We start from the raw sequence: 114870 nt of genomic DNA, 5'->3' as shown, positions 1-114870 counted from the left end.
TTGCCGACAGCGCGGCCAGCGTGACGGCCCTGTAAGCAGGGTGTCTGTCACAGCACCTGCCTTTGGGCGAGCTCTGCGGCGCCTGGTGATGGTGAGGGCTCTGGCCTCCACGCGAGCTGCGGGCAAGTCGGAGCCTCCCTCGTGCTGGTGCGAATCGGGCCGTCGATCTCGGCTGCCCCGGCTCCTCTTCCTCTCCTGGAAAGCCGTGCATGCGTGCGTGCGTGCATGCGGGTGTGCGTGTTGGTGTGCGTGGCGGGAGGGGAGTGAGCGAGCGAGCTTGTGCTTAGGCTTTATGTTCTAATACTGCAGCGTACCTAACCTACGCTTCCCAGGACAGCAAGAGGAGCTCTGGGTGCGGCAGGGGATCGGCGGTGCCCGGCGCCTGCGCGGCGGGAGAGCCCCGGCTCGGCGCTGGTTGCTGGAGGGCAGAGTTAAGCCACTCGCCGAGGCGGCGGGCGGTGCGACCTGCCTGTAGCCAGGCCTAGGTGTGTGCCGGCAGGGCTCTCTGTCCTGCTGGCAGGCTGGCCAGCGTGACAAGCCTGTAAGCAGGGCGAGCGTCACGCGCTGCGGAGCCCTGTGTCACCCGCAGCAGCTTGCCCTGCCCGTAAGCGGGGCCGGGGTGCCGGCACGAGGAGTGCGGGCTGCTGCTGTAGCCGGCAACGAGGAATGACCCCTCCCTGCCCCTTTAGAAGAGGGCAGGTTGAGGAAGCGCTCTGCAGGAGGGGCCAGTCCAGGACTGTTGTGCCAGGGTGACCTCCCGGCTGAGGTGGGTGCCGGGGCTCCTGAAGGCGAGATGTCGCGCGTCAGCCAGCACGGCCAGCCCGTGAGCGGGGCGTGGGTGAGAGCCCGCCGCTTTGGCGCTCGTGCGGAGCGGTGAGGGCGGCCGCCCTGTAAGGAGGGTTCGGCGTGGCCCTTGCGCTCGGCTGCCTGGCTGTGGAGAGTCATTCCCGTTGCTGTGGGGGACGGCCGAGCTCTTGGACTCCCCGGGTGTGGACCCGCCTGTAGTCAGGGCCGGGGTCGCGGGGACTTTGTGCCCAGCTGGCAGCTTGCTTGGGGTGACCGCCCCGTGAGTGGGGCCTGGGTCCGAGTGCCCCGATCTGCGAGAAGGAGCCTCCCGCGGGCCCAGGGCTGCCCTGTAACTCAGGGCCTGGCCGGGGCGCCGAGGGTTCTGCCGTCGGCGCAGCGGCGCGAGCCGCCTGTAAGCAGGCGCGAAGGCTCTGTGGCCGCCGCTGCTCGTGCCCAGCTCCAGGTGCCCAGAGTGCCAGGCTCCGAGCCCCGCTTCAGCACCGCCCTGGGGCGCGCTGCAGCCCAAGCCGCGGGTCAGGCGCCCGGGCGCCTCCTCTCCCGAAGACGGGCGAGTCGGCAGCGGTTGCCGGTGAGTTTTGCCGGGGGGTTGCCGGGGGCGGTCAGGGGATGGGGCCGCTGCTCTCGGCTGCCCTGGGTCCTCTTCCTCTGCTGGCAAGTGCTGCCTGTGCGCGTCCGTGTGCGCGGGCTTGTGTGCGTGGCTGTCGGGCAGCGAGGCTGCCCTGGGGCTTTGTGGTGGCATACAGCGCCTGGGGGCTGCACGGGTCTCTCTGGCTTTGCAGCAGGTGGTGGAGGAGAGCAAAGAGGAAGCGCGTGGACCGTCGAGTCAAGAGCGGGCAAGAAGAGAAGAAGGGGAGCAGAAGAGCGGAAGGCGGAGGCGGAGGGAGGAGAAAGGCACTCTGGGCACAGGGACCTCCCTGTAAGCGGGGCTCAGGTCCGCTAAGGGCACCCCTGGCACTGGTGGTGCCCTTTCTTTCCTTGCGCTGGGCGCCCTCCCTGTAGCCAGGGCCGGGGCCTTTGATTTTTCTCGGTGGCCTTTTGCCACGTTGCTCCTTCTGCTGCCTGGGGAGAGGGCCGAGCCTGTAAGGAGGCTGCGAGCCCCTCTCTCGTGCCCCGAGGGGGAACTTGAGCTCTCTGGAACCCCTTCCGCGCCCTGTAAGCAGGGGCGGGCCCCTTGCCCCGCGGCTTTCCGCCTGCCGACAGCGCGGCCAGCGTGACGGCCCTGTAAGCAGGGTGTCTGTCACAGCACCTGCCTTTGGGCGAGCTCTGCGGCGCCTGGTGATGGTGAGGGCTCTGGCCTCCACGCGAGCTGCGGGCAAGTCGGAGCCTCCCTCGTGCTGGTGCGAATCGGGCCGTCGATCTCGGCTGCCCCGGCTCCTCTTCCTCTCCTGGAAAGCCGTGCGTGCGTGCGTGCGTGCATGCGGGTGTGCGTGTTGGTGTGCGTGGCGGGAGGGGAGTGAGCGAGCGAGCTTGTGCTTAGGCTTTATGTTCTAATACTGCAGCGTACCTAACCTACGCTTCCCAGGACAGCAAGAGGAGCTCTGGGTGCGGCAGGGGATCGGCGGTGCCCGGCGCCTGCGCGGCGGGAGAGCCCCGGCTCGGCGCTGGTTGCTGGAGGGCAGAGTTAAGCCACTCGCCGAGGCGGCGGGCGGTGCGACCTGCCTGTAGCCAGGCCTAGGTGTGTGCCGGCAGGGCTCTCTGTCCTGCTGGCAGGCTGGCCAGCGTGACAAGCCTGTAAGCAGGGCGAGCGTCACGCGCTGCGGAGCCCTGTGTCACCCGCAGCAGCTTGCCCTGCCCGTAAGCGGGGCCGGGGTGCCGGCACGAGGAGTGCGGGCTGCTGCTGTAGCCGGCAACGAGGAATGACCCCTCCCTGCCCCTTTAGAAGAGGGCAGGTTGAGGAAGCGCTCTGCAGGAGGGGCCAGTCCAGGACTGTTGTGCCAGGGTGACCTCCCGGCTGAGGTGGGTGCCGGGGCTCCTGAAGGCGAGATGTCGCGCGTCAGCCAGCACGGCCAGCCCGTGAGCGGGGCGTGGGTGAGAGCCCGCCGCTTTGGCGCTCGTGCGGAGCGGTGAGGGCGGCCGCCCTGTAAGGAGGGTTCGGCGTGGCCCTTGCGCTCGGCTGCCTGGCTGTGGAGAGTCATTCCCGTTGCTGTGGGGGACGGCCGAGCTCTTGGACTCCCCGGGTGTGGACCCGCCTGTAGTCAGGGCCGGGGTCGCGGGGACTTTGTGCCCAGCTGGCAGCTTGCTTGGGGTGACCGCCCCGTGAGTGGGGCCTGGGTCCGAGTGCCCCGATCTGCGAGAAGGAGCCTCCGGCGGGCCCAGGGCTGCCCTGTAACTCAGGGCCTGGCCGGGGCGCCGAGGGTTCTGCCGTCGGCGCGGCGGCGCGAGCCGCCTGTAAGCAGGCGCGAAGGCTCTGTGGCCGCCGCTGCTCGTGCCCAGCTCCAGGTGCCCAGAGTGCCAGGCTCCGAGCCCCGCTTCAGCACCGCCCCGGGGCGCGCTGCAGCCCAAGCCGCGGGTCAGGCGCCCGGGCGCCTCCTCTCCCGAAGACGGGCGAGTCGGCAGCGGTTGCCGGTGAGTTTTGCCGGGGGGTTGCCGGGGGCGGTCAGGGGATGGGGCCGCTGCTCTCGGCTGCCCTGGGTCCTCTTCCTCTGCTGGCAAGTGCTGCCTGTGCGCGTCCGTGTGCGCGGGCTTGTGTGCGTGGCTGTCGGGCAGCGAGGCTGCCCTGGGGCTTTGTGGTGGCATACAGCGCCTGGGGGCTGCACGGGTCTCTCTGGCTTTGCAGCAGGTGGTGGAGGAGAGCAAAGAGGAAGCGCGTGGACCGTCGAGTCAAGAGCGGGCAAGAAGAGAAGAAGGGGAGCAGAAGAGCGGAAGGCGGAGGCGGAGGGAGGAGAAAGGCACTCTGGGCACAGGGACCTCCCTGTAAGCGGGGCTCAGGTCCGCTAAGGGCACCCCTGGCACTGGTGGTGCCCTTTCTTTCCTTGCGCTGGGCGCCCTCCCTGTAGCCAGGGCTGGGGCCTTTGATTTTTCTCGGTGGCCTTTTGCCACGTTGCTCCTTCTGCTGCCTGGGGAGAGGGCCGAGCCTGTAAGGAGGCTGCGAGCCCCTCTCTCGTGCCCCGAGGGGGAACTTGAGCTCTCTGGAACCCCTTCCGCGCCCTGTAAGCAGGGGCGGGCCTCTTGCCCCGCGGCTTTCCGCTTGCCGACAGTGCGGCCAGCGTGACGGCCCTGTAAGCAGGGTGTCTGTCACAGCACCTGCCTTTGGGCGAGCTCTGCGGCGCCTGGTGATGGTGAGGGCTCTGGCCTCCACGCGAGCTGCGGGCAAGTCGGAGCCTCCCTCGTGCTGGTGCGAATCGGGCCGTCGATCTCGGCTGCCCCGGCTCCTCTTCCTCTCCTGGAAAGCCGTGCATGCGTGCGTGCGTGCGTGCATGTGGATGTGCGTGTTGGTGTGCGTGGCGGGAGGGGAGTGAGCGAGCGAGCTTGTGCTTAGGCTTTATGTTCTAATACTGCAGCGTACCTAACCTACGCTTCCCAGGACAGCAAGAGGAGCTCTGGGTGCGGCAGGGGATCGGCGGTGCCCGGCGCCTGCGCGGCGGGAGAGCCCCGGCTCGGCGCTGGTTGCTGGAGGGCAGAGTTAAGCCACTCGCCGAGGCGGCGGGCGGTGCGACCTGCCTGTAGCCAGGCCTAGGTGTGTGCCGGCAGGGCTCTCTGTCCTGCTGGCAGGCTGGCCAGCGTGACAAGCCTGTAAGCAGGGCGAGCGTCACGCGCTGCGGAGCCCTGTGTCACCCGCAGCAGCTTGCCCTGCCCGTAAGCGGGGCCGGGGTGCCGGCACGAGGAGTGCGGGCTGCTGCTGTAGCCGGCAACGAGGAATGACCCCTCCCTGCCCCTTTAGAAGAGGGCAGGTTGAGGAAGCGCTCTGCAGGAGGGGCCAGTCCAGGACTGTTGTGCCAGGGTGACCTCCCGGCTGAGGTGGGTGCCGGGGCTCCTGAAGGCGAGATGTCGCGCGTCAGCCAGCACGGCCAGCCCGTGAGCGGGGCGTGGGTGAGAGCCCGCCGCTTTGGCGCTCGTGCGGAGCGGTGAGGGCGGCCGCCCTGTAAGGAGGGTTCGGCGTGGCCCTTGCGCTCGGCTGCCTGGCTGTGGAGAGTCATTCCCGTTGCTGTGGGGGACGGCCGAGCTCTTGGACTCCCCGGGTGTGGACCCGCCTGTAGTCAGGGCCGGGGTCGCGGGGACTTTGTGCCCAGCTGGCAGCTTGCTTGGGGTGACCGCCCCGTGAGTGGGGCCTGGGTCCGAGTGCCCCGATCTGCGAGAAGGAGCCTCCCGCGGGCCCAGGGCTGCCCTGTAACTCAGGGCCTGGCCGGGGCGCCGAGGGTTCTGCCGTCGGCGCGGCGGCGCGAGCCGCCTGTAAGCAGGCGCGAAGGCTCTGTGGCCGCCGCTGCTCGTGCCCAGCTCCAGGTGCCCAGAGTGCCAGGCTCCGAGCCCCGCTTCAGCACCGCCCTGGGGCGCGCTGCAGCCCAAGCCGCGGGTCAGGCGCCCGGGCGCCTCCTCTCCCGAAGACGGGCGAGTCGGCAGCGGTTGCCGGTGAGTTTTGCCGGGGGGTTGCCGGGGGCGGTCAGGGGATGGGGCCGCTGCTCTCGGCTGCCCTGGGTCCTCTTCCTCCGCTGGCAAGTGCTGCCTGTGCGCGTCCGTGTGCGCGGGCTTGTGTGCGTGGCTGTCGGGCAGCGAGGCTGCCCTGGGGCTTTGTGGTGGCATACAGCGCCTGGGGGCTGCACGGGTCTCTCTGGCTTTGCAGCAGGTGGTGGAGGAGAGCAAAGAGGAAGCGCGTGGACCGTCGAGTCAAGAGCGGGCAAGAAGAGAAGAAGGGGAGCAGAAGAGCGGAAGGCGGAGGCGGAGGGAGGAGAAAGGCACTCTGGGCACAGGGACCTCCCTGTAAGCGGGGCTCAGGTCCGCTAAGGGCACCCCTGGCACTGGTGGTGCCCTTTCTTTCCTTGCGCTGGGCGCCCTCCCTGTAGCCAGGGCCGGGGCCTTTGATTTTTCTCGGTGGCCTTTTGCCACGTTGCTCCTTCTGCTGCCTGGGGAGAGGGCCGAGCCTGTAAGGAGGCTGCGAGCCCCTCTCTCGTGCCCCGAGGGGGAACTTGAGCTCTCTGGAACCCCTTCCGCGCCCTGTAAGCAGGGGCGGGCCCCTTGCCCCGCGGCTTTCCGCCTGCCGACAGCGCGGCCAGCGTGACGGCCCTGTAAGCAGGGTGTCTGTCACAGCACCTGCCTTTGGGCGAGCTCTGCGGCGCCTGGTGATGGTGAGGGCTCTGGCCTCCACGCGAGCTGCGGGCAAGTCGGAGCCTCCCTCGTGCTGGTGCGAATCGGGCCGTCGATCTCGGCTGCCCCGGCTCCTCTTCCTCTCCTGGAAAGCCGTGCATGCGTGCGTGCGTGCGTGCATGTGGATGTGCGTGTTGGTGTGCGTGGCGGGAGGGGAGTGAGCGAGCGAGCTTGTGCTTAGGCTTTATGTTCTAATACTGCAGCGTACCTAACCTACGCTTCCCAGGACAGCAAGAGGAGCTCTGGGTGCGGCAGGGGATCGGCGGTGCCCGGCGCCTGCGCGGCGGGAGAGCCCGGGCTCGGCGCTGGTTGCTGGAGGGCAGAGTTAAGCCACTCGCCGAGGCGGCGGGCGGTGCGACCTGCCTGTAGCCAGGCCTAGGTGTGTGCCGGCAGGGCTCTCTGTCCTGCTGGCAGGCTGGCCAGCGTGACAAGCCTGTAAGCAGGGCGAGCGTCACGCGCTGCGGAGCCCTGTGTCACCCGCAGCAGCTTGCCCTGCCCGTAAGCGGGGCCGGGGTGCCGGCACGAGGAGTGCGGGCTGCTGCTGTAGCCGGCAACGAGGAATGACCCCTCCCTGCCCCTTTAGAAGAGGGCAGGTTGAGGAAGCGCTCTGCAGGAGGGGCCAGTCCAGGACTGTTGTGCCAGGGTGACCTCCCGGCTGAGGTGGGTGCCGGGGCTCCTGAAGGCGAGATGTCGCGCGTCAGCCAGCACGGCCAGCCCGTGAGCGGGGCGTGGGTGAGAGCCCGCCGCTTTGGCGCTCGTGCGGAGCGGTGAGGGCGGCCGCCCTGTAAGGAGGGTTCGGCGTGGCCCTTGCGCTCGGCTGCCTGGCTGTGGAGAGTCATTCCCGTTGCTGTGGGGGACGGCCGAGCTCTTGGACTCCCCGGGTGTGGACCCGCCTGTAGTCAGGGCCGGGGTCGCGGGGACTTTGTGCCCAGCTGGCAGCTTGCTTGGGGTGACCGCCCCGTGAGTGGGGCCTGGGTCCGAGTGCCCCGATCTGCGAGAAGGAGCCTCCCGCGGGCCCAGGGCTGCCCTGTAACTCAGGGCCTGGCCGGGGCGCCGAGGGTTCTGCCGTCGGCGCGGCGGCGCGAGCCGCCTGTAAGCAGGCGCGAAGGCTCTGTGGCCGCCGCTGCTCGTGCCCAGCTCCAGGTGCCCAGAGTGCCAGGCTCCGAGCCCCGCTTCAGCACCGCCCTGGGGCGCGCTGCAGCCCAAGCCGCGGGTCAGGCGCCCGGGCGCCTCCTCTCCCGAAGACGGGCGAGTCGGCAGCGGTTGCCGGTGAGTTTTGCCGGGGGGTTGCCGGGGGCGGTCAGGGGATGGGGCCGCTGCTCTCGGCTGCCCTGGGTCCTCTTCCTCCGCTGGCAAGTGCTGCCTGTGCGCGTCCGTGTGCGCGGGCTTGTGTGCGTGGCTGTCGGGCAGCGAGGCTGCCCTGGGGCTTTGTGGTGGCATACAGCGCCTGGGGGCTGCACGGGTCTCTCTGGCTTTGCAGCAGGTGGTGGAGGAGAGCAAAGAGGAAGCGCGTGGACCGTCGAGTCAAGAGCGGGCAAGAAGAGAAGAAGGGGAGCAGAAGAGCGGAAGGCGGAGGCGGAGGGAGGAGAAAGGCACTCTGGGCACAGGGACCTCCCTGTAAGCGGGGCTCAGGTCCGCTAAGGGCACCCCTGGCACTGGTGGTGCCCTTTCTTTCCTTGCGCTGGGCGCCCTCCCTGTAGCCAGGGCCGGGGCCTTTGATTTTTCTCGGTGGCCTTTTGCCACGTTGCTCCTTCTGCTGCCTGGGGAGAGGGCCGAGCCTGTAAGGAGGCTGCGAGCCCCTCTCTCGTGCCCCGAGGGGGAACTTGAGCTCTCTGGAACCCCTTCCGCGCCCTGTAAGCAGGGGCGGGCCTCTTGCCCCGCGGCTTTCCGCCTGCCGACAGCGCGGCCAGCGTGACGGCCCTGTAAGCAGGGTGTCTGTCACAGCACCTGCCTTTGGGCGAGCTCTGCGGCGCCTGGTGATGGTGAGGGCTCTGGCCTCCACGCGAGCTGCGGGCAAGTCGGAGCCTCCCTCGTGCTGGTGCGAATCGGGCCGTCGATCTCGGCTGCCCCGGCTCCTCTTCCTCTCCTGGAAAGCCGTGCATGCGTGCGTGCGTGCGTGCATGTGGATGTGCGTGTTGGTGTGCGTGGCGGGAGGGGAGTGAGCGAGCGAGCTTGTGCTTAGGCTTTATGTTCTAATACTGCAGCGTACCTAACCTACGCTTCCCAGGACAGCAAGAGGAGCTCTGGGTGCGGCAGGGGATCGGCGGTGCCCGGCGCCTGCGCGGCGGGAGAGCCCCGGCTCGGCGCTGGTTGCTGGAGGGCAGAGTTAAGCCACTCGCCGAGGCGGCGGGCGGTGCGACCTGCCTGTAGCCAGGCCTAGGTGTGTGCCGGCAGGGCTCTCTGTCCTGCTGGCAGGCTGGCCAGCGTGACAAGCCTGTAAGCAGGGCGAGCGTCACGCGCTGCGGAGCCCTGTGTCACCCGCAGCAGCTTGCCCTGCCCGTAAGCGGGGCCGGGGTGCCGGCACGAGGAGTGCGGGCTGCTGCTGTAGCCGGCAACGAGGAATGACCCCTCCCTGCCCCTTTAGAAGAGGGCAGGTTGAGGAAGCGCTCTGCAGGAGGGGCCAGTCCAGGACTGTTGTGCCAGGGTGACCTCCCGGCTGAGGTGGGTGCCGGGGCTCCTGAAGGCGAGATGTCGCGCGTCAGCCAGCACGGCCAGCCCGTGAGCGGGGCGTGGGTGAGAGCCCGCCGCTTTGGCGCTCGTGCGGAGCGGTGAGGGCGGCCGCCCTGTAAGGAGGGTTCGGCGTGGCCCTTGCGCTCGGCTGCCTGGCTGTGGAGAGTCATTCCCGTTGCTGTGGGGGACGGCCGAGCTCTTGGACTCCCCGGGTGTGGACCCGCCTGTAGTCAGGGCCGGGGTCGCGGGGACTTTGTGCCCAGCTGGCAGCTTGCTTGGGGTGACCGCCCCGTGAGTGGGGCCTGGGTCCGAGTGCCCCGATCTGCGAGAAGGAGCCTCCCGCGGGCCCAGGGCTGCCCTGTAACTCAGGGCCTGGCCGGGGCGCCGAGGGTTCTGCCGTCGGCGCGGCGGCGCGAGCCGCCTGTAAGCAGGCGCGAAGGCTCTGTGGCCGCCGCTGCTCGTGCCCAGCTCCAGGTGCCCAGAGTGCCAGGCTCCGAGCCCCGCTTCAGCACCGCCCTGGGGCGCGCTGCAGCCCAAGCCGCGGGTCAGGCGCCCGGGCGCCTCCTCTCCCGAAGACGGGCGAGTCGGCAGCGGTTGCCGGTGAGTTTTGCCGGGGGGTTGCCGGGGGCGGTCAGGGGATGGGGCCGCTGCTCTCGGCTGCCCTGGGTCCTCTTCCTCCGCTGGCAAGTGCTGCCTGTGCGCGTCCGTGTGCGCGGGCTTGTGTGCGTGGCTGTCGGGCAGCGAGGCTGCCCTGGGGCTTTGTGGTGGCATACAGCGCCTGGGGGCTGCACGGGTCTCTCTGGCTTTGCAGCAGGTGGTGGAGGAGAGCAAAGAGGAAGCGCGTGGACCGTCGAGTCAAGAGCGGGCAAGAAGAGAAGAAGGGGAGCAGAAGAGCGGAAGGCGGAGGCGGAGGGAGGAGAAAGGCACTCTGGGCACAGGGACCTCCCTGTAAGCGGGGCTCAGGTCCGCTAAGGGCACCCCTGGCACTGGTGGTGCCCTTTCTTTCCTTGCGCTGGGCGCCCTCCCTGTAGCCAGGGCCGGGGCCTTTGATTTTTCTCGGTGGCCTTTTGCCACGTTGCTCCTTCTGCTGCCTGGGGAGAGGGCCGAGCCTGTAAGGAGGCTGCGAGCCCCTCTCTCGTGCCCCGAGGGGGAACTTGAGCTCTCTGGAACCCCTTCCGCGCCCTGTAAGCAGGGGCGGGCCCCTTGCCCCGCGGCTTTCCGCTTGCCGACAGCGCGGCCAGCGTGACGGCCCTGTAAGCAGGGTGTCTGTCACAGCACCTGCCTTTGGGCGAGCTCTGCGGCGCCTGGTGATGGTGAGGGCTCTGGCCTCCACGCGAGCTGCGGGCAAGTCGGAGCCTCCCTCGTGCTGGTGCGAATCGGGCCGTCGATCTCGGCTGCCCCGGCTCCTCTTCCTCTCCTGGAAAGCCGTGCATGCGTGCGTGCGTGCATGCGGGTGCGCGTGTTGGTGTGCGTGGCGGGAGGGGAGTGAGCGAGCGAGCTTGTGCTTAGGCTTTATGTTCTAATACTGCAGCGTACCTAACCTACGCTTCCCAGGACAGCAAGAGGAGCTCTGGGTGCGGCAGGGGATCGGCGGTGCCCGGCGCCTGCGCGGCGGGAGAGCCCCGGCTCGGCGCTGGTTGCTGGAGGGCAGAGTTAAGCCACTCGCCGAGGCGGCGGGCGGTGCGACCTGCCTGTAGCCAGGCCTAGGTGTGTGCCGGCAGGGCTCTCTGTCCTGCTGGCAGGCTGGCCAGCGTGACAAGCCTGTAAGCAGGGCGAGCGTCACGCGCTGCGGAGCCCTGTGTCACCCGCAGCAGCTTGCCCTGCCCGTAAGCGGGGCCGGGGTGCCGGCACGAGGAGTGCGGGCTGCTGCTGTAGCCGGCAACGAGGAATGACCCCTCCCTGCCCCTTTAGAAGAGGGCAGGTTGAGGAAGCGCTCTGCAGGAGGGGCCAGTCCAGGACTGTTGTGCCAGGGTGACCTCCCGGCTGAGGTGGGTGCCGGGGCTCCTGAAGGCGAGATGTCGCGCGTCAGCCAGCACGGCCAGCCCGTGAGCGGGGCGTGGGTGAGAGCCCGCCGCTTTGGCGCTCGTGCGGAGCGGTGAGGGCGGCCGCCCTGTAAGGAGGGTTCGGCGTGGCCCTTGCGCTCGGCTGCCTGGCTGTGGAGAGTCATTCCCGTTGCTGTGGGGGACGGCCGAGCTCTTGGACTCCCCGGGTGTGGACCCGCCTGTAGTCAGGGCCGGGGTCGCGGGGACTTTGTGCCCAGCTGGCAGCTTGCTTGGGGTGACCGCCCCGTGAGTGGGGCCTGGGTCCGAGTGCCCCGATCTGCGAGAAGGAGCCTCCCGCGGGCCCAGGGCTGCCCTGTAACTCAGGGCCTGGCCGGGGCGCCGAGGGTTCTGCCGTCGGCGCGGCGGCGCGAGCCGCCTGTAAGCAGGCGCGAAGGCTCTGTGGCCGCCGCTGCTCGTGCCCAGCTCCAGGTGCCCAGAGTGCCAGGCTCCGAGCCCCGCTTCAGCACCGCCCTGGGGCGCGCTGCAGCCCAAGCCGCGGGTCAGGCGCCCGGGCGCCTCCTCTCCCGAAGACGGGCGAGTCGGCAGCGGTTGCCGGTGAGTTTTGCCGGGGGGTTGCCGGGGGCGGTCAGGGGATGGGGCCGCTGCTCTCGGCTGCCCTGGGTCCTCTTCCTCCGCTGGCAAGTGCTGCCTGTGCGTGTCCGTGTGCGCGGGCTTGTGTGCGTGGCTGTCGGGCAGCGAGGCTGCCCTGGGGCTTTGTGGTGGCATACAGCGCCTGGGGGCTGCACGGGTCTCTCTGGCTTTGCAGCAGGTGGTGGAGGAGAGCAAAGAGGAAGCGCGTGGACCGTCGAGTCAAGAGCGGGCAAGAAGAGAAGAAGGGGAGCAGAAGAGCGGAAGGCGGAGGCGGAGGGAGGAGAAAGGCACTCTGGGCACAGGGACCTCCCTGTAAGCGGGGCTCAGGTCCGCTAAGGGCACCCCTGGCACTGGTGGTGCCCTTTCTTTCCTTGCGCTGGGCGCCCTCCCTGTAGCCAGGGCCGGGGCCTTTGATTTTTCTCGGTGGCCTTTTGCCACGTTGCTCCTTCTGCTGCCTGGGGAGAGGGCCGAGCCTGTAAGGAGGCTGCGAGCCCCTCTCTCGTGCCCCGAGGGGGAACTTGAGCTCTCTGGAACCCCTTCCGCGCCCTGTAAGCAGGGGCGGGCCCCTTGCCCCGCGGCTTTCCGCCTGCCGACAGCGCGGCCAGCGTGACGGCCCTGTAAGCAGGGTGTCTGTCACAGCACCTGCCTTTGGGCGAGCTCTGCGGCGCCTGGTGATGGTGAGGGCTCTGGCCTCCACGCGAGCTGCGGGCAAGTCGGAGCCTCCCTCGTGCTGGTGCGAATCGGGCCGTCGATCTCGGCTGCCCCGGCTCCTCTTCCTCTCCTGGAAAGCCGTGCGTGCGTGCGTGCGTGCATGCGGGTGTGCGTGTTGGTGTGCGTGGCGGGAGGGGAGTGAGCGAGCGAGCTTGTGCTTAGGCTTTATGTTCTAATACTGCAGCGTACCTAACCTACGCTTCCCAGGACAGCAAGAGGAGCTCTGGGTGCGGCAGGGGATCGGCGGTGCCCGGCGCCTGCGCGGCGGGAGAGCCCCGGCTCGGCGCTGGTTGCTGGAGGGCAGAGTTAAGCCACTCGCCGAGGCGGCGGGCGGTGCGACCTGCCTGTAGCCAGGCCTAGGTGTGTGCCGGCAGGGCTCTCTGTCCTGCTGGCAGGCTGGCCAGCGTGACAAGCCTGTAAGCAGGGCGAGCGTCACGCGCTGCGGAGCCCTGTGTCACCCGCAGCAGCTTGCCCTGCCCGTAAGCGGGGCCGGGGTGCCGGCACGAGGAGTGCGGGCTGCTGCTGTAGCCGGCAACGAGGAATGACCCCTCCCTGCCCCTTTAGAAGAGGGCAGGTTGAGGAAGCGCTCTGCAGGAGGGGCCAGTCCAGGACTGTTGTGCCAGGGTGACCTCCCGGCTGAGGTGGGTGCCGGGGCTCCTGAAGGCGAGATGTCGCGCGTCAGCCAGCACGGCCAGCCTGTCATAGTAAAAGGTGGCATGGTGACCTAAATCTTAAGTGTGCCTCAAAGCAGTCTGTAATTTCTGTTATCCTTGTGCTGAAGTAGTCATTTTGTAAGCCTTTTTTTTTCAGCATCTGTATGGTTTGGAAAGGAGCTGGTGGAGAAGATCGTTCTAATACAGCTACTCTGGAGTACTTTCAGCTTCCCTGTACTGAAGAACATCTCCTTTTGTGACTGTACACCATTTACACAGGTACACTTCTGCCAGTGAGAAAACTGGTTAATAAATGCCATGTAAAACTCTAGGTTATATACAGAGTAACTTTCAAACCCAACTGTGATTTAATTCACACCAACAGAATTGCACTGCACAGTCACACCAACTGTTGAAGAGCTTTGTTGTGTGGATAGTGTTTCTTTGTAGATAGTGTAGAGTGGCAGCTCAGGGAGAATGTGAAAGTTTTCATGTAGGAGTTTTTTTATGGTGTAGGTATTGTTGGGCATGATTTCATGCAGGATTTTGATGGTGAAATATTATTGAGGGTGATTTCGTGTAGGAGTTTGATGATGGTAAGATATTGTTGTGGATGATTTCATGTAGGAGTCTAGTGATGGTACAGTATTGTAGATGATTTTGTGTAGGAGTTTGATGGTAGTTTATTTCATTATGGCTTGTCTTTAAAGTGCAGTATGGAAAGTAGGTTTCTAGTGTGAATAGATGGAACCGAAAGACTTTGTAGTGTACTGCTGGGTGCAGCATAGAGGACAAAGTTGGAGCTGACTGTGTAGTATAATTGGATTGGTGTGGAAAGCTAATCTGAAGTTGGGTTTTGAAAGTGATCTGAAGACTCTCAGCCTTTTTTTATGTCTAACTGGGCTGGGAGCAGGGGCACATGCATAAAGAAGTATTATTAGGCACTTCACTACACTCCCAAACATCAGCAAATTCAAGAAGAAACATGATGATTAAAGAATGAAGCAGTCTAGAGCCATTAACACCTATTACAACGAGAATGACTTATTTCAGAGAAGACTGAGGTAAAAGTACCACTCTGTTTATCTCTTAAATTAATCACAAGTCTTATTCTATTACATGTTATTGTAAAATATCAGTTAATTACATATTAAAATAACATGGTAAGAATTAAGTCATTTTAAGTTCAAAAAGGTATTAGAGTTTGTCTTAGCTGAACAAGAAGGAAAGCAACACACTTGTAAATTTTGTAGTGAAAATGAAATAAAGACTACTTTGTCACGACTCTTGAGAGTATTTAATGTGATCCGGTCCCTTCTAAGACCCTGTATAAAGCCTTCAGAAAGTCCTTCTCCCATCTTTACCTAAACAAGAAGAAACTGAGTAAGTGTTTGTTTGTATATTTTGGTATGAAACCTGAACTGCATTCCTCTGCTCCCAGCCTCTACCACTTTCTCCCAGAGAAAAAAGCACATGAGCGTTATGTCTTTTTTAGGGGAGAGGTAAGTGTGCACTTGGGACATGGGTAAGAGTGGGAGAGGAGCCCTGAATGTGAAGGGCTAGGAGTGCCTTGGCACTGAGGTGTGGGGCGTGCGAGAGAAAAACCAGGAGTGGTGCGTGGTCCCCTCTTCTGAGCAGGGTGGGTATGGATTCTGGCAGTCCTGCACAGGGGAAAGGAACTGTTTCTATCAATTTCACCTTAAAAGCAAGCCGAAAGTTTAGCAGATGACATCAATTTCTAAATGAGAAAAGGATGAAGGCTAATAGTGATATTTAAATAACAGGGAAGGAAAATGTGAAGGGGGGGAAAGGGATAACAGTCCCAGTGAGGGTAAAGCCTGCACAAAAAGGGAGGGGATAAACGGCTAAGACAAAGACCATAGCAGATGAAGCAAGGAAGGGTGCGTGTGAGGACTGCACATCCTCTTAGAAGTGAGTGGTTTACTCTGTTTTAGTCCAGATGCTCATAAATCAGCCAACCTGGTGAAGCAAAATGTGCTTTCATCTATATATAATGCAGCTTAATACAGGATTGCTGCCACATAAGTAAAATTGAGATTACCTAGACATTCTCACTTTGTGCTTTTTGGAGGCTCAGTATCCAGCTGAACTCATCCATAGCCAAATTAAGAAATGACACTGAAGTGCATAGTGGTTTTTACATTTTAACCACAAATACCCCTAGTCTAATAGTGCTGTTGCCACCTTAGTCATTTCACGGGGCCAAAACTGAAACTAGTCTTGCGGGCAAAAATGGCCTTTTTCTTTTAAGTCACTTGGTCACTGCTTTGACTATGTAAGTTTTATTTAGCAAATCACAAAGTCCTTGTATAAAGAATGTCCCCACCCCACCCCCTTTCCTAGCCAGTGTGAGAGCTTTGCTATGACCCCAGTAACAGATACAAGCATAGCTGAACCTTACAGCATAACTTTGAACAGAAGCTGCTGTTGGCAGCACTCAGATGTGCCCTTTTCCCTTTCTGTCGCCCTCCCCTCACCCTTCTGGGTGTCTGACTAAGGGTCAGTTACACTAGTATCCTTGGGCATCACTCTTTGAAAATGATGAGTCCTTAAAAACTCATCGCTTCCAAGTTCTATTTTGCCAGGTTGGTGCCTCTCTTAGGGGAAAAACGAAAGACGAGGGGAAAGATAAAGACTGATTCAGTCCTTGGCCGCTCTCCTGTCACAGAGGAACATTCCATATTTTCACATTAAAAGGATTTTTAGCAATCCAGAGCAACGAGTCAAAATAAAAAAAACACAAACGATTACAAAATTTTGCCACACTTGGTAGATTTTCTGACTGATGCAACTGGCTTAGTGAAAGGTTGGTTCATTGCCTAATCTTGAGCTCAGAAAAAGACAGTACATCTTTAAGTTTACAGTGTTATTGGCTGAACTAAAGAGGATATGATTTCCCTTAAGCCTTTGCCCAAGGCCTCACGATGACTCCAAAAATAACAAGTCGCCTTGAGGTTGGAAATTTCACTTCAGAGAGATTTTGTTCATGTTCTGTAAACAATACACAAACATTCATCCAAGCAGATGGAAAATGCTTAAAAGCTACATGATGTAGTGAACAAGACCAATCCCAAGATGGAAATAATTCACTTAATTCTCTGCAATGCTGCTGTCACTTCCAAGCATCTGTTAGCTGAGATGCTGCTGATAATCTGTTAAACAGCTTTGGAGATGAAACTTTCTGAAAGCACAGATCACACACAGTTCACTAATTTCTCTACAGCAGAACAGGAAGTGGGTGGGGGAAAAGGGATGAAAGCAAGAAACATACAGCTCATAATCCTTTGGCTTCAGGATAAGAGCTTTGCTCTAAAAATCTAGTAATTTAGTATTTCCTTAATGGGAAATGATGTCAAATACGTAGTGCGTGGCCCTGAGCGGTGTTCTGTGAGCCCTATTATACTGATTGCATGGTAGCTTGTGATTTTACTCCAAATGATCCTCCCTATGCCTGTGGATTTGCCATGACCAGGATGTCCAGATTTTTTTTTCGCAATAGAGGCTAACAGAGAGCAGCACAAGCAGAAATGAATTTCTCATTCATTTAGAGAGCAACTTGCTCCTGTAGGAAACACTAAAATGCTGCAATGGTGTGATTTGGTCATGTGTTGAGGTATAAGGGTACAACTCTTGCTCAGTTACTCAGTCTCAGTGATATAATTTATAGCACAATGTTGAGTTTTGTTCGCCCCCCCCCATTTCTTCAGTATCTCTTTGCTCACTAAAAGAGTGAAATCATTCTTGTCTTTTTTAGTGTTTGCCATCTGTAGCGCTTTAGATACACAAAAAGGGCATCTGTATGTTATATGCACTGCTGATGTGAAAGAATATCTAAACATACCAATCACCTTATAGAAAAAATACGTAATAAATACAGAATAGGAATAGAGAAAATTTTATTTGTTAGGCTGTCCCTCCCAACTGTAGCTTGAAAAAGATCCTGAAAGATTTTAATTTACCTCTAAAAGAGCACCTTTTCTGTAGCATTAGGAGCTGTACTGCGGCCATTGTTGGCATAAACTTATTCTCAAATCCCACTTCTTCCTATTAATGACACAGAAAAAATACTTGAAATGTACCCAAATGTCCACAAGCAGTGCTGTCCCAAGGACAGCTGAGCAAGGACTGCAAAAGCAGAAACTATATTTGCTAATGCTGATAAAACTTTAGCTCCGCTCCTGCAAGCTGTCCTGCACACCGACACTTCAGTGTGTTGAAGCCTTGGTGGCTACTCAGATTTCCCCAGGGCTCAGGGGTCCGACCAGTCAGAACAACTTGCAGGACAAACCTGGGATTCCTTCAGGGAAACTCTTATTGAGGGGTTGCTGCAGCCTCACTCCAGTAAGGAAATGAGCAGCCAGATGCTGCTGAAACTTTTATTAAACATAATAATAAGAGAACCCATGTATTCCTCACACAGTGTAAGGGCATCTTATTGACAAGAATTTCAGTGTACCGAGTACGTCAGGACCCACTGTGAATGGAGTCACCGCAAAGCAGCTGTGATGCTTATCTGTAGGAGATTAGCTTTGAAACAGATTTTGCTTGAAACATAAAATGCTGGGTAATATTCTTCCTACCCTGTTCCTACCTAATGCAGAATTGTTTTCCTCAGCTATTTTTTTTCTACACAAAACTGATTCACAAGTTTGTGTAAAAAAATGAAATAAGCCTCATGAGGCCAGAGAGTAAAACAGGAATGTAGGTGGGCAATATTTTGACTTTTAAATATTTTATTTCTGGAAAAGCTAAAGCAATAGAAAAAGCATGGTTGAAACAAGCTCTTAACTGCATCCATTCCTTGTGCTTGGGCTACGAAACTCAGCATGCTAGTCACTGTTTCCTTCAGGAAATGTCTTGTCTATCACAGACTGGAACGCACACAGCTCAAGAGAAGAACAATGGTGGAAGGAGGAACAAACGTTGGCCATTTTCTGAGGTTGTTTTGTTGATTTTCTCATCTCCAGTATGCTCTAGAGTTCAACAAGATCTACTCTAATGCCAGCTTTCAAAGTAATTTTAATCAGTTTTCATGTACAAAATGACCCCCTTGATTTTTGAATGTTTTGATTATACAAAGCAAAACCAACTATCTTTATTAAACAGCAGAACCATTTCATTATTTTAGCATAGTCGCTTAACTTAACTGCATTCGTTGTCTAAAGAAAGTACATCAAGTGCTTCAAGCCTGAGGAAATAAACAGCTCTAACTTTCCTTTATTTGTGGCCTTACTTCAGTATCAGTCTCCCTAGATGTTCCGCCAAGAACCAGTAGTGGGTGCTGTTAAGTTTGGCAATTAATTCGTTTCTCAGGAGAGCAGCCAAATTCTGCAAGATGCCTTTCCCTATTTCTTATCCCACCACCCCAAACACCTAGTACTGGGCTCTCTAACTCCTAATTGAAGTGGACTCGCCACTCAAGTCAGCCAAGATATGAGTATTGATGAAAACCTTTTCTCACTTAATTACTCCTAAACTCCTAAAATGCAGTGATCAGAATTCGTGAGTGGCTGCTAAGTGCTCATAATGGCAAGGCAGTAAAGTTACTAGATTCTTTGGATAAAGGAAGTTCCACAGTTTGCTTTTAACTTTAGCTGTGCCAAAAGAGCATTTGGAGCCTTTGGACATTAGCTGTGTTGTATTTAAAACAAAAGGGACAGGGTAGTGTAGATTACCAAGTAAACAATCATTCTAGTGACTCGGGACAGACAGCTGGCAAAAGTAGTCGACTTTGCCAGGCTTAGTCTGTTTTAGGATGAAAAAAATTATAAAAAAACAATTTATAAAGAGGGGAATCTATTCAGGTATGAACCACAATCCCCTTCTCCAGCCTATACCTAAGTAGTTCTTAATGAAGAAGCAAATAATACCCACTTAAAGTTCACTAAAATCTGAATCTTTGGTAAAAATAAGCAGGTTCTGAACTGTTATCCATACCAGAAGACTTCAGTATTAAAACCACTTTCTCTCTCCATATATGATCTTTCAAACTCCCTTTTTTCCCACAATTAATGCATTAGCAACTTAAAACAAGTATAATGGAAGAAATGTAATGAAAACAAAAAAAATGGGAGATGAAGGTGATAAAAAAAAAAAAAAAAAACTATCCAGTGCTGTTCAGGTGACTTACTGGAATTTGTTTGGGACAACAGCTGACTCAGAAGTGAAACCCATTCTGTCTTCCCATCTGCAGACTTCCTATCTTCCATGAGAAAAAGTACTGACTATGAAAGAAAGTACGCAAGAATGTTAGAGATTGAAAACAGAAAATGGGACACTGCAAAACATGAAGTGATCTTCATCCAAACTGCAGTCAAAACATCAAACAAGTGCCAGAACAAGGTTTAGTTTATTTGTAGAATATTTTAATTATTAGCTGAGGAACATATATTAGGGTAGGACAGACACAAAACTTCTCTCACTTTTGAGTGAGAGAAATCCACTTTCATGGATTTAGGTATATTAGCTCTAAAACAACATAGGTGTTGAAATTCTGCTAAGAAAACCATTTTCATTTCAGCAGCTTCTGGTTGGTAGCAGAGTAAAACACCTTTGTGTCTGTTCCTATGAGGCATTTGCTATGACTGAGCAGACAATACAGTACATGACAGTGTGTATTGCTAAGGAAAGCATTGTTTATAAGCAGCTACAAACAAGTGTTTTTTCTCTAGTGCCCTGCATTGTCCACAGAGCTTCTGGTTTAACTTATTACAAATTTAAAACATGATAGCCGAATACTCCTCTCTTTTGCTCATCTATTTTTAAAATCTATACAAATTAAAAATGAATCACCAACACTTCTGCTGCAATTACTGGCAATAAACAAATCCTAACTCCTAAATGTAGTTAAGCAGTCCACTCCCAAGAACTTCAGTGGTACCAGAAGCTCCATAGTCTGTTGTGGCAGGAGTCAAGAGTTGATTATTACAGTGAATTTTTAAAAAGAGGTAATCTGGATGGAGATTACAGATAATTGGCAAGTCCAGAACTGGATGAAGGGAGATTTTGATCTCATTTCCCAGGCCTCACTGGAACAAAAGAACTCAAGTCTGTGCTTACTTCGTTCCTATTCAGCAAAACATTGAAATACAACTTAACTTTAAGCATGAAGTCAAGTAAGTACTACTGAAAGTTTCAGAGGCAAGATGATGTCTTCACCATTTAATCCTCTGAGAGTATAGAAGGAAAATGTACTCAGTGCATAAGAAGGACATCTTAAAATGTGCATATGGATGGACTGACCTCTAATTTCTCAAAAATGAATAGGTCTTTTAGCTCTGAGGAAAGAATCAGAGCTCCCATTCCTACTCCTGCATGTCACTAGGGAAGAACCTGCAGTAACAATTTGCTTTATACATTACCTGCAATAGTGGCTCAGAGTTATTTTTTAAAAAAAGTCATAATAAGTCTACTGTGAGTTTGCATCCTCAAAAATTATGAGCTAGCTCTAGTTTCAAAACATCGATATGACAGTAATGTATAATGCATATCTGTCCTTCCTCAAAAAGAGAACTATAAAGCTATCAAAAGGTAACCTGCAATCTGATCAGACAGAACATAAACAGAAATTCAAGAAAGATAGTGCAAAAGATGAAAGAGTAAAATAATAAGAGAAAGTGAAACAGACCTAGACTACACATTGCAAAGCGTGTAAATAAAACATGCAGCAAATACTTCTCCAATTTAAACTGCAATTTAGTAGTCTAGCAGTGAATTAATTCATAAAATATATGAAATGTATGCCAAAAATGGACTTTTCAGCTCTGAAACAACCCCAGGGTGACACGGAAGGCTCGTTGCGAGAGTCTTCCTTTGTTACTCTGACATCTCATCATTGATTCCTCTGGGCAGAAATAAGTTCCCCTTCCTCGAAAGCTTGGTGCGGGAACGGCTAAATCACATGGTCAATTGCCTGTTCCATTCCAGCTATCAAAAGTCATGATTAGGAAACCCCAAAATTCATCCCTGGGGCAAACAAAATTAGGCGGGATGATATTAGGAGAACAATCTTAGTAGAACAAAGCAAAACTGGGTTGACTGGTCCTTTGGAAAGGGATTTTTGCTGCACAGAATAGGATTGCTCAGGAGATGTAGGGAATGCTTCCCAGGACTGGCATCTGACACTGATGCTATGAATAACTTTGCTGTAGTGCAGGACATGCCCCAGTCGAACTTTGCAGAAATCAGGGTCCCCAGAGTGGGTTATTATCTACCATACCTCCTCATGGCTGTTGAAAATTCTTCAGAGATTCTTTCTATCTTACAGTTTTTGTTTCCATGGGAAAACTGGTTATTCTATGCTCTGAAGAACTGATTGTCTGCTGCAAAAAAATCTGGGAAACTGAAAAAATACACAAATGAAAATCCTGACTGAAGAAATAAGCGTTTTAATTCATAAGTAGAGACAAAGATAAACAGAAGCCACCTTGGAATGGAGGAATAAGATTGGGTTTTATTAAGCTTAACCCTGAAGGATGCTGTCCCTTAATGATAAAGTCAGCTACGAATGACTCATCCACAAAGTAACTTGAAAGGTACTCAATAGCTTCTCCCAGCATACAAAATGCGTAAGCAGGTAAAAAATAAAAATGAGAAGGTAAAAATAAAAATAAATCTTCCATTTCTTAGCCTCATGATGCCTCACAAAAATAGAGCTATTGAAAGCATTTTAACTTATGAAATATGAAATGCAATTCATGCTATGGAGGAATACTTCAGCCTTTTAGCTAGGAAACAGTCTTTCCTTGGATGCTTGGTTATTAGCTATCATGCAAAAACAATTAGTCATTCAAGCAATTAAGAAGGTAAGTATCTCTTAAAAAGGTTCCGAGCTTTTAAAGACCTAAATGCAACTGCTATAAACCTAAAGATTGTTCCTGAGTGAAATTTAGTTATCATATCACCTTTCCTAAAGAGGTTCTTTGTATCATGTATTATAAATTCTTGATGCTCTTTTAGCTGCAGTCTGAGCCTCTGGTGAATTCTCTTCCTGGTCCTCAGACTTTTTATGGTTTAGGAATATGTCTGACTTTAAGAAGCGGCTGTAGCTGTCATATTTCATGAGATTGAATATCTGGAGAAGAGAAAAAACAATACAAAAAACAATGACCTAAATAAAAATAGATTTTAAATGAGAAGGACAGTATATGAAATCTACTGTATTTTTGTTCTGTTAGTACTGAAATATAATTGCTAAAAAGCATGATATTAAATTACATCTCAAACTCTCAAAGTGGTGGTATATAACAAACAGTGTTATGGGTTCCAGTCATTGTTTTGTGATAACCTCTACATTAGCTTAAGAGTCCAGTTATGTTTTTCATGATAGCCAGCTTTGAAAACCTAATATAGAAGGTGAGAGGTCATATGCCATCACCACTAGCCAGGATTTTACAGTTGATGATTAGTTAACAACTACACATGTAGACAAGCCAGGACATTATCCAATTCCTTCCACAGCATTAGCTCTGCAGAGCCACAGGGAGTAAAATCTAGTGAGGATGTCATTCTGTTAGGACAGCAGGAAGACACCAGAGATACTAAGCAGAATTGAAGAAGAACAGGTAACTTTTTATGCTACTTTAACCTGTCAACCTTAACTGCAGTCACGCAGAACATTACAGAATAGTTGATTACACATGCAATGCACTAGAACATTAAGAAAAGCATCTAAATAATTTAAAGAAATATTGAAACTGCAACAAATAACTGGATTAGCCAATGCTTTTTAAACCTATGCCAATCCTTACATCCATTTTAAATAAGTATAAAACTGAGTGACAAAACTGATTTCAGACTCGATCAAAAATGTTCAAGGTAACCTGCCACAAAGAGCTGATCTGGTACAGATGTACTTTGCCAGGTAAAATGTGGTTAAAAAGTGATGACGGATAAAAGTTTTTCCATAGGCTTTTTGCTTGCCCAAGAACTGCCCTTCTTCCTACAGCCAGTATACAGCCAGCATGGAAGCATGAAGCCAGCTTGAGTATAGCTTTTCTCTCCCAGGGCTTCAGTTTAGACTCAATTCCACACAACTGTTTTCCATTTTTATCCATTTCAAACCAAAAAAGCTAGAACTAATTTGGAGTTTTCAAAAACAGAAGGGCTGGAGAAAGGAGTCTGGAATCCATCCAGGTGTCAAGGTCAGGACTGTATTTTGCTTGGGCTGGAAACAGTAGTGAAGGAAAAAAAGAAAACCTCAAAATTGTATCTGAGGCAAAACTAAAACCTCCATCACCCTCTAACTATGATTTCACTGGAGGACCCTCTCTGAGTCATGCTTCATGACTGATTACATTTGATGATACCCAGAGTAACTAAGTTTCTAAGAGGAATTTCTGGATTCTAAGTTGCTGCAATAAGAACAGCTATACATTCCATGTGTGGATAATTGGAGTTTTAGCTTTATAGGACTCATTTCTAACTGATAATACAGTTGGATTTTGCTGTTTGTACGGAAAAGTCTCAAACTGTTTTTTCTTTTCACATTCTCAAGGAATCTGAACACACATAAAAAGGTAAATACGCAAAACAACTGTTCTTGTCTGTGCCTGAGGTGAAATATCCTCTTTACAAAATAAATAACATGAAGTATTTTACTAACCACTGCTTGTTTACATATTTAAACATTTAGGTTCATGTTTAAAACAGTTGAAACCTTGTTTTACAAGCTAGATACTGAATGAATCAAAAATAATGTCAAGAAAAATTCACCCTCTTGATGTAGAATCCTACTGGAGATCTAACTCAATGCAATTAAGCAAGTCAAAGGTCCCCCTCCTGGATAGGTTTGGCTAACTACACTATAATTAAATTTATTGACATAAGGAAAAAAATGTTTTATAATGAAAACATAACCTATTAAAGCTTCATAAATCAGTATTAAGAACTTAAATCCCTCTTGTTCCTAGTATCACCTAAAACATCTCTCGAAGAGGAAGAATATTATAAGATTAAAACTTTCTCATAAGAGTCCTAGAGTCTAGTCACCCTAATATTTATAACAGATTTCATAATTATGTGCAAAAGCAGAATCCTCCCTTTCCCTCTCTTCCTCATCACTTCTGTAGAGCAAGAACATTTACCTGCAAGATTTCTGTGAATGACTTTAATACCACTTCATTTAGCATGGCCAATTGCCTCTAAGGTATCTGTTAATCATCCCCCCTACACAGAATCACACTCCATGAATAGCCCCATTCAGATCAATAGGTATGCTGGATAACTGAAGCGCTAGGCATCACTAGGGCTAGAAACTAGACTGTTGCTTTCAAGCTCTGACTTTTTACACTTCAAACACACAGTGCCAGCAGTATTAACACTGTTCTTCAGAGATCAAATTAGCCCACTCTTCATAACTTTATGAGGATTGAAAACCAGAGAAGAACATAACTCTTCCTGAACTATTATCTAACAATAAACAGAAGCCTCAAACAGTGGAGACATGCAACAACCCATAAGTGTTCTGCATTTGGTTTTAAAAGCTCAGACTTTCTTCAGTAAGGCATTCTTCCCCACACCAGTTCCCCACTTCTACTGCTGCTTTCGTATGTCTCCAGTTCCCACGTTACTAATCCCTGGGTCCATAAGTGTACACTCCTTTGCAAATCTCCAAAACATTTCAACTCCAATAGTCTCTCCAGTTTCACTGTCATAATCACCTGCTCTGAACTGCAATACTAAGGTTTACACGAGCATTTTCTTTCCCTTTCCCTCAAGACAAAAGTTCTTCCACGAAAAACATTGCTTTCTCTCATGGAAACTGGATTTCACAGATTTCCACTGTTAATGCTTGAAAGACAGCAGATCCTTCACTCCTCAGACCAGCTCAATGAATCTAGTCAGTGCCCAACTAATGTATTCAGTACCTGATGTGAAATAGGTTGACAAGGCTATCTAAACCAGTGTACTGCTTTTCTGCAAAAGAAAAGAGCCAAATGGAAATACAAGTAGCCCTGAGGATGGTACAGAAATTAAAAATAGAACAGACTGCAAGTGTTGGAAAGGTGTAGATAAAAAAACAGCTTGCATCATAACTTGTGCTTTAAAATAAGATAAAAAATAAGAAAACTTGCCATCAAAAGACAAATCTGCAAAAAGTTACTCAATTCCTACCAGAGCTCCTGAGTTCTGGATGAAAAGGTAAAGCAGATACAAACTCCTTTTCTGGGCTGTGCGTGCTACAGAAGAGGGAGCTATTTCAGGAAGTTGCGTTTTATTCGTATCAATATAAATACCAAAACAAAGCAAGGAGAGGAATCCTAACATAATCTTGAGATCTCAAGGAAACCAGTGGCAACAACTGAAACAAACACCAGCAATGAGTCAGTGCAAGCAACTACACAGGGAAATGCAGGCACAAAGCTAGTCAGCGGGTGATTCCCAACCTAAAATAAAAAAGCCAGGAGCAAACGGCATCTAATTTTCCTGGAAAGTCCTGAAATGGAATTAACATGGCTGTGTGTGGATCTCTTCACTAACTGGCCCTACTGAGACAGGGCCAAGAACCTTGATCACCACACATCCACTGTCAGAGCTACTGAGACAGTTGCCACAAAGTGGAAGCAGCACAAATCCATGCCTACTAGACCCCTTGTGCATAGCACATCCGATCCATAACACAAAGCCTATCCAGATAACACCCAGAGTCCGTTAAAAAGCAGGCAAAAACTCTGGCAGCCATGTTTTGGAAGAAAATAAGTTTACCTGGTCCTGGAGTTTTTGAAACATCAGAGGGTGCGGCGTCTCCAAAATGGTCTCATTCAAACGGGACTGCCCCTCAACATTGACTTGAGAGGAAGCTTTACTGGACAGGAAAGTCATGTAAATTTCTTCAGCTTTTTCTTGCATCTGCAAAAGGACAGTTATTTAAATAATTAGTTACTTCAGAAACATTCTCTGTATTTGTTAAGGTTCCTTTGGGCAGCTCTAGCTTGCTTCCTTCTTGAGGTCCGCATCTTAAAAACAAAATCTAGTCCAAATTAAAAAAACAAAATAAATAAATATATATGTGGAAGTTGATCTATGTATATTTATATTGGAGGAAAAATATATCACTGCGGGTCAACTTCTACACTGACATTAGTGGCAGCTAGGGGTATAAAGCACCTCAGCTGAACAGCAGATTGTGATGTCTGAGTATCCAATGTAAAACTGCACAGCATTAATAACTAGAATTTGTCTTCACTACTTAGAGGACTATTTTTACTAATGTATAATCAGTATATGCAAGGAACCCAGAGGGAAAAAACATCGTGGAAACTTATTCTTACTGTAAGGCAAAACTAAACAAAGTTTAGTGTATAATGCATGCTACAGTTAGATCAACTTGTAATAGAGCTAATATGCTTTGTCATAACTGTGTTTTTACCTCAGGACATCTCATCTGCATTGTGACTACAAGATTAAAAAACCCAACAACTATTTTTGTTACTGGTAAAGACAAGATTCTCAAGAGCCTCTGAAAGCAGATAAAAGGGTAGTTGTGACTTGCCTAAAATAGCTTGTTAGTGTTTGCTCTGATTTCAGCAATCTGTTTCAGTGGTCTTCTCCTGATAAATCAGTAACAATGATACATTTTGACCTGACCCAGCATTCTTCACTTCAGAGCAGTATACAAATGGTCCAATCCTCTGAAATTAAATGCAAGTTCCCCCTTGACCAGAACATCAGATAAGAAAAGAAAGACCTGGTGAGACAGTGTATTGTAAAGCTGCACATGATGTAAGCCTCATTCCAGCACTCTAAATTCTGCATACATAAAACAAAGCCTGCAGAGCAGCAGGCACTATAAGATAATCAGCAGTGGGTACTCATAAATATTTCTCATTGTATTTTTAATGAGCAACTGTATCTCTAGAGCAGCATAAGCCAAAGGACTGTATCATCAGCTAAGCTTGTTCTGAATCAACATATGGGTATAATTAAAAGAAAAGCTACATATGTTCAACAATTCATAAGCTCTAAAGAGTTAACTCTGTCAGTGCTGAGGGGGACACATTTTCCAGCAGTATTCCTTTTTAAAATAGATATTCATCTAGTGGATAAGACTAGGCATGTGCTCGTTAGCCACAACGGAGTGTTTTATGAAGATCTGCAACCTTTGCAGTTTTGCAGATCAAGGAGGACTGGGTGTCCTTAGAACACACTTAGTGTGTTCTAAATGAAAATGCCAGCAATTTATCACTCACAGGTGTGACTGCTTTAACTGGTAAAGCTCAAGTCTTAGTGCAGGCACAGTATACTGGGTACCTTTAGCCACTGCATGAGAAAGCCTATGCGATTGTGCTGTCAGTCAGTCCTTCCTAAGCAATTTTTGAACTTGTTGTCCAATTTCAACTGTATTTCAGAGAGGGGTAAAGGTCTTAAAAATATTAACATCCCTACTAATTCCACGGAAAAGAGTGGCTAGAAAAAAAGAAAAAAAAAAAAACAGCACAACCACTGAAGGGAAAAGCTGCAATATATGTTCAGAAGTTATCTACTCTACTTGAACTGCCAGCATGTACTTACTGTTTGGGTAGTCAATACATACATAGCTCCAAATCAGCCACAACTCATGATGTTTCCTCGCACAGGGAACACAGCAGCAAGCTGCGTAGGAGCAGAGGAAAGCTTGAGAGGAAACATGAAAGAAACTAGAAGTACTGTGAGGAAGTTTAGAGAACATGGGGGGAACAAGAAGACTGTGTGGGAGGTTGGTGAAATGGGGAGGATCTCTGGCTTTTGAGGGGCTGAATGACAAAGGAAGGAAGTGAAAGTGCTGTGGTAGGGAGAGGGGTCACTGCAGAGATGCAGGTCTGACAGCATGGTAATGGAGAACATGGAAAAGCACCAAACTTTACATCTTCTGCTGCACATGGAAACAACTATTATACTATCTCTATGCTTCAGTGGCACATCAGTTGAACTAAAATTAATTTTAAAAAATAGTATGAAAATACAGCTAAAGCTGCCAGTCTTTCTTTATACACTCCCCAACTGATGTTCAGGAAAAGCCAAGGTCATGCAGAGAAGAAAGTGATGTTACCAATTCAGCAGGTGGCATTCTTTGTTCTGTCTCAGCCCAAAACTAATGCCTTTGCACAGGAGACTGTACTCTGAATTCTAAACAATACTTAAACTGAGAGCTTGTTCACAGGTGGTTATTAAAGGACTTCTGGCACTTTTCACTTGCAGATCTGTGCTTACCCCAGCATCCCTGCCAAATCTGAATTTGGAATACAAGTTCTGTCTACAGAAATCCCCCTCAGTATTTCAAATGGATACAATATTCTTTCCCACTCCTTTCCTAAGGCCAAATTCAGCTCTCATATCTGTGTGGTTCCCAAATGAGGTGAATGGAAGTCCCAGATGCTCATCAGAACACGCAGTCCAGCAGTTAACACCTGCGTACCATCATAACTCTGTTTAACTATTGCCACATTCTACATAGGTGGCAGAAAAAATCTGAAAAATCTGAAAAAGAAAAGAAACATTTTAACCTTGGGAAGTAGCACAGTGGACATGCTGTTTAGTTCATTAACAATTACAAATGCAACTGCATATGACTAATTCCAATAAAACAATTATAAATTTATACTTTGGTCCCTAGCACTCTCATCTCAATAATAAAGCAGGTGTCCTAAGACGAGCACCATATGGTTGGCAGCAGAGCTCACTATTACAACTGGACTTGACAATTCCTTCCCCAGTCTTCACTAAGTCATATTTCTATTTAACTTCAGTTTTAAAGGAATTACAGAGAAAGAATACGCTTTCTGTTTTAAACTAGAGATATTTCCCAGGCTGAGGCGAGGAGTGTCTTCCATGCTGTGGAAATATGGTAGAATCCAGTCCATCTAAAACATGCCAGACCAATGATGGAGTCTACTTCCTGCCTAGCCCTGCAGATGATGAAAATCACCTCTGCTTCCCAAAACATGCATGTATTTTGAATTAGCTCACTAAAACAAGAAAACAAACACTTGGAGTCTCCAGATAGGAGAGAATATAAGAGGATGCAACAAGGTGGTGGTGACAGCACTGGTTAGGGCAGGAGAGAGTCCTTCTCGGGAAAGCCTGTGCTTGTTTCAAAGCATAACACAGTAATCAAACAGTGCTGAGGAATGTATAATTATTTACTAGTCTAGTTCTGCTCTGAAGATCTTTGCTCGGGAAAAACGTTTTAGGACCACCCTCACATGGAAGTGTCAGTTCCCCGACAGTATCTCCTGTGCAAAGTATACCAATATACTAGCTGGGACTGTCTGGACCAAGGGACTTATCAGGACTTTTTTATTTTATTTTATTTTATTTTATTTTATTTGAAACACCCAAGTGAGGCATGCCTGACACTAACAGAGGTCATTTGCTGCACGTATTTTTCTGTTTCTTAATAGTATACTTCCAGAAAATGTGAAAGGGTTCCTGATCTCTGCAGCCATAACACACACTGCTGCTACTAGCTACTGGTAGGCAGGTAGAGCCATATTTAAGATCTACTAAATCCTGGGATTACAGGAAGAACCAAAAATCATACACCCAGGAGCCTCCTTTCCACTCACTTCCTTTTCATATTCAGTCCATTTCAGAACCTAACATCCTATCAATATAGTTTTAATGAGAGGCAGATTATAGAAGAAACAAAAATGTTTTTAGAATACCTCCCTTTGCTCACCTTAGATACAATGCAATTTCTGCAAAAATCACTTTCAGAAGACTAATTCATGCCTCATGCTATCATTAACACTGAAAAGGTTTCTATTTTAGTGCTTCTTCTAGCTCTGTAAATTATGTAAACAAATCCATCCATAAACAGTAGCTATAAAAATTTACTGTAAATCTGTATCATTCTGATGCATATTTATTCACCTGTCTGTAATAGCTTTGGTAGTACTAGATTCCAGATTCACTATAGTATGTAATGACTGGTACTAAATAATTGAATCTAAATAGAACCTAGTTACATCTCTGTCCACTCAGTTCAGCAATCTATTTAAGGATTCACTGAGCTATTATCTCTGTATATCTTTTTTACCAATTCCTGTATTAGCATTTACAATCCTAAAAAAGTAACTGGAAGATAAAAATATGCAAATTAGGGAAACAAACAAACAAGGGAAAACACGATTATTATACCACTGCAGAACATGGACCTTTACATAAGGATTTTCCATTTTAAAATACAGTTTGATACGTGTTTAAAAGGTATCAGGAAAACGCTGCCTATTTCCTACCAAGGACATTGTGCAACATACATACAAAACAACATCTGGCTTGTACAAACCAAAAGTCTCTTCCTATTTGGTAACAAATTGTGAGGGTGGATGGAATTTCCCTAGCTCAGAAAGCAAATGTTATTTACAGAAGAGGGAAGGGGGTCAAGATTATCCAGATCCTAGGTCCAGAATATTGAACATACCAGCCAAGATGCCGTGTGGACACAGGGAGACAAATAGTCAAAGTGCCTTCTGCCACAGCGTGACAGTAATGAAACCTGTACTAGCTGTTGTGCCAAAGTTGAGCTAGGTCAGCAGCACTGATGGTCCTGGGCTTGTGCAGACAGGAGTTGGCTTCCCATGCAATCCAGACAGGCTGCGGCTTAAACACCCCCTTCCATTCCACCTCTGGCTAGTATCATCACTCCAGCTGCTGATGTTGCTGCCATCATAGTGGCAACTAGCACATACAGTTCTCTCTTTTATCCTATCTCATTCCCTTTATCTCTCTTTCTGCCTTACATCCTGCAGAAAAATAAGCTGATTAGCTATTGCAGTTAGATTACTGCAGTTACCAGATATTTAGAAGAGTACCTGCATGCATGAACCTTAATGAAGAAGGATAAACAACTAAATACATGTGACTGCAGTAGTGCTAAGTATTACAAGATCTGTACTCAAATTGAACAGTGTTTTTCTGTTCTTGCAAAAATAGTTATTTTGGGAGGGTTTGATGGAGATATCAACACCAAAAAATACTGAAAATGGAAACAGGTGAATTGCTTTGTTTTGGAGGAGTGCTTTTTCAGTGAAAAATAAACTCTCAAAAATATGTTTCGTTGAAAACCTAATATTCTGCTGGAGTACAGTTTCCAGCTGATAATTTCTGACTGACCTTATGAGAGGAAGTCCTAGTTCAGATCCAGGAACTGAGACAGTTTTCTTGGGTATGTATTTTAGAATCCCTCCAATAGCCTGCTTCTCATCTCAGTATTTCTGACAGCACTCAGAGCACATACTGTCCCATCCGAAGCAGGTTTAAGTGGCATTTCCCCAGACCCACCTCCTCATGCCACTCTACTTCCTTCGGCTGGAGGAGTGTAGAAGGGGCTATACATTTGTATCTGTCGCCAGGATACATATGAAAAACGCAACAGCAAGATATAAAACAAACAACAAAAGCTTATATTCAGTTGGAGTTTCGCAACTACTTTGTTTTATCCTCAAGGACGCCTAGTCTAGAACATTAAAAAAAAAAAAAAAAAAAAAAGAAATTTGTCAAAAATTCACAAAAGCAATTTAGAAACAAGCAAACAAAACATAGTATGTATTTTAGGCCTGACTCAACATATTTTAAAGCCCAAATGTGAAAGATGATCTTGCATTCATGTTAGATCTAAATGTGGACACAGACCCAAGCAGTGGAAAAAAGTTTTTTGAGGTGCTTCGTTGAAAAACTTTCCATGGAATATTTTGTACTGGAAAATACAGTTTTCATGGAAATGTAAGTATTCTGTAGAAGTCTATCAATTTGAACAAAAATTTAAACAAAAATCTAAATTAACACTCCCAATTTCTTTTTTTGGATAAGGCAAAACATTTCATTTTGGTATAGTGAAACATTTTGTTTGCATTGCTTTTATTATGTTACACTAAATGCTGCATATTTTCATGTAACATCCATTATGCTTTAGATATTTTAGGATTAATTATCTTTATATTTTTTAAAAAAAGATGTGGTAAAATTACTGAAATAAACCTTTTGCTATTCCAAAGCAACAACAGAAAATTCAGAGTTTTCAAAACATAGGAAATTTGAAAATTTCAGCATTTTGTTTTGATTTGAAATAAAACTAGCTTTGTTTCCAAACAATTCCACCAGGATGATTTAAGTGAAATTCTTTCAAATAAATGTATTCGCACTCACAGGAAAATAGCAGTTAAAAACGTTATAGCTCCAAGTACTTGTTGACAAATAAAAATTATTTACAAAGCATACCTGTTTTTTCCCCTGTGTTGTCTTAAATTCTTCACATGCTAGCCAGAACAAAACATTTTCTTCACTAAATTCTTTCTTTAAAAATTCCTAGGGAAGGGAGTGGGAGGCAGGAAAAAAAAAGAATATATCAAAAGTTAGGATCCAATTTCTCAATTGTTTTTCTCTTGTCCTACTACAACTATTAAAACTAGATGCTGCCTAAAGCTGATTTTGCCACAATACGAGTTTACATAATATAGTGCAACAGAACCACTGCACTGGTAGCACCTAAACACAACTTGCATACAATGAACAATAATATACTTGGCACTGTAAGAGCACATTCCAGAAGAATGATGAGCTACATTTAATGACAGAGTTCTTCAGTAAGTAAGAGCAGTTTCTTCAGTCTCCCTTAAGCAACTTGAGCAATTCTACTCAGCCATTTACTGAACCATTGCTCAGAGGGAAATCCAAAAATACATGATGATTTCATTAGCAGGTAAGTGTAACAAACTAATGACAGCCACAAATCACCTGGGATTGTAGTCTAGTCTCTTTATGATATTTTTAATGACTAGAGCTCTACTAATAAAAGAGTTTCTAAACATGATCATCAGTGGCAATAAATTTACTTAAGTAAATTAAAGCACAAGATGCATTTGCATTCTCTAGTTTAAACAAAGTACATTTCTTCCAAAGCAAAGTACATTTTAAAATGAGTGAAAAGTACATTAAACTTATTTATAAAAAAAGTAATGGCTGAAATATTTATAGCTCTGAGATGCTCAATTTTCACTTTCAAGTATTAGAGATTAAATAATGTTTTAGTGATGATTTTTTTAAGAATTCTAAATCACACAGGATTTTGTAGTTCTGGTTTACATCACTTTTAACCAGTCTGTCAGAAAATCATTTCATCCCAGTCTCAGGGCTTGGATCCACAAAACCATATTCCAGTAGGTAGTCCTATTCGTATAGCTAATCCCTCTGACTTCTGACAAAAAGGCCTTGAAAGACCAACTTGCCACAAAAAGCCTCAAGCCTGCATTTAGAGCTATACTAGCCCACAGTTTGTAGTAAAGTTAAAGGGATTTCCTTTGGTACAGCTGTTACAACACAGAAGAAGAGTCATACAGTTATTCAGGTCCCTTAGCAGTTAGCAGTAACTTAGTGCTTGAGTAATGATCACTTATGAGAACAAGGAATGCAGGATCAGTCTTCAGTAATAAATGGCACATGGCAAGAGAGATCAACGGCTCAAGGACTGTTGTTAATCTAATAGTGTCTTGTTAATCCTTTCAAAAGTTGACAGATCTCATTAGAAAGATGCAACCAAAAGTCTTCCCTGTGCTTAATGAGAGCACAGCTCTAGTGACAATGGGCAGAAGACACCACAGAAGCTCAGCAAATGCCACAGCTCTAAAACTTGCCCATCTCTACTCACTGTACATATCTAGTCAGATGTATGCCCAGGTGCTTACGGCACTGGAACAGCTACACCATTTATACTGAGAATCATTCATCTTTAAATCCTAGTTTGGGTTTATATAAATATCGATAGTTAAGATAGCAACCCTAAATCGTTTAACTCCTTCTGGATCTTCAAGGAGATTCTCCAGTGATGTAGCCCATTTTGAGGTTCCTTTCAAGGCCTGGTGGCTGCTGCTTGGGTGACTCTCGCTGTCATTTATCTCTGGAAAAATTGAAAAAAACACCATCTTTATAAGGAGCAATGAATATCACATACATTTCTTCCCCATTGCCCTCCCCACCCTTGGGTTACAGTTGCTTTCTTAAAAGGAAACACCATAAAACTGAAAATAAACACACACACATATTTGAATTCTGCTTTGCCTCTAAGGAGGTTAAAAAAAAAAACTTGCACTCAGATAATTCATGAGCATGTAGGTAGGCACTGTCATTGTTTTATAGCAGTTCAAGCACCTTTTGCACGTGGAACACAATGACCGCAGCCTGTGCAGTAAAAAGGACCATTCGCCTTTTTCTGGCACTGTCAATGATATTGGCTTGCGTGAAGCAAATCCTCTTCGGCCACATACACGAAATTTATTTTTAAGAAAAAGAATCATCACCATAGGGTTTTGGAAGAAGGAAGAAAGAAGAGAGGGAAAAATGGGTTTTTTTGTTTTTTTTTTTCCCCAACAGAAGATTAAGTCTAACATGTTAACCTATTCAAATGGAAGGACAAAGAGCTGGCAGAAGAGCCTTGCTCCAGCTTAGTCAATTTGCTATTGGGCAACTAGGTGTTTGGGTGTCTTTTTCTTTTGTTTGTTTTTAAGTTCACTGGAATTCTGCTTTAATAGGTTTTTCAGGACTGTTCCCACAACTTAGCTGCCAATTAGCTTTCTTATAGAGAGGAGAGATTGTATATATTTTTTGAAAGTTTTTATCCTAGGGACAAGTGTATTAAATCCAAGGCTGATGATACCAAAAAGTCAGAAGATCAATTATTAGAGAAAAAACAGGAAATTATACTGCTGATTTGAAAAGCTCAAAATAGACAAAGAGCTTGGCTTCCTTTCCTCTTACACCCAAAATGTCCAGAGAAGGAGGAGACAGTGGGAGCATGGGGCATGAGAAATTAGCCTAAGAGCACTGCTTAAAGCCACTACACACTGAAAAGGTGCACAAAACTCTCACTGTAAACAATACTGCTTTCATTTACTTTCCAATCTCTTCATTCCTCCCTAGCAACTTGCCAGAAATATGGGGCCTAGTAACTTCTGTTTAAAACCCTTCCCCCCACATGAAACTAAACCTCAGCAAGTATCTCAAAAAAAAAAACTATAGAGTTATACTATCAGAATGATAACACTAGTGTTAAAACCCTACAAAATATTGGCATGACAGCTGGAGGTAGCCTCATCATCACAGGCCCTGGTTCTTCTGGGGACTTCAACCACCCCGACATCTGCTGGAAGGACTACACAGCAAGGCACAAACAGTCCATGAGGCTCCTGCAACGCATTGATGGTAACTGCTTCTCACAAATGGTGGAGGAGCCTACGAGGAAGGGTGTCCTGCTGCACCTTGTCCTTACCAACACAGAGGGACTGGTTAGAGATGTGAAGGTTGGGGGCAGCCTTGGCTGCAGTGACCACGAGGTGGTGGAGTTCAGGATCCTGCAGGAAAGAAGTAAGGCAACAAGCAGGACCGCAACCCTGGACTCCAGGAGAGCAGACTTTGGGCTCTTCAGAGACCTGCTTGGAGGAATCTCGTGGGTTAGGGCCCTAGAGGGAAGGGGGGTCCAGGAGAGCTGGCTAGTATTCAAACATCACTTCCTCCAAGCTCAAGAGCGGTGCATGCCCATGAGTGAGAAGTGCAGCAAAAGGGGCAGGAGACCTGCATGGGTGAGCAAGGAGCTCTTGGTCAAATTCAGACAGAAGAAGAAAATACACAGACTGTGGAAGAGGGGACAGGCTGCTTGGGAGAATTATAAGAGTGCAGTTAGAGTATGTAGAGATGTGGCGAGGAAGGCTAAGGCCCAGCTGGAATTGAGTCTGGCAAGGGATGCCAAGGACAACAGGAAGGGCTTCTTCAAATACATCAGCAGCAAGAGGAGGACTAGGGAAAATGTGGGCCCCTGAATGGGGCAGGGACCCTGGTGACAAGGGATACAGAAAAGGCAGAATTACTGAGTGCCACCTTTGCTTCAGTCTTCACTGCTAAGGGCAGCCCTCAAGAACCCTGGAGCCCAGAGACGAGACAGAAAGTCTGGAGAAGGGAAGACTTCCCTTTGTTCGAGGAGGATAGGATTAGAGACCTTCTGGGCAGGCTAGATATCCACAAATCCATGGGCCTGGAGGGGATGCACCCACGGGTACTGAGGGAGCTGGCGGATGTTGTTGCCAGGCCGCTCTCCATCATCTTTGAAAGATCCTGGAGAACTGGAGAGGTGCCTGAGGACTGGAAGAAAGCCAATGTCACTCCAGTCTTCAAAAAGGGCAAGAAGGAGGACCCAGGCCACTATAGGCCGGTCAGCCTCACCTCCATCCCTGGAAAGGGGATGGAACAGCTCATCCTGGATGTCATCTCCAAGCACATGGAGGAGAAGGAGGTGATCAGGAGCAGCCAGCATGGATTCACCATGGGGAAATCCTGCTTAACCAACCTGATAGCCTTCTATGATGGCATGACTGGCTGGGTAGACAAGGGCAGAGCAGTGGACATTGTGTACCTTGACTTCAGCAAGGCTTTTGACACTGTCTCTCATAACATCCTCCTAGAGAAGCTCAGGAAGTGTGGGTTAGACGAGTGGACAGTGAGGTGGATTGAGAACTGGCTGAAAGGGAGAGCTCAGAGGATCGCCACCAGTGGCGTGGAGTCCAGTTGGAGGCCTGTGGCTAGTGGCATCCCCCAGGGCCCCATCCTGCGCAACTTCTTCATCAATGACCTGGATGAGGGGACAGAGTGCCTCCTCAGCAAGTTTGCTGATGATACCAAGCTGGGAGGGGTGGCTGACACACCTGAGGGCTGTGCTGCCATTCAGAGAGACCTGGACAGGCTGGAGAGCTGGGCGGACAGGAACCTCCTGAGGTTCAACAAGGGCAAGTGCAGGGTCCTGCACCTAGGGAAAAATAACAACAGGCACCAGTACAAGCTGGGGGCTGACATTCTGGAGAGCAGCTCTGCAGAGAAGGACCTGGGAGTGCTGGTGGATGACAAGTTGACCATGAGCCAGCAATGTGCCCTTGTGGCCAAGAAAGCCAATGATGTCCTGGAGTGCATTAGGAAGAGTGTTGCCAGCAGGTGGAGGGAGGTGATCCTGCCCCTCTACTCAGCCCTGGTGAGGCCTCATCTCCAGTACTGTGTCCAGTTCTGGGCTCCCCAGGACAAGAGAGACATGGAGCTACTGGAGAGAGTCCAGCATAGGGCTACAAAGATGATCAGAGGGCTGGAGCACCTGCCCTATGAGGAACGGCTGCGAGAGCTGGGCCTCTTCAGCCTGGGGAAGAGAAGGCTGAGGGGGGATCATATCAATGTGTACAAGTATCTGAAGGGAAGGTGCCAAGGGGACAGGGACAAACTCTTTTCAGTTGTCCCGTGTGACAGGACAAGAGGCAATGGGCAGAAATTGAAGCACAGGAAGTTCTGCCTGAGCGTGAGGGGGAATTTCTTCCCTGTGAGAGGGACAGAGCCCTGGACAAGGTTGCCCAGAGAGGTTGTGGAGTCTCCTTCTCTGGAAATCTTCAAGGCCTGCCTGGATGCAACCCTGTCTAACCTGCTCTAGGTGACCCTGCTTGAGCAGGAAGGTTGGACTAGATGATCTCCAGAGGTCCCTTCCAACCTTACTGATTCTATGAAAGCCTGCTGAGTTTTGGTTCCTGTAGATCTGGAGAATAAGTTCATTTTTCTAACAATGAGATGGATGAGTAGTTTAAAGGAGTGAAAGCATCCTTTTCTTCCTTGATGGTTCTCTAGCAGTGTTCTTTTACAGGAGGAATTACAAAGCTGCAAAAGAGGTAAACTTCCTAAAGCTGCGGAGTCCATTCTCATTGCTTAATACTAGAGAGCTTTACACACTCACAAGTAAATACAAACAAAAGAAAGGAATACATCTAAAATGACTGAGCAAATGGTCACTGCAAGCTACATTCTTCATGCATAAATCTTGTCTCTCCTTTGTCTGTGATGGTTTCCCTTTATGATAGGGTCACAACACCAATCTCAAATTTCTTACACAATGAACGCAAGACTATATCCCTGCATAAAAGGTTTTGGAATCCAAGCCATAGACTGTAACCTCTTTGGACAAAGACTGTGACAGATTTGTCTTCAAAGCAGTAAGCTATCCCTACAGTTCTGTACAAGAAAAATAATTTTCCCCCCAGGGCCTAAGAGTTGAAGTCCCAGAGTCACAGCCTGAGGGATGTTCCTAAAGCACTACCGCAGACTTTTTTGTGACACAGTAGCGCAGAAAACTATCAGTACCTGTTTTCCCTTCCCTCCCTCAAAAGGATGTGGCACTTGATTAACATTTGTAAGATTTATTTTAAGAACTTAATGCAAAGTATCTAAGCATCTAATCTTACTAAAATCTGAAAGATTTAATTGGGAATAACTAAATCTGAGCACAACACCATTACCTGTGTGGAGCAGGGGCAAGTGCTTTCAGGCACCCAGGATACCGTCAGTCCACTTTCCTTCTAGCTGCTGTCACTGTTTCCAACATTTTACTGTTTTCATGTTGGCCGTTCTCCACTGACCACCATTTGCATCACCTTCCTCTCTGTTCCAGTCTACCCAGCACAACCTGACTCCATCTCCATTTACATTCCTCCTCTTTTTCTGCAGCATCCTTTGAACCTATGCTCTCCTATGACCCTGCTCCCATTCTCCTTACCTCCTCCTTTTTCTCCTCTAGCTTTAGTAGAGCAAGTTTTAGTTTTGGAAGGGAGGAACTACATGACTTCCTAATGTTCATTCCACTGAATCACATTTTCTAGGATCCTGTTATTCAATTTTTTTTTCACTTAACCAGCTCCCCACAACCCCAAAATAACTGCAGCACTGAAGACATTCACCTGTTCATTGCTGATACAATGAATTCCTTTTCATTTATCCCTTGTCTCATTAATTTAAACAGAGTTCCTCAAAGCAGAGATTATCCCAACAGAGCTAGCACTGTAGAGTGTGCTAACACTGTAGTACAGATCTGAGCTGGCAAGCACAGGTCCTGCTAGCAGTCATAACCCTGGCTCAGCCTGGGCTACGGCACCCAACTGAGAAGCAGGGAATCTGGGCTATCAGTCCATACTGAGGCAGAAAATGTCAGATGCAGTGTCATGATGGAGACAGACCCTCAGACCTCATCTATATAATGAATAAAATCAGCCACAGAATGTTTTTTGGCCCTGTGCTCAAGAAGCATAGCACACCTCTTGTCCTGTCAGTCCCACAAAAACAAAGTAACTGCACCCATATAGCCTACTGGGAACACTGGCTGGCCTGAACTAGGCTGCAAGCTGCGCTTGCATGGGTGAGCAAGGAGCTCTTGGCCAAATTCAGACAGCTGAATTTGCGTAGCTGATAAGCACTAAAGCCATGCTAGAGAATATCCTAACAACTCAGCAGTGCTCAAGGCTGTGTGCAGGGCATGGCCCTGCTGAAGCTCCTTCCTCCTGAGCTCAGTACCACAAATCCCCATTTTCACTGTTTCTTTACAACTGCCATGAAACATTAGCATCCCTTCCCCCTCAGCACAAATGTAAATGGGCTAGATACGATACACAACAGTAGCAAACACTCTGAAATTCTACAAGGATATTAAAACTGCTAGGTATTTTTATTACACTCCATTTAATAAACAGACATAAACATTTTTTCTAATTAGAATCAGAGATTCCCACCCCTGTGTAGTTTCATTTGCTGTGCAACTTTTTTTTTTTTTAAGATCTTAGAAGATAGGAATGAGCTTTTGCTCACAAATGACTTGAGAAGCTAATCCCCACATTTGTATCTCATAATATTTTACTAAGTTACCTTAAAATAATACTTCCATTGAGGTACTACTTAATGTAATTCTAATATATTTATTGTAGAATATAATGCGACAATAACTATAATTAAATGAATAACCCTCTGAAACTTATTTATCTCCATTTGCCATTTATAGAGATAACTTATTCTGTAAAATGGTGACCACATTTCATAATTTACACTTGGAAAAAAAAATCTCAATACCAACTTGAAATATTCAAAATATATAATCTACTTTGATCACTTAGATGCAAAAGGCAGATATTTGCTGTTACTGAAAACTGGGTGACAATTTTGTGTGATAATAAGGGAGTTAAAGAAGAAGAGTTCTACTGATATTTCTGCATGAGAAATATACAAAATGTGCAACAGATGATAGAGATGCAAATTAAATCTACTATTTCTCAACGGGATAGAAAAGCACTCACTGTCTTTCAGGCAGATCAGAAACCAGTAAGCAGAGAAAGCTGACAAAACATGTTCACTGAAACACGGTTGTAGAGTCTCTGCTGAAACAAACTTTCCTCTGAGTATATGACCATAATACACTCGTCTGCAGTATGTGCACTGGCCAGTTGCTTGTACAAACGCAGCAAATAATTAAGTAATTATTTTGACTGCAGTACTATTTCAGGAAAGAATCCTATATTGAGCTGACAACTAGGCAGTTACATTGGCTGGAGCATTATTTTAGAGAAGAATCCTATAGAAGCTTTGTTTCTCATCACTGAACTGCAGCATTAGCTGGTGGACAAAGATTCTTTTTTTAAGCCATATATGTAAAGGTAAGTGTAAAAAAGTAGTGTAAAAAGATTCTAATCATCATATGAAACATTGTATCAAAACCAGCAATATTTGCATTCTCCAAATAAGAGCTTGGACTGAAACCATACAAAGTTAATAACATCAAAAGATACAACCTCACAGATCAAAACTCATGACTTTGGCCCTGGCTTTCAACAACCACAAAAAATGAGGAAACTTACCAAACATTTGGAGTTTTTTCAAGTATATCTGGTTGAGTTAGATGTACTAATCCCACTGCCTTCCAGGACTACACACAACAACAGTCCCCCAAGCAGTCTTAATCCTCAAACTGTTCATACAGTGGTTTTCACACCATTGTATTGAATGGCACAAATTCATACACTTCACAGAATCATATTAAACGCATCACCTAACAAAATACCTGATTTTAGTGGGCTTTTTGCCACACAAACCCTTTGCAAACTTCTTAACAAAAGACAGCAGGCATGCAATCAGCCCATATGACAAGAATACATAGCATATTCCTTTTTCTATGCCTAAACACCAGTACACAACATCCACATGCAACATTAAGAAAATCCTTCCCAATTTCTTACAAACTCATCTTGAAAAAACTTTCAATCATACTGCATGCATTTTCCCCTCTTTTTTTACATAGATGTTTCAGAAACCTGTAAACTCCAAGCCTTTTTATTACTATTTTAAAAGCACTCTGAATACCTTGTCCTACAGTCAACGGGATGGTGTAGCCTATCCAGCTACAACCACCAGTATGGAATTAATAATCCAGAGTTATGAAACAGTGGGAACGAAAGAGGGAAAATTCTCTTACTTTCCATGTATCCACACGCCACTGGATGAATCTTTTCCTAGTAACTGCTGTGTTTTATAGGACCTTTCCACTACAGAAAGGTTGTCCTTTACATGCTTTAGTTGTTCAGAGCAAGAGCTTTAACATCCTCTTTTGACCGTCTCTAACAACAGATGACTACTGGATGCCAGTTTTAACTATAAGGAAGGAAATAAAAAAGACATTCTGCTTTCGTAGCATCTCTGGAAATATTCACTAGGCATATACCCTCAAACAAAAAAAGCTCCAAAAAACTCTAGACAAACACCACATTTGGCTGCTCTTAGAAACATTGTAATACTAATTTAATACATAGTCCAAAAGCAGTGTGGTTTTCTAGGATTTCAGTTTATAATTTTTATTCCAGGCCTTTTTACAGTGATATACATTACTCCTTTTGAATCTATAAACTTACTGCGTCAGAGATACTGCGCCATAAAATGTCCCGTAACAGAGCACCAATGCGTCCCGAAAGCCCATCAGCAGCCAACACGGCGTGTTTATTAGGGCTCAGTGACTTCTATTTCAAGTGCAAGACAGTCCTTGCAAACACAAACTCCTCCAAGTGAATTCCAGCTGGAGAGCCAAGCCCTGCTCTTCCGAGCTGTTGCATCATTACCAACAACAGCAATATGCAATAGATTATAATTAAAATTTAGCTGATGAGGCATAAGCCTCAGAGAGTTCAGCTCCCTCTTCTGCACCGCTGCTCTAGTGCGATGAGCGCTGCTTCTTTCCAAGACGCAGTTAATAAATCTCGTGTTCGTAACACAGCCTGTTATGGATTTCGCCGGCAGAAGCCCCCAGGCTTTGCCCCCGCCAGCTCCCCACCTGCAGGGCTCACCCGCAGGGCGAGACAGCGCAGGCAAGGGGCAGAGCTGCACGTGCACCGCGCCGCTAAAGCCGTGCTACACGCGGCACAGCCCGAAAAGCAACCGACGGGCCCACGGCAGTACGAACCACCAGCAGCGCTGCTTGCGAGTTTAAGTCTATTTGATATTGCTAAACCCAAGCGTTATCAAAATCAAGATAAGGGCATATTGCCACAGCCCAGGCAGCATTTCATTTGCATTTCATTCATAGCGCGTAGCGTATTCTCAGTAGCTGGTCCGTTACGTACGAACCAGACAGCTAAACCGATAGTTTGTTGTCCCAGTACTGCATAAACGCGGGTTTGGGGAAGTGGCAGGAGACCCTGCTCTCAAGGGAACTTTCTGCTGTGCTTACAACAGGCGAGTCCTGCTCAAGCCGGGAAGCGGCCGTGGCCGAGCAAAGGCTCCCGAGGCGACACGGTCCAGCCGCCGCGGCGCTGCGGCCCCGCAAGCGGCTCCAAGGGCCGGGGCTCGCCGCGGCCGCCGCTCCCGGCCCCGCGCAGCTGGCCGCGGGGCTTCGGGCGCTTCCGCGCCCAGACGCTCCGTCAGAAGAAAACCGCGGCCCTTCCCCTTTCGGCGGCGCTTCCCCCCGCGACTCCGCTCCGCCGGCGCCCGGCTCCCCGCGGGGCCGCCTCGCCCCAGCCCCCGTTACCTGAAGGCGGGCGCTTCCTGCTGAGCCGGCTCACGGCCCGGTTAAACATCGCGGGGCGCCCGCGCCGCCCCGCGCTGCCGCTCCCGCAGGGGCGGCCGCCGCGCCACGCCGCGCCGCGGCAGCCGCCGATCTCCGCCCCCGCCCCCACGGCCCGCGCCCCCCTCCCCCGGCGGAGGCGCCGCGCCCCGCCCCAACGGCCGCCCCTCGCGCCCCAACGGCCGCCCCTCGCGCCCCAACGGCCGCGCCAGCCCGCCCGCGGGGCCGCGGAGAGGCACCGGCGCGGGGCGCCCGCCGCGGCCGGCCCGGCCGCGGCCCCGGCCCCGGCTCTTCGCGAAGAGCCCGCTCTCAGTTTCTGTGTTTGCCGCCGCGCGCCCCTCGCCCGCCCAGAGCGCAGCAGCGCCCGCGCCGCCGGGAGGCGCCCGCGCTTGGAAACGAGCCGCGGCCGCGGGCCCGTGGCGGCGCCGCCGAGCGGCGCAGCACCCGAGCGCGGGCCCCTGCCGGCCCCCTTCTTCTCGGAAACTTCCTCGTTTTCGTGCAGATCAGCAGCGAAAGCTGAAGCCGGCTCCGCTGGAAAATTTTACCACTTTTTTTCTTAGCGGACGAACACTTCCTCCATCATTTAAGAGCATTGCACCCTTTCCCTTCTAAACCTACCCCTTACACTGTTGGCCCCCAGCCTGCTCCACTTCCAGCGTTCCCTGCCATCCCCTTTTCCTCCGCCACCCTTCCTAGCACCGTCATCTCCATCCACCAATATTCATCTCATCTCTCCCTACTTGTTGCCAGACTCAAGCCTCCTAGTCCCCATCTGCTCCTTCCCTTGCACACTCGTACAGCAGGCCACCAGCTCCGCAGAGAACTGAGCTACCAAACACCAGCAAGTCTCTGCTAGGGAGGTGCCAGAAACAAACAAAAAACCCATTCTTTCCATAAGATTGTCAGCTTTATGCATTTGTGAAGTTTCTTACCAAAAGAGGAAACAAAGAGCCAGAGTTCTTGTGCTGGGGGGAACTCTTTGCCAAACTTCAAGCTTCTGTTCAAAGACATGGAAGAAGAATGGTTTTTCAACAGCCCAATGACAATCAAGGTTTTGACAAAGTCAATACTACAGTATTTTTTCTGTACTGTTTCAGGAACAGTTCTTTATCAAATCATTCTGTCAAAAAATCCTGCTTTTAGCCACATAACGTTAATTTAATTCTGACAAGATCTGACCCCCATAACGGGCAATTATCCTAGGAAGCACCGGAAACTTTAGTGGGACATTAAGTCCCACTGAACCCCCAGTGGGAGTGCTCAAGTCTCAGTGAAAATAGCACTGATAACTAAATAGTACAGAAATCATCACTGGCAGATAAGTCAGCCTAGGGCTAAACCGGTCCTGAAAACACAGTATTACATTTGCAACTACCCCTACTCGTAGTGAGAACATGGATGGACTCATCTCATGGAAACATATGGGTATTTTCCACTTGAACCCATGAGGCCACAGTTCCATGCTTGGGCATTGGTGACACCAGGAACACTGAATACAGGGGTGGCAACTTAGACATACACCCTAAAAGACTTCTTAGTCATATCCATAAATACAAGTATGATACTGTTTCAGAGCAGCACACTTATTTACACTGGAGCAATAGAGATGGCACCAGGCCTTTTTATTTCTTTGCTGTAAGAATCAGGAAGACTCAAACATTTTGTCTTTAACCTAAAAGAATTAGTATTCCTGGGAAAACTTAACAATCTTCAAGATAATATATTGACAAAAGGTTTTCTAAATTGTTTCAATACTAAACTTCATACATTTGAAGACAGGAGTACATTATAAAATATGAGAAACCTTGGTGATCAAAGATTGTGCCTACAGCATAATGCTCTTGTACTGTTATCTCCAAGAAGTTTCAAGGAAACCACCTATTCATTTGCACTGTATTTATATTCTGCTAAACTTGCACTTCAGGTCTGCTACAGATTATCTGTAGAAGCCAGGAACGATTTTTTTTTCCTTCCCTTTTGGCACCAAACTTCATTTATAAGATTTTTTTCCCCTCTCCCCTTTTCTTGAAAACGTAAGCAATTAGGTAACTCCCGCAGACACAACACACTGAAGCGGGCACTGGAGTGCCTATTCTGTTAGACTTAATGTCTCAGACACTTTTTTTTCCCTGTATATTCTACTCATACCTCTAAGATTCTGTTCTTCTATTCTTCATTAGATTTGGTGGTGTGATGAAGTTTTGCTTCAAGGTGTTTGGTGGAGATATTCAGGCATAGATGGTCTTTGGAGATTTTTGTTTTGTCTTTTTCCTCCTTAATAGCATAGGTAGCAGAGTCCTAGGGAAATTAACCCTTTCTTCTTTCTTTCTTTCTTTCTCTTCTTTATACGACATCTTCATTGACACTGCGGCTCCTAAGTTTGCCAAGCAGTAGAGAAGGCATATTATTATCCCAGGTATTAACTAATATTTTATGTAATGCTGCTGTTAATTACTTCAAAGAACTGGTTAAAAATAAATGGCTTCTAAAACTACAAATACCAAAAAAATCTTTTTCCACATAGAGATCTGCATTAATTGTTTCTACCTTAGACCTACCACAGATAAAACAGTTTGGTTACCCATTTAATTATGTATTTTAGACGGCCAGCATCAAGCCTCCAGAGAGATCAGTGTACATTAGAAGCCCTAATGTTCACAAACATTCAGAGCTCTCATTCTGCCTGCAGGAGGAATAATGCAGAGTAAAAAAAAACAAAAGCCAAAAACATCCAGACCTATTCTGATCAATATAGAGAACTGGCACTGATTCATGCTTTACGGAGCCAGACTTTTAACATTAAAAATGCTGATGTACCGTGTTTTATATGAATAAAATACCATACCTGTATACTGCCACATATGTGCCAATAACTGCATGCTGAATGTGAACATTTTTAAATTGATTTTTTAAGACGGTGCATCACAAGATCTCTTAACAGCTTTTTCTTAAGTTTCACAGGTCAAAACTGTCCCTTAAAAATTAATCTAACATAACCCACAGGTTTGTTTGATAACCTTTGGCTGTCAAATGCATTCTTCTCTTAAGAATCCAGGCAGAAGATGCATTCATATATTTAAGTAGTTCCACATAAATTTAAATAATTTGTGCCATTAAAACTGAAATACACCTAGGGACATATTTAGTCAATGAAATTGCACCATCTGCATATATTTTATGTTCAGTTTATACTCCTGAATAACGTTGGAATAGTTAAGTTCATTTAAAACTGAATAGAATAGGTTTTGTAAGCTTTGTATCTCCCTTTCTTCCTCCATTCTGTATGTACATTACTTTTTAGCACATTGTGTACCACCAAACTTTGGATTGCTCATTATCCTAACTGATGTTAGGATAGGACTAACGGTTAGGCAAACTTAACAATGACACTGGTAAAAACACACTGGAAAGAAGAAAATGAGAATGTGCAAGACACCCGAAAGGGCAGAAAACACGTTTGAAACATCTGCATTTTCAATCAAATAAATTTTATTTTATGATTTTACTTGCAACCTGAAGAGGGACCTATGGACGTAATTGTAAATAATTACTTTTGAAGAGAAATGGAAAGAGTACTGTTTAGTACTCCTAGTAACACCTCTATTGCAAAAATTATTCTGGAACATAATGAACTATGAGTATCATCATAGAAAATTTGTAAAACGTGTGGCTCATTTCAAGGCCAAATTCCAGTTCACAGACGCAAAACTAATCACCAGCAATTAGATTATCAGAAACCTGAGGCATGATTTAAAGATGTGATTTCATCTACATCAGTATAGCTTGAGTTCAGTAGAGGTACTTCTTATTTATGGTAGTGACAGACTAGAATTAGGCCCCAAATACAGAATTTGAAACTTTTGTTTAAAATGAAGTCATCAAAATAGAGAACTCCTCTCTGGGCTATAGTAAAAATCCTTTAGAACCTAACTTTAGACAGGCACACAGCAGTAACTCTAAGGTTTACAATTTATTTTTCAGTCAGACTCCACTTGTCTCTAAAGCGCTCCAAGAACATGGCACTGCACAAGTGTTATTTTATACACCAAAGGCCCAGTTCACAGACCTTGGTTTACATGATATCAAAGCCTCCCATTCTGGGGGTGATACTCATTCCTGCAAACGGCATTTCTGCTGCCAGCTTCCCTTCAGACAGCTACCCAGGAGGGCTCTAACTCCCACCAGAGCTGCAGCAGCAGGAGCTGATGATCCAGCATGCCCTCTGGCTGCCTGTCACATTCCCTTCCCATCTGGAAATGTCCTCTGGGCTCCCTCGACCTAGTACAAGACTAACTGCACATTTGGCCCCAGGCACCACTTTCACTGCCAGGGCATGTGGTAGTATAGATAGACTCTATGAGAAATCTGAGCTTAAATATAAAGCTGAAATGGACAATGTAATTTCTACTAGAAGTTTCCCATTTGCACTACTGAAGCTAGGACATCCCTGTGAGATTTTTCCTTCCAACAATCTCATTTCATGATTGGCAGTCTTTATCATCTTGTGCCTTTTCAGCTATTAAGTTTTCTTTCTAATCCAAATGAGCATGCTATCTGACAATACTGATTTCCAATAAAGTTCCATTTTCTTAACCCAAGGGCTAACCACTTCATCCTCACTGTTAAAACAGATTCAGAAAACAAAACCAAATGTTACTATGATTTTGTCACTTTCAAAGGAATTCTAACTTACTTTTAGAATATGGCTAACAGGTCAGCATTTTTCCCAAATATATTTTTACACTAATATAAATAGAAAGGGATATGTTCATGCCCATTCTACAGATGGGCAAGTGTAGCCTCATTTGACATAACATTGTATGTAGTTGCAGAAAATAAGGAGTAAATGCCAAATGAAAATTATATTCTGGTTAGAGAACAAAAGGCATTTTAATCCATGATCATACATGCAAATACAACCCCATGGGACTGTCCAGATATTGCTGACTCATGACATAAAAACAGGTTTCAGGTTTTTAAATAGGCACACTCTGTTGGCTTCACATCATTAAACATATCTTTGTGTTCATTATGGATTGACAAACACAGCTTTTGAATTTTTTTCTCCCAAGTAAGCCAATGTTGAGATGTACACAGAATACCATGCACGCAGAGGGAGTGGCTTGAAATTATTGGGGTTTTGTTTTTTAAATCTGACTCTTATGTATTCCTATTTTACACACAGAGAAGACAGCAATAGGCTCATTACCAGAATACACTCGAGTGTGGCTTAGAGCTGAATCTACCTCTTTCGAAGAGAGCAATATAAGCTCTTACCATTAAGATCTGTTATTTTTCCATTTTAAAGCCAAAAGTCATTTTTGGTAATATTAATCTGAAGCTAAGAATTGCTTTCTGTTGAGGGTTAAGTTTTGCATGTCTTAGCTAAAAGCACTTGCTCTCAGAAAATTCACAACTCTGAATAAAGGAGTAGATAACATTTTTTATTTCAGAAGATATACACTCCATAAAATAGAAACATATCCTTCCTGTAATGTACACAGTATTACACAGCTTTGAAGAAAATTCATGTAGATAATTGTTCTACTTCAGGCTTGCCTAAACCAAGGATGAATTTGTCCAAAATCTCTCATTTCAAAGTTAAAGAAAGCTTTGAATGACATTCTAATACAGAGGTCTACAGGATCAACTTTTCTCCCTAATTTTGTGGAATATCTCTGTATTTTTGAATACATCCAACTCACAACAGCCTTATATATGCCAAAACACAGATTTTACAGATCTACTAGTGGTATTTAAATGGGCAGAAACTGAATTCCAGGTTAAGTAATTCCAGTAGTACTTATACCTTATACATTAGGTAATGTCATACCTGGACCTCTCCACAAACTGCACTGAAAAAAAAAAAAAGAGCAAGTAATTCAGAGCTTGCAATGTACATAGGTGAAAAATTTTAAAGGAAGTTTTATGTTCTTCCTTGCATCCAGCAACACAAAAGCAAAAACACTGCATTACTTTAGCATCAAATGTATATTTGATAAAAACCTTACTGATAAAAATCACATCTTCTCTTTCTTCAGCTTTGGTCTACAAAGATTTAAAAAGGGAATTAAGGTGAAGGCACTTTATTTTCCTTTTATGTTACCTTTGAACCTTTTCCTTTTATGTTTACCTTTGGGGGAAGGGGATGAGACACATCAGATTTAGTGAATCATGTCCAGTCTGATTCAATCCTAAAGACTTAAAAAAAGGTGCTTAACAAAATTTCAGGATCTATTTGCAGACAATTAGAGGATTTACAGAGGCAAGAAATCAAAAGTTTTCATAATGCTGGGAAGCAGTCTTCCTCTTTTTTAGGTAGCAACAACATTGATACCTGAAGCCAGAGTATGTCTGTCTGCTAAGAACCAGACATAAATGCTACAGACTAGCACCTTGTACACAAGAATTAAGTTTATCTGTTGAATAGAAACATGAATAATTAAAATGAAAGACACAGCAAAATAGACAGTAAGAGAGTGAGAGGTGCATAGCTCTAACAGTAACTGAATTCCAACCCAGGGAAACAACTCAAGTGTCACTTTGTATTTTCTACAGTGAAAATAGTATGAAGGACGACTTGTTTTTACAGGGTCAAAAGACTCAGATGTGGACATGTATACAAAACCCATTCATCTTGCAATACTCACACCACCAAAATTAAAATAACAGTTAATATACTTCTACCCAGAGAGCACGTTGCCTTTCTTTTAGCTAGATGTCATGCATGAGGAGAAGAATCTAGCAATACATTCTAGCTAAGATTTTACAGCAAAGCATTTAGATGAAGTGTCAATTTTCTGATTTTGTGTAAATTGTCAGATACTTGTTGCTAATGCTGTAACCTTGTAAATTGTATTTAAAGCAAAACATTGCACACCTTGCCAAATTTCCATGTATACGTGTTCATGGACAGGTTCTATACAGTTTTTTTTTGAAGTTCCATAGAACAAGAAGGTGCTGAAGAGTGCTACACATCAACATGCACAAAGCGTCACCTTCCATATTGGCTGTAAATCATCTTAAAAACAGATCTCGTTTCTTGGTTAAAATCTGAGTGCCAAAATGTAACAAATACAACTACAATGTTACCAGATAACCTGTAATATATGCATTGGTTCTCTGACTTCAGGTCTTAACTGTTTCATAATGTATTAGCAATAGGCATGAACAGTTTTTATACTTCTGCAGCAATGTCTTGTTACATCCATACTTAGTCTTAAAATACCTTTCTGCCTTCTAAGAACGTCCCTTTAAAGGAACTAAATAGAATGGTTCCATGGAAAATTCTTATTCCATGGACTACATAAATCAATCCTTAGAGTAGGGGATAAGATTAAGCTAAGAATAACATGTTTGAAACGTTCTTTTTTTTATTTAAAGTCAACCTGAAACTAGCCATGCTCTTAAATAATCAATCATAAATACAGCAGCAGGAATTTACCTAATAAAACCATGGCATATTATTTCTGTAATGAAAGAGAGAAGCACTAATTCACACCAAGATAGTAGGAGTTCAAAAATAATATTGGACACAGCCTTCTTTGAATATTTGCAAATACACAGGAGATTTATTCTCTACAGAACATAAGCTTTGCATTTAAAACAAAGCAAGTAGCAACACAACAAAAATGTTTCCAGCATTTGAGTACAATAGTGATCCATTACGGTAGCTGCAGCATGTAACAGCAGTTTCAAATGTTGATTCCATCTTGACTGTATAAGGTGTACTTGTGTAACCTCCTCCTGCTTTCAGGTGCAAGGAAAACTTAAGTAGAAATGCTTCTACAAAGGTATACTGCAAAATTGAATAGTCCCTTTAGTAACTAAGATTTTTTTTCAATTGACAGACCAGTTTTATGATCCCCTTTTCTCTCTACAAGTAGTATCAGAGTTGGAAGATTTAAACTAGTCAGATTATGAATCGGTCTTTCTCACTACGTTAGACAATCCACATTAGAGAAAAGACATCAATTGTGGAATGACAAAGATCTACCTCAGTGAAAGGGCCAAAGAAACTATAAGAGCATCTACCAAGAAAGATCCACCTCAACACTAGTTCTCTACATAAGGAAAAAAACAAACAAACAAAACTAGCTACTGAAACAGAAGATGGCAGCTTTTGACTATTACCCATCCATATTTGAACTGCTACATAACTGGCTCTGGTAAGTCAACTTCCATCTAGGAAACATTATTCTGCATTTCATGTGGTAAATATGATTCTTATTCAGTTACTACCTAAACCTGTTCCAATAATCATACATTTAAGAATGGAAAGACATTCAACCAGAAGCCATGCATATTTCAAAGCATTTCAGTTTTAAGAACAAAAGGGTCAATTCAGGCAAACAGAATGCTAACCTAAGAGATCTAAACCATGCTAAGATCTACAAATTCAGTAGCTTATCCCAAATGGCTCCTTTCAGTTTCCTGTTTCCATCTGTTTAGTCATCTGATGTATTGTAATTTGGCTGTTAAGTATGTACACATCTTCTCAAAAAATAAAATGGCTAATTATGTCAGCAAGATACGAAGCAAATTAATGTCTGAATGCTCACGATCCTTTGGATATCACTGTGGTATCAGCATATGCCTGTCCTGATTCTAAATGTATTTGACAGTGTGACTTGGCAGTCATGCTGCTCCATCATCCATAACGCTATCTTTGTCAGGCAAGCACATCAGCTAGTTTCAGCATTCTTCTCCCAAAGACCAGAAGAGCTGAACTACTGTCAAGCTTATACTCTCCCCCCCCCCCCCCCCCCCCCCCGAAAACAGTCAGGAAAAATAGCTCTTGAGTATCTGGGATCAGTGAAAATCTGGGTTTGTGCAAAGGAGAGCAAGTGGTACTGTGCGTTGGAATACTGCATCCCAGCTGAGACGAAGAACTCTGAGCCAAAGCTTTCATTATTGTCCAAGTTTCATAGTTTCTCAGCTGCCAACATGAAGAGATTAAGAGGAAGTGCCACAGTGGGTAAGATCAACTCGTCCGAAAGCCCACTCATCCCTTGCTTTTAAAGGGGTGACGCAATATTCAAACATTATCACTCATCACTACAGAAAAGGCAACTTACACTGAATTCCTTGACAAAATAGTTCCACTTTTTTTTTCTCTCTAAACAAAAAAGATTGTCTGTGGAATTTTGAAGTTCTGAAAACTTGAATATCAAGATGTAAGATAGTGCAATGTTTCTTCGCACAACGTATCAGAAATACCTCAATAACCAAGAGGTTAATTAAACCTTTAATTAAACCATGAGTAGCTGTGTATTTCAGCAACAAAACCTTGTATTCATGTAACTACTGATGTCAAAATATAGTCATTCTTTAAATATTGGTGAGCAAAGCATGTCATTCTCATCTGTGATTGAGATCAGCATGCATCTCCAGAAAGATGACAGTAGTGTTCACTCAGCACCCTTAAGTCCTCTCTCTTTAAAGTAAAACACCCAGCAAATATTATGATAAAAATTTCAGCATTTTCTCTGACTAGAACTGATGGTAGAGAAAAAAAAATTCATCATTCTTTGATAAATACTATAAAAAAGAAAGTGTGCTTTAAAGAATCCACTGTGTTCATAAGAGTTCGCTGAAATGAGACATAACAAAAGATCTACCTGTACCTAATGCCTCGCCTCTGCAAACATTACATAGTGAAACCCTTAAATCTGCCAACATTGGACCGATAACCATGTATGAATAAATTTCCATTCTGTTTCAACAAAACACCTTCCTTTTGCAATTACAATAGCAGATCAGAAAAAAAATCAAATATCCCAATTCATATTTATGTACGAAGATTCGATTTGCAACAAGGCAGCCCTTTCACCCCCCCCCTTCTTTTCTGAAGTACATCAAATAAAAAATTGCCTATATGCATCTATAATATATGAACAGTACAAGAAAATCCTTTATTGCTGACCAGGAAACAGTTCCATGCGATTAAAACAAAGACTTGTGCCCTTGTTCAGAAAATAATTAAGAAGTGCTAGAACTAATGATGTCAATACAGTAAGTCTGCCTCCTTGTGTACAAAAACAAAGCAAAAAAAAATCACCATTTTTTTGCAAGAATCAGTCACTGTGAGAATTTTTTGGTGAATGAAATGAAGGAATGGTTCATAAAAACTTCATGGGACAACAGCTGTTGTGTTAGAACAAGTGAGGAGGAAGACCCTGGAGGAAGAACATTGAAAACTTAGCACAAACATACACAAGGAGGCAGGATTAAGAGCTACATTTAACCTTGTATTTACAGCCTTACTACTGCAACTCTGCAAAATACAAAATGGTTTTGTATGAAAAATTTCAAATAAAACACCTTTTACATGATTGCAAGTGCATAGTTTACAAGATCAGTCTTGTGTACCTGTTATCAGTTCTACAGCAAAGAGGGATAATGCTTTAACAGATGACAATACAGGATAAGCCCTTTGTTATGTTTCACTTTTATTGGATGCTTTCTGCAAATGCAGATTATACCCTCTTCAGGTGGTATGCATCAACTTAAGCCATGATAGATCAATGCTTTTTGAAATCCAAATCCTAGTGGTAAGGAGTTAAGTAGTAGTTGATTTCTGTAGTTAGAGGGACTACAATAGTATAACAGTCATTCATAAAAGCAGTATGGTGCAAGAGGCTCTTTGGTGCCAAAAAATTGTCAGCGATTTATTTATGAATGCTACTGAGTGGAAAGGAATCCAAATGCTACAGAAATGTTAAGGGACACTATAGACTCCTGTATCTTGAGCAGCCTGTGAAGAATATCACCATTAAAGAAGAGCTGTATAAAACCCAACGAGAAAGTATATCCTATCTTTCATCCTGAAACACATGGCAGGTAAGGCCCAGCTCTGCAATAGGCATATTCTTTAATCAGATTTAAGGTGATCTGTACATTAAAATCCTGAAAGATCACTGCCTTAATCTTGAACTCATTTATTTGGGCATTTATGTGGCAATGTATTTGCATCATCTGATTCTTCAGTAGCGCCTAAAGAAGATACTGCTTATATCACAGCACGCATCCCAGAACACAACAGTCATACATCAAACACCTAGACTCATACATAGAAACTCTGATTTCAAGTGAAATTAAAGAAATCCTAAAAGAACTTGCAAATTCATTTATCTCGTGACTTTTTTCTTTTTTTTTTAAATCAGATAAGTGTAATAAAAATGCAGACCTACTTGTGAAATTTTTTCAAACTACAACGTATAAGCCGATCCTCGCATAGATATACACATATATACAAAATTTATAGAAAAACAAAAGTCTTGTAGACAAGATTCTTAACTTCAGTTGAAAAACCACTAAGTACCATAAAGAAGAAACAGAGATAAAGGGCCAATTCTGTCGTCACAAGCACTTACAGTTCCACACTAACGCCAGTCATTTTTGCATGCATTAGAGGCCCAGAGTTACAAGAATCTCTAGGTACAGCCAACTGACTAAAATACCTCTTCCAGAGTATCTCACTTTCAATTGGATCTAGAAATGAAGGTATTATTAAACACATCAAATAGAAGAAAAACCTCATGTGACTTGCTTCAGCATTTAAGTGTCATTATCTGCACAATTTGGCTGGGTTTAACAAAACTGCAAGTTTCCATTTCATAATCCTGTTTTAACTTGTAACATCTGCATAAGAAACAGAAAAGATACAATATGCAGCTTCTCAAACACTCTTTCAAAACTGTAACTTCTAAAATCTAATATTCCATTTCTTTTAAAATGCAAGTTTGCTTCACTGAACTACCACTGCAAATCCTGTATTTTTCAATTATGCCTGCCTCAGAGTATTTTAGTATACAGCTGAAACATTTGCACCCCCTAGCTGTCACAGGTAAAACACAGTACTTATATCTAACTTACATTCATTTTCAACTTCAAATTTATTGAGGCAGTTTATATCAATGTATCCATAAAATAATTCAGAAATAACCCAAGTATACCGTTTAAACATCTTCATGATTTATCCATTTACACACTCAGTACACAAACAACCCAGCCTCTGTACAGGTTCATCACATGCAAACCACCCATAAAGACAAAAACTTTTAATTAAAAATAAGTCACAACTCAGTGTACTGTTTCAACTGCATCTCCATTTACCAAATGGCACATTGAATATTCTCTAAAATAAGATGTTTTTAACAATCTTGTTAAAAAATTCTTGGGCAAAATATTTCTAGACTTAAAAAACATCAAGATTTTTCAAAACACTCAAGATACTATACAACTTATAATAACCTTGAAATAGGTTTACAAGGTTGTTAACCAAGGTATTTACATACCAAATAATGTAAAGCAAAATTTCATATTTCTAATGACAAAAAGGTGATGCATTAAAGATTTATGAAATTAAAATTAAGGCTCTTTGTTATAGTACTTTATGTAACTTTACATAATAGCCAACTTTGGAAATGTCAGTCTTGCACATTCTTGTCAATCTACCGCTTTAAATGCGGTAGAGTATATTAAGTATTACTTCAAATAATTACATTGCTACTTCTATGTTTGAGCATGCTTTTGAAACACTGTAATTATGAAATATTTACAATGTATAGCCTTCAAACTTTATGTAAAAGCACGAGTATGACTGTTTGATTTGAATACAAACAACATACTTCCAAAAACGTTTTTGCTTCTCAAAATTAAATGCAAATTACTAGTCTTAATAAGCAAATGATCTCTGAAACATTTTAGTATGTGCCTGAAAGTGGACAGTAAAAGTTACATGAACTCAGACAGTACTGTTTTTCATTTCAGACTGAACTATTCTTTGTACCAGACTTTGTTTTCTTTAAACGTGTAGAAAAATTAAATATTTTTTAAAAAATTAGTCCAAGACCTGCCTATATTTTCTGAGTGATGCCCAGAGGTTTCCTGAAAAATCAATACTGTCTAACAGGTTGTAATGATTGGTCCACAGTTTATTTCAGGATGTGTGCTCAGATAAAAGCAACTTGCTCTTTTTCAATGTAATTTCTCTTAAAAAGCACAGTGATAAAAAAACACTGAAGACAGAACCAAAACAAATGGAATGGTAACCTAAAGATCAAATTCATTAGCCATTTCTCCTACTATATCAAAATTTGTAGTCAGAATTGTCTTTATTGACTTTATTTTAGTTTTTGTACACAAAGAAAAACATGTTCATATCCATCATGAACAAAAACTTAAAAAGGCAGAACTAGAAGACATGTGTCCTTCACCAAAGCAAAGCTGTGCTAAAGGTTCCAAACATTTCCATTTTTAAAATAAATATTTTCTTTTTTCATTGTCTACATTCCAGTCTTCAGAGTGTCACTGGAAACTGCAGCCTATCATGAAATACACACTTTTAAACAGAGTCCCAGCTCACTGCGTTTGGTAGCTTGCCATACCATATCCAGCTTGGTTAGGTATTACGGGAGCACCTTGTCCCTGGGCAGGCTGAGCACCAAATCCACCCATCCAGGCAGCAGATGGAGATTGGCTTAAAAAGAAACAGAAAATAGAGGGGGAGGAAGAAAGAAAAAAAGAAATCATGCAAGCCAGTCAAGTTATTTACAAGATAGGTTAAAAATCAAAAACAATAAAACCAATTCCTACACTACCAGTCATAGCAGAGTAAAACATTCTGAATTGCTCATGAAAGAGAGAAGTTTTTTATATTAAGTTGTAGAGCATGTGTTACTTGAAAATATCCATGAATGTTGAATACTAGCTGTATGGGACAAGAGCCTCTAAAGGCATGTGCATACACATGTGCACTTACACACAGACCTCACTGCTTAAAGTACTTAAGAAAGCACAGTGAAGTCTGTCAGTTTTGGACAGACCTCTTCAAACTGAACATAACTTCCAGAAGAATTTGTTTTAGCTTGCAAACTCTGAAACATTCAATTCCTTAAAAGTAGTCTTTGGACTATGTGAGTTTTAATCATCTATAAGGGCTTATAGTCTGGCAATCTGCCAATGTTTAGAACAAATTCATTCTATAAAGTCATCTATATACTGTACTTACCAAATTCCAAGTGCAAAAGACTATTTCAATATGAACAAATGAACTTACAATTACATTTGCATACAAATAGGTAATAATAATTATACACAAGTTCTTCTGGATTTAGAAAATACAATATGACATTTTATTAATAAAAAATTTTAAAAATTTTCAATGACTGACAATGACATTGTGTATCTCAGGTAATTTAATAAATATAACCATGATCCTAGAATTGTCTATTTTCAGGTCAACAGCAGTGATGAAGAAATGCAAAAAAATTCCGCAATTTTTAGAAATCTGACAAGACCATCATTTGAAACTCTACCATAAAAGGTGTCAGTGTCCGTTACCTTGAGTCTCAGAACACCCATGTGCACAAAATGTGTTACTTAGTATAGATCAGAATGAATCACTCACTACTTGGTGCATGGTAATCATTAGACACAACCTTTAAGCATGTGGGAATCTCCCTAGGAAGGCTTGAAACCTTGAAGCCTGAAACTCAGATTTACCATTCTTAGAATATTTGAAAAAATTTAAGTACAATTACTCACTCTACTCCAAAACCTTGTTGATTCCATGCTTGGCCATACATTCCATATGATGGTACTTGCCACCCATTAGCCATATATTGCCCATACTGCTGTGGATTTCCATACACTTGGCTCCATTGCCCCCACTGACTGTAGTCCACCTAAGGAGAGAATAATTCGTAGTATTTAGGTTCTAGAGATAAGACAATTTTGCCTTTAGCAGCAAAACAGGAATGTAAACTTTATCAAGCACATTGGCTAGAATTATTTAGCAACAGTGAAATCAGAAAAATAGGCAAGAACACTGTCACCTTAACTAGACCCTTATACTGAAAAAGTGTGTGTGCGCACATGCACGAGGGGTGGGGAGTTAAATATTCAGCTGGATATTCAGCTAGTAAGTAAACTAGCAAGAATCAGAATTACCTCAAAGTTTCTCCCTATCTTGAATCATATCCAGAAGACAGTAACAGATATTGCAGCAAAAATCACTAGCCCAATTTGATGAACAACTGGAACATAACTGAGACAGAACACGGAATTTCATAAGAAAGCTACTACAAAATTTAGCTATTACAATTGGGAAGGCAATACAGGTATACACTGTTGCTTTTGTTATACAAACACATTTTTTTTTGTTTAAACAGTTTAAAGTCTACTTACCTGTTGGAAGTTTTTAGTCATATCAGGAGATTCTTTACCCCAATAACATTTAACAACATGTCCTTCAATTGTGGTTCCATTAACTGAAACAATAGCATGTGCTGCACTTTCATGGGTTGAAAATCTAAAAAAAATGTAAAAACAAATGAATGTTATGTATTATAGCACTTTTACTTGATCATTAAAAACCGTGACTCCATACATACAGGAAATCCAGAGAAAAAGATCTGCTTTCACAGATTTTCATCTTCTCAGGTAAAAAGATTGGTGGCCACTTTTAAAAGAAGTTCCAAATTTTTCTATGGACACATGGTGACAGCTTTTAATTTAACAGCAGAAGTTCTTTCAAATGAAAATACAGAACAATGAAACATTACTACATTAAAAATCACAGACCTTCTTCTTCTCTATCCATACCTGACAAATGAGTAACCTTTTTCTGGGAACACTCTTATTTCCATAATCTGTCCGAATGGTGAAAAAGTCTGTCTCATAAGTTGATCTACAACACACAAAATGTTTCTGAATTAGTAGCCACCCCGGTGTTCAAAAAACTTCAGTAATAAAAGAGCAATAAAAGAAATCATACCTGTTAGCCCAGAGGCAATTCCTCCACAGTACACAGTGCAGTTTTTTGGACTTGACTGATTCACTACATCTTCAAATCTCAATTGTTTTGTATTATCTGCAAAGAAAGAAGGCTGTTTTTAAGCTTTAAGCTAACAGTAACCACAGAATCTCAGATACTTACCTTGCACAGAAGTATGAATTACATACTCAAATACATGCCATGTTTTATAATAGACCACCACTATGTTGACTTAATATATCAGAAAAAGAATCTATTCATTAAGATCTAGAAGTTAGGTATCTCATTAAGTGACATGATTTTGGCAGCACTATGTCTCCATTTAACACAATAATGTCATGCAAGAGAACAAACAAAACACAGTATTATATGAAGGGTCTTACTTTCTTGTGTACTTTTTGGAGCTGGTGGTTTCCTTGTTGCCCAGTTAGTTCTTATCTGACGGCCTCCTAACCACTGGCCTCCCATGTGTACAATGGCATTTTCTGCATCCTAAAGAGATCAAAGTTAAGATTGCTAACACATGCAAACAAGTACATACAGCAACTTCTAAGAAAAAAAAAAAAAACGGAACGTCAGTTAATTCCATTTACAAAACAAATAACAGTTCTAAAAAATTTCTGAAATTCTGAAGAACCACAAAGTTAGCAGTCAAACTGAAATATCAAAGCAATCCGTTACAGAAAATGTTCTCCAGAAGTAATCTGCTGGACCATCCTCCTACCATTTTTTACTCATGGAATTTCATAAATATATATGATAGTATATGAGATAGCATGACTGCAGTTGGCTTCCATCTTTAAAAAATGAGTACTTGTATCAGAATATTTAACAATTGCCCAAAAAAGCACAGAAGTCATCCAGATGCCAGAAATTATTCAAATGAAATATTAAGTTTATTTATACAAAATCAAATCATTTTGCCAATTGACTATATTAAAAATACAATATGCAAAAGTACATTTGATAGTAACAGAGGAAAATCGAGGAAGTTTTGAATTCTTAAAATCCTTCACTGACAGATCGCTCAAGTGTAACTCAACTAAATTTTATATCATGAAGAGCATATTTCAAAAGACATTTATATAAAAAAAATCTGAATGTGTTTTTTTCACATCTTAATATGAACTCAGCATAACGGACCAAGTTTTAGGAGAAAAATCCTCAATTCTGATAAGGCAGAATGACAGTTATTAGGAAACTGTGAAGCTGAGCTATAACAAGATAAAAATAGATTAGGCCTGCAACTTCCCTTTACTTGTCCCCATGCCAATCTCTTCCACTCTGGAAACACGCAGTTTACATCTAAGTGTATGCTGCTTTATGAATTCTGTAAATGTTAAAGTCACTGTATTGGGGTGGGAGGGGGGGAAGGAAAATAAAAAAAAAAAGGCTATGGTCCAAGTAACCTGTACATAAATTGCAGGTTTTTGCTCAGTTGTTTTGAAAGGGGAGAGGCAGAGCAAACAGTACACACATTGAAAAGGGTTTTCCAAGGGCACAGAGGTTACAAGGGAAGAATCTATAGCACAAAGGGAGCATAAGAGAATTTAAAGGTCTTGGTGTTGTTTTTGTTGCATGCTGAAGGCTTCCAGTTGTAACAACAGACTCATCTCAAAGTCAAATCATTCAGGACCTTGATCCTCTTAAGTTCCAAATCTACAGAGTGCTTATTTTTAAGACAATGCATAAATACAAGAAAAATAAAAAAAGGAATACCCACAAGAACCCACTTATTCATGCATCCTTTCTTCCCAAACATATAAATGACAGACAGACTAGGAAAACAAACAAGGTCTAATGAAGCTTGCTACCAGTCTTGAGGATCATACTGATGGCAAAGGGAATTGAGCCCATGCCTTAACTGCTCCAATTCATTTTTTTATTTTCTCGTAACCGTGGTTTGCATTAAGACCTCAGACAGGAATACCTGAAGTCTGAGAACATACCTCACTTCCCCAATTCTAGTACGATGATCATAAAAAGAGGCCTTAAACTAGCACGACAGGTGTGCTATAACCAGCAAGTTACTGGCTGAATGAACACTAGTCAGGAAAAAAGTTTTAGAAGTACTTTTTAGTATTACATTTAGAATCCACACATTAATTCTGCAGCCTGATACATACTGAACATATAAAAAGAAGCAAAAAATAGAAGTGGAAAATCTGCAACTACTGAAACATGACAGAAAGAGTACTGCTTAAACTTCTTGCCAAAACGACTTTAGATTGACATTTCTTTAATCAGAGTTTGCATAAATACTTATCCATATGAACTTAATTTAACTTTAAATCTACATTAGTTTGTAATTACTCACCAGTTTGTTATAAAAAGATACAAAACCATAGCCTTTTGACTTTCCAGTTGCCATATCTTTAACTACCCGTGCATCCCTGTGAAAAGAAACACAGCTATATGAGGGTAATATTAATAACATACAAAATAAAAACTAAAAGGAACCACACACACTGTATTGTGAGCATAATTTTTTCTTATAAATTCAGTTAGCCCTAAAACTACAGTCATTCCTGAACTCTCCCTATTGCTTCTTTACCTGTTAGAAAAAAGCAGTAGGACAAAAAGTAACATGTAATAAACATGCAACCTAACCACATAACCTATACTAGCTAAAACTAGAAAGATCAATTTCCAAGTACAAAAGAAACAAAGTTTCCTTTTCTAATATTCTACTGGCTAGGGTCCTCTAAAGTTTACTGTTCTATAAATTACTGCAACAATTCTATCTACTTCACCATGCATTTTCTAAATAGTTAAATGTCTTCTGCCTAGTGATACAAAATATATGAAATATTAAAAAAATCGAAAAAGAGAAAAAAAATAGGAATTAAAAGGCATACATGGCCTGTTAACAGATTTCTTTATTTTTCTTGGTCAATTCTCTACCATCATTTTGGAGTTTGGGCAGCTGTAAATTTTGAAAAATTGACATTTTCAGAAATTTAAGAAAGGAGAATAAAACTAACAACAATGCTAAGCACACCAGTACGAAAACAACAAATTTACACAGAAATTTTAGTGAGTAAGTTAAAATGATTGGAAATATAGAACTGCACTGAATATAGAATGTTAAAATGTAAATACTAAAATATGTATATATAAATAATGTATAATAAGAATAAATAGAAATGAGAAAAAATCTACAACTGAGTTCCAGTGTGCACAGTTCCTTGCAGTTAGCCTTCAAGATCCTGTCCATTCTTATGAGCAATTCTGCAAAATAACCAGAATGCTATTACTTTTAATTGTGACTTGGACTTCAGAAAAACTGCAGGTCTCAGGTATAAATATAGATTGAAAAACAGAAACCTGAATAATTCTCTTTATATTCATCTTTAAACAGTACTACTTACCACATTAAGAGACAAAAAGTAAAATAAACAAAATAGCAGAGGTAAGAAATAAGATTTATAGTTCATTTAAAAATATGCGTACAGAACAAGACAAAAGTAAGAATTTTTGTTCTTAGAAATATATTCCTGTAAAGCAGTATAAAAATGCTCATGTGCAACTTTAAAAGATTTTTACAAAGCTAAACTGATAGAAGATCAATAATTTTTTTTGTAGCTGCACTCTTAAGTCATACATACTTCAGCACTTACAAGTAAGTTGTAATGTTAAATATGTTCAATTAAAACAGCAGATGATTTTTTTTTTATCACCCGAATTATGAGAAGTTTAAAGAAACTCGCTCTTAACAGGCTGAAGTGAGCACATATTGTAAATCCAACATTCTTTCATTTAGATATTATAATCTTAATTCATCCCATTTCCTTCTAGAAAAGTTTATTTCATTCTCAACAATAAATATTATTTTCTTTCAAAACATTCATGAATTAAGTTATACAACTAGCTGCTTCATAAGATTATACTCTTGTAATTACCTATTACCTATACTGCCTATAAAATGCAGTATAAATGCATACAAAATGTTGAAGATGCAACATATACCACTTATAAGTCAAGTCACTATTCTGTACACATTCTGAACACAAGTCACATATAAAGAGTAATTACATTTTAATAAAAATTGGAAGGATATTAGCATATAAATTAGGTTAAAAGCATATCGCTTTCAACAAAACTGGAACACAATTAAATTACTGTATTTACAAACATGTGATAGATACACGAGACAAAACAAAAAAAATCTGTCTTTACTGCCCACCCAACATAAGGAAAATCACAGAGAATGATCTAAAAGATACGAAACAATTTCATTCAGAAACAAATTTCTATTATTACATTCTCTAATACTGATATTAGTAATATTAATTATGATACTTACGATATTTTACCAAAAGGAGCAAATGCTGACTTGATGTCTTCTGTTGTTATTTCTGGACTTAAATCCCCAACGAACACATGGAAGTGATCTGAAAATAAATAATTTACTAATCAAATATTTAACTGCTATCTAGAAGTTTAACTTCTGAGACAATGATGCTCTGCGTACAGCACTTGGAACCAGGAACACCCAGGATTCCATTTGATGTGTAGCAGCAATTTAGTCTGTCCACTGCAGCTTCCCCAGTTGTAAAGCAAAAACAGGAGAATTAGTTTGCAAAATGCTATTAAATACAAGATGAGAAGGAAAAAATAGTTATGTTTAAATGCATTTGTAACAAGTTATTACCACATATTTTGAAACAGTCACACACAAGTGATACTGTCACATTACTTACTGGATGTATCTTTTTTCTGGCTACTTGGTGTTGTCGCCCAGTTTACTTTGACCTCCTGAAAATAAGTGTAAGATTTAGTATAAATTCAAAAAATTCTTATAAGTTCATTCAGAGGTTGGTTACAACTGTTAATATTTACAAATCAGCTTTCAACATGAAAGACTGCAATACTTGGAACATCAAACTATAAGGACATTGTGTTTCCTAAATATATTTTTTTGTCAATAGTGTCTTATTCTAAGAGTATTTAACTTTGGCAAATATTTTCATCAAAATTAATGCCATAGTTTTAGTAATTTTTACACAAACCTATTTTCCTTTAACCTAAGATTATGATGTATATAACTTACCTTTCCCAAAATTTTTCTCCCATTCATAGCAGCTAATGCAGCAGCTGCATCTCTGTGTTCATAAAATTCCACAAAGCAATAAGGGTCATTGCTTGTATGCTGCAAAACAGAAAATCCAACAGAAGAGTTGACCCTTCTGCTATCGGGTTGCTGAGAAGAAAATCCAGGAAAATATATTACTTATAGCTAGAAACTTTAAGAATGATTTGCATTAGATTTATGAAATAGCCTTTGAAATTACACTTAAATTTAAGAATTACTAAGGTGGACTTCTTGAAAGATCTAGCAATTTCTGAAGTATAGTTCACTTTATATGAGGGCTTGGTGTTTTAATAAAAAAGTCTACTAAATTCAAAACAATTCAACTACCAGAAAGGTGATCTGCAAACTGGACGGTAGGAGGAAGAGAGGAAAAAGGGCGAGAAAATAGAGAACAAAAATTTTTCTGCTTCTAACATGTACACATTAGGTTTGTCTCCTAAAAAATCTTCTCCAAATTCTATCTTTTCCTTACTTCAGGAATCTATCAATTCCTTACTTCAGAAGTCTTTCCTTTTACTTGCCTGAAAAATCACTAGTAGACAGCCACCCGGAGCTTGCATATTCTCAGTCTCACGTGAAAAATATTACACCTAACTGATAACTAGGAATACACCTTTGAAAGGACTCAAAATAGCTCAAGACTGATTCAATTGACTAGTACACTGTTGAATCTCAGGTATGATCTGTTTTTGTAAACTGACCTTTCAAATCACTTTTAAAAATACTATCTGACAAACAAAGGTTATTGAAGTATTAAATGTACTGAAGTACAAAGAAAGCAAAAGTTTTATGAAAAGTTGATCAACTGGAAGTGATAATTCAAACACAAAATTCTAACACTGGATTTAAGCTGTCTCAAAAATGTCATGAGTAAAAAAAATGGAGCATTACATCAAAATATCTACATTAAAAAATGCTGCATATACAATTTATGGACTAGAAGACAGTAACAATAATATTAAATCAAATTATTTCTTGTACGTATACAAAATGTATACGTACAAGGGTCTAATTTACAAACAACTACTTTGCTACCAGCATTCTTGCTATCAACTTCCCCCAGGGGCAAGAAGAGCTTAGCACTAAAGTCAATACTAGGTCTTTATCAGTTTCATTATTTAATTTTTGATATCCATATGTGCCAGTGTGAAGTATCAGAACACAAATCCCAATTCTGTTCTGTAAAACTGGACTGCATGTCTTCAAATGTAGTTCAGTTGAACAAGGGAGCTGAACCTGGACAAGGGAGGCCATAAAGGTCTAATAGATGAACCAGTCATATGGCCCTGCACACGTCTAAAATGACAAAGTCGTCCTAAATAGTCCTCCAAAACACTCTCACTACTAAATATTCCCAACATGCAAAATGAATAGATGACAGAGAAAAACATACCCAAGATTACAAAAATACAATTTAAGTGGCAACAACCATTAAGTGCGCTGAAAGCACATTGACCACAGATGCCCCCAAATGCTTAGATTTAATTCACCTCTCCTCCTATACTACTTCATTGCTTCAGTGAAATCAAGATTTGGGAAACTCATTTGAAGTCTTAACAGATTTAGTGCAGTTTGTACTTCAATTAAAATCTGGAAGTAAAAGCAGAATGGATTTTAGGGGGTCTGTTTTAGCGCTAAGATCTTGTCTAGACAAGGAAAAAGCCTCTGTTGTAGATGCCTCCATCTGTAGGTGTTCAAGATACCTGGGAATGCTAGCCACATTGTCCCTCTGAGTATTATATATCCCCCAAATAAACACTTGAAATCTCTACTGTTGACCAGTGTTCCCAGGTGTCCTGAATACCTACAGATGGAGGCATCTACAAAAGAGGTTCTTTCCTTGTCTAGACAAGGTCTTAGAGCTAAAACAGACTCCCTAAAAATATGAAAGTTAAAAAAAGAAAAAAAAGGAAAGGGGTGGGGAGAGAGAGGACATTTAACAGTTGATATAACTGACTGAAGAGAAGAAACAAAAGGAAAAATACAGGTATAAACATGACTGATGAAGGTAGTAACATATGGATAGGAAGTACTTAAACATAAACTAATGTCGATGAAAAGCTGATCACAATACAATGATGGACGGACAATATGATACTTTGACAGTTATAGCTGTGACTTTCATACCATTACAGCTGCAAGCCAATTCCACTCTACAATCTAACAACAAAGTTAACGGGGCACTCAATTTCAAGGTGTAAGTATGATTTAAAGTTAATTTGAAATGTCTTTTAATTTGAGAAACTGTTTTTAATAACAATTGAACCACTAACAAATCACATACAATATTTAAACCCTGCAAAATATGCACATAAAGGCATAACTAAAACCTGTATTTTATAGTTTTCACTAGACAGTATCATTTTAACATGTTTGCTACTTTAACTGAGACAAGATACTGTCCTCCCTTTTATTTTCTCTCAATATTCACTTTGGACTGTAGAGTAACTACAACAAATTGTTCCATATTTTAAAAAAATGTTTTAAGTAGTATTAATACAAAATTTACAATAGATCTGAAATGCACATGTGCTTTAATGGATGTAACAGAACATTCCTCTTACATACTTTACAGGTAAAAGCCACTGCCCTTTCTAGCTTGAAATATTAATTTTCCTCTCATTTATTTTCTCCCCCATCCTTCCTTTGTGAAGCATGTCAGATGACTCTGGAGCAGCCAAGGCACAGAGATTCCCTAGTGAGTAAACGGGTACTAGAATATCTAAAAACTTCACTCTTGGTAAGATTGCTTGGTGACAGGTTTTAAGGTCAGCTAAGCATATTCACTTCCACACATGACTGAATTTAGCCCCAAGTAGCTTTTTCTTATACACTCAGTTAATAAGGATGTTTTACATCTTATTTCCATGGTTATTTAAAATCTTAAAACCAGAAAGCCTAGATCAAGGAAAAAGTAGTGTTCAAATTTCTCATTTGTTTTTCAAGAAATCAAATTGATGCTAACACTCCTCATGATCTGCTGAATTGGCAGTAACTTATTTCTGAAGTATATATGACAATCAGAACTCTTTCCTCAAAGTAAAGACTAACTGTGCACTATTACATATTCTGTTTAGATATCTTTCTCCAGTAACTTTCCAGAAAAAGATGTGGCAGAGCAACAATGAGACTGATTGAACAAGTGTTAGGTGGTTAATGAACTGTCTAAAGACAAAAAAGCAATGCATTGTATTGAGAGAAAAAGCAGGCCACAGAAGTTACTAGTAGTATTCCTCAAAGATGAATCTTGAGACCAAACTTATTTAATACGTTCATTAACAATTTTGGTAAAAATAATGTGACTGCACTCAGAAAATCTGTAAATAGCAAGTTAGTAAGAAGAGTTGCAAGAAGTTCAGAGAAGAGTAAGGAGATCATAAGAAAAACAGTTAAAGAACCAAAGATGAAAAGTTCTGATTAGTCCCTACCTGCTAGGAATTTATCAGTTATAAATGCAGACAGAAGGAGATCTAGTCAGGATGTCACTCCCTAATATATGTCAACAAGATCACAGAAATGGCTAACAATCCTAAATGTATCAGAGCACTTACAATGGAGACAAGAAAGCATCAATACTTACCAGTAGATTGTACAAAAGACTATCTGGAATATTATGGACATTTTGTCGCTTTGTTCCAAGAAAAAAAATTAATTTAAGAACAGAAAGGTGCATGAAAAGGGCTATTCACATTGGCATAGAGGAGGGTCAGGAAAAGCAAAACTTGTTTTGAAAGACTTTTGACTGTTCAACCACATATGTTTAAAAAAAAGGGGGGGGGGAATTACTGAAACTCATGTTCAAATAAGTAAAAAAGTACAAAATAGCCATGAATTGCACTGGATTTAGAACAGAAATAATAAGGTTTCTAATCATCGTAACAATGTGGATCTGATGAAAAGAGGGGACAAAAATCCTTTAAATTAAAGTGGAACCTCATCATTAGCTAGTGTCTATTAGCATAGACATGCAGATACAGCAGGGCCACTGGAAAAAGTACAGGACTGAACTCAATGTCTCAAGAAGTCCCTTCTGCAAAAAGATATCTTAAAAAAGAAAGCAAGCAAGAAAAAAAAAAAAGAGCTACCTTATCTGCAATATCAAACAAACTCCAAGCTCCACATATTTTCTCATTTTTATATTAAGTTATAATATATTTGTTACCCCCCTGGATGTAGAAGACCTTACCTCTGTTATCATTTTACAGCTTTTGCACGGTCCAATCTGGCTGAATAACTGAAGTATAAGTACTTCAGTCACATCTCTGGAGAGGTTTCCTACATAGCTACACAAGGAAATAAAAAACAAAATTTTAAACCAACAATTTTCATCTTCTCAAACTTAATTATAATTTTAAAACCTCAAATGACTATGAAAAACTTCCCTTAAAATATCCCAGATATTTTAAACTAAAAGACAGTATTTACACATGATTTCAAATGATTTCATGATACAGTTTTAATGCAACATTCATACAGTTCCTAGCTTATACAATTGAGACTATGAAACTTGAAATAAACTTAATACTGGACACCAGTATTTAGTATCAATGCTTTTTTGGCAGAGAAATGTCAAACGGAGAAAGAATATTGCTCAGGAACGTTGGATAGAACAGGCGATCAATTGGGCAGAGATGCTTAAGTTTCACTTTCCACTGAGCATCTAATTGATTTGACTTTTGAATGTGCATGTGAACTCAAAGCTACTCTCTTTATTATTTTAGCAGTAACTAACAGACAAGTTATGCTGCCTTGCAAGCAGTGAACTCGATTTGTTCTCCTGAACATTTAGAAAACTAGCCCACTCACCAATAGGCAAGGCAATTTACGCAATATTATGCCATAAAAATGCTCTGCACAGCATCTATTTCAACAACTACTACCTTGATGAAAACTCTCAAATTTTAGCAGAAGTAATTTGAATGTCACTAAGATTTCCTATGTTTTTTTTATTTATAAAACCTTACAAATAATTCCAGATTTTGAAATATCTATCAAGTTCAGATTAAAAACTCCTGCAATTACCCAGATATCCAAAAATCTCAAAATACAGTTTTAGAACTACTTCTAGATATTCTGCTGGATTTTAACACACACAAATGTTAAGATCACATCATGGAGACTGCTGAGAAAAAAGCTACACATGCAAAACTGAATTCTCAGTAACAACTAGTTAGGAATCATTTAAAACTGTAAACAAAGTGTTCAGTTAACTTAAATGCTTTTCATAGCAATAGAACTCAAAATCTATAACACAGGAAAATACATTATTTTTAAACACAAGCCTGTTGAAATATGAAGTATTCAAATGCAAGCAAAAACAAGAGCAGAATTTCTGTGATTTAGCTGTTAAAACAATATATTTTATTCATCTTACTATCTTCTATTTTGTTATTCATTTATTATTAAATTACTTCATAACACAGCAAACAAAAGACAGCCTAAGTCGTTAAAATACTTCAGTGAACATAAAAACAAAACAGTATTTCTTAAATAACGCATAAGCCAAATGCTTCTCACTACCCCAATTCAGAGTGCACACTTTTTTGCTTATTGTTCATTCGAGTTAAATTTTAAGAAGTAATTTGTGTTTGACAACTGGCCTTATATTAGCTTCAACGGAATTAAAATTGACACTACTTGTTTTCTTTTGGGCACCACACAATGAAATCAACAAGTTTCTGTTTATGATGTTATTCTTCCAAGAACTACCACACAGTTCTGCAATTTCTCACTCAGGACTTAAACATCACATGAGATCTAGAGTGAATTTCTTAAATATTATCACCTGAATACAGAAACATCCACAGAAAGCCTTCATATACTTTTCTTACTAAACATGCATGAATTAATAAAACTCATTTTAGAAGCTACATTTGTAGCTTGTATTAAGTTACAAAGCTTTTCACTAGGTTAAAACTTGCCAAAATTAGTAAATAAGACTTACTATAGGACAAATCGTTTCATTGACTTAATTTGCTATACTGAAAATTTAAGTTAAACATTTACCTACATCTTTATTTCTGAAATCTTAACTAAGTTTTTGTTAACCATTCACTAAAGTTAAAATTGCATACCATTAATGGTTGTAAGTGAAAATATTAACCTTTGCAGATATTACTAAAATTAGATGGAAATTGATTGTAAGTATTCCTACAAAAATTTTAAGTATTGCTATGAACTTTTTACTAGTATTTTTTCCCTTTGTAAGCTGTAGAACAGTATTAGTTAGCATCATGCCTGAACAGCATACTATTATGATCAACTGTACTATAGCACAGACAAAAAAAGCAGATAAGGTAAAGTCCTATCAACTCTATTTCTAGTGCAAAGTCATGTAAGGTAAAAATAAAATTAATAATATAGAAAACAAAAATCTCAGCATCTTCTGCATAATATTAGTATGTATTTTAGAAACGCAAAACATTCTAAAAAACAGTGAGAATTCCATTCAGTCTGACAAAGCCAGGAAAATCATGTTTCACAAATCTTTTCTATTAAGATGGAGTAAATTATTCTAATTGCTAGAAGAGATAATAGCTGGTTTTCCAATACCACAGCAACATCTTCAAAATAGTGACAAAGTTACACCATAAACTAACTACAAAACAGACTGTCTCTTCATAAAAAATTAGCAGGGTAATTTTGGACCAACAGATCACTAGATCACTAGACTTAAAGGGCATGTCAGCTCCTAATGGTCCATTAATTCTCTAAAAGCATATGATAAATACTGCCTTGGTGTTTAATACCACCATAAACAAATGGCTTTAACACCTTTCCCAAATTGCTAAAACTCTAAAGCCTGAATAATACACATTGTGAGATTAATTCACAATTAAGTGTTCCTGTAACAAGTTCAGCAACAGACACCCAGACCTCTTGAAATGTATGTAAAATACAGATATACAAACCTCTACAAATTTGAAATGATATACTAAAGATTAAGGCTTACTGGTTAATTTTATGGCTTTTTAAGTCAGTAGGTTGCAGTAACATTAATCTCCTTCAGTACAGTTAAAGATGACTTAAAAAAAAACATACAAGCAAACAGCTTTAGTGTACAATGTTTGAATACTATACAACTAAGGAAAGAAATGTATTCAGCACATTAGAAACAAAAACCTTACCTTTCTGGAAACACAAAACTTTTCTCAGCTGATGCTAATAACCCAGCACACATAACCAGACTACTGGTGTACCCAGTTTCCCCTTTTTTAGCTCAGTATATGCACAGATACAGTATTTTCTATTCTACTTTTTGAAACCACAATAAGCAGACCACCACCTATGGAAACATATGACATTAAAAAAAATGCTATCGTATTATACTTCGAAGTTTTTGTTTTGTTACATCCTAGAGGATACACTATTCAAACTTTTTCAAAATCATAAAACCCAACAGAGAAGAAGCACTTACTATACTTTTATAGGCTGTTGTCTTGGTTAATGTGACAGGGCAGCAAAAGTTGTGGCTTTTTGCATACAGGCAATAGTGTTTGTTCCCTTCTGCAAGTTTGAAGCACTTAAATACCAATTAATAAGCACATACAAAATCTCCAAACCAGATATATTTATATTTTGAAATAAATTTCAATATAATATACTTTTGAATGCTGCTGACAACACAAAGAATAAGAAACTGTACTTGAAATTCAGAGATCTTGTAAAATTTCTAAGGAAGAAAAGAAGCATGTATCAGCAAGCAGTTGGTTTTAGAATTAAATTTTCAGGCTTGAACAGAAAAATCCCCTTTGTGAAGACAAACAGGTTTTCACTGTATCCTAGATAGGTGAGGAAGAAAGGGACATTTATAGCCATTATATTTTGTCCACAAAATATCTCCTATACACTATTTGGAGGAAAGATAGTAAATATATTTTTACACTCATGCAGACAACATGCAAGAAATAGTAGATATATTTAAATGTAGAAAGTGCAGTAAGAAATAAGGTAAGCAATGAGGTGAAAATATCATAGAAATTCCAGTAGTACCTCTCTGACCAGTGCTAGTGAGCTACAGGAAATATAATGATACTAAGAAAATCCCACTCTGTAGACTCCACTAGCAGACACTATTTCTCTATGAAAGAACTCAACTGTAAGGAAACGTAACAGACAAGTGAATCCAGTTTCAGGCTCAAAGTTGGAAGAGTCTTACTTCAGCACCCTCTCCACATCCCACAATTCCTACCATGTAACAAGGCAAGGCTAATGGTGTAATAACTTACAGATACCCTAGTGATAGTTAATGAAAGGTTTTTCAAACACCATTAATGTGAAGAACACAATTTTGAAACTTTTCTTCTGGTTGTCCATGATAGCTGAGAGCATTGGCAATACACTAAGTTTCTGGTAGCTTAAAGTTACTAGTTTAAAGTAGAAAAAAGACTTTGATACTGCTTGCGATGGAAAGAGATTTGACAGCACGCACAAAAAACAGCAGAGCTTTCAGATGTCCTATAAAAAAAAATCGACAGTCTAGAGCTCTTATTAGTGTCAGATAAAAAATTACAGTTTGATAATTTTCCATAACACATTTGATTTGAGGGGTGCTGATCAAAATCTAGATGCCAACATGAGAAATACTACACAAAGGTTCATCTTTCTGAAGTTATCTTCAAATTGTTAAAACAGTAAGGAAAAAATTTTGGCAGAAAATACTGAATGTTATTCTTCACATTTCTATAAAGGCCTACCAGTTATAAAATAAAAGACATAAAAAGGTAAATGGTCTCTATTTTCTATATTAAGATTGAAGATATTTTGAACTCCTGGACTTTTATGACTGACCTATCATGACTGAAAACAATGCAACAACCCCGTAAGTACTGCAAACGGTAGCAATGGTTATTTTTGAGATAGTTAAGATGGGCATAGATATTAAGATGACCACTAGTTAGGCAGATTTTTCTTTTTACAATTAAGATGTTTTCTTATAAATGCTAAAAAGAAAAAAAAAAAAACCCACCACGTTCCTAACATACAGGTTAACGGCTTTTCTTTCCTGAAGGAATAAATGAAATACCAAAGACACCCATAAAATACCACTTAATCTATCAGCCAAGTGCTTATGCACATGGTCAAATAGCTACAGAAACAATTTGTTCTTCATAACACTTTTTCCTGTAAAAACAAACAAACAAAAAAAAAGTTCAACTTACAATATTATTAGTTGCTCTTGGAGGTCAGCGAGTCTTTCACTTACATGAAAGAACACAACTGTCATACATGAGATGTTATTACCCAGGACAGTAATGTTTTAAAAAAATTTCAACACTAAATGTAAAGATATTTCAGATAAAAGTAGGGACAGGAGGAAAAGGTAAGAAATCCTAAAGCAGAATTTTTGTCTTCTGTAAGAAATCCCTTGAAGAATTATAGGAAAGCAACCTACATGATTGTAGTCACCACAAAACTAATAGGAAATGAATGTACGTGATGTTTATTAGTTTGACAAATTAAATAGGGAGTCACATGTGAGCAGTAAAACATCTTGGGCAGCTGTAGAGATGATATTTCAGACATCCTAGTACAAATGTAATTTTTTTCTGGTCAGCAACTAAGGGCTAAGTCAGGTCATTGCTGGAAAGGTTAATAAGAACCCACTCCCAGCACAGTACCAAAATTTGTTGACAGTAACAAAAACACTTTTAAACTCGCTCTAGATATAGACTCTGGACAAATCAGGAAAAGAGATGAACCATGAAAATAAAACTGAGTTAAACACAGTGTACCTTTGCCCTTTTCCCTCCTCTCATTCTAAAGCAACACTCCAAAGACTACTTTCCACTTTCAGGGCCAAGTAAACTCAGACCATTTGGGCAGCGAACATACAAAACAAAAAAACAAAAAAAATCATTTAAGATATGTTTATTCAAATTATGCATCTGAGGAAGCAAAGACTAAGTAGGTACCTACACTACCCTATAAACAAATTAATAGAACTGTTGCAGACATAAGAAAGAGAAAAAACACAAATTGCCTTGAAAAGCCTTAAATGCCAAGTCATCATTTTGGTAGTGGCAATGACAAAGTCATTCAGAGATATTTTGCTCCATTTCCATTGTTTCTCAAAAGTGGCCTTCAACCCAAATTATCTTTGAAAAATCTTTCAGAAAGCTACTGTCCCAAAAACTAAATGGGCAAAGATTTCATTTGGGCTGCCTTGAGCTGCGTTTCTCATATGGGCAGCCTGAACACTGTTCTGTTGAGACTGCCTTACTTATATGGACAGCCTAAACATTGTGCTGTTCATGCAGCATGTAATATCCTTGGCAGCTGGAAACTGAAAATCTATGAACTAATTAAAATATTTAAGAACAGCATTATACACTCTCAAATGCCTAAGCATACATACCAGCTTCTTCCCAATATAAATCAATACCATTAAAAAAAAATCATACCTGCAGAGTTGAAAAGAACTCAATAGTAACAAAAAAACACTTGAAATTTTATTTTTAAACAGAAAATAGACAGCAGCTCCCTATTTTGAATATTAAACCCTGTATACAGACATGGTCAAGGTACAGTTATTTGTTCTGTTAAGGCCTGACAGAATGTTGTTTAAACACACTGTAAAATACTAGAGGGGGGAAAAAATCAATCATTCCTATTCTGCATGTTACAGAGGAAAAGTCTCCTTTTACAATGTTCTTTTTCCCACCCATCACAAACAGAGAGGAGACAAAGAACTTCGTTAACGTCAGGACTACTGTAAACTGGGATCCGAGGAGGGGTGATCCATTTGTTCTGGCGTCGCAGCGGGCACTCCTCTGCCACACGCACAACCCCGAGGCGAGGATCGCGCCCGCAGGCAAAGCCCCAGGGCTCCCAATACTCCCCTCTCATCCTCAGAGCTACTCTCGCCTAAACCTTCCAGACACTAACTGCAAATCCTGAGCCGCTCCACCACCACCACATCTCCGGAATTCCCCCCTCCCCCCCCCCCCACGAAATCCGCACGATTCGAGCCTGAACTCTCCCTGTTTCTCCTGCTCCCACTTACGCTCCCCCATGCCTTCTTCATGTCGCTCGGTCTCCTCTTCACCCCAGGCAACACGACCCTTCGCTCCGCAGCCGGCACTTCCAGCCCCGGGCCCCGCTCCCCACCTCCCTCCCTCTCGCACTCTCTCCGCAAGTATCCTCCGCACTCTCCCTCCCGCCGGCGGCCTCCCGCGCTGCCCCGCGTCCCGCCGCGCCTCCCCGCGCCCCTCTCCGGAGACGCCGCTCCCTGCCCCTCACAGCGCCATGCAGCCCGCTCCGCTCGCCGGCCGGCCCCCTCCCCGCCCCCGTCCCCGCCGCGGCCCGGCCGCGCAAGCCTCCGGAGTGCATCCCCCTCGGCTCGGCTCGGCTCGCTCCCGCCGGCCCGGCCCGGCCCGGCCCTCCTCCACGGCCCCCGCAGCCCCTCGCCCCGCAGGCCCCGCTCCAGGCGAACCCCCGTCCCGCCCGCGGCGACCTCAGCCCCTGCAGCTCTCCGCGGCCCCCTCCCCACTCACAGGGTCCTGGGCTGCCCGTCGTCTTCCATAATGGTGCGTGAGCGCCGCTCTCAGCTACAGCCGGGCGCGGCGCGGCGCGGCGCGGGAGGGGGCTCCGCCGCGCAGGGAGGAGAAGGGAAGGTGAGGGTGAGGGCCCCGGCTCCCCTCGCTCCGTCTCGCCCCCTCTCCAGGTCCCGACACCGCAGCCCGAACGGGAGAGGGAAGAAGCACCACAAAATGGCCGCCGCCACCAGACACTCAGGAAGCCGCGCTCTGCGCAGCCGCGGCCCGCCGGCCCGCTCCCTCTCCGGCCGGATTCTCCTTCCCGCTGCCCTCTGCCGCGCCGCGGGGCGCGCTGGGGACTGTAGGCGCGGGCAGAGCGGCGGGGGGCCGCGCTGGGCTCCCCGGCCTTCTGGGAGCCGTAGTCCTCCAGCGGCGCCCCGCGCCGCTGTGCCCGGCAGCGGGGGAGCGCGGGCCGGGAAGGAACTACCGCTCCCGGCATGCCTGGCGGCGGGGCCCCGGGCGCGGGGGCTCCGCGACGGCAGCTCCCTCCCCGCCGGAGGGGGCGAGCGCGGGCGCCCCTGATTCGCCAGGAGCAGCCCGGGAAGATTCACTTGTTCGCGCCGCGGGCCGGTGTCGGCGCCGGCGGGCGCCAGCCGGGGGCGCCCGCCCCGGCGCCGCCGCCGCCGCCGCCGCCGCCGCCGCCGCCCTGCGCCTGGCCGAGCGCGGCCGGCGGCCTGCGGGGGTGCGGCCTGCGGGGGTGCTGCCCGCGCGCGGCCGCGGGGCGGGGGCTCTCGCCGGGAGCCTCGGGACGGGCGGCTCGCGCCGTCGGCCTCGGGCTAAGGCTGAGCCGGAGCTGCTGCCCAGAGCCGCGCCTGCCCGCCGCCTGGCAGGTCTGCTTTCTCCTCCCCTCGACTCGCCGCGGGTTGCGAAGACTGGCTCGCCCCGATGCCCTCTCCTTTCCCTTGCTGCCTTCGCTGCTGTTCCGCCCGGGCCCAGTGCCAGCCCGGCCGCTCCGCCGCGGAACTCCTGCCTGCAGGACAGGCGTAACTTTACAACACATAGTGCGTGTTTCAAAAGCACGTGCGGAGCAGGACAGACCGCAAACATCTCGTGGGGAAGCAAGTACAGGCGCTGTGCACGCTGCGAGGCTCCATGCACTCATCTCCAAAGAAGAGGAAACTCTAGGGCATTACCCTTTGTATCCCTTGATGAATACTGTCACTGCCAGTTGTTCTGTGAACCTAAGACTAAGCAGGCCTGAGCTTATAAAAGACATTGCTGTGATTTATATTTGTTCAATATTTGATAATCATTATAATCCTTTTGGTCACCGTTAAGCTTGAAATTACTACCTTGCTTGTTTTACACTGACCGAGAGTAGCAGTAGTTGAGGAAAGAACACTGTTGAATGACAGAAGGCTGAATATTCTGTCTGTTGAAGGCTTTGCAGAAGTATCCTGAGGAAGTTCTGGACAAATGCAACGTGGCACTATGCACATAAGTGATTAATAAAGCAGCATGCTATAATTCAAAGCCCTTATCCTATAAATAGTTATTGTACTACCTTGTTCTGCTTTCCTAATAGGAGTCTAATTTATAGTAGAAGATATTATTGCATGTGGTATTTACAAACGTTAAAGATTTACAGTATTTATATAATACCCTCGTACAAACAGTACATTCTAGGAATGTTGTACATAGTTAAATTATTCAGACATAATGATAAATAACAGCAGAAAGATTATTACATCAGGAATTCTGTATTAGTGAACATAAATGGGTAACTTCTGTATCTGAACAAGATTTCAGTTAGTTCACCTCCAAGTTTATGCAATTTACATACAATGCAGCTAAGCTACACATTTTCCAGTGGTAAATTATCTGTCCACAGGGCTTTTGAAACCTTCAAAAATTAAGGATACTAAAGTATTGCATTCTAGTTTCAAAATTAGAGGCTATAATATTTGTCATATTATTTTGTTAGAAGAGTTTCATGACAACTACAAAGCATTTAGAGCACATTTAAATCATAATTCTCCTGTGCTTCCTGGTGTATGTTTTAAGTATGACTACTAGATCATATGTAACTTCCCAAAATTCTTTGCTAACTCAGAATACTGAAATATTTTTGGTGTCAAAACTGACAATGCTTGAAAAATAATTTGTACTATATATCACTATTATTATTTAAAATTAATAGTGATTTTAGGAGAGTCTATTGCAATCTAGACTTAGTGGTCTTCAGAACATCTCAGGCCACCCACACTTTCAATAGATTAGAAAGATTGCTGGGAGCAAGACTGGGAAGTCCGGTGTTAAAACTTTTGATGCTGTTAAAACTGTCACTTTAAGCTGAGCAAAGAAATAAAAATGCCACTTTCAGATTCTGATTTGTATCAGTTCGTTGGTTTTACTTTACCTAATCATGCCTGGAAAGACTGAAGTATATATGGGGTGTGCCATCATATACCATTTTCAGATACCCGAAATGCATTGTTTATGTTTATAGAAGATTAAAATTGCATAATGCTTGAAGGAGTCAGTGAGAACATGAAACAATGGAGAAACAGACTTTTCCAACTTGCTTCTTCCATATATACCATAAAGAGGCTTTTTATAAAAACATACTGTAATGCACACAATTACAATTAATAATTCTATTATATAATTAACAATTCTACGGTACATACTGAGGAAAGCACCATTAGCAGTTAGAAAGTCAAACAGAGTGAGTATCACAAAGCAGAATTCCATGCCAACAATTCAGACTTAGCACAATGACAACAATAGACTTGTCCTAAGGAGATCTCAGGTTAGTTTCTAAGAAAGCAGCATGTGCGTAACCATAATTTTTTGGCAATTTCAGCAGAGGCACCAAGCAATGGTCTCTATAAACTCTTCTGGAAGTGCTTGTCTTTCTGTAGGAATGCTTATGGCTGGGTACAAAAATTCATACTTTGCTCCCTATGATGAAAATAAATGGGCAATTTATTGAGACCTACCACCATTGTCACTAAGACACATAATTCACATTAATGTAATAAAACAAGTAAAGTTAGACAAAATACAGTTGTGTGGGACAGTATTTACACACATAGTCCACCTATTAAGGTAAATATATAAATAGTTAATAAACTATCGTTACTTATATTAAAAATATTTTAGTATGCTGAAATCTGTATTGTTTGCTGTATTGCTTTTCTGTTATTCCCTCAAAATAACATTTTTGAGAGAACTTTTACAGCAAAGAAATTCTTAACTTGAAAGTGTTCTTGTTACAAAGCCAATTGTTAAACGGAAGAACTTTCATGGAAGCCTCTTTATTTATCTTTAACTAGTTACATGCTAAGTTAGGACTTGTTCATTTGACAAAACTGATCAGAACAGCTCTCTATCAATGGAATAAGACTATCCTCACAGGCAGTTATTGCGGAACAGTTATAGCAGTTATAGTACACTCTTATTCTGGAATAAATTCAATATTCAATATTTAAATACTCTTAAATACCCTTTCTCCTCCAAAATAGTAACATGATGAAGAAAACTGCCTGTATACTTATCAGACTAGATATTTTCATGCCTGCTGTTCACACAGTAATGTTTTCCCATCCTTAATTCAAACACCCAAGAGTGTTGCCAGGCATGTATTTCTGGAAGAAGCTATTTCAGCTAGATGCAGTACCTGTTTCAGAAGTATACATTGCATAGGTGCTTTAAGTAGCTCTTTAAAATGTGTTAAAACAGATGGTTTAATAAATAGGGAATTACTGGAATAATCTACTCACAGTTTTTGAACAGTTGAAGAGCTGTGTATAAAACACCTACATATCCAGCAGGGATCAAAAACTGTTTTGTCAGCTACTACTACTGGCAATGGCAGTCAAAGAACACAAGAACAGCAGGGAGAGAGTTGGTAGATACCAGTAGCAGGGGAAAACCCTTGTCACTCCTGCTATTGTAAGCCATGTATCACTTCAGAGTGGCTTGCATAGCACTAGAAGTTTAAGAGTTTCACACCAACCTTCCTCATTTCATACCCTTTAATCTTTTTTTTCTCTGCTTTTTTATCCAGTATTGCCCCCTTTTTTTCAGATACAGAAACTCTGTAAAAAGTAGTTCATTCATCAAGTGAGAAAAGTCACATCAGAAGACATACAGAAAACAACACTTGGATCAGTAAGTTAAATTATTCATTTATTGTGTTTGTTTATTTGACCTTTTGTCACTTAATCACAGGCATCCTCTGAATGTGAGGTTAGTTTCAGGGCTCATTAATACAAGAAATAAAACAGCATGACAAATGAGCTGCTGCATAATATAGAAACAGTGCAATACTGTCCATTATTGACTAGCATCAATAATATGCATCACTATTATTAACATCCAAGTCCCTGACATTACCAAGTATTTTTGTTGAATGCAGCAATAAAATTTTAAAAACTTTCAGGAAAAAGTTATTTCCCGAGCTTAATTACCAAGATTGTATTAGTCTGGCACAAGCCAGAGAAAAGTGACTATTCTGATGCTGTTCCAGTGGAGAAGAATCTAAGAGTTGTTCAGAGGTAGTAAGAGGCACATAAAAAGATTAGCAGAAATCACCTTAAATAAAGCCTGTTAAATTGATGTATTTGTGCCAAATCAAACCAATTCAGCTGGAAGAATAACTGTCTCTCAAAGTTTGTTTGTCTTTAGTCTACCTTTTTGCCAAAAATAATGAAGAATTTTGGCTGCTATTCTTCTGGATGTTCAGCCAAAATCAAATTGAGAATGAAGAAAAGCAACTGTCTTAAATATGCACAGAAAAATATAACAAGATGTAAAGGAAAAACACATTAGTCTGGCTGTTATAGAAAGTATTGTAGCCTGAAAATTCAAATATGAGATTAAAGTCAGGACTTTCACAAATACTATTTGTAAAAGGATAGTATTAAAATGAATTAGTTCAGGTGTAGTAATAGTAGCTGATAAGCAAATTAAAGAATCACTATATGTTAGAAGGATTAAAAATGTGTGCACAAGCAGAAGATAAGTTAATGAAGAGATAAATGATTACATATTATATTACGGTTCTGTATATCCTACTATTGATGTGGGTCAGTTACTCAAATTGGTGTCTAGAGGGTTGAATAAAAGTATTTGCAGAGGAAATAAAAAGAGCTGGAAAAGTCAAGTGAGGGCATGAGAAAGAAAAGTCAATTTAGAAATGTGTAAAGATGTTACAGCTCAACTACATTCATGGGATCTTGCAGGAGCTCCCAGAAAAAAAAAGTAAATTCATCTAGTTATTATGAAGGAATAATGAGAACCTTTGCATTTATTTTAAAAAGGTATATCTTAATTCTTTCCAAACACCGAACATGTGAATGAAATCCATTGCCTAATTTTCCAAATTCTGTATCCTGTCATCAGAGGAAGTTACATCAGCTCATCCTACTCTGAAATGCATTGAACTATATTCATTTACTTTGTGTTCTACTAATAAGTTATTCTGGCCTAAATTTGTGTGTGGCCACTTCATATCCACTTCATATCAATCATTATTACCTTTTCATTTGAAGGACATCAAAAAAACAAAAAAAAAATGTGAATTCTAGAAATTGAACTTAGACATCCCCAGGAACAAATTTTACAGCACTGGAGCTTCCTTATTATTTTGCTAGTCCTTTAAGAGAGTTTAGGAACAGCATGAAGAGCTGATAATGATTATTTGTGAAAAATAACTCCAAAAAGAACCAGCATAAAAATGATTAAATTTCTTAGACCACACTGTACCTTTCCATCCAACACACCAAAATAGGTACCCAGCATTCCTTCCTTATGCCAATGCAGTATGTTTCAGGAAATCTTCACCAAAACTGAGGACAAGGTGAAGGAAATGGCTGGACAATTTACTAGAAAATGGAACATCAGATGACACAAAAATTATCTTCTTAACATTAATTTCAAAAGCCACTAGGATTTTAGATATATGTCACATCCCTGCAAACTGTGGGAAAAAAATGGTTCAAGTACTAGATCTAATCATCTCAACATTCAAGGAGATAAGTACTTTTAAAGGCAATTATTAACTGACTTAGAAAACTTCTCAAAGTCCATATAGAAAACTAAGTCTCTCTATAGGGTGGGTTTACAGACAGATTTGCAGTATTTGAAATGTTTGGTAGCATTAGGAGTAGTACTGATCCCAGGAGAACTTCTCTGGAAATAATGTTATTCAATTACATTTTCCCATGAACAATTACTTTTGGAGATTTATTAATTAGCATGCCTTAATCTGTTTGGTACCTACTTCAATGACTTTCCATAACTCTAATTTGCTAAACTGCATCATTCAGTCTTAAGTGAAGATAATAATTCATTAAGTACAACAGTTCATTTTGTCTGTGCAATTATCTTTACCAACCAAAACAGCAATCTCCTTAAAGAACGAAGTAAAGTATATTGATCAGACATATGTTCCAAGTATTTTTTTTTTTTTTTTTTTTTTGGCCACTGAATCCTAGAGTGGCCTTTTTGTTAATTTATTTAGAACTGATACCAGGCCAATGTACCTGAAGATACATGAGTCACCATGCTTTTTTTTTTTTTTTTTTTTTTTTTTTTTGGAATAATGACACACTAGTGCTTAATCCAGTTTCCAGGATTTCCCTATGATTCCAGATTTTATTATGGGTATTACTGGGATAAGATACTTCAGCCTATTCCTTGAAGACTCTTGTGTACAAATTATTTGGTCTGACTGATATTAAAATGTTTATTTCTAGTCAATACCCTACTACTTTACTAATTAACTGAACAGCATGTCATTATCCTTAGCTGATTTAAGCAAGTAATAAGAAAAGGAGATACCCATACTAGTGATTGCCTAGAATAACACTTACATAGAAAATGTTCAGCTAATCACTGTATGTGCACTGTTCAAAAAAGTAAGCCATGATTAGATCTATATACTGGAGTACTGTTGAAGAGGATGAGGAGAGAAGGGTATCACGAGTTTAGCTTGTGCAGAGAAATCCAGCAGCATGGCCTTGTACAACTTAACTATGCTATAAGTTTAATTTAATTAAAACTCAGCTTAAAAACTGAATTTCATTTGGGAGCTTAACATACCTCTGCATTAATACAGCCTTTGAAAATTGACCACTGACCTTCTAGGCTGTATTTTTCTGAAAGAGATAGTCTTTCCATTCTCCTTAGAACTGCTGCTTCATACAGACCACTTCATAAAAACAACACACAAACACATCTAAGAAGTTTTTATCAGGACCAGATTCTTGGATGGCAACATTAAATCTGCAAGAAAAAGAATCAGATGTGCTGAAACCAAAAGATCACAAATAAATTTCTCAATATGTCTATATACAGAATTCCCCTTTGACTGAAATATATCATTCTACTTAAAAATTGGCAGCAAAGTATCAGCATAGATACTAGATTCTACTCTAGAACCTTTGCTTTCCCAGAAACTAGAACAAGCTGCAAGAGAGGAGAGGAGAAATTTGGAGCGCAGCAAACTTCTGTGAGTTCAGTTAGTAAAAGCATCTGGAGGGTCTGTTCTCATCCTGCACAACAAAGAGTAGCAGTGACACTGTAAGACACAGAACAGCCAATTCAGAACTCTGGTGAGAGTCGGAGGAAGGAAACAAGGCTTAGCACAAGCTTTTCTTTCTTTCCTTCCTGCTCACTTCAAAGGAAAGAAGGTTAGTCCTAAGAATCCAACCTCTCTTAGGTCTAATTACTTTAACTTGTCTTCCTTTACCAATCAAATTATCTTTCCAAAGAACAACAGGTGCAGCAACACTTAAAATTAATTCTTCAAATATGGGAGCTCTTAGATGTGTAATAGAACCACCTGAGGCAAAATTCCGAGGTCTCTTCAACTGTAACTCAACCCTTGTTCAGACAGACTCCTGTGGAGTTAACTGGAGTTTACCACAGAATTAAGGAGTAAAACCAGGGAAGAAGTCTGGAATTAAATCATATCCTGAGAACATGCTTTCCAACTTGTGACTTCTTTTTCTTGAGTTCTCCCCCAAAATTATAATGCTTCATCTAAATGAAATGTATTTCTGTTTTATCTGACTTAGATTTAAGGCTGACATTTCCAAGCATACAGGGCTAGTAGTCTGAGGTATTTAAATTTTTTCAATTGATAAGTATACACATAGACAAGCAGCTTTCCTCATGGCAAATGTAGGAAATCAGAGCTAGGTCAGGACAGAAGCAGTATAATTTAAGCTGATTAGCAGTACTGTGTAAGTAAATGGAAAAGGAACAGACAAACAATTTAAAACGGAAGAAAATACAGGGAATGCTCAGTTTGCTGCACTGAAATATTCTCTTAACATCAATTAAGATTCTCAAAGAAGAAGAAACCTTACCTACAAGTCCAAAGCTGAAAATTAGTTGTTTCTCATGTTACTTATCAAACCAATCAACTTTTTAAAAACATCTGGCTGTAATAACAGACAGCACTAGGAGCTGCATCTAAGAAAAATAAAATTACATTTCAGCTGTGTAGTTCATATAAATGTTCCTCACAAATATCTCACAATTCTAGCAGGAGGCTGTGGAGAAAATAGAAGATAATCTCAATCAATTGTTCCCACAAAATTCCTCAGAGCTGAAAGTGTTTCTCATGCGGATGTATAACTTAATCATGAAGCATCTAGAGCTTTTACACATCTAAAGGTCATTCCACCAAAAATAAACATAAACATGTTGCCAGCTTAATGAAAGTTTATTTCAAATGCCATCCAGAATTTGTCATCTGTTTGTCAACTTTGAGGTCATAACAAGAAAACACCTGTGAATCTGAAAATAAAATAAAACCTTTTGTTATGTTACATTGTTCCTATTTGATCATAGTCTAAACTGAAAAAATATTGGATGGGATCCCACAGAGGTAACAGGAGTAAAATGTGATCTGACAAAATCAGTGAGCTAAATATATCAATAGACTGCCGTAGTTTTGCTTTCCCAAAGCTATCAAAAGAGCAACTTTGAAGACCATAGCTGTCTTAACTGGAGTTGCTTTCAAATACTAGAATGAAAAACACAAATGAACACAGGATAAACAACCAAGCAAAAATAATCTGAGAGAATATGATTTCCTGAAAATCTTACCAGAAGACATCTGCTTGATTCTCAGTAGTACCTGCCGAAATGTAACTAAGATCTACGTGCAGTGAATGAAAGATGGACAATATCCAAACAACATCCCTTTAGTTAATGTGCAGCTACAAGAATCTTAACAAGATGAGCCAATTCCAATGCACTCTTTTACTCCAAACTTGGATGTAGATCACTTAACATTATGTTACAGGATTTTAGTTTCAAAATAGTCTTGCCAGATTTGCTGACAACTGTTGTATCATTTTTCCAAACCCAACTACAAAACATACAGTTGCCTTCACTGCCCTCATAGGACCTCAATCCCTTGAAAATTTCCCAACACATTTGCTTAAAGGATTTGCTTAAATCCTCTTATCAAAATTATCCCAAACTTTTATTCTTACTGTTCAAGTGATTATTGAATCAATCACAATACAGCACTGTAATAAGATATGCCTTTATTTGCCTGTTCAGAACCAAATGCCATTACTCCAAACTACTGACATGACTTAGAAAAAATATTACATGTATTTGTCTATTATATACAATCAAGGTTTTTATAAATTATGGTAAGTTATGACAAATAGGAATTCTGTACTATGTTCCTGTGTCTCATCTTTCACCGTGCAGTTAAAATATAACTTCATATTATACATGTGCTGTAAATGCACCACTAGGGGTTATATTCTCCTCTCATCCTGTAAATCTCTTGCAAAGATATTTTTTCTAAGACTTCCATGCTGGACAGGCAAAAAGAGATGATATGCTTCTGTGCAGTAATGGAATAGCACAAATGGATATAGAAGCCCAGTTAAGTTGCTGGCATGTTTTGGGATACTTTAAAAGCAGATATATTAGCCCTTTCACAGCTAAGAGACAAATTCAAAGAAGATCGAATTATAGCTTTCCATGCTCCATTATTCATATTATTCTGCAATTAGGCCTATTTGAGTTCCTGCCGTCTCACTGATGTGGCAGCTAGTGGGCTTACTGTAGATAAGGATTAAACTTCTGCTCTTACAATAGACTCCTGTAGTCACCTCCCTAACTTCTTCAGAAAGGCACTTGACTGGACTGTATTAAGTATTCTTCAGTACCATACCGAATTATTTTAGAAATAGTGTGCATAAACAATTATATACTACAAAAAACAGGAGAGGGATCCTGCATAAACTTCACTTTGATATTCTTTTACAAGTGAGTGTGTAACCCTACAACCTGAAGTTCTCTTCAGTTTCTTTTGGGAAGTCTTCCAGCTGCTTTTATGTTACAGAAGGAAAAAAAATCACATAACATACATAGTTGACTAGACTAGGTTACAATATCCCACACTAAGTGTATATTCAATACAGGCAAACTGCTCTGGAAGAGCCATGCATCACAGAGGGCTCAGTCATGCAAGATTCTACCTTTCAAACTCTTTCTTTCTTTACTAGGACTTGAAATGCTCAGCACCTTGCACTATCAAGTCTTACTGCCTACTTGGTATTACTGCAAAGTTTGCATACTCTGTTCCCCCTCTTGCAAGTTGTTCCTAGATGTTTAGAGTTGGCTCTATTGCCTGTGAAGAACTGGAGCTAAAAACATAGTACAATTTGTGGGAATTCAGTTTCAGAACTTGATTTTGCTCCCATTGATTAAAGCAGTGGACAGGGAAGCCCTTAATATGTATAATTTTCAAGAGTTAAAGTTGTACCTAATTCAGCATGAACTTCAGCAAACACAGATATAGAGCTGACCTTCTGCATGTATCTTCACCAACATGTTTTCATACCTTGAAAAGAACTCATCAAACACATACACATGTAGCACACTCACCTTCCAATGGCAGACAACCTTTACAAATGTTATGAATATTAAAAATATGATAGTGCCTGACCTTATCACAAGACAGAATACTTTGTCATTTCTAGTCTCTCTTCCTCTCCCAAGCTCCTATCTTCACTGAGCAAAAACAACATATTGCTTGGAAGGGCTATGCCCATACTGATTAGCCAACACCTAGGACAAAACATGAAACAGCTGGTTCTACTCATCTTTCCTTCATGGGAAATGCTCCTCTACCCAGCTGTTGATTTCTACAGAATTTATAGGAGTGCAATTGCTTTTGAAGTGCTTTTTCCTGCTCCAATTTATGTGAAAGTGGCCATGGTGCTAAAGCTTCTTGTGAAAGCTTCTTGGCAGACAGGTAGCAGGACTTTATAGAGATTTCTCCTGTGGGACCAAGCTAGAAATAAAAACGCTACACAAAAAAGACTCCAAGGAATTTTCAAAAAAAGTTTTCTCATCAGAACTTACTGATTTATTGAAATCAAACTTTTTGCAGGGCTACTAGCTTTGACAGGTAAGTTCTCAGGTACGAGAAAAGGCAGAAAACACACCAGCAATGATCTGGTGATATAGAGCTCAACTAGGCTTTAAGAGGTAAAGGTTAAAGTCTTTGACTGAGGTAGGAAAGGGGAGAGCTTTCAACTACAATCCCAATGACTGCCATAAATACAGAGTTATTCTAGGATGATATTTGAATTTTTCCACACACAGATAAAAGGGTCCTCTTTCCTTCTCAGTAAAGATCACCAAAAATTAAGAAGTCTCAGAAGTTTTTTGTGGGATGGATGGAGAGACAAAAGCAGCTGACTTGTTCTTTGCCTCCGGCACACTCAGCTTGCCAAGACAACTATTTTGGTAAGTCAAGGTTTGCTGAAGAATGGAACTGATCTATTCTTGCTAATTGCCAGGCCACATTCCTAACACTGGGGAACAGAAGGAGGGCTGTGCTGTCCTAAAGCTTAGCAAGGATCTTTTCCTGCCAGGATAACCCTCTGGAAATCAGATTCGCTGGCTTTGTGCTTTGCACAGTCTGTAATTGTTTAAATAGACATGATATTTACACCACTAAAGCACATAGAATAGATGATGTTCAGCCAGAAAGAAAATAAAATATGAGGAGATAGAGAGATATGAGAACATTTGTAATATGCACTTGGAAACCAAAAATCCAGTTCTCCAGTGCCCTGGACTATTTAGAAACATAACCACTAGGGAAGGAAAACCACTGTCTTGCTTGAGTTTAAAAAAAAAAAAGGTTAAAGATTGGAAACAACCTTCGTACGTACAACAGCCTGTAATTTAGAAAAAAACTGTTATCACCATTTGCCAAAACAGCAATTCTGCAAACCAAGATAAGCACAATTCAATCTCATGTTTCAGTAAATTGATAAAGTTTGGGAAGAATTATTCCTCCAGTGCTGCAGTGAACAGACTTTAGGCATTACCCATGTCTCAGTCTTCCCCAGAAACACTGGGGATGGAGTCCTGACTTACAGTCAGTTGGAGCAGAAGTGAAGTAGAATTCCCCATTATCTACTTCTCTGTCATATCAGACATTACTGATCGAACAGCAGGGATGGCTAAAGAAGTTTTTTTCCTGAAGGTTATTGTGCAGGTGAAGATTTGTCCTGTCTTTTCGGCTAGTTCAAAGCTCAGCACAGAAAAAGTAATGTTCTCCAGTAAAATAACATGGATGTTCTGTGCTATCTAGGAGTCTTAGGAGTCTAACTTGTTTGCAACATTAAGTAAATGTGTAAATGTGTACATTGATCAAAAAATAGCTAATAAAACTATTACATGGTCCAGGAACATGCTCTCACACCTGCCTGTACTGCTGACACAACCGGCAAGTGGATTTTTCCTACACAGAAAAATAATAATGTTAATGTAAGCACTGAATCATGTGGAATACATGACATGTGAGGAAAACAGGACTGTCAAAGTGTCATGGAACAGCAACAGCAGGTTGCCCCATAAGGAGAGTCCAGAGTCAGAGCAAGGTGGGCAGGCACAGTGACCCTACTGACAAGGACCCAGGAGATCAAGTCAGGTAATCAGGGTTAGGATCCTGTCTGGAGGCAATAACCTCCAAGATCAGCCAGAGGTCCAGTAAGTGTGTCTATAGGTCCAAGGCCAAGAAAAAAGGTCAAGTCAGCAGGTCAGGATCAGCCAAGAGGTACAAAATGGGGTTCAGCCATAGGTGCAATGAAGCTACAGCATAGCTCAGGTGGGAGCCTAGAGTGAGAGCCTCAGCTTGAAAGCAGCTCCCAAGAGGAGAGGGGGAGCCCCCACTGCAGCTTTTTCCAGCTCTCTCTTCACAGCTTCATTTATCAGCAAGCTGGCCTAGACTAGCCAACTAAACTTCTAGAAGTGGGGGGAGTGTACTCCCAGCCTGATACAAAAAGCTCCTTGTATGGCTAAAAATGTTCTTTTAAAGTTGCTTTTACTCTCCCCATTGGGAGCTGCCTGGTAGTTCTCAGGTAACTGCTGTTCCAAGAAGGAAAGCTAGAAGGAGCAGACACTTCTGGACATTTGTTTCTCTTTCACTCCTTGTCTGCTCACCTCTTTGAGATTTCAGTGTGCCAAGGAAAGAAACAGAGATCCTATTAGCTAAGCACCTGTTTCTTCAATTTAAGACAATAAAAATATTATGGAGGGATGATTAGGGACAGAGAACTGATGTTAAACCAGTTGCAGTACCACCAGAAAACAGACCAAAACTTCTGTCTCTGCATGTGGCATATTTTCCTAGCACTCATTAAAAGACAGTTTTACTCATGAAAGATAGTTTTCAAGTTCCCTTTTCAGTTATTTTTCTTATAGACTTATGTGCTTGCTTATTGGACACTTTCAGTTCTGGCAATTTTCTTTCTTTTTTTTTTTTCTTTCTTTCTTTTTTCTGTTCTTTTTTTTTTTTGACTGATACATGCTAGTAAACTTCCAAAAACAGAACAAACAGATTTCTAGCTATTTTGGTCATTATAGCCTTGAGTACTGAACAGCAGTTTATCCACCAGGGGGAGGCCTGTAAATACTAATAGATGATGACCATTGTGGCGGTAAGAGGCTGTGATAATTTCCAAATGTTCTCCTAATTTCTAATGAAGGCAAGATTATCCTGGTTACTGGGTAGACCCAAATACATCTTAAACCAGAGTTCTCTATTAGAGTTCTGTCTAAATGACTCAGGATGAACAGAGTATGGTTAACCAAATATGCATATTTTGTAAATATTAATTTAGCTTAAATAGGTCATTTATATTCTGTTAAGAAATTGAGCTCTAAAAATCCAAGATGCCTTCTGCTGCTTATGTTCTGTGTTTAACTTTGCTTTTCTCTGCACACAGATCACAGAAACTAATGTGGGTTTCAGCCAGATTTGACTTCTTGTTTTAAGATAGGGTTACATCCCTTCTGGAAAACAAAACAAAACAAAACAAAACAAAAAAAAAAATAAAGAATACTTTTTAAATTGAATTAGCTTCTGGAGTCTTATTCAGGTTCAAAATTCTGAAATTTGACTATGTTTTGTGCCCAGACTTAGTATAGATGAATGGTGATTGAAACATGCAAGTTTAAGAAGTTTTTCTCTATTTAGCAAGAGAAAAACACTTACACTTAGGCATCTATCTTCTCATTAATGTTTTGCATTTTCTATACAGGAGCTATATTTATGTACCAAATTATTTGCATTTGATTACTGTAACTCCAATGAGCAGATGACATGATCAAACTGTATGCGTCATACAATGGCTGCAGCAATACAGCAGTCAGTGTGAGACAGACCCTCTGTGGATAGTGATCTATTTAATCATCTGTTAGACTAAATTACGCACAACAAAAAGACAAAAAAGGTCAGTGAAATTATCTGTAGTATAAGAGGCAAAGTAGTAGAAGATTGCAAATCACTGCATCTTTAATTTTCTGCAACGGGGGCCAAATCATATCAGTGATTTGTTTTGTTGATAGAAAAAAATCCACAATTCTGAACAAAACAAGAACTCAAAAATCTCGCTCCAGTTGCAGTTAGCAGAGAATTTTTAGTTAAGACCTTTTAAATTTCAGCTGACATGCTTTGTACAGCTGGAGTAGGATTTTTTTCAAAATGTAATCAGTGACGTGCTATTCAATATTGATACTCTGGATTTGGATGATGCATCACACTGTGAAAGGCATGGTGGTAGATTTGTCATGTCTATCTAATCTTAAGAGACTCCATGTGTCTGCTGCATTTATTAACAGAGCCTTTTTACAAACTCAATCTTAAATGCATCCAGGAGAGAACTTTGTCTGACTCCCACTTTGGGATACAGCTCCAGATACTTGCCATACATATTACTTACCCACAGGTCCATGAGTAAAAGCTTTCTAGATACTTGGTCCAGAACATTTTCAACTCGTGGCCCTGATTAATCAAGCCTTTTTTTGTCCAGGTAATCTGCTACTAATCATGGGTACTCAGAAGGTAGACCAGCCAATTTAGAGCTTACCACAAGACATACTGCTTCCTGACATACCACAGAGATTTACTTGCTTATAGTGGTGCTGCTTTGAGAAATCTGAATTATTCAAGAGCATTTAGGAGAAAAGCTCTCTGCAGTAGGACCACAGACAGTCTGCGCAAACATGCCATGCCATCTTGGACAGAACTGTCACCAAAGTCCTTGTGTGAACAGTAGAAGAACACCTTGACAGACATTTCATGATCCATCCATGAAAGAAGATATGACAGCATATAGTGAACTAACTTTCCCAGGCTGGTCTATACTCTTAAAGTCTAGGATGTCCTGAGGTTTCTGGAAAGTAGTTGCACATACAAAATCAATTTACCACATACCATGGTATAATGTGGAAGCTGAAGCAAATTCTCTCCACAGTTTTGAAGATCAAAATGGAGAGATGATGTAGTTGCTGGCTTGAGGAAGGAATGGTTTTGCTGATTTGGGGTCCTGTAATATTCTTTGGAAAAACTAATTGTTCACATGAGCCTACTGATTTTCTAATTGATTGATGTAGCATCTGTCCATTTTCAACACAAAGAAACACATGAAGACCCTGTAGAATTTATTATCTTTGGTTAACTATGATTACATGATTTCCAGTTGTTTTGGAACACCCTGAAACAAATGTTCTTCTCGGTCTGCAAAATGCTATGCAGACATGAGCCTAAAGAAGTCAGAAGTGCTATGTTTGCACCCAAATGAAGAAGACAGAAGTATCTCCAAATATAAGCTTCTTAATTGTTTTCTCTTACGAAGTAGAATATATAGATCTTGAAGCTGGAGTCTCATCTTAAAATATCCAGAGAATATAGAACTTCTTTATCTTATAACAAATTTTCCTGGATCTAAGATTTTTGCTCTGCAGTATTCCTTATATGAACATTTCCATAACCAACATTTCTGGTTATAAATAAAGCTAACAATAATACAAACTAGAAGCCATACTGCTTTGGAGTTGCAGTTATGGCCTTGCACAACTTTGTATTAGAGAACAAAAAAGTGATTCCTTCAGTTGTTACCCCCCTATATAGCTGGGATATATAGCTTTCAGCTATAAGAGAGACTAAAATGATTTTATTTCTCAGTCTACAGTCCTTTATTCCCAGCTTGTCCTCATGGGTCTCTGTTCTGTAGAATAGTTCAGAACCCTGAACTATTTGCTCCTGCTAATTTCTGTGAAGTGTACTCTCCTCCATTTCTTACCACAGCACATATGCACAAAAACATCTAACTTATAATTGTTAGATACTCCTTTGATTTTTCCTTTTATTAGTTTTTCATCTACTTGCTGACCTCATTTATTAATTCAGCCAAGTGTACAATTAGCTATCAGCTACAGCAAAACAAACAAAAAATTCTTCTTTTCTCTATTTACACTCCATCAGGCACAAAAACTGTGTGTATTACTTCCTCAATTTACATAAGTAGTTTCCCCTGCAAGACCTTTTAACACTTCTCTACCCTGTTCCCCTACATCAGCTGCTTTTGTTGGTTTGGCAAGGACTCTGGTATATGCCACAGAGAACTTACAGTTTAAGCATGCCTGTTACTGTTCTGAAAATGAGACAAAGAGTGAAATTCCTCTACAGATTTTTACAGATTGGAAGCAGAACAAATACCAGATATCAAATCTTTTGAGGCAACTGCTGACACTAATGAAGCTGGGCAGCAATGCCTTTGATAGAGCACAGAGATAAGCAGGGTTAGGAGGTAGGTCCAGGGATGCCTATCACAGTCCCGGACAGACTGTAAGATAAACAAGATGTGATTGTTGCTATTACAAATGGGTAAGTGAAAAATAATGATCCTGACAATACGGGCATTTTGAGGTACAGATTGAAAAGAACTCATCAGTTTGCAGTATCTGTGAGTCAAAAGCGCACAATGAGGATAGAAAGAGTAGTCTTTGATGCAGTTCTGAAGGCAAAAAATGTACAGAATGGAAGACTTACAGGAAGGAAGGAGCAAGTTTGAGGGGTTATAAGGTATGCCAGCATGATAAAAAAACTCCTCATTTTGCCAATAGATAAAGGAGTATCAACATCAAGCAGTATCTAGAAATCTTTGAGCTTTCCTTCTCCAAGCAGGATGAGATCCTGGTTGTCTCCAGGAGTATGAACAGCCAGGTTTTTCTTAAATAAGAGGTTCTGCAGTAATGAGTATCTCCAAGGAATGCATGCCTTGAATTCCCTGAAGCAAGTAACTTTGCAGCAGGTAATGTCTGCACTTAAGGGACACTCTACATTCACCATTCTACTTAAAGTAACTATCAGTAGGCAATCTGTGGCTTCTTATAGGTCTGTCAGATGACTACAAGTGGAACAATTATGAAGTACAATTATCTCCAACTGAACACTTATGGGGAGTGCATGACAAACTGATAACAGCAGCTATAGAGAAAGACATCGTTTTAAAGCTTTACCCTTTGACATATTCCTTGGTATTAGTGAAACTGAGGGTTTAAACATATTAAATTGCAAACAGCTAAAAAAGATTAAAGCAACTGAATCTGAAGAGCATGTCTGCTCACCCTGTTGGAAACAAACATTTTTATTTGCTATTTGTTTGGTTTAGTCAATTACAGCCTTAAGTTACCAGTCACAGAGCAACCAGGGCACTTTCTGGGCTTTGCTCACTCAAACAGGAGGTAGGAAAGAATGAATGGGCTATTATGCCCCAACCCTAAGAAGCTCGGAGTACGCTGGAGGCCTGTGCGTTCCTTAGGCAAGACATTACTTGCCTAAAAATCATATCTCGTGCATCAGACTTACATTTCTGTAGCTGGAACTGGACATAGTAAAGCAGCGTATCTTTTACGTTTACTTTTCTAGCATCTGTCTGCATCAAGCACCGCTTCTGTTAAGTGGAGCTGTAAAATGCATTCACATTCCTGCAAAAAAGAGAAGACTCATTCTGCACACTATCTGCTGTGCTGCTTCCTAAAGAAGCCCTGGGGGTGAGTCCACACTGCAGCTTTCGGGGGCAGCACCTGTCCCCTTGATCAGTTAGAAAGGGCTCGCTCCAGTGCCACAGTAAGCAAAGCAGCCCTGGTCAGACAGGGGGTCTGCGGGGGTATGCGGGGGCTCTGCCGGGGGTACGGGGCTCTCCCGCCGGGCCGGGCCGGGCTCGCGGCGCAGGGCCGGACTTGCAGCCGCTGCCCTGCGCCCGCGGAGCCGCGGCGCAGGGCGAGCAGCGGCGGTGACTCAAGGGGCAGCTCCCGCCCGGGGGCAGCCAAGCTGTGCTAGACGCAACCAGAAGTTTCCAGCCGGCCAGTTACCCCGGGTCTCTCCTCCTCCCGCCCCTCCCTTCTCCCGTCCTCCGCCTTCCCCCTGTGCGCCGGGCAGCTATTTCCAGACACTTCCAGCCCCTTGTCTCCTCCCTCCGCCCGCCCTGGCTGATAAAGGCGCCTGGCCGGTTTCCCCGCCTGACACTCCAGCGCATGGCCCGGCCACTGGCTCGCCCAGCATGAGCGCCGCCACTCACTCCCCGCTGGTGCAGATGGAGGGCAGCGCCGAGCCGCTGCCCCCCGGCTGGGAGATCAAGATCGACCCGCAGACCGGCTGGCCCTTCTTCGTGGATCACAACAGCCGCACCACGACTTGGAGCGACCCACGCCAGCGGGTCGAGGCGGCCAAGGTACGGCGGGCCCCGGGCGGGGGGCGCCGCGCTCCGCTCCGCCCCGCCGCAACTTCCGCGGAGAAGCTGGGGCGGGAGGGAGCCGGGGCGGCGCGGCGGCGGCGGCCGTGCCCGCGCCCGGGTCCGTGAAGGGCAAGGCCGTGACACAGCAGGGCGGGGGCGGGGCGGCGGCGCGGCCGTTGGCGCCGCGGCGGGGGGCGAGGGGCAGGGCGCGGCCCGCGGCCCCTGCCCGGCGGTGGGTGAGGGGCAGCGCGGCCGTCGCTCTCCTCAGTGCATGGCAATGCAGTGAGGCCAGGAGCTGCCTTTTGTCTCTGACGCACTGCAGTCCCTTTTTTGTGCATTAAATCATTTGATACCTCGGCCCTGTAATGTTTATTTAAAGTTGCTTAAGTCCACCCAGCCTGCCTGGGAAGACGCGAACTTCGATGTATTTTTCAGCTGCGAATGGCCCAAACAATGAATGCCATTAAAAAAAAAAAAAAAAAAAGAGAGAGAGAGAGAGAGAGAGAGAGAGAGAAAGAAACCCAACCCAGACTCTTAACTTGTCAAGGTTTCTTTTCTGGTCACAAACTATCTCAGTAATTTTGCTGTCTGGTTTGGTTTTGTTTTTAAGCATGCTCAGAGAAAAGTTGCATCTTAGTCCAAATATGTCCATGGAAAGAAGCAGCTGAGGGGAGAGCCGTTGTGATTTTGTAAGGGCCCTCATAAACAGCTCTTCCAAGTCAAGCTCTGTTGGTTCTCGGAAGAACAGCGATTTGACAAGTACTAGCATTTTCTGTAAAGAATGCAGTGGCTAGACAGAAGGTGCTGGAAACTTGAGCTGAACCAGAAGTTAGGAGTCCAGTGGAAAAATAATTCCTATGGGATCTTCTTGTGTTTGCTTGCAAATAACATTGTTTTCATCCCCAGTACACCAAACTTTACAGCTTGCCTTTGATTTTGCAACTCAGTGGAGTGGGCCGGGATGAAGTGTTAATATCAGAGCAGTGACACAGAGGATGTGATTTGGGCACCCTTGCTATTTACAGTGTCACCCGCAGCTGCTCCCTAGAGAAGGGCTCGGCCAGGGACCCGCGGAGGACGGCTCCCTGGTGAGAGGTGGCGGTGCTGGGCCTGCGCCGTGAAGGAAGCCGGGGCGGCTTGCGCGGAGCCGCGCGCCTGGCCGGCAGCCCGGAGGCCCAAGGCCGGCTGGCGTCGCCGCCGGGGAAGGCTCCCCAGGCTTTGGGAGTCAGCTGGCGCTGCCTGGCTGTCCCTCTAAAACGCTGCCTGGGTGACGGCTGCGGAGTGGAGCTGGCAGACTGCTGCGGAGCAGCGAAAGGCTTTGATCAGCCTGGCCCCGCTCACGTCAAGCCCACCCTTCACAGTACCCAGGGCTTCGCTGTTCTTATCGTGTTGGGAAGAGCCTTACGCCTGCTGGCGGGGACGAAGTGCTGCTGGGGTTGCCATTTTAAGCAGTAGCCCCTTGTAAAAAAAACTTGAACTGAATTTAATTATGTGTAAAGCGTATCCACGATACATCAACATGAAGATACATTTTGAAGATATCGGGTATCTTCAACATACCTATTACAGCCTTTTCTTTCTGTAGCCTTATTTAAATCAAAGCACTAAATAGAGATTATTATTTCAAGAGTTTAAGTTTTTTCTAAATACTAAATGAATAATAATAGCCTATTTTGTGAGTGCAGATTGTAACTGAAATCTTGGTGTGAGAGCAGTATGGTATTTAAAAGAAATGAACAGGACATACTTTTTTATCATGCAGTTGCTGAATCCAGGAAAACTTAGTGCAATTGCATTCACAGATACAACAGATATTATTTTCAGAGTGTGGAAATGAATCAAAATTGACAAGACATATCCTTCTATCCCATTTTCAGCTTTATAAGTACTAGTTAATTTAATATGTAAGTGTATAAATCTGATAATAATGTAGAGAAGCCTTAGAAAAATGTAATTCAATAATGTGAATATTTAGAATGCAGAGGAAAAGTGCTTTAACTCCTTTTGGAGACACTGTCTGCCTAGTATAATGAGGCACCCATTACACTGGCTGGTATGGCAATAAAAATAACATAGCAAGTATGTTTCTTTCTTTCATAAAACACAAGTGAGAAGAAATCTGTGCTATTTACTTAAAAGGCATCTATTATGAAAATAATGCTTGATGCTAACCCATTTAAGAGAAAAGTTACATTTAAGCTGCTTTTGATAATTGCATGAGAACAGGAATTTGAAGTGCTCTAATGGATCAGTATTCTTTTGAGTGGGTGCTTGAAACAAAACCAATTTTCAGCCCTATCTGATACAAAGTCTGTGGTAATGAAAAGTACTTCTCTTGCCAAGTTGCAAGGGTTATTATAGATTAAAAAAAAAAGTTGCACCTGCTTTTGAAGGGCTTTGGAGGAATACCTTCTTTTACAAACATAAAAACATGATAATATGCACCAGAAAGAGATTTGTATGCCTTGGGATTGTTCACTGGTCCCAAAAGATGAAAATGGAAATTTGTTGATTTTTGGGGAGCTCCAGTCTGATGTTGTAGCTAAGCTATTCTGGTGAAGACAGAGATTAACCACTGACATTGAATTTCAAACCCAACAATGATTTTTTTAAGGCATTAAGTACTTTTTTTTCTTTCAGCTTAAGAAGGACTAAATTACAGATATAGGCAGATAAAGGCTGGGTACTAACACTCTTCAGTTCTGAGTTAGCATAAGAATGAGAAGAACTGAGAACTTAAAGTTTTAGGGAGTGATCTGAGAATTAGAAAAACTGACTTAATCTTTCATGCATATTTTACTGGGATGATTTTACAAAGACAAGTTGTACTCACTACTTTGATACATTGTTCTCTTGATAAATTTCTGGAATCAGGCAGTGAACTAGAAATTTTGTTGATCCTTTGTGGTGTTCTTTAACCATTACAGTATATCTATCCATATGCTCTCCCTGAATATTCGTTCCCCTTTTTTTAAGATGCTTAGATGAACAAACATGCTATTACATTTTTAAGTGGACAGGGTATGGAGCACAGATCTAAACTAGCAGAGCTTTTTAAGCTAAATGAATAACGTAGTTGAGACAGTAGTAATAATAAAATTCCATTTGGAGTTGTTGATACTGGTCTTCTCGCTTACTGCGTTTGGCACCAATGTAAGTATGTTGGCTGCAGTAAACTGCACCAGATTTATAATCAGATTAAAGGAGAAGGAGCTCTCAACCTGGCGCAACTCCGAAAAATTCCAGTCCATGATAGAGCCATTTTAAATCAATGGAACCAGACCTTGAGTTTCCATTTAGCTATTTAAGTTGTTTGTCCTTGATTCAAATGATCCTCTGTTACTTTATTACTTAGTTTAGCCTTTTTTCCACCCATGCAAAGAGTGTGTGTCCATGCTGTTCATGTTTAGCCCAGTTACTTGTATGAAATCATTGCAATATCATGCAATATTGCTGGATTACAGAGCTGATCAAGAAGGAATAGAAAATCTCTTACCAGACTTCAATGAGGAAAAAAAAATGAGGACTTTATAGATGACTGAAAAGCATTATTAACAAAAACATCTAATTAGACTAACGATTTTCCTTCAAGTGACTAATTAGTTAATAGTGAGTCCTTCAAAAAGGGCATGATCAATATCATGATGTATGTACATACATACTTTTAGTAGAAAAGTGTTCTCCCTATAATTTCTTTCTTAGAATTATTCATTTTGCATGCTTACTTGCTGCTTGTTTCCTGTCTTAACTGATGCCATCGTAGCTCAGCATACTTTCTGCAAGGTTCTCTTAAAATGTTAAATCATTTAGTGGATATTCGTTCCCCAGAATGTTGATTAAAGATAGATTACATTTAAGGAAGAAAACAGAAACAAGATTTGTGTAAATATTCATTGATGCCCCTTGGATATGTTGCTTCCACATGCAGTAAATCTAATGGGAAATACCGCAACTAAAATTAGGCCTAAGGAACTGACTGTGCTGAAATTCACTGAACTAATACTGTGATCATCAGTAGATCGCAACTATCTTATGTTTGAGATTAAAGCTAGCTGGTACAGCTTCAAGTCCTGGAACAATCATAAAGATAATATATTTATTGGTTCCAGCAATGACTGCAGAGGTCTACAGAAAGAAAAAAGCTGTATTATCTTATTATTAAAGGTTTCTGTAGTATTTGGGAACAACTAACTGCACCTAAGTTTCTGTCCTTACCATTTCTTTTACTTCATGACTTAGACCTCTTTTCTCTTTGCTTCCCCAAACAAGTCTTAAGTCACTAGATTTTCATCTCTTTAGCACGGACCTTATTTTTGAGCACTGGCTTCTCAGGTTCAACTTGACTGAAAATTTCCTAGGAGGCCAAATTGGAAATGGCATGGAAATGTCAATAGCCTCTCTGAAATCCTGCATCATTTGCAATGATTTTCTCAAATTTCCTTCCATTGATGAGTAGGTAACATTTTAGATCTGGAGTGTTTTACATTCTTTTTGCTGATGTGCATTCTACCACAATTGGGTTTATATATCACCCATTCCTTTATAAATTATGCAGCTGGGTTAAGTGTGCTGTATATAAAGTGTATAATGTGTAGAAGTTGCAATACTAATACTATTAATTAGTAACTAATTATTAGTGTTAATTAGAAATGCTATTTAGTAATATTAATTAATAACACAATTTAAAATTAGTATTATTAAATACTAATATTATTGATAGTGGATTTGGGGAATAAATTTATAGAGGTACCATAAAACAAGGTGAAAAAATAAGAAAAAATAAAAGAGAACACCAATAAATTACATTAGAAGTAATGCAGCAGTGTCTGGGCAATCATACAAGAGGAAAGATAAGAAGAGTTTTGTTTGCATAGTTCTTTATAACTTCCAGTAGAGTGTACCTTTTATCTAAATGAGAAGGAAAGAATATTGTGCCAACATTCATAGCCAACAATCATATTTTTAACACCTGTAACTTGCACATTGGCATGACTTTCATCTAACCACGTTGTGAGAATAGAATTGTGCCCACTTGAATCATGATAAGGCAGATAACAATTCAGTATGCTCTGAGGTATAGAGACAGTATCATTCACTAGGTAAGTTCTGGCTCCACCTTTTTCTGTGGCAGCTATGCCATCATTTCAAGCTAAGTTATATATAAATGTAAAATAGCAGAAATGGCTTATGAAAGTTTCTTAAAGTTTCTTAAAATTACATTATTTATTTACAAATGAAAAATGCTATATCTTCAGCTACTTTACAGAAGCTTTTGTTTTGATTCTTTTTTTCCCCTTGGTTTTACAGACATGGGGTGGTGAAATGAGTTGACTGACATCACCAAGTAGGCTGGATAGCACAAAATTTTTATGGTTGATGACAAAGTCTCACAACTGATAAATAAGGTGCAGAGTAAGCAAGTGTTTTTAGTGTTGGAAAATTACCGTTTTAAGAAACTGAAATTAAAAAACCTATGTGCAAAATGAAATTTAGCTGAAAATAAAGACACTAGCAATTCACACTGACTCTTTAATTGTTAGCTATTTATTCTCCTTTCTATGGGGAAGTGTTATGCTCCTTCTTGAGGCTGTACTTTTTTTCTATGTTCTAAGGTAGGTTGGCCACCTACTTCTTAGGCAAGCAGGCAGTGGACAGAAACAGCTTACCTTAAAGTATGTCATTCTTAAGATGCTTGACAAGGAAATTTCTGTTAGTGCTCTAAAGGGTTTCTTCAAACCAGTACATTACACTTGACAGTGAGTGATGACACCAACTCTCTTTTCCTCTCAGGAGTTAGCAGACTCCTCTGTTTATAGAAGTCACTGCTTTCTCAGAACATGTTCAGTTCAGCATTTTTTGAATTTCTGATGCATTTTGTATGGCCAACTTCGAATCATGGGCATAAAGAGCAAGTGTCTTCAGGCCTGGGCCAAGACATTTTAGCTTCAGAAGAATCAGCTTAATGATCAATAAAGGAACCATTTTAGTTCCTGAAATAAGATTAGTCCACAAGCTAGCAAACAGGTTGGCTCTGGTAAGGCTCTCAAATTCTGAACGGCCTAGGACCTGTGATTAAACTTCTCCCTCAACTTTTAATAGTGTTTATTTATTTCTAATGACATCATTGTCCTCTGCCACTTAGAGCATATACTGATGAAATGCTTGTATAATATAGCATTATAATTACAAGAGAAAACAAAAGCCTGGTTCACCTATGCATGTGTAAGTTAGGAAATAAAACTCGGCATTTAATAAATAAAACATCAGAAGCAGCTTTGTGTATAAATAGGTTACATTATGTGACTGACATGAAGTTCTGTGAAGACAGCTCATGAGACTAAACTTATTCATGGCTTCCTTCAGTCATTAGCTAATGATATCTTGCTCAAATACCCATGTGCTCAGTCTATATACTGGAGTACAAATAGTGAGTAAAAGAATGAGAATGTAAAAATCCTCAGTGGCTGAAATACAGTAATACGAAGTTCCTGGTCAGTACTTGGAGCAAATTAGTCTCTGCCTTGTCCACCCATATTAATTCTCTGAGAAGTATTAATGATACACACTTTCTGATTGTGTTGTACTATTAATATGTATAAACACACAGCACCATTGAGAAACATTTTAGTATTTTAATCAAGTTACCAGAAATACTTCGATGTGCTGATTTTACTACAAGCAAAGGTAGTCTAATACTTTTGACTTACCTGCATAGAGCAACAGAGAAGAAAATACTTGTCTAAAAGCGAAATAGCAGAGGATATGGAATCCAATTCTAATATGGACTGTTTTGCCTGTCCGTAATTTTTTTTGTAAACAGATTTTATACACCATTCTTACATTTGAATATGAGATAACACTGTTTTTTTAGGTCATCCATGGCAATTTTTGATTTAAAAATAAAGGCTGAGTGTATGTACAAGACAATTTAGTGGTCATATGTGACATATGTCAGTCACTCGTTTCAGTTGCATTGTTCTGTTTTCTTATGAAAGAATGGAATTGTACTACTCCCTACTTTATAAAAATCCTTAACAAGGATCACAGTTACGGGAAGTACACTTTCAACGTAAATAACATTTTCTACTGGCATTTTTTTCTGTTTTTTGAGCAACCTGGATACTTCTATTTGCATGATATTCTTTACCACAGCAATTTAAAAGTTAATAACCATACTGAAGTCAATAGATCCTTTTGTTTGCACGTAGAAAGACACATTTTTCTATAGGTAATGTTAAAAGTAAAATTAGCATTCTTTTGCTAGATAATATTTACAAAACAAGTGTATATTTAAATCTGTACTGTTGCTCTATAAGCTGCAGAAGTGCTAGATGTGTATATTGTGTGTATATTTTATGTATTAGAGAAGTGAATTGATGTAGTTTCTACAACTATATCAACACAGTTTAAGAGAAGTATTAGGGCATGATTGTAGCAGAACTTGCTTATTAAGTTCTTTTTTTGCACATAATTTTTGTATAAGAGGAATGAAAAGTATAATATGCAAGTAATTTCAAAAGGAAGATTCCAAGTTTGATACTACTATTCAAGTAATCTATTTTGCATACAGACTATTTTGACAGATTTCAGTATATCAGTACAGCCATCTGATTGACTTGCATGGGAATTTACTTGCATAAGCAGTGTCTGAATTTGCAGGGTTTTGTCTTTCAGTCTGAAATAATACTTGAGCAGTCATTGGGGCACATGAGGAGTTACAGCATTATCCACTGCAGATAGGACTTCAGCAGAGGGAGTTCTGCTCAAACGTCTTGTTTTTCTCTCTTACTGTCTCACTTAAACTCGTTCCAGAACTCGCTTAAAATTTCTGAGTAAGTTTAAGGATTTTAGCATCGTTCCTGACCATGCCCTCTCCATGGGAAGCCAAGAGTAGGATGTGGGGATATGAAGTGTTTTTTCCAGTTGCTCAACTTGTGCTGGCTGCACCTTTATTTATCGTGGTGATGACCTCACAACAGAAACGCATGTCCTCTTCCCAAGAGGTGTGATGGCTGCAATTCCTCCCCCGCTGATCTTCCAGCACTGTGCGGCTGGGTAGCTTGCAGCTTGTCCAATGCATTTTCTTTCTAGTCTGAGCAGGACTTGTCCAGTGTTCTTTGTAGTAGTGCTTCATGAATGATGGGTTGGATCCGAGTTTCTAGTGTTGTTTAAAGCTATCTGAAATGTAGGCTAGTACTGTTATTAACATTTCTGAGCTTTTTGAGGGAGTTTTTGTGCTCCGTTCTTTTGGAGATTTTGTCACTTACAAACTGAGCATCTGATCACAACCTGGGTTCCTGTAACGTTAATTGTCAGTTGTTCTGCTTATGAGAAACTTCAGTAATATTCTATTTCTTTTTTTTTTTTTTTCAATTTTATTTTCAAAGTACTTCTTGATTCTCTGGGTGAGAGGAGGATAAGCTTACTTTGTTTTCTTAGGCAGTTACAGAAGTTTGGTTCCTGCTTTCCATATTTGAACTGGGAAGGAGGATGGACTGAGTCTTTTAATTCATTTATTAATTTATTGTTCCTATCTTTTTATGCAGGTTTGTGCTAAATGTGAACTCAGAACTTTTCCAGATAAAATGTTTGTTTATATAAATAAGCAAAAAAATGTTTGTTACAGGGCAAATAAGAATTGAAGAAGAAATGTTTGGTCTCCTGGCTGGCTATGGTGTAAATTTTGAGAATGAAAGTGTTCAGGGGGAATCCACGAATCTCTTGCTCATAGTATTGCAATAGGAGTTTTCTAGAGCTTGATGCGGATCCTCCTCCCCTGTCAGGCTATCCCCTCGATACCAGTGAGTTTCTCCTATCAGGAGGCTCCCAGAACCTGCTGGTCCAGGTTGGCAGCGTAGGCTGTCCTGTAGCGAGCAAGGGATTCTTTCGGCTGAAAGCCTAACTATTGGGATGTCAGGATATCTGCGTGGCCCTGCAGTTGTGCTGGATCTGCATTTAAAAGGAGTCCCAAGCAGTTGGAGCTGTTTAACTCAACTAAGGCAGTTTGTTTCAGGGCCTTTCCTCAATGTGGGGTGTTCCAAAGAGTAGATTGCTGCATTTTCACAGACTTACGGAACTGTGTGGAGAAAGGAAACAGGAGAGAGCAAGAAAGAAGAAGAGATGTTGAGAATGTGATACTAACTGGCTAACACAAGCAACTGCTTATGGTATTAAATATTAAATATTGAAAGAACAATGTGGATCAGGAAGAACAGTTGTGATGAAAGCATCTTTCCTGAATCTGTGATCTCTCTGTGTCGGACTTGCTGATAGCATAAGAAAAAGGGAACTTGTGTTTTTTCCTTTACTGAGGATAGCTTCAATATAGCAGTACTGTAGGGAGACCAAAAAAAGAAAGTGTTCCTTAGTTAGCAGACTTGACCATAGGGGGAAAAGAAACCTGGAACAAAGGACCAACTCTAACTGCTAACTTTCCACAGGAGCAGGGTAAGTTATGGGCAGCTGTAAGAATAAATGACAAATTACAGGAGTGTAGTTTTAAGAGAGACATGGAGCTGCTGGAGAGAGTCCAGTAAAGGGCTACAAAGATGATCAGAGGGCTAGAGCACCTGCCCTACGAGGAATGGCTGCGAGAGCTGGGCCTCTTCAGCCTGGGGAAGAGAAGACTGAGGGGGGATCTCATCAATGTGTACAAGGACCTGAAGGGAGGATGTCAAGGGGACGGGGACAAACTCTTTTCAGTTGTCCCATGTGACAGGACAAGAGGCAGTGGGCAGAAATTGAAGCACAGGAAGTTCTGCCTGACTGTGACGGGGAATTTCTTCCCTGTGAGAGTGACGGAGCCCTGGACCAGGTTGCCCAGAGAGGTTGTGGAGTCTCCTTCTCTGGAGATCTTCAAGGCCTGCCTGGATACAACCCTGCCTACGATGCTCTAGGTAACCCAGCTGAGCAGGAAGGTTGGACTAGATGATCCCCAGAGGTCCCTTCCAACTTTACTGATTCTATGATTCTATCATTTTTATGCTACTGTCCTTAAAGAGGGAGCAGTACTTCTATTAAAAATGTGTTAAAACTTGCCAAAAACTTCACTTCAGATATAAACTCAGTTGTTCAAAAAAGCAATCCAACCTGATTTTTCTTTGCTTTTGTACTGTTTGTTTTGAAGTTCTAACCAGGGTTTAAGTTGCAGAGGCAGATCTGTCAGATTGCTAAGCTGGTTCAAAACAAGGGCAGCCTAAAGGATCTGAAAACAATGATATGGATGAGGAAACCCATGGTCAAAATGCTAGGAAGGTATTCATGGAGGATAGAGGGGAATGGGACATGGTGAGTGTTCAAGCCTTGGCAATGATTTCTTGCTTAGAGAAGACTCCAGAAGACTGAAGGGCTTATCTCAAAATTGAACAGGTCAAAAGACTGCCAGTCTTTATAAATGCCAGGAAAGTAGGAGCTAGCCTCTAATCCTTTAGGGTAGAATTGTTCTACTTGCACCTTGCTATGGTAGAGTGGAGCATGAGTGGAGTGACCATGGCCAAGATACTTCCCTTGTTGGGAGATCTGTAGGTACTCCTGGCCCATTCAGCACCTAAGCTTTTCCAGGCTTTGACCCTTCCTACAGGGAGTCTGACAGTGCTCGAAGTGAGTGAATCTCCTTTTTATAGTAGTGGGAGATCTAAATCTAGGTGGGGTGGCTTACTCTGAATTCTCCAGTGACATCCACAGCTTGCCTGCCCCCTCTGTCAGAGGAGAGCTTTCCTCAGAGTGTGTGCGGAGCAGCTGGTGAGAGCCAAGCATGAATGTATTGAGTCAGCACTGAGCTACAAGGTGTTTCTTCCGAGTGTCGAATCATCAGTTTTCCTCACTGGGAGGCAGCCTGGTCAGCTCTGCTCACTTGGCAGAAATTTGGCTTTGCACATAGCCTCACATGGTTGCTAGCTGAGTGCAAATCAAATTTTCCAGCAAATGCAGTTTGTTGGCACAGCTGTGTGCCACTCCAGATCCTAGAAGAAACACCTGCCAGAAGCACTGCAGATTCTGGTTGTATTGGTAACTTCATTGGTCCAACAGAAGGCGAATTGACAAATAATGCAGTAGTTGGTCATCAGGGTCCTGAAGTCCCTAGATCGTCTTAGTTCAGGAGATGAATAGTTTCCCAGTAGAATGAATTAAAATGACTCATTTGTTAGTGGTGGATCCCAGTGCAGAACTTGGCGTGAGATCATCCTTGTTCTGTAACTGGAAAAGCCAACTTCAAATTACTTTCCTGTGAGAACTTTCTGGGCTTAGTTCTCCTCTGTGCCTTTTTCAGAATTTTTCCTCTGACTGTGGAGGCTTTTTTTTTTTTTTTTGTCAGTAAAAACAAGTACAGCATCGGGGCCTCTGGTTTTAAACTTCTTCCTTTATGTACTTTTTAATCTTTATTTCATTAACTTACTGAATAATAGAAGTTATTCTCTACAGTTTCATAGCTTACAGGATTTCTCAGAAATTGCTTTTTGAAGACATACTGTCATATAGGAGAAACACTCAGAATCTGATCGGTAAAATAGTTAATTCTTCACTTAATGAATGAGTATATTCTATATACAGAGACTACATAAACTAAATATTTTTGCAGCTTAAACACCTCTTTAAAAATAGGGTTCCAAACACTTGCACCATATGTCCCCTTATTAAATTCCCCTCTTACTGAATAATGACATTACCCTCTGAATGACAGAGGTGCTTGTTATATGATCTGACTTAGAGATACATCTGGAACTTGGCCCTAGCAGGGCCTCAAAATAGAATGACCGTTGCAGGAAGAACTTATTAGAGGACTTATGAGGGATCTTAGTACAAACCACTTCCACCCTTGCCAGAGCTTTGACATTGTTCAGTAAGCATACTCAGACAACACAGGGATTTATTTTTTTCAGCATTTTCCTCTTTATTACACTATCTTATCTTCCCCTCTTCTCTTCCTCAGTATTTACTGAAATTAATTCTCTTTTAGCTGAAAGTGAATATTAGTGGATATTTTCAGTATCCAGCATCAGCAGTTCTTAGTCAGTGGGAAGAACAAGACCAACAAATTGCAAAATCTTACTTCTTACATGGGATAGATTCTGAAGCATGCGAAGGAAATGTCTCTAGTCTCACAGACGGTTGTTTAGAGTGTTTCCATCTGAAGCAGGTAGACCGGAGGCTATATGCAAGTAATGTATGTTAAATGAGAAACTATCTTAATTAGATGGTACTTTAAAGCCTGAGTTGATATTTATCAGGGGATGGGGAAGTGGTAAGGAAAGGAAGAGACATACAAATAAAAAAATACTTAGCTTCCTTTCTTCTCTCACCTGCAGTTCTGAATTGTTTGGAACTATAGCTAAATACCCTGCTCCGATCTGGGAGGGTCTGAAGTCTTAATAAGCAGTTGATACTGTTTTTACGATGGGCCTTTAGGGCTGCTTTTCCTTACGAGGTGCATTGAGCTGAGTTGCTAGCAAATGCTGTGTCATATTTTTAACTTTTAGGAAGGCCAGTCATCAGCAAATGGCCCATCTCGTGATAGTCCAAAGCAACCACAAGCAAACATGGGATACCCAAAACTGCGGGCTGGCTATATCCCAATTCCAGTCATCCATGAAGGCATTGATAACAGACAGCAGCACCCCTGCTTTTCTGCTCAACAACCTAGCGTGCAACGGTTCAAGACAGAAGCTGTGCCTACCACAGTGCAGGCACAACCACCTTTAAGGGGGGCCTATGCCCGCTCCGAGTCCCCTTCTAGGGGACATGCTGAAGCCTCTCCGACAGATAAACAATGTGGACAGACAACAGCAGCTGCAGCAGCCCAAGCTCCAGCTACACATGGACCTGAGGTAAGTTGTCAATATTGCTAGGGTGTGTTTGCATTAGTCTTTGCAACATTTGTGACCTGAATGTCACAAGGCTAGTTTATCCTTCAGATATCCAAACTTACCACAGGATTACATTTTCCAGATACTTCCAGAGTATTAAAATGCAAAAGTGCACAGTCATTTCAGCATAAGTGTTCACCTTTTTTTTCTACTATCGTAAGTTCTCATTCTCAAATGATTATGCAGAAACGGATGCATGTAAATTGTTTCTGAGAAAAGAGATCCTCTGAGTCATGCAGGTTGTCTTACAGTAGATGAGGATTGCTTATGATTTATGCCAGTTACTCTGTAAGCTCAGTATGCAGGCAAGTCTCGTCTTCTATGCTGTAAGTAAAAAAGCCCCATGAAGTGAAAAAAGTGAATGAGGCAAAAATAAATACAGCTAGTTAGCTAACAACCTGAGCCATTTTAGAAGTTTGTACTGTTGTGATCTTTGCTTTCCAATTTAATACTTCACTCTTACTAAGTGTATAGATTTACATACATAGATTTACAGCTTTAAAATGAATTGTAAAATGTTTTTCTCCTTCAGTGGTATGTTAAAATAGTTACAAACTATGACTCCTAAAAAGAAAAAAGTTGACTTGCTTGGTTTTTGCCAGAAGATACAATTTTGGCTTGCTTGTTCTCTCTAGAGAATTAGCAGAAACTGTATCCTTCTACTATACTAAAATGTATCCTCAGTTTTAATCAAAGGAAGATGAGCAGAAAATTCAACCTTTATGAATTTGAGAACATATCAACAAGCTTGTAATGTAGCAGTAGTGGATTTTGCTCTGAAACCTGTTCTGAATCTGAACAGTGTAATTAAAATTCTGTTAGCAGTAATCTCAGCTGTCTCAACTAGCAATGCTTTATCCATGCAGTTCAGTCCACTCTCATAGCTGGGTTGGTGTAGTGAAGGGTTTCTTGTTTTCATTCTTCCCCAGTGTAGCCAGAACTCCCCAGGAGCGCTGTCTAATCTGTACAATCAGTTTTTCCTTCTCCTGGTGTAGTACAGTTGGTCAGTTAATGTGCTTTGTCTCTTACACAAACCGACTGCAGGAACATGTCATCTGTGCCTCCAACTGCATTGCTTTGGGATAGCTACTGAGGTCCTGAGAACATGCTGTTGTAAATTTAGGTAACATGGTGTGGGTGTTAACTGACCAGACCTTGTGGTTGTGCCTTTGAAACCCACATAGGCAGGGCTACCAACAGTGGCAGTGATGGGTACAGTAATACAAACAAGCATTTATTTATTTATTCATTTTAGGTAGCTGTTTCATAGCTGAACTGATCTAATAGATCACCAGTACCAAAAGAGAGGTTTTGTTCCCCTTCCTCTCCTGTCTTGCTTGCCCTTCTCTCACTTTTGGCTGTATTGTCCTGCCCTTTCCCTTGTGTCAACTCCAGTCTTACATGGCCTTTCACTGAGGCAGTTAACAAACATGTCAGAAAACAATCTTTTTTCCCCTCTAGTTAGCCGGTTCATTCAGCTCATAGAATGGTTTGACAGCTGCTGCAGTTCATGCAAAGTAAGTGATGGCATGGCAGGAAAGAGGGAGGGAGCTGTGAACTAATGAATTGCCTTTTCCTATTCCACATGGGCGCTGGATTCAGCAGTGATTCCAGGTCTACGCTATGATAGGTCTAAACTGTAGCAGCTATCATTGCTGGTGCCAGTGGGACTAAGTTACTGGAAAGTCGTAGAAGGAAAAAAGGGGCATTAACTGTATGTACCTTGCCATCACCTACTTCAGAATTGCATGTTTAAAACAAAACAAAATCTATTAGTGTGATCAAGATCAGAAAGCTAAACTTGGTGTGCCTCTATTAGTGGTTTGTTTTTGTCTCTAGCATGTAATTTGTTTGCTTAACTTTAGTTTGCCTCAAATTTAACAGGTTTAGACAGGAACAGCCATGTAGAAGCAGAAAACATTCTGACTGAGCATCCCCTCCCTGCCCATTTGAGGGATGGGAATGCTGTAGCTCAGGTTTCTACTTGTTATAATGATGCTCTCCCACTAGTTCTGCGGTTTGTCCAGAGGCACTTGGCAAAAAAAATGCAAGGAAGTAGATCCTCTGCATGCCAGAAACACAGGTTCAGTTTCCATGACTATCTTTTCTCTTTGGAAACAAAAAGTACTGTGAGGATTAAAACTAATAATGAATTTTGTTTTCACGACAGCCTCAGTCTCCTGGAGCTTCTGATTCACCAACGGTTTCCCCTCAGTCATCTGGCAGATCCAACACAGGAAGCCATCAGCTTCCTCGTGGTTATATTCCAATTCCTGTGATCCATGAAAATGTCCAAAGGCAGCCATCTCAAGTCTATCATCAGGCACAGAAGACACACTACCCTGCCCAGCAGAGTGAATACCAAGCCCATCAACCAGTATTTCACAAAATTCAACCAGATGACAGGGAGTCTAAGACAGCACGAGCCCAATCTCCATTCAGAATGTCTCAGAAAGGTTCATCGAGTCGTGAAAGTTCGCCAGCTAGAGTTACAACTCAGATACAGCCCCAAGCTCCTATCAGAGTACAGACAGTTGTAGACAGACCTCAGGTATGTAGATTGGGGAGGGTAAATACACACTAAGTACTTTGTTGGCTAAAGTTGAAAAGTTTGCTCATACTAGCAGGTACATGAAAGTACGTAAAGCATTATCAATTACTGGTTTTAAACAAATTGAGAAATTCTAATTGATAACAGCTTTGTTGTTGAGATAATATTAGCAGCAAGTTACCTTTGCACCTATCAGGTATTGGAAGTCTTCAGGTCATTGAACTACATTAAGCAAATCACTTCTAACATGCAGAAAATGATTTTCCTTTCATCAGAGTTTAATTTGGTATAAGTACACTGAGGTCACTGATGTTGCAGTATGTGAGGGGTTAAAAAAACAGGTCTATGAGCTTTGCGGCATTTATGTAAAAATGCCTCATAAATGTCTCAGAACCATTTAAAATAGCTTCAGATGCAGAAAGTAATTTCAGTTATGAGGAAAGTGGATCAGCATAGGCTAATCTTAAACCTTTTTCTCCTTCCTACCTGAAGGACATTCTTCTTGACAGATAAATGTCCTGGAACAACAGTTTTTCACCTTTTTCAGAATAGTGAAGTTCTTCCTTCCAATCTACTTTTCTCGTAATCTAAGACAAGTAGGACTTGAATTAGACCAGCAGGCGTGTATGTTAATACTAGTGTTTCTTTGATCAAAAATTTGAAACATTTCTTCATCTGTACACTGAACTAATATATTTAACAGTAAGTATGACTCGTCCTTTTGTCTTCCCTATTTCTACCACTAAGAACAATTTAGTGTCCGATATTGCAAGTAAGATTTAATAATCTTAGTGTTCTGATTTCAGGGATTTAAAAGCAGTAACGTAGTGTTAGAAAATGGACATTATTTTGTCCAAATTGATGTTACAAGATTACCACAGGCTGTTCAGTTTGCCCAAAATGCATACGAAGCACACATACTCAGAACAAAAATTTAGAACCAAGACTAACTGAGATTTAAACTACGAGCTCATCCTATTCTGGAAATACATTATCGGTAAATAAATATCCTCTAACAGAAGGGAAGGACTAAAACTTGATTCAAATGTTAAATAAAAGTAACTTCCTTAGAAGTACAAGTTGTAACCTGCCATTAACTATACCTTAAACCTATCTCTGCCCTTGGATACAGTTTATTTTAGATATGTAAAGGTGGAAACTAGCCACTTTCCATTATGTTTTAATAATTTTTTTTCATGTTAAACAAATGTTTTACTAAGACTACAGTTAAATATCTTCTGAGTCAAGAATTCCTCAACACAAAAAGCTAAATTTTATTGGCACTTGCGAGCATGTGGAAGGGAATTTTATTTATGCAAAAAAAAAAAAAAAAAAAAGCCCTAGATTTTGTGTCTGGAGAGTTTTTTTGCATTGAAACTGACAGAAGCAGAATTAGGTTGATACTTTCAAAAACCTTGTGCTAGACCAGACCAATTAAGACTTCAGAATTAATGACATATCCCAGGCTTTAATACGAATTTATATTTAGGGGTGAGAATTTGAGGTCCCTAATCAAATTTTATTCAATGTTTACATGGATTAAAGTCATAACAGATTGTCAGTGTAGATGAGTTTTTGAAATTCAGGGTACTTACTTACATGATATAAATATAGGTATTTTACTTCAGGTTTCTACATCTGTAAGAGCCCGATCATGTCCCTTTCCAAAAGCACTGTTTGTGTGCATGAATAAGTAAAGGAGCTGTCAGGGGAATGAAAGTACAGGTCTCATGAACTCCAGCTTTTCATTAAGGCTTCAAAACCCTATTCATTTCAATTTTGATAGATTTCTGAGTTCATGACTGGTTATTTGTGTAGTAACCCCAGGGATTATCTCTAAAAGCTACAATGAGTAAGATTGTTATAGTAACCTTTCCATGCAAACACTAAAAATAAAATCAGTAAACACACTAGCAAAAAATTTAGTATCTTGAAAATGGGAATGGGATAAGAATAACTCAAAGCAAAACTCAGCAAAATACTGATAATTCTTCAAGAAATACTGTATCTGAGTTGGTGACACACTGAGGATGACATCTGGACTGCACTGAAGTCAGCTGGAAAAACCTTACTGATTTCAGTCAGGCCAGGGCTTAGCCTAACATTCCATTTTATAAAATTGCTTGTAGAGCTGACTTCTGTAAGCACAGGCAGTATTTTGTAGTTTGAAGTTTTATGTCTTTGAGAGTCGGTTGGTATTAATCTCAGAGCTTTAAAATAATAACTGTTTGAACTCTTAAGTATTTTTTTTGTGTTGTAGAATAGTAAAATTCAGCAGTGCACAGGTATCATTTTAAATGCTCTAAAATTGCAGTTCTAAAACTGCAGAAAATTGGATGCTAAGTAAAACTTTTAAGTTCACCACCAACTCATAAGAGAATGTACTAAAATCACTTCTTAATGAGAATAGCAAGAGCAGTATAGAATAAGACTCCTCTGTTGGGCTCTTGGGATAGTTGCACTGAACTCCCCATGCTGTGGGCAGTGCTTTAGAGAGAGGGCTTGGTGAGCAGAAGGAAGCTTGGTAGCTTCCTTGCCACAGTTGTGGGTTGGGTAGGCAGAGTTGGAGATGGTAATGGAAAGAAGAGGAGAAAGGAAAACTTTTGTTTCCTCTTCCCAATTTGTTTGTTTTTTCCACATTCCTTGTCCTTACTGAGTCATTAAGAGTCGGAACCAGCATTAGGAGGTGAGGTTACAGGGATATGGTGCTTGGGAGAACCTTAGCCAAATGCCTGGCATAACTGTATTTCAGTTTTCATGTTTAAATGCAATTCAAGGCCTAGATTTTACGAGCATCTTTAGCCTTTTGGGGTACTCCAACCTGAGACAGATGGAAGGGCCTGAATTTCAGAAGAATAGGTACTGATGTCTTCTGAAAATCAAGATGTTTGTCTAGGTGGTTTCAGACTGGTATCCATGGTTATGAGTCACTCCTGAAAACCTTGGACTAAGCCTTTCCTTTTTGTTATTTTTTTTTTTGGGGGGGGGGGTTGTTTTAAGAAGAAATAATGTTTTTTTAATATCTCAACACACACTTTTCTTCGTCACCAGGTTTCTCAGCAACAAGTCCCACCTCAAGAGCCACCAAGACCGTCCCCACCACCTGAGAGCAAAACAGAACACAAGGCAGTCCCACCACCTGATACTGAGATGCCTTCACCATATATCCCAATTCAGGTCACTCACCAGGAACCAGATTCTAAACCACCGCCTCAGAAACCTGCAGCCATGCCGGAGAGAGCTGAGAAAAAAGTTCCCTGCCCAGCTAAAGTTGTGCCCCCACAGGAAGGGCCTGCTCCTGAAGAGGCTGCAACAGTGAAGACAGTTGAAATGGGAGAACCTCAAAAGCATCCTGGTGTTTTGAAAGTGGAGGCAATTCTGGAGAAAGTACAAATGCTTGAGCAGGCAGTCGACTCCTTTGAAGGCAAGAAAACTGATAAAAAATACTTGATGATTGAAGAATATTTGACCAAAGAGTTGCTAGCCCTAGACTCAGTGGACCCCGAGGGTCGTGCAGATGTGCGCCAGGCCAGGAGAGATGGTGTAAGGAAGGTCCAGAACATTTTGGAAAGACTTGAACAGAAAGCGGAAGATGTCCCAGAACCAGTTCAAGTTGATGGACTTCAGTCAGCATTGCCAGAGCCTAAGCCACCACAGGAAATCATGGAGATTGAACCTTTGGTAATCAAGAGCAAGGAAGATACAAGTAATAAAGATGCTAAAGAGGAAACCAAAATGGAACGACATCAACCTGAAACTAAGGAAGAAGTGTTTACCAGTCTTGCCAGCACAACAAACACATCTAATAATCCTACTGAACCATAGCCACATGCTGAAATTAAAAGCTCTCAGACTTTATAACTTAAAGTGTGTTTAAGTGGATTTTAAGTTGCATGCATTTCCAGAGCTCTTTTCAACTGGTTTTTAATCATCATAGCAGCTTGGGACACAGTAAACACTTCATGGGGGAAAGAGGGCGTTAGAAAGAAAGAAATGCATTTATCTTTTATTCTTACACTATGTAAAAAATGTTTCAACAACAAACCCTGTATTTTAATCACTTATAGGTCAGCTGAGTGCAAGAAAAATAAAAACAATCAGGGTAAATATTGATGAGTGTTGTATTAGGATGTATTCCTTTGCAGGTGAAAATCAATGTCCTGCCTTGTCAGAATACCAGTCCTTCTGTAAGTGTAGCCACTCTAATGGTAATGTTTTATTTTTAATGCTCACAATTGGGCACTTTAAGTAATGATGGATAGAAAGTGTGTAAGAAACTGTGGGGATATTTATATGTGTGCAGGACTTCAATGCTTTATTTTAAGAGGGAAATAAAATAATATAGAAGCCTAATTTAGTCTTGTGATTTTATAAGTTGGAAATGTAAGGGCAGTAATCAGTCTCAAATACACTCTTCTAAAAATAGAAATTTCTTTTAGTACCTCATTGTAGTTGAACTCTGACAGCTGCTTTCTTAGCAAGATCAAAATGTGTCCTTCCATTCCCTTGCCTCCTTTCAATTTCATTTCATATTGCATGTGTGGATTGAGGGAATAATTTGGCTTAGCATTTCTTTTTTTTTTTTTTTTTCCCTCTTTGTTCTCTCCCCTCCCCCTTAGTCATCACTTAATAGATTTTTTTAATACATATATATATATATATATATATATATATATATATATATATATAACATCAAGAAATTAATATCTACTGCTATTTGATTTGCAGAAATTTACCTTAGGGCGTTCTTGTCCTGCAAAGTCACTAGCTTTTTATTAACTATTACTTCTAAATTTCTAGGCAGACATTGTATTCATTGAGCCAGTGGGATTTAAAGGCACTCCTCTTGTTTTGTGAACAGTTGCATTTTTTAAAAAGTACTTTGTGGTTGCAATCAGCAACATAGGATGGTTAAAATAGGGGACTTCAGCCACATCCATGTAAAATGAAAGCAATGGAGTCAAACCAGTGTGGAATGAGAGCAAGTAAGGAAGGAGTCAGAACCAGACTCTAGAAATTGTCTTTAACTTTCATTTGTAGATTGAACAAGTCATTTAACTTGATAGCTCATGTTTACAGCATATGAGGAAAATTTTCATCTAATACAGAAGCTCAGGGCAATTGATTAGTTATTGAGTTACACTTGAATCATCAGGAGATTAGATTAAAAATCAGGTTTCAACCTAGCTGGGATCCTAGTTATAAAAGGCATGCTTGGAGTGATAATCTAGAATTGTCACCGTTTATCTTAAAAAAGTATAAATTGCAATACAGCAAGCATCTTGAAATAACAAATGGACTACAAGCTGCCTGCTTGGTTATAGGTGGAATATTGATGCTTCTTTTAGTTTCATTTTGATAGTCAACA

The 114870-nt window shown here is 42.1% G+C and overlaps 3 protein-coding genes across 10 annotated transcripts; 1 reads left to right on the top strand and 2 right to left on the bottom strand.

Annotated features, from left to right (window-relative positions):
• Positions 1-14046: 14046 nt before the first annotated feature.
• RGS10 (regulator of G protein signaling 10) lies at positions 14047-42719 on the bottom strand. 4 transcript variants are annotated; one of them, XR_009958969.1, is made up of 7 exons: positions 42615-42719; positions 33547-33665; positions 31991-32077; positions 25499-25642; positions 21697-21866; positions 18924-19017; positions 14047-14136 (listed from the first exon to the last, which is right to left on the bottom strand). XR_009958969.1 is itself a non-coding variant. In XM_062580350.1 (6 exons), the coding sequence occupies exons 1-5, from the start codon at positions 42661-42663 to the stop codon at positions 21720-21722; spliced, it is 546 nt and encodes a 181-aa protein (XP_062436334.1). In that variant the 5' UTR covers positions 42664-42719; the 3' UTR covers positions 17509-19017; positions 21697-21719. The 4 variants fall into 4 exon arrangements, 1 of the variants encoding a protein (XP_062436334.1); XR_009958970.1 differs by lacking the exon at positions 14047-14136 and adding an exon at positions 16761-16837; XR_009958968.1 differs by lacking the exon at positions 14047-14136 and adding an exon at positions 17509-17766.
• An 11469-nt stretch (positions 42720-54188) lies between these two features.
• Positions 54189-75441, bottom strand: TIAL1 (TIA1 cytotoxic granule associated RNA binding protein like 1). 5 transcript variants are annotated; one of them, XM_062579789.1, is made up of 12 exons: positions 75022-75441; positions 67713-67809; positions 63485-63634; positions 63135-63189; positions 62738-62825; positions 60749-60824; positions 58815-58923; positions 58432-58527; positions 58260-58344; positions 57843-57966; positions 57201-57340; positions 54189-56133 (listed from the first exon to the last, which is right to left on the bottom strand). In XM_062579789.1, the coding sequence occupies exons 1-12, from the start codon at positions 75048-75050 to the stop codon at positions 56016-56018; spliced, it is 1167 nt and encodes a 388-aa protein (XP_062435773.1). In that variant the 5' UTR covers positions 75051-75441; the 3' UTR covers positions 54189-56015. The 5 variants fall into 5 exon arrangements, with proteins under 5 accessions (XP_062435773.1, XP_062435774.1, XP_062435776.1 ...); XM_062579790.1 differs by having other exon boundaries at positions 63485-63583; positions 75022-75440; XM_062579792.1 differs by lacking the exon at positions 75022-75441 and adding an exon at positions 70944-71062.
• An 18417-nt stretch (positions 75442-93858) lies between these two features.
• On the top strand, positions 93859-113855 carry BAG3 (BAG cochaperone 3). Its single transcript, XM_062580570.1, has 4 exons — positions 93859-94085; positions 106565-106912; positions 109122-109502; positions 112554-113855. Exons 1-4 carry the CDS (start codon positions 93915-93917, stop codon positions 113325-113327), a joined length of 1674 nt encoding a protein of 557 aa, XP_062436554.1. The 5' UTR covers positions 93859-93914; the 3' UTR covers positions 113328-113855.
• Positions 113856-114870: the final 1015 nt, after the last annotated feature.

This window comes from Rhea pennata, chromosome 7 (genome assembly GCF_028389875.1).
Source record: "Rhea pennata isolate bPtePen1 chromosome 7, bPtePen1.pri, whole genome shotgun sequence".
Taxonomy (NCBI): domain Eukaryota; kingdom Metazoa; phylum Chordata; class Aves; order Rheiformes; family Rheidae; genus Rhea; species Rhea pennata.
This window is presented reverse-complemented; position numbering and strand designations above follow the sequence as displayed.

Excerpts from the sequence above, each read along its gene's own strand:
- TIAL1 (XM_062579789.1), bottom strand. The coding sequence starts at position 75,050 with ATGGAAGACGACGGGCAGCCCAGGACCCT. Across the intron at positions 63,635-67,712 it reads GCTGTAAAATGATAACAGAG|CAACCCGATAGCAGAAGGGT; the intron begins GTAAGGTCTTCT and ends TTTTCTTCTCAG. Across the intron at positions 57,967-58,259 it reads AAAGGTTACTCATTTGTCAG|ATTTTCAACCCATGAAAGTG; the intron begins GTATGGATAGAG and ends CATTTTTTTTAG.
- BAG3 (XM_062580570.1), top strand. The coding sequence starts at position 93,915 with ATGAGCGCCGCCACTCACTCCCCGCTGGTGCAGATGGAGGGCAGCGCC. Across the intron at positions 94,086-106,564 it reads AGCGGGTCGAGGCGGCCAAG|GAAGGCCAGTCATCAGCAAA; the intron begins GTACGGCGGGCC and ends TTTAACTTTTAG. Across the intron at positions 106,913-109,121 it reads CAGCTACACATGGACCTGAG|CCTCAGTCTCCTGGAGCTTC; the intron begins GTAAGTTGTCAA and ends TTTTCACGACAG.
- RGS10 (XM_062580350.1), bottom strand. The coding sequence starts at position 42,663 with ATGTTTAACCGGGCCGTGAGCCGGCTCAGCAGGAAGCGCCCGCCTTCA. Across the intron at positions 33,666-42,614 it reads CAGGAAGCGCCCGCCTTCAG|AGATAAATGACAGCGAGAGT; the intron begins GTAACGGGGGCT and ends CAATTTTTCCAG. Across the intron at positions 21,867-25,498 it reads TTCAAAAACTCCAGGACCAG|ATATTCAATCTCATGAAATA; the intron begins GTAAACTTATTT and ends TCTCTTCTCCAG.